At 42.8% G+C, this 144179-nt stretch overlaps 1 protein-coding gene and 1 long non-coding RNA gene across 3 annotated transcripts; one reads left to right on the top strand and one right to left on the bottom strand.

Annotated features, from left to right (window-relative positions):
- Positions 1 to 10664: 10664 nt before the first annotated feature.
- Positions 10665 to 48661, bottom strand: LOC149122314 (uncharacterized). Its single transcript, XR_016220109.1, has 3 exons — positions 48340 to 48661; positions 13575 to 15686; positions 10665 to 12908 (listed from the first exon to the last, which is right to left on the bottom strand). It is a non-coding gene; the product is annotated as an uncharacterized LOC149122314 (long non-coding RNA).
- Positions 48662 to 48836: 175 nt separating this feature from the next.
- BASP1 (brain abundant membrane attached signal protein 1) lies at positions 48837 to 106625 on the top strand. Of its 2 annotated transcripts, none has more exons than XM_089312653.1 (2): positions 48837 to 48984; positions 104963 to 106625. In XM_089312653.1, exon 2 carries the CDS (start codon positions 104972 to 104974, stop codon positions 105671 to 105673), a length of 702 nt encoding a protein of 233 aa, XP_089168779.1. In that variant the 5' UTR covers positions 48837 to 48984; positions 104963 to 104971; the 3' UTR covers positions 105674 to 106625. The 2 variants fall into 2 exon arrangements, with proteins under 2 accessions (XP_089168779.1, XP_069912713.2); XM_070056612.2 differs by lacking the exon at positions 48837 to 48984 and adding an exon at positions 49448 to 49674.
- Positions 106626 to 144179: the final 37554 nt, after the last annotated feature.

Raw genomic sequence — 144179 nt, forward strand, 5'->3', positions numbered from 1 at the left:
AGAACACCAGGGTTTGGGTCAGAAGTGGAAATGGAGTATCTGTGGAAACTTCCTGAAACACAGCCACAGATCTTTTAAAAGCACATCCAGTTTGTGTTTTCTCCTGTACATTTAGCATTTTGCACTAAGGTGTAAGTTCAGGAAAAGTGCTCAGGGAAGACATTGTAGTACAATGTGGTTCTTCTTCATAGAATTAATCCTGCTGTTTCCTTAGCCCTGCCAAATTTGGAAAGCCATAGAAACCAGCCACAGGTCTTTTTCTGTTCTCTTGCAGATGGTATCAATCTCCATTTCTCCGCTGGCGCTGCGGCTCAATAGGCTAATCCTCCCCCTGCGGCGCCAGCACACCGGATTCTAGTCCCAGTCAGGGCGCCGGATTTTGTCCTGGCTGCTCCTCTTCCAGTCCAGTTCTCTGCTGTGGCCCAGGAGGACAGTGGAGGATGGCCCAAGTCCTTGGGCCCTGCACCCGCATGGGAGATCAGGAGAAGCACCTGGCTCCTGCCTCCGGATCAGTGCCGTGCGCCAGCCGCAGCGGTCATTGTGGGGTGAACCAAAGGAAAAGGAAGACCTTTCTCTCTGTCTCTCTCTCTCACTGTCCACTCTGCCTGTCAAAAAAAAAAAAAAATCTCCATTTCTCTTTCAGACATGGATGAACACGGAGTCAGGCTTCTGGAAGCCAGAGCTCTCCACTTTCCTTGTTAGTGACTTCCCCTGGTGAGAGGGGTAATTCAGGTTGAGCAAGCCTAATCTCAAGATCTGAAATCTGAAATGCTCTAAAATCTAAAACTTTTTGGATGCTGCAAGTGGAAAATTCCCCTCTGACACATTGCAGTCCAAATTCTGGCAACACTAAATATCCATGAAATTTCCCTCCAGCTACGTGTACAAGGTGTATAGGAAACATCAATAAAGGCCCTATTTGGACTTGAGTAACATCCCCAGATTATCTCATTATGCATATGCCAAATTTCCAAAATCCAAACAAATCTGAAACACTTCTGATGCCAAGCATCTTGGATAAGAACTCAACTTATATCTTTATAAGAGGTAGGAGCTATTTTCTAGGTCATAGGAAGGGAGTTTCATTACTCTCACCTCTGCTTCTATACATTTGTAGCTGTGACTTCTCCCCTGGGCACTTGTGTTGAATCTCAAGAGTTCTCACGTGTGTGGTGATTGGCTGCCACAGCTCCTAAAATCCTCTTCTGTCCCCTGAACAAAGGTTAAGTGAGCAACTGCACATACAGGTTGGAATTACCCATAGGATGCTGTCTATAACTCATGCTCTGTGTGTATGCACAGTGTTTTGATAGTTTTATATAGCTCAATTTTCTGGAGTAATAAGAAAGTCTTGAAAGTATTCCATAGAGCAATGGTATCATCTCATGAATTGAACAAGCACTTAGAAGGTGTCTTTTCCCAAGTGCTCAGCTCTAAATGGGGCATTCAGGGATGGGCAGAGGTATTTTTCTGTCCCTAAGGTACTTAAAATAGAAGGATGACATAAGGTAGGCATGGTGACCCAAAGGTACAGCTCAGGTCACCAGCTGTTTTGGTAGGCATTGTGACCCAAAGGCGCAACTCAGAACACCAGCTGTGTTGCTAGGCTTGCAAGCTAAGAGTATTAGCAGCTATAATACAGAAGAGTGTGGGACAGAGACGTATGTGGCCCCCAAGCTTGCACTATTTACTATGTGGTTCTTTACAGTGAAAGCTCACTAACCTTTGACACAAGGGATGTAAAGTAAGGTAGAATATTCTAAGATCCCTATCAAGAATGGTTAAGAAGCCATTGGAGTCTGGAGGAGGGAAATGCCTCTCCTGACTCATGAGATCAAAGAAAGTTCTGTGGAGGGAGGGAGGAAGCCTGAAAGAAGGGCCTGTGTTTCAGTGAGAAGGGTCAGATGAGAAGCCGCTCCAGGGCAAGGGAAAGCAGAGAGCTTGTGTGTTTCTCACCTGTGGGATGCACACAGGAGTACCCTGGGGAACTTCACAATCATATTCAGACCGGACCCTAAAATTGAAAACAATGGAAACGAACGTACCTCACTGCACCACACAGAACAGATAACCAACACAGAGAAAGGATTATTTCAATGACTTTTGAACTCAGTAGTTTGACAGCATTCATTAAGGGGAAATGCAAGGATAAAAAGAACTGCAAAGAAATCTTAAACTTCCCTTAACAGTTTTATTTGTAGCAGTAAGACTGGCATTTTAACTTTGAAATTATTTTAGTTGAATTAGGAGGCAAAGCAAGTTTGTAAATACACTGATTTTTATTAAGAATCAAAATTTCTGATAGAAGAGAGAAGAGTACAAACAAAAGTATTAAAGGCAGGGAGTACTTTAGGGATCAGCACTGTAGCATAGAAGGTAAAGCTGCCTGTGATTCTGGCATCCCGTATGGGTTCCAGTTTCTGTCCTGGCTGTTCCACTTCCTATCCAGCTCCCTGCTAATGGCCTGGGGAAAGCAGCAGAATATGGCCAGGTGTTTGGGCCACTGCCTCTCCTGTGAGAGATCTGGATGAAGCTCCTAGCTCCTGGCTTTGGCCTGCCCCAGTGCTGGCTGTTGCAGCCATCTGGGGAGTGAACCAGCAGATGGAAGATCTCTCTCTCTCTCTCTCTCTCTCTCTCTCTCTTTCTCTCTCTGTAACTCTAGCTTTCAAAATAAATAAATAAATATTTTTTTTTAAAAAAGAAGTACTGCAGTTGGTTAACTTTGATTGGTATGAGTTCATGATTAAATGTATGAAGGTACTTAAAAACATTCACTGAAAACTGGAATTTAAAGATAAGTTTATTGTGGTACTAAAAGCTTTTGAAATTTGTATATGGTTTTTATAATATTAATTTTCTGTGATTTTAAGTCCCCCATATATACATATATATCCTAGTTCTTGATTTAAAGTGTGTGTGTTTGTGTATTTCTACTGAAAGAACCTAGAAGTGATGACATTCCAGACATGAAATATCTGCTGCCCAGACATGGTTTCTAAATACCCTTGGAAGGAACCAGGCTTCTTAGAGCAACGCTGGTTCTAGGCTCAGTTCAGGACAGATTCAAGGTGGGAAGGGGAATCATTGTGCCAGAAAGCAAAAATGGGTCCAAAGCCAATGAAGTCATGTCAGGAAGTCAACAGCCAGCTTGCCTGTGCTCCTACTAGTTAAATTTAGGACCATTTGAGGATCTAAAAATGGTAACTACTATTTATTATAAAACATGGTATAAACAAAAATTCATAGATCTGTAGTTATAAAAAGCAAAGAAGAATGGCAAAGCAAGCGATCTCTTGCTACCCCTGGAGATGACTACTTTTCCCTTTCTTCTAGAAATTAGTAATGAAGTGGAAAGAATTAGTATTTACTCTGTTTTATAAACAGAACTGTAGTTCATCTTAAGATAATGAGGAAATGCTTTTCATTCTGGGAGAATGCCAAGCAAGAAATATGAAGGATGATAGAATTTAGAAAGCACTATTTAAATCTCATATGGTGGGGTAGGAATGTAAAATAGTATAACCATTGTGGAAAAGAATTTAGCAGTTTCTTATAAAGTTAAACACGTACTTACTATATTCTTAGCAGTTTTACTTCCTTTTAACTTAACTTTATTTTTTAATTTGCATTTTATTTGAAAGGCAGAGCCATCCAGGCCTGGGACAGGTCGTAGCGAGGAGCTTGGAACTCCTCCCAGTTCTCCCACAAGGGTGGTAGGGACCCAAGTACTTGGACCATCATCTGCTGCCTCCCTGGCCACATAATACCTAGAAGCTGGTTTAGAAGGGACTTGATTCAGGCACCCTGATATTGGATGTGTCACATGCCCAGCAATCCTGTTTCTAAGTATTTACCTAAATGAAGTGAAAACTATGTTCACATAAAGATATACATAAGAATTTTTATGGGCTTTATTATACTTTGTTGATGCATAATAATTTTCCCAAACAGCAAACAACCCAAGCTTTCCTCAGTTTTGAGACAGGTAAAGAAAGTGTAATACACTCATGCAATGGAATACTAATCAGCAATGTAAAGGAAGAATTCATGATATATGCAACGACATGGGTGCATTTCAAATGCCTTTTGCTAAGTGAAAGAAGCCAGACTCAAAAGCTGCACAAAGTGTGATTCTAGGTATGTGACAATGTGGTGAAGGCAGATCTAAAGGGATAGAAAACAGAGGAAACAGACCAGTGACTACTAGGGGCCAGGGATGAGGGGTTAACTATAATGGGACCTGGGGAAATTGAGGAGACGTGATCAAACTATTTTCTATATCTTAATGGTTGTGGTGATTGCTTAAATGCGTATGTTTGTCATGACTAGCAAAACTGTAAAAAGGATGAATCTTCACTGTATATAAATTGTATCTTAATAAAAAAGTTAAAAAATGACCATTTTGCAATTCTAATTCAAATAATTCTTTCAGGCAGGATCGTCAGTGTGTTGGGGAAACAGGATAATTATGTGCCAGAAAAATCATCACCTCACAGGTTCCTGGCTAATTGTAAGTAGAAAACTGTTTTTAATGGTGAGCTTGTGTAGTCACCCCTTTAAACAACCCAGGATCGCCAATAAAATGACAACCCAACAGTATGTACCACCTCATGTAACGTGAAGTACACATCTCCTGTGAAATACTCTGGACTCACATGCTTAATCTGAATATAGACTATATAGACTGTTCTGACTTAGGTTTCAGTTTATATGACAAGTTAAGTGACACCATAAGGAGACAATAAGATCAGTGTAGACTGTAGGCTGCTATTGAAGACAGCCAGCTTTCTTGCTTTAAGAAATCAATGCAATGGAAACAAACACATGCGAGGGGGAATAACAGACTGGAGGCAGTGGTTGACATTTGGTTGGGATATGGCTTTTTAAACACAGCTAAAAAAGGAGATTTGGGGGAAAGTTGAAGCAATTTGAATGTGCACTGAACATTAGGGAATTATTTTTGAGATGTAATAATGGTGTTGTAGTTTTGTAGGACAATACCCTTATTATTGTTTGATGTTCAAATAAAGAGGGATAAAGAAAAAGAGAGGTTAAATGTCTTGTCTGAAATCATTTTCAAATATTTTAGCTCTGTCTGGCAGATTGCTACATCATCTACTTGTCTATTTTTCATCTATGCATCCATGTATCTGTCTTATTGTAAATATTGTATATTTAGATTTTCATCTATTATTTGTTTAACTCTTTTTTTTTTTTGACATGCGGAGTGGACAGTGAGAGAGAGAGACAGAGAAAGGTCTTCCTTTGCCGTTGGTTCACCCCAACAATGGTCGCTGTGGCTGGTGTGCTGCAGCTGGCTCATCGCTCTGATCTGAAGCCAGGAGCCAGGTGCTTCTCCTGGTCTCCCATGCGGGTGCAGGGCCCAAGCACTTGGGCCATCCTCTACTGCACTCCCGGGCCACAGCAGAGAGCTGGACTGGAAGAGGGGCAACCAGGACAGAATCCGGCGCCCCAACCGGGACTAGAACCCGCTGTGCTGGCGCCGCAGGCGGAGGATTAGCCTAGTGAGCTGTGGCGCCGGCCGTTTATGGCTACTTTTAAACTACAAATGCAGAGTTGAGTAGTTGCAGTGATGACTGCATGGCCTGCAAAGTCTAAAATATTCACTCTCTTGTACTTTTCAGAAAAAATTTACCAATCCCTGCTCTGAGAGAGTGATTTTCACATCAACTAGTCTTTGACATGATCTTCTGTACAGTCACAGTGGTATAGGAAAGGCAGTAAGAGGGAATGAAAAGGTCTCTATTTTTCTGCAAGTCCAGTTAGGGCAAACAACTCCAAATGTTCTTTTCTGGGCTGGCGCCGCGGCTCACTAGGCTAATCCTCCGCCTTGCGGTGCTGGCACATCGGGTTCTAGTCCCGGTCGGGGCGCCAGATTCTGTCCCGGTTGCCCCTCTTCCAGGCCAGCTCTCTGCTGTGGCCAGGGAGTGCAGTGGAGGATGGCCCAAGTGCTTGGGCCCTGCACCCCATGGGAGACCAGGAGAAGCACCTGGCTCCTGCCATTGGATCAGTGTGGTGCTCCGGCCATGGTGGCCATTGGAGGGTGAACCAAAGGCAAAAGGAAGACTTTCTCTCTGTCTCTCTCTCTTTCACTGCCCACTCTGCCTGTCTAAAAAAAAAAAAAAAAAAAAAAAGTTCTTTTCTGTGTGCTTTCTCTGAATTCTCTGAACTTCTTTTTTTCTTCTTTCAAGGAAAGTGCAACTAGATTTATATTTGGCAGAACTACAGTCAGAGCTTATGTGTGATTTGTGGCACAGCAGTTAAATTCATGAGCTCTGGAGCCAGACTGCTCATGTTCACATCTTGGTGACTCCACTACATAGGGAGGAAGTTCTCCTGGCTGATAGGAGGAGCCTGCCCCAGCATATGACTGGCCCAGCAACCCATGTTTGAGGAAGTCATTTGACTGTTCTGTGCTTTGGCCTCAACTATAGTATCAGAACCCACTTCCTGGGGTTGTTGGGAGGACTAGGTCTGTAGCTGGTCTGTGGTCGACATTCTGTTAGCGTGAGCCCTTGTTGGTATTGATTTGGTATCTGCTCATCCACAGCCAACATTCTTTGAGGAGATCACCAGCACCTTCTCGTCAGTGACCACTTGTGTTTTAGTCAGGAGGGAAGAATCTGTCGTCTGAATAAGGGCTCTCTAAGATGTTCTTCCAAGTGATTCCCAAAGTGTGCTCCCTGCACTAGCAGAATCAGAACCATCAGGGCACTTGTCCCCGTCCGTCTGAGAGACTCTGAAGATGGGAACTGGCCAGAGGTGTGCTGGTAGAAGCGTTTAAGAAGTGGCTCTCTGGGGAGCAAGAGGTGTAGAGCTGCTAACTCTCCTGGCTTAACATCTCTCACCAGGAGTGATTTCATGGCAGCAGTGTGATGCGGTTGAACACAGCCAGGAAAAGATGTGCACAGCAGCTCTCCTGAGCTGGTAATAGGAGCCTGTTCCCACATGCGACCAGCCCGGCAATCTGCGTTTTACCACGATTTCCAGATGACTCTGATGTACGGTCAGATTTGAGGACCGTTGCTCCATCTAATTCCCAAAGAGCTTATTCATCCAATTCCCAGGGCGGAAGAATGCAGACAGCCTGGGATTTGACACTCTGCCACTTCCTGACCTTAGGCAAATGCCTGATACATAGTTCAGCAGGACTACACGTTGGTTGTTATTCCTCTTACTCCACTGCCTTCCTGCCACAGTCAACCAAACACCTTCTCAGAAACATGGAGGAGCCCTAAGGACTCTTATGTTCCCCAGAGGCCCTAGGTGAGCCAAGGTTGTTCCCATCGTTGCCACATTTTGCAGATGTAGTGCTTTCCCAAGGACTCTAGCTTATTTTACATGTGCCTCTCAGTGATGATGTGGAGTGGAATATGGCTCTGACTGCCCCATTTTATACAGTGGCAACACAAATAGGCAGCATCAGTGTGGTAATTCACAGCCTTATTACAATGCTAGGGTGAGGTCCAGGATGTAGGCAGGCTGGAGGATCGTTTTTGTCCATTAGTAACTAAAACTACTTAGGTCAGAATCAAGTAGCTGGGTTCCTGTGTGTAAGGGAGACTGATCTTTGGAGAAGACAGCATGATAAACTTGAAGTCTAATGAGATCTTTTTTAAAAAGATTTATTTTATTTATTTGAAAGTCAGAGTTACAGAGAGAGGGAGAGACACACACATACACAGAGATCTACATCCACTTGTTTACTCTCCAAATGGCCACAACAGTCAGGGCTGTGCCAGGCTGAAACCAGGAGCCAGGAGTTTCATCTGGGTCTTTCACATGGGTTCAGGGGCCCCAGGACTTGGGTTATCTTCCACTGCTTTCCTAGTCACATTAGCAAGGAGCTGGATTGGATGTGGAGCAGCCAGGACTTGAACTTGTGCCCATACGGTATACCAGCGCTAGAGGTGGTGACTTTATCTGCTATGCCACAGCACCGATCCCAAGAATCAATTTTTTTAAAGATTTATTTATTTATTTGAAAGTCAGAGTTACACACAGAGAGAAGGAGAGGTAGAAAGAGAGAGAGAGTGAGAGAGAGAGAGGTCTTCCATCTGCTGTTTCACTCCCCAATTGGCTGCGATGGCTGAAGCTGTGCTGATCTGAAGCCAGGATCCAGGAGCTTCTTCAGGTCTCCCACGTGTGTGCAGGGGCTCAAGGACTTGGGCCATCTTCCACTGCTTTCCCAGGCCATAGCAGAGAGCTGGATCAGAAATGGAGCAGTCATGACTCGAACCGGCACCCATGTGGGATGCCAGCACTGTAGGTGGCGGCTTTACCCACTATGCCACAGTGCCGGCCCCAAGAATCAATTCTTGTATAGTGCTTATTTCATGCCAGGCCTGGCTAGGCAGTTTGCATGTATGAGTGAATTTTATGCTAACAAAAATCGTGGGAGAAACTTGTTATTTTCATTTTATAGAGGAGAAAATGGAAGCACAGAGAGGTGAAGTAACCTGTGAAAAGTCCCACAGGAAAGATGCACAGAGCTGGGACTTGAACTTCCAAAGACCAATGGCACAGGCTGTGTTCCTCACTACAGCAACCTGTACCTCCTTCCTAGAACCAAGAGGATGGCGGAGAAGCTGCAAACTCTGGAGTCACCTGGCTCTAGACTTCTTGTGTGAGGTTTATGCACACCCTTATGTTCCGAGCTGCTTTAGACTGGGATTCCTGTGATTTACAGCTTCAAAGATCCTAAGAGATGCCGATATCTTTTTCTTTTCTTTTTGAATTTGAGAAGGGAAGAGAGAGGAAGAGGGTGGGAGAGGGAGAGGGAGTGGGAGAGGGAGAGGAAGAGAAAGAGAGATCTCATCTGCTAGTTCTCTCCCTAAATGTATACAATGGTAGGGTTGGGTCAAAGCCTGGAGCCAGGGATCCTATCAGGTCTCCCACATGGGTGGCAGGAATCCAATTACTTGAGCCATCACTGCTGCTGTAAGGATCTGTATTAGCAGGAAGCCAGAGTCAGGAGCTGGCTTTCAATCCAGGCACTCCAAAATGGGACATAGGGATCCTAACCCCTAGGCAAAATACCCGCTTCGACATCCAGTCCCTTTGAATGTGTCTCTTTTATCCAGAGCACCCAACCAAATCACTTCTCTTCTGTGCTCTGATTGATTGCAGACATGGATTGGGAAACTGTTCCAATGCCAAAGAGCAATCCATCAAAGGCAGGCAGACATTGATGTTGCAACACTGAAGGCGACAGGGGGGTTCCATCCGTGCACCACCCCAGAGCAAAACAGCAAAACTCAGCCTTTGAGCATTTGCCTGTTTTCTGACTCTGAAATAAGTATCATAGGAATCTGAAGCTCAAAGGTAGAGGGAGACTTTTGACACTTCTCTAGAAGGCTGTGGGGCACAGTCCTAGAGTTTGCACTCTGGTTACTCATTATATTCTCAACACGTAGTCAGTGTCTGGGTTTCCCCAGCACTTAACTCTCCCTTTTATGACTAAGAATTTGGGATGACTTGAAGTTGTATTTGTGGTGAGATGAAGGCCTGCCTGTCCAGGCTTATGAAAATTTGGAAATATATGAATGTTCAATGCATTCAGTCAGAGGCAAACGTGGACTTAAGGTTGTCGTGCTGAGACCTCTTGTCCCAGATAGCATGAGATACATTGCGTTGGGAGATAGGACAGGCTCCCACTCAAAGGTGGTACAGTCAGCCTTCTTCCCTCCCCATGACTTGCTCCAAGGAGGCTCTTCTCTCCCATCCCCGCCTTTCCCATTACTCTTTGCCCTCCCTGACACCAATATTTTTGTGTTGTTGCAACTTAAAATTCAGTGGAGGCAGGGCTACAATGGCAAAATAATGGGGTAATCCAAGAGGAGGGAACAAGAAGTAGGAGTACAATGACAGACAATCCCTGGGACTATCCCTCACAGCAGTCTTCATTCTCCCCTTCACTCATCCAGCAAGGAGTTACTGAACTCCCACAAGGTGCTAAGCACCACAGAGGCGAGAGTGGAAAAACTCGTCCTGGGAGGAAGAGGCAACTACTTGAGCATCCCTCTGGAACTTTACTTCTTAATTTTCTTTCTGCATTTGGTGCATCCAAAGACCTAGCCTCGTGTTTTTATCAAACCAATGAGATAAATACATTGGGTGTTGTCCCATATATCATTGGAGAATGTGAAGACTGATGTCAAGGGACTTTCTCATGGGGTGTGGCCAAGGGACAGACTCAAGCCTTGCACTCACACATTCTGACTCATTTGTCTTTCTCAGGGACACCTCATACCAGCATCAGGCCTGCACCGGGCCAACTGTGGCAGGCACTCGTACAGCTTGGGAGCAGACTCTTTGCAATTCCCTCTTCCCTGGGAGCCTCTCATTGCAGAGAAAGCAGGAACTGACTGCTGGCAGCTGCCTGCCTGACCCTCCTGGGTAGACTTTGAAGTAGAAAACCTTGAGATCAAAGGAAATATTTTGTTGAACTCAGCTATTCATCCTTGATCTGCTAAAACACTTAATTCAATTAGCAATATAAACTTTGTCAAGATTTCACTTTCCCAACTTAATGTAACTTGCACCATTGCTTTTGTTTCTAAGTGTCTTGGAACAAAAGGGGGAAAAGCTTCCTAAAATGTCTCACATAAGGCATGGAGTATGCAATACTTGTATGAGGTTTGATGTAAAAGTGCATTCTTTCTGTGCTTTAGTGCATAATGAGTTACAGTGGAAATACTTTTTAAAAAATTATTTATTTATTTGAAAGTCAGAGTGACAGAGAGGCAAAGAAAGAGTCTTCCATCTGCTGGTTCATTCCCAAATGGCTGCAACTGCCAGACCTGGGCCAATCTGAAGCCAGGAGCCAGGAGCTTCTTCCAGGTCTCCTACACAGGTACAGGGGCCCAAGGACTTGGGCCATCTTCTACTGCTTTCCCAGATAATAGCAGAGAGCTGGAACAGAAGTGGAGCAGCTGTGACTCGAACCAGTGCCCATAAAGGATGCCGGCACTATAGGCAGAGGATTTACCCTAGTGGCCACAGAGCTAGCCCCAGTAGAAAATATTTTAGGCTAAATTATCTAGTAGTGTTGCAGACAAGCAAACTTCTCAGATTTCATGAGGTTTGAAACCATAGCATTATAGAAGGGAAGGTTTAGCATCATGAGCTATGCCTCAAGTCAAGCATTTTAGATGTTCAAAGACTACAGTCTTTGTAAGAACCTGTGCTGTAGGATTTCCTCTGTCTAGAGAAGTCAGATGGCATTCCTAGAGTCACGGAGCTTAGATGCGTAGTGCTGAGATTTGAATTCATGCTGGCTGATGCAAGACCCTACTGTGTGTTAGGATTCATTGTGAATGCTGAGCTGTCTTAAGACCTTCAGAAATTATCTGTTCTACCTCCTCTCTTTATGTCAGACTGGAAGAAAATGAGGCCCTCAACCTAAAGCACTGCTCATTCCTGATGCAGTGGGGACAAAGCCCAGGCCACTAACTCTCCGCAGGACGGTGTTTTTGCTCTTGTGCTTTTGCAGATGGCCAGGAATGGGAGTTTGTCCCAGGGGAATGCAGACCTTGAGGAAGCTGTTCTATCCCTGGATATCTGACTTACCTTTGAGGGCAGGGCAAGGTGATGAAGCAGTTGTTACCCCCACCTCCATCCCCACCAGGCATTCAGGCCCTTTGAGACTGGCTCACCTAATTTCCGTTTGTGTATGGTGTGTGTGCACGTGAAAGCTATGCACACACCCTTCCTCTGTGTACCTGCAGTCATTTCAGAGATGTGTCTGCCGTAAGTATGTTATTCTATTGAGGATTCCACATGGAGGTAGAGATGCTGCTGGCCAAGATCTCAGACCCTGCTTGCTGAATGTCTCGCCAAGCCCTGTTTGCTGCGTGTAGACGTGGTCAGTATTTTGGGGCAGTCACTTAAGTTCACCAAATGCCACAATGGGCAGTTTCAGATGACTCTGTAATAAATGACATGGTCTAGATCTTGAGCTAAAATTGGTACCCACTGCTCCTGTTTTCCCTTTCCTTTTCACCTGCTAACAAAAACAGGACTTGAGTAAGAGGCTGTGTGACTGTTAATACTGATGCCAGATATTCTCCTGTTCTCAGTCATGTTTTAGAAAGAGGGAGAGGAAGAGAGAGGGAGAAGGAGGGGAGATGGAGAGAGAGAGAGAGAGAGAGAGAGAGAGAGAATGAATTATACTCTAAGCTCCCAACAGATTGGCTGATGTTTCTCCTGTCTACTTAGGGGCCAGTTCTGACTCCCTCTGGAATTGTCTCCATTGGTTTATCCTAAAATGATAACCCATTATGGGTTCTGCTTTAAGCCATCTGAAATGTGGAATTTCACATTCCACGACTTGGCTGGAGTTTTCAGAAATCAAATATTGTTTGTACCCCCCTCCCCCCAGTATTTTTTTAGCTGGGAAAATGTTTTAAGCTTCTTACTGGAATTTGCTGCATGTGGTTAAAAATCCCCAAGAAGTAAATTGTGAGCTTGGCATAAATAATCGGTTTTGTTTTAGAGTCCCATTCAGAAGAGTAAGCTACAATGCGACAGAGTCCTCTCTTAACAAGGTTTGTAATGATTTCCCTGAAATCGTAATTGAAATTCAAAATCTAGGAGGAGTTTTGCCAAACCAATTCTATGTAATTTGCACTGAGAACTGTTCTAACATGGGTTCCAAAGTCAGGGAAAATACACGGGGAGCAGGGAATATGCTCTAACTTTGTACAACACGTTTTATGTTTCTTTTTTCTTTTATTTCTTCTCCTCTTCCTTCCTCCCTTGGTTGCTATCTTCTACTGAATAGTGTGAACATGAGTTGATGACTGTCAAATGTTGACTCTGGGTGATGGATCCACAGAGCATCTTCGTTCTTCCCTCCATACTCTTGTGCATGTTTGGAACTTTTCCTAATGAAAAGAAGAAAAAGGAAACAGAAATGATTATGGCTCAAGCACTGGGCTGTTCTCAGCTTGAAGGAGTCTTCACAGAACACTAAACAGAAGCAGAAATTACAGTAAGTTCAAACTTATTTCCTAGGAGGCTTTTTTTTTAAGTGTTTTTCTGGAACTCAGAAATTGTTTTAATGATCCAGCCCTGCAGGGGTCCAGGATGGCAGGAGTACAAGAAGGTTGGGCAAGTCTATGACACAGCTTGTGCCTGGTGGAGAATTTTCCAAATAGAAATATGACCGAAAAAGAGGGTGGAGGATTAGAAAACCAGCCTGGAAGTGGTGAGTTTGCGATTACTCACATGGTTGCCACATAATTCTTGCTGCACCTAGGGCCACAGATAGAGCTTTGGGTCCTGAAACACTTTAATTCCCACAGGTCTTGCTGCTCGGGGGAGTGCCTCATCTCACCGCTTCCCAGCAGGCAGCACATACCACGATGCGTAAAGCAAAGTATTTCTGTGTCAGCTTTTCCAGGGGGCAAGGAGGAATGTCCCTTTAGGAGATTACTGACTTCCCTTGTCATGCCAGAGTAAGCTTCCTAGATCAGCTAATGCTCCTGCAAGGCCAGGCAGCTCCCAGCCGCCAGCAGCGCCCAGCACAGCTCCTTCCTCCTCCATCTTACCTGTGGCCCCAAGGATTCCACCTGGTGTGGTGACAGCTGACCACGGGCCAAGCGTCCCAGTGCCTTGGCAGCTCAGAGGACAGGAGAACAACAGGACGCGTGTGGGGACCCTGGAGACCGGCAAGTTCCACGTGGCCTGTCATCCTGTCATCACCGAGGAGCCTGGCCCTCTGGTAATGTCTCCTTTGCTGCCCCTGGGTCCTTCCCATGGACTCTGCCACTCCTTTCCTCCCATACTACTGGTTCCATTGTGTTGTCGGGGGTCATGATTCCTTGGTGGATGATCTCTTCTGTGTCTGCAGTCTTCAGAGAGCAGCCACCCTCCCTGAAATCCTTCTCTCTCCACAACACCCTGGTTTCTTCCCTTCCACATAGCACCTGCTGGGCTGGAGACTCAGCATTGCATTAACACTTTTGTGATCATTTGCAAACGGTTACTCTTTCTCCTCTTGAAAAAATTCCCTCTTGAGTATTTCATAGTCTATGATTTTCCTCCCCACACCTTCATCCTCACTATCCACTCTGTACTCATCTGTGACCTTGGCCAAGTTCCTTAACTGCAGAGACTTGTTCGCTTACAGAGGATAGCAGCGCTTCCTGCTGCATAGGGTGCTGTAGATGAAATGAGAAGATTTGTGTTGAGTGGTTAGCATCTTTCTGGCCTAAACGATGCACGTTTACTGTGATCAGATTTGACCTGCTTGCTTTCCTTCCCAAATTCACCATGATCTTGGGAAATTGCGGTGTCCTTTGGAACTACACACATGTTCCTGTTCCCTCACTGCTGGGACAGGCATCTCCACTGTATGCCTGTCCTGCTTTCTGGAACCCACCTCCTTGTCTGGGTGTCCCCCTCACCCGACCTGCTTCTCCCTGCCTATGTCACTTCCTTGCAGTCCGTTAGATCCTTGCCATCTGCAGCCCTGGCCTGGAACTGTTGGACGATGGTCAGAGTGTTTGCTTTCATTGTGCCATGTTTTCCATAATTCCTCCAGTATAAGGGTCTCTGTAGGGCTTCCCCATTCCTAGTGCCTGGGCCCTCCACAGCTCAGGTGGAGAGGCTGACCATCACTCAGTCACATGGAGATTTATCTGGGATGTCCATTATTGGGGTGAGTTTTCTAGGGATATGAGTTTAGCAAGGAGGTGAAGTGACATGTTTGATGCAGCAGTAACTCAGTATCTTGGAAGCAAGGAGGTCACAAGGGGTCTTCATCACCTGCGTTGAGTGTGTGAGCTTGGAGCTTGGTTCAAGGGTCCAGGAGAACGTGCAGGATGAGGAACAAACTTGGCTTTATTTTGGGCTTCCAGGGTTTTCTTTGATTTCCCTTTAATTTTTCTTTCGTATTTTCAGCAGTCTGTTTGAACTCTGCACAGGTAAGGGATTTTTGCTATCCAAGGAGGTTGTTGCTAGGGATTTGGTTCTGGCTCAGGAAAGACCTTTAAAAGGCATCCATCTTAGAGAGGCAGAGTGGTGGTGGCAGAAGGATTCAGTGTGTGGCTGTCTAAGGCTTCCTGAATGACAGTGGTATACAGAGGAAGTCAGAATAAGCTAAGATGTGTGCCCCAGTGACATGTGCAACCAGGAGAGAGAGAGAGAGAGAGAGAGAGAGAGAGAGAGAGAGAGATTTTCCATCTGCTGGTTCACTCTCCAGTTGTTGGCAACAGCCAGGACTAGGATCTCAGAACTTGAGAAGGTTCCCACATAAGTGAGTGGCAGGAACCTAAGCATTTGAGTCATCACCACTGCCTTCCAGAGTGCACATTAGCAGGAAGCTACAACTGGAAGCGGAGCCAGGACTGGGACTCAGGATCTCCAATAGGGGTTGCAGGCATCCCAAGCAATGTCTTAACGTCTTTGCCAAATGTGTGTCCCTTGAAAGGCAACAATTGATCATCATTTTTGAGGATTTGTTCCTTCTTCTCTTACAGATGGATAATTGAGAATAAAATACAGTCGGATGACATTGTAAAGCAGCTCTATAGGGAGTTGGGAGATCTGTCTTCCAAGCTTGTTCTCTACTGAAAGATGGTGTGGCTTAGGACAAAATGCTTAACCTTTGTGTTTCTTGAGGTTGAAAATAGCTGGCTTTCTTATCTTTTCTTTTTAAGCTGTCATGAGAAATAAGGGAATGTTTGTAGCAAATACTTTCAGCAACTCAAGGTTTTACATATTCAATTTTACATATTCGATTCTACAAACTCAAATGCTGGCTGGATTGTGAAGTTTTTAGCTATTTGCAGAGAACTAAAAATGCACTCGGGGAAAAAAAGTGGATGGGTCTCCAGGATTCATGAAGAGCTATGCATTTAGAGAGAAATAAAACAATATTTTATAGGAAAGTTAGAATGTTGGGGCTGGGAAGACAGAGGAAAAAGGGAGAAAGGAAGAAAACAGAAAAATCCTTAAAGCCATGTGCTTTCTCGGTGATGTATCTTCACGGTGTTCCCAGGATTATGCCTGCCTCTTCTGAGTTGGGGTATACTAGTGTCCTAGGGTTGCTGTAATGAACATCACACACTGGGCACAGCAGACATTTACTTTCTCACAGGTGCAGAGGCTGGGAGGCGGAAATCACAGGTGGGCAGGGCTGGTTCCTTGTGGGAGCTCCGAGGGAGGAGGCTGCCCTTGCCCTTCCCTGCCCTGTGGACGCTGCCCATCAGCACTACTCATGTTCCTCTGGACACTCCACCCCCACCTGTGCCTCCATGGTTCTGTGGCGACTGCTTGATGCACCTCTATCCAGAGTTCTTCTCCTTGCAGAGAGAGCAGATTGAGAACCACTTGGTTCTATCTGCAAAGCCCCTCTTTCCAAATGAAGTCACCTTGACATGCAAGGGGGACTTAGCATTTCAACGTGGTTTTGGGGGAGAGGGCACAACCCATCACAGTGAGCAAGTAAAAAAAAAAAGAAAAAGAAATCCTCATTTTGTCCTGCAGCCCGGAAACTGATATGTTTTCTGTGGATATGACCTCCCTGAGGTCAGCTTCACAGGGCAGGCTTAGAGAGCAAGAGGTTGAGGTGCCCACAGTGTGTCGTAGGTGCCCCGATGGGACCTTTGGGGAAGTTTCTCTTAGCAGCCCCTCAAATTTATTTTATTTCCATTTTAAATAATAAAATGCTTTTTTAAGAAATGATTAGGTCAAAGGAAAAAAAAGTCAACTGCTTCAAAAACAGGAACAAAGCATGTTTGTCGCCTCTTGCCTGCTCTTTTCATTTGCTCCAGCCGCAAGGAGGCACCAGCTAACCTTGTGCAGCACACAGTGATCCCTGCGATGCCATTGTGCCCGAACTCAGCTGCAGCCAGCTGGTGACAGCAGATGCAGCATGAAATTCAATGTCCTCACTCTTACATCTTATTTGAAGGCTGCCATGAGCCCTATCTCTTCTTGTGTGTTACTATCGGCATGGGAGATGGGGTTGGGGGTGGGGGAGACAAGAGAACAGTTTCAGCTGAGCAGAGCAAACCAAGGTTGATGCTTACAAGACCTCTGTGTTATCTCTGGCCCTGCCGTCTTGGCCCACATTCTTGTGTGGGTTCAGATTTCCTGAGCACATAGTATTGACCTTAGTACACGGCCAATTCTAGATGCCAGTCAGCTACTTTTTAGCTTCTGCTGCCAGAAAAGATTTTTTTTTCCCTTCAGCAAAATGTGCCTTGTGCAATTTTTGCCTAATCATATCTGGAAAAAAAAAAAAAAAACAACCAGTGGCCTGTCATTCTGCTTAAACAATTCCCTTTGGACAGTATCAATAAAATAATCCGAGTTTACACAAGTGTTTTGAGTCCATTCCTGGGTGCTTTTACTGCAGTGCCCCCTTGTGGCCAATTTAAGCTACACATGAGTCTCAGGGCTTGTTTTTATAAAAATATATAAAAATGCAATTTAAGCACTCGTTGTGTAAAGAGATCCCTATTTTTCCCCAATTAAGGTTCATTTCAATACATGATTAAATTGTGTATAATCCTTTAATTGTTCATATGTGGTTTTCTGCACACATCCTCATCTGATGAGAGAAGAGTTTGAAGGAGAAAAGGGGGTTAATATAATCAGTGAGAGTTTGACATCTATGTGGTGCTAAAGGGCTTGTGACCAGTGTGTGTGTGTGTAGGGGGCGGTAAAGGGACTGGCAGGTGCTTGGAGAAATGCCGTTTTCCTGCCGCTCTGCACGGAGGTCCTGCCGGTGACGTTATCCCCACCACATTCAGCTAAGAACAGGCAGGAAATGTTCTCACTGGGTCAGTAAGAGAGGTGGAGGTGAAGGTCCTCACCTCAGTTGCTTGCACAGTAGCTTCTGGGAAAGTACAGGGCAGCAGAGTGAAGGGATCCCAGCCAGGATTGTCTTGTGTGGGGCATAGCTTTGGCAGGGTCCTGAGACTTTTTTTTTTTTTTTTTTTTGACAGGTAGATTTATAGACATTGAGAGAGAAAGACAGAGAAAAAGGTCTTCCTTCCATTGGTTCACCCCCCCAAATGGCCTCTACGGCCGGCACTACCCGATCCAAAGCCAGGAGCCAGGTGCTTCTTTCTGGTCTCCCATGTGGGTGCAGGGCCCCACGGACTTGGGCCATCCTCCACTGCCCTCCCGGGCTACAGCAGAGAGCTGGATTGGAAGAGGAGCAACCAGGACTAGAACCCGGTGCCCATATGGGGATTGCCGGTGCCGCAAGGTGGAGGATTAACCAAGTGAGCCACAGCGCCAGCCCCTTTGAGACTTTTCAAAAGTAATTATAAAGCTACTGTCCAGATTCCCAGACTTTGAGATTTTGCAAGCCCACAAACAGATAAGGAAAGCTTTTAAGGGAGGATGTTTGAAACTATTTAAAAACTTAAAACTTGCTTTTGGGAGCAGCATTCTGGCACAGCAGGTTAAGCCATGGCCTGTGACACCAGCATCCCATATGTGCACTGATGCAAGTTCCAACTATTCCACTTCTGATTGAAGTCCTTGCTAAAGTGCTTGGGAAAGCAGCAGAAGATAGCCAAATACTTGGGACCCTGCTACCCACGTGGGAGACCTGATTGGAGTTTCAGGCTCCTGACTTGGGCTTGGCCCAGCCCTGGCCATTGTGGCCATTTGGCAAGTGAACAAGTGGATAGAAGCTCTCTCTCTCTCTGGCTCTCCCTCTCTCTGTTAACTCTGCCTTTCAAATAAAATAAATCATTTAAAAAAGTCACTTCCAAATAATGGCATTAAAAATAAATTATTGAATAGCAAACTACCACCACCAGTCACCATCTGAAAAGATAGAACAAGTTAATATAAAAGGTAAGATAATTTTGTAAGAAAAGCCGTGTCTTGCCAGAAAAAGAACACATGTATACATGTAGGCATCTGTGCGTGTGTGTGGGCTAGGACACAGTGCTGGCCCCTGGCCTGGGATTTGGAGATTGGTGTGAGGACTTTGCCCCTGAACTTCAAGTTCTATGCTGTGATTCGGAGAGAGCTCCTCAGAGCTATTTCTTTGAAATCAAGACCCAGGATGACATTGTTGTGGAAGTAGCTGGACTTGGAGAGAGATTTTTCTCTCCTGAGTCATAGGACTTGTTTCTTGTGGAGGGCAAATGACACTCAGAGGTACTGGGGAAGCCGGGACTGAGGGGAGCTGAGGGGAGGTGCTTCCTGTGGTCCAGGGCAGAACTGTCCATAAATCACTGTGGACAGGAGGAAACGCACCCTCACTTTCTGGGCCTCTGAGGAGGGATTTCAAAGCCTCCCTGTACACTGCATTCCAATACTCAGGAATGCAGCTCTCAAATAGGAAATTTACAGACCCTAAGAATTAGTGCTGTGGAGCTGGATTGGGTGGAGAGTTGTCTGGTTGCTTTTTCCCCCCAAAGTCTCTAATTGGCCTCCAAGAGACAAGGGGCATGCAGGGGTTTGCTGACATTGTGTTTGGAAGGGCCAGCAGTACTCTGGAGGGTCCACACAGCCCACTGCTGCCGCCCAGAACAGAGACATGCAGCTCAGACGGTGGGTGCAGTGGGCTGTGGTCGTCTGATGCCCAGGGTCACACCTCAGTCCTCTGAGACACAGGGGTGCACAGCCTCAGACCTCACCCCACACCCCGAGATGCAGTGTTAACCTCTTAGCATCCCCACTCCTGCCTTGAGATGAAGAAAAGCCAATGTTTCCTTCTTGGAAAACTTTACCCACTTTACTTGCCCTTGTACTATGATTTTCCAAGCTTTCTCTTATTCAGACTCAAATTGTATATCCTTTTTTTTTTTTTTTTTGACAGGCAGGGTGGACAGTGAGAGAGAGAGACAGAGAAAAAGGTCTTCCTTTTCCGTTGGTTCACCCCACAATGGCTGCTGCGGCTGGCACGCTGCGCTGATCCGAAGCCAGGAGCCAGGTGCTTCTCCTGGTCTCCCATGCGGGTGCAGGGCCCAAGCACTTGGGCCATCCTCCACTGCACTCCTGGGCCACAGCAGAGAGCTGCTGGACTGAAAGAGGGGCAACTGGGGCAGAATCCGGCACCCCAACCGGGACTAGAACCCGGTGTGCCGGTGCCGCAAGGGGGAGGATTAGCCTAGTGAGCTGTGGTGCCAGCCTATCCTTTCTTTTAAGGCCTTGTTTTACAAAGACTTTTTTTTCCTCCAAAATTTAATTCTGTTTTTGCATGGACCACAATATTCCAGCATCTGATAGCTGTTGATCATTTAAATGATTTCTACATTCATAGAATGAATGGATGAATGGCTATGAAAGCCAATGCAACCCACCTCATACTTGTTTGAATTTCCCATTGGGATCAGTTGTGTATTTCAATTATTCAACTATTTCAGTTAGTTTGCTGGTGTAGGATAGGGTCTCCACAGTGGGTAGAGTGATGATCCTCCCAAAAAAAAATACATCCAATCCTAGAAGACAGAACATGAGCAGTGCTGCCTTGGATTCGGATATAAGTAACTTAAATATAGCGAGATGAAGAAATCCCCTGAAGATATCCTGGTGGATTCTAAATCAATGACATGTCCTTAGGAGAGACGCACATGGAAAAGACACGCCAAGGAGGTGATGTGAAAGTAGAGGAAGTGAACGGAGTGATGCGGCCACAAGCAGGGAATGCAGACAAGAATTGGAAATGTTGACAGCTCCAAGAAGTTAGAAGAGACAGAGAAAGATGCACCCTTAGGGCTTCTGTAGGCAGCACCGCCCTGCCTACACCTTGATTTTGGACTTCTGTCTCCAGAGCTGGGCGAAAGTCAATGTCTCTCATTTTAAGTTATTAAATTTGCGGGAATGTGTCCTAGCAGCTACAGAACACTGAATCTGTAATATACTAAGCCAATTTTCTTTTCTTTCTTTCTTTTTTCTTAAAGATTTATTGATTAGAGAGGCAAAGGGAGAGAGAGAGAGTCAGTATTCCATTCTCTGGTTCACTTCCCAAATGTCTGCAAAGCCAGAGCTGGGGTGATCCAAAGCCAGGAGGCAGGAGCTTCTTCTGGGCCTCCCACCTGGGGGCCTAAGGACTTGGGTCATCTTACATTGCTTTCCCAGGCCATAGAAGAGAGCTGGATTAGAAATGGAGCGACCAGGAATCAAACCAGTGCCATATGAGATGTCAGCACTGCAGGTGGCAGCTTCACCCACTACGCCACAGTGCCAACCCCTCTAAGCTTATTTTAAACACATTTTCTAGAAATGTCAGTGAGTCATTATCCCCTTACTTAATGGCATTTTCCAACTGTCAACTTTTACTCTACTTTTGAGGTGGTCAATTTCTGTCTTTTATATATTCTGTTCACTACATTTGATTTGCCAATTTTTGAGCTGTGTCTAGAATTAGAAATATTGTATCTTTGCCAGTCAACAGGAAATAAATTGGTTTATGTCTAACTCATAAATTTTGGAACAAAAGGTTGCAAAACTTCTTAGAATTGGATATTTGACATATCAAAAGGAAACGTGAGTTATTTCAAGGTGTTTTTGAGCAGTTACACTAATTCTATTCTCTCATCAGTCAGTGTGCAATTTGGAGCCCAATTTCTTTCTTTCTTTCTTTCTTTCTTTCTTTCTTTCTTTCTTTCTTTCTTTCTTTCTTTCTTTCTTTCTTTCTTTCTTTCTTTCTTTTTGTTTTTAGAAAGCTTTTATTTAAGGAATACAGATTTCATAGGTACAGCCTTAGGAATACAGCAGTCCTTCCCCCCATACCCGCCCTCCCACTCCAACTCCCATCCCACCTCCTGCTCCTTCTCCAATCCCATTCTTCATTAAGATTCATTTTTAATTATCTTTATATACAGAAGACCAACTCTATACTAAGTAAAGATTTCAATAGTTTGCACCCACACAGACACACAGACACACAGAGTATAGAGTACTGTTTGAAGACTAGTTTAACTGTTAATTCTCATAGTACAACTCATTAAGGGCAGAGGTCCTACATGGGAAATAAGTGCACAGTAAGTAAGTGCACAGTGACTCCTGTTGTTGATTTAACAATTGATACTCTTATGGGCCAAGGACTTCAATAGACATTTTTCAAAAGAGGAAATCCAAATGGCCAACAGGCACATGAAAAAATGTTCAAGGTCACTAGCAATCAGGGAAATGCAAATCAAAACCACATTGAGGTTCCACCTCACCCCGGTTAGAATGGCTCACATTCAGAAATCCACCAACAACAGATGCTGGCGAGGATGTGGGGAAAAAGGGACACTAACCCACTGTTGGTGGGAATGCAAACTGGTCAAGCCACTATGGAAATCAGTCTGGAGATTCCTCAGAAACCTGAATATAACTCTACCGTTCGACCCAGCCATCCCACTCCTTGGAATTTACCCAAAGGAGTTTAAATTGATAAAGAAAAAAGCAGTCTGCACCCTAATGTTTATTGCAGCTCAATTCACAATAGCCAAGACCTGGAACCAAGCTAAATGCCCATCAATGGTAGACTGGATAAAGAAATTATGGGATATGTATTCTTTAGAATACTATACCGCAGTAAGAAACAACGAAATCCAGTCATTTGCAACAAAATGGAGGAATCTGGAACACATCATGCTGAGTGAAATAAGCCAGTCCCAAAGGGACAAATACCATATGTTCTCCCTGATCGGTGACAACTGACTGAACACCAAAAAGGAAACCTCCTGAAGTGAAATGGACATTATGAGAAATGGTGACTTGATCAGCATAGCCCTGACTGCTAATGGACAACTTAATACATTATCCCTCATAGTATTTTTTTTTTGTCTGTTCTACTTAATATGACTGGTTTAATTCTGTAATTATCACACAGTTATTCTTAAGTGTTGAAAATTAACTGAAATGTGATCCCTGTTAAACATAAAAGTGGGAATAAGAGAGGGAAGAGATGTATAATTTGGGGCATGCTCAAGCTGACTTGCCCCAATTGGTAGAGTTGGAAACATACCAGGGGATTCCAATTCAATCCCATCAAGGTGGCATGTGCCAATGCCATCTCACTATTCCAAGTGATCAATTTCAGTTCACAATTGATCATAATGAAAGGACTAAGAGTCAAAGGGAGCACATAAACAAGTCTAGTATCTGCTAACACTAACCGATAGAATAAATAAAGGGGAGAGTGATCCAACATGGGAAGTGAGATACTCAGCAGACTCATAGAATGGCGGATGTCCTAAATAGCACTCTGGCCTCAGAATCAGCCCTAAAGGCACTCGGATCTGGCTGAAAAGCCCATGAGAGTATTTCAGGCATGGAAAGCCAAGACACTCTGGCAAAAAGATCTCTGTGAGTGAGATCCCAGTGGAAAGAACAGGTATTCAAAGAGGGAGGTGCCTTTCTCTGAAGGGAGGAGAGAACCTCCACTTTGACTATGATCTTGTCTAAACAAGATAAGAGTCGGAGAACTCAAGGGGCTTCCATAGCCTTGGAAACTCATGACTGGTGCATAGGGAGATTATTGATGCCATAAACAGGAGTGTCAATTTGTAAAGTCAACAACAGGAGTCACTGTGCACTTACTCCTCATGTAGGATCTCTGTCCTTAATGTGCTGTGTATTGAGATTTAATGCTATAACGAGTACTCAAACAGTATATTTCACTTTGTGTTTCTATGGGGGTGCAAACGATTGAAATCTTTACTTAATGTACACTAAACTGATCTTCTGTAAAAAAAAAAAAAAAAGAAATTATCAATTCCCAACTTGACTCTCACTGGCATTAAACATGACAATAGGTCTGATCTGATTTCATCATCATTTAAAAAAAAATCATCTATTATTTTTCACTTTATGTTTCTGTGTGGGAACAAACTGTTGAAATCCTTACTTAAGGTATACTAAGATGATCTTCTGTATATTAAGATAATCGAAAATGAATCTTGATGTGAATGGAAGGGGAGAGGGAGTGGGAAAGGGGAGGGTAGTGGGTGGGAGGGACGGTATGGGGGGGAAAGCCATTGTAACCCATGAGTCGTACTTTGGAAATTTATATTCATTAAATAAAAGATAAAAAAAAAAAAGCTATTGAGGACCACACTATTTTAGCAATTAAAAAAAAAACTATTAAAAAAAAAAAACAATTGATACTCTTATTTATGACATCAGTGATCGCCCTTGTCATGAGCTGTCAAGGCTACAGAAGCCTTTTGAGTCCACAAACTCTGTCAGTATTTAGACAGGGCCATAAGCAAAATGGAAGTTCTCTCCTCCCTTCAGAGAAAAGTATATCCTTCTTTGATGGCCCCTTCTTTCATTCACAGAGATCCTTCATGTAGGTCATTTTTTGACATAGTGTCTTGACTTTCCATGCATGAAATGCTCTCATGGGCTTTTCAGTCAGATCCAAATGCCTTAAGGGCTGATTCTGAGGTCAGAGTGCTGTTTAGGGCGTTTGTCATTCTATGACTCTGCTATGTGGCCTGCTTCCCACATAGGATCATTCTCTCCTTTTTAATTCTATCTACTGTTATTACCAGACACTTGGTCTTATTTATGTGAACCTGTGACATTTAATCCTATCTATATGATCAATTAAACACTTAATATGATCACTTTAACATGTAAGATGGCATTAGTACCACTCAGATTAATGGGATTTGGAGTCTCATGCCAAGTTTTTAGCTTTACCCTTAGGGGTAAGTCCATTAGAATGTATGCTGAACTGTACATCTCTTCCTTCTTTTATTCCCACTCTTATCTTTTACTGGGATCTAGTTTCAATTGAATTTAAACACCTATGAATAATTCTGTATTAAGTAAAGAGTTCAACCAATGGAAATTTCTTGATTTGGAATCCATCTTTATCAAGTTATTTATATGCTCTGGGCCCCAACTTACACATTTGTGAAATGGATCCAATAATTATACTTTATCATTAAGTTTTTTGGCAAGGATTAAGTGAGGTGATATTTGGAATGTTCTGAGAACAACACCTGAGACAAGATAAGAGCGTTAAAAGTGTTCATGATTGTTTATATGCTTATGATTTAAACATCAAACTAGTGTGAAAAGTCCTTAAAAATGGGAGGGACTGAATTTTTATAACCTTGTTTCTTCCTTGTGCTAAGGGCATCATCAAGCAAGTGCACCTAGATGAATACTTTAGGTGACCCTGGAAATAGAGGTGTTTTTTTTTTTTTTGATATTTTATTTATTTGAGAAGTAGAATTACAGAGAGAGGGAGAGACAGAGAGAGAGTTCTTCTATATGCTGGTTCACTCCCCAAATGGTGGCCATGGCTGGATCTGAGCTGATCCCAAGCCAGGAGTCAAGAGCTTCTTCCAGGTCTTCTACATGGGTGCAGGGGCCCAAACACTTGGGCCATCTTCTACTGCTTTCCCAGGCCATAGCAGAGAACTAGATCAGAAGTGGATTAGCTGAGACTGGAACTGGCGCACATATAGGATGCCAGCTCTGCAGGCGGAGGATTAACCTACTGCGCTACAGCGCTGGCCCCAGATTTAGAGTTTTGAGAATTATGTGCACTCAAGGAATGAAGTAGCCACAGAGCTAGTATTAATCACTGTGCTGATGTTGTTGATAGCTGGATTTTACAGGGAGCACAGTGATAAGGACCACCTTTTATTAAACCAGTGGCCCCATCTCATTCCTTGGTTCTTTGTAGTAGTTCCCCATTGTATTCCATCATCGCAATTCAAAGGTTGACCGATTAATTTCATTCGGCTCATTGTTGCTTCATACAAGCACTACTGGAAATATTCATGGGACCATCCCCACATGACTAAGTCTTTTCTCTCTCGTGAAATTTTGAACACAACCTTCTGCAGTTCCAAGACATCTAGAAGTTTCCATAATCTGCAGCAGGAGCCTCGAAGTTATTGATTCTGCACACTCAGTGAAAAAAAAAATATGTATCACATGAATAATCTGCAAATATTATTATACTAATCATGTTACATGGTAAAAGTATGCAATCAAAAATGTTTTAAGAATGTGTTTAAGCTCAAATAGGATGGATTCTATATAAGGAAGACAAGATGATACCTCCAAAGGAACACAGCAACACTTGAATACTAGAATGTGAAAACCAAGAGATTGAAGAAATGCTGGATACAGAATTCAAAAAATTGATTTTAAGATTATCTAGAAGCAATCAGAAGCAAACCCATGAATTAAAGAAATCCATACATGACATGAATGAACATGTTTCCCATGAAACTGAGATTTCTAAAGAGAAACCAAAATGAAATATTGGAAATGAAGAATTCAATAGATCAAATAAAAAATGCTGTGGAAAGCCTTAACAACACTTGATGAGGCAGAAGAAAGAATATCCAACTTAGAAGACAAATCTCTGGAAATTTCACAATCAGACCAAAAAGAGAAGAAATTACAAAACTAAAAAACACTGTTGGGAGATATGCAGGATACTGTCAAATGACCCAACATACAGGTCTTAGGAATTCCTGAAGGCATGGAAACACAGAATGGGAAGAATCGCTGTTCCTAAAGTTGTATTTATGAAATGCATGAAGTTTGTATAAAATGTTTCTGGGGAAAAATAAACAAATAAATAAATCCTATAAACAATAGATGCAAATCCTCATTATAATGCATCTTTCTGGTAATTTTGAACATCCATTGTTTTTTCGTCAGAGGTGATTTGACTGCGGTTGTTTTCATCTTGTGTTAAGGTGCACATTGAGTCCTCTGCTTATTTCCTTGTTGCTTGTCTGTTTTTCTTCATTTGTACTGGGTTCAATCTGCCATTGATTTCCTGGAATCTTGTTTTTCTTTTTAAGATGTATATTTATTTGAAAATCAAAGTTACAGAGAAAGGGTGGTAGAGAGGAGAGGGAGAGGGAGAGGGATGTGAGTGAGGGAGAGGGAGGTACAGATAGAGAGAAAGAGAGAGAGAAAGAGAAGGGGGAGAGAGAGAGAGAGAGAGAGAGAGAGAGAGAGATCTTTCATCTACTGGTTCAGTCCCCACATGGGTGCAATAGCTAGGACTGGGCCAGGTTGAAACCAGGAGCCTGAACTGCATCCAAGTTTCCCATGTGGGTGGTAGGGGTTCAGGTATTTGAGCCAATTTTCACTGCTTTCCCATGTGAATTATCAGGGAGCTGGATCAGAAGTGGAACATCTGGAACTTGAACCAGTGCTCATATGGGAAGCCCACATTGCCGGCAGCAGCTTAACACCCTGTACCACGAAACTGCCCCTCCTGGAATCTTTTGAAGACACTTGTAGGGGGGCCAGTGCTGTGGCGATTTGGGTAAAGCCACCACCTGCAGTGCCAGCATCCCATATGGGTGCTGGTTCATGCCCTGGCTGCTCTACTTTTGACCCAGCTCTCTGCTATGGCCTGGGAAAGCACTGGAGGATGGCCCAAGTCCTTGGGCTCTTGCACCTGCATGGGAGACCTGGAAGGAGCTCCCGGCTCCTGGCTTAGGATCGGCTGAGTGCTGGCCATTGCGGCCAGTTGGGGAGTAAACCAGAAGATGGAAGACCTCTCTCTCTGTCTCTCTGCCTCTCCTTCTCTCTCCGTGTAACTCTGCCTTTCAGATAAATAAATAAATCTTTTAAGAAGACACAAGTGTCTTTTTAACGCGGATCAAATCTCACCTCCCCAAAAAGTCTTCCCATGCAACCTCAGCAGTTCTCCTCTCTGCTCTGGGAAATACTCTTTTGGCAATTAGTCATGCTGCCTGGTGACTTATCTTCTATTTTCTTCTTTAACTGTTATTTTTATTATTCTCATTCTATTTTTATATACTTGTATCTTATCTCCCTGACTTAACTGGTATTTCCTTAATGATGAGCCTGTGTTTTATCATTTAAAAAAAATTAACTTCAAAAACTCAAGATAGTATGAACACATTTAAAAAGACACAAGTGTCTTTTTAAAAGATTTATTTATTTATCTGAAAAGAAGAGTTACAGAGAGGCAGAGGCAGACATAGAGAGAAAGATGTCTTCCATCCACTGGTTCACTCCCCAAATGGCCACAGAGGCTGGAGCTGGGCTGATCCAAAGCCAGGAGCCAGAAGCTTCTTCCAGGTCTCCCATGTGGGTGCAGGGGCCCAAGGACTTGGGCCATCTTCTACTGCTTTCCCAGGTCATAGCATAGAGATGGATCAGAAGTGGAGCAGCTGGGACTTGAACTAATGCCCATATGGGATGCTGGCACTGCAGGTTGAGGCTTTACTTGCTATGCCGCAGCGCTGGCCCCAAAGACACTTGTCCCTTTATCGAGGGTTAATTAAGATAGAACAGAAGCCATCTGCATTGCAAAATGTGACCATTAATAGGTAGTGAAGAAGTGGGGAGGAGCCCCATGTGTCCATCCCTTTAGGGTAAACGCGTGCATTCATTGCCTGTTTGACATATGTTGAATGCGGACATAGTGACTATGTCCATGTCTGGTGTTGGAATATGCTCTTGCTATCTCCTGTTTTGTCCAACTTCAGGGCAGATGTGCATTTCCTGGGGGACCACCATCTACAGACAAAGTCTGCACTTTTTTGGCCTGGCTTCTAAGAGTCAAGCCAGAGCTCCAGTAGCCTTTCCTGGTAGGATGGTCAGATGGCTTCTACAGGACCCAGCCTGGACAGAAGCAGTTAGTCCTCCACCTAAATGGTTTTCTCACTGCCCCTTCCCACCCACAGCATGTCTTATTTTTGCCTCCACAGAATTCCTTGGCCTGTCCCCCCCTCATGAATCTGCCTTTGCAAAATAACCCTGGTCAAATCTCACCTCCCCAAAAAGTCTTCCCATGCAACCTCAGCAGTTCTCCTCTCTGCTCTGGGAAATACTCTTTTGGCAATTAGTCACACTGCCTGGTGACTTATCTTCTATTTTCTTCTTTAACTGTTTCTTCTTTAACTGTTATTTTTATTATTCTCATTCTATTTTTATATCCTTGTATCTTATCTCCCTGACTTAACTGGTATTTCCTTAATGATGAGCCTGTGTTTTATCATTTTTTAAAAAAATAATTAACTTCAAAAACTCAAGATAGTATGAACACATTTAAAATGTCATCAGTACACAGAAGCTTGCAGTGCAAAACACCTTTCCCTGGGGCCTGGCGCTGTGGTATAGCAGGTAAAGCCACTGCCCTCAGTGCCAGCATCCCACATGGGTACTGGTTTGAGTCCCGGCTACTCCACTTTTGGTCCAGCTCTCTGTGATGGCCTTGAAAAGCAGTGGAAAATGGCCCAAATTCTTGGGCCTCTGCACTCATGCAGGAGACCTAGAGGAAGCTCCTGGCTCCTGGCTTCAGATCGGCACAGCTCTGGCTGTTGCGGCCAGTTGGGGAGTGAATGGATGGAAGACCTCTCTCTCTCTACCTCTCCTTTTCTCTCTGTGTAACTCTTACTTTCAAATAATTAAGTCAATCATTTTATTTAAAAAAAAAACCAAACACCATTCCCCTACGCATTCCTTCCCACCTTTTCTACCAACAACAGATGCTGGCGAGGATGTGGGGAAAAAGGGACACTAACCCACTGTTGGTGGGAATGCAAACTGGTCAAGCCACTATGGAAGTCAGTCTGGAGATTCCTCAGAAACCTGAAGATAACCCTACCGTTCGACCCAGCCATCCCACTCCTTGGAATTTACCCAAAGGAATTTAAATTGGCAAACAAAGAAGCGGTCTGCAGCCTAATGTTTATTGCAGCTCAATTCACAATAGCTAAGACCTGGAACCGACCTAAATGCCCATCAACGGTAGACTGGATAAAGAAATTATGGGATATGTACTCTTTAGAATACTATACCGCAGTAAGAAACAACGAAATCCAGTCATTTGCAACAAAATGGAGGAATCTGGAACACATCATGCTGAGTGAAATAAGCCAGTCCCAAAGGGACAAATACCATATGTTCTCCCTGATCGGTGACAACTGACTGAACACCAAAAAGGAAACCTCCTGAAGTGAAATGGACACTATGGGAAACGGTGACTTGATCAGCATAGCCCTGACTGTTAATGAACAACTTAATACATTATCCCTCTTAGTAGTTTTTTTGTCTGTTCTACTTAATATGACTGGTTTAATTCTGTAATTAATACACAGTTATTCTTAAGTGTTAAAAATTAACTGAAATGTGATCCCTGTTAAACATAAGAGTGGGAATAAGAGAGGGAAGAGATGTATAATTTGGGACATGCTCAAGCTGACTTGCCCCAAATGGTAGAGTTAAAAACATACCAGGGGATTCCAATTCAATCCCATCAGGGTGGCATGTACCAATGCCATCTCACTATTCCAAGTGATCAATTTCAGTTCACAATTGATCATAATGAAAGGACTAAGAGTCAAAGGGAGCACATAAACAAGTCTAGTACCTGCTAACACTAACCGATGGAATAAATAAAGGGGAGAGTGATCCAACATGGGAAGTGAGATACTCAGCAGACTCATAGAATGGCAGATGTCCTAAATAGCACTCTGGCCTCAGAATCAGCCCTAAAGGCATTCGGATCTGGCTGAAAAGCCCATGAGAGTATTTCAGGCATGGAAAGCCAAGACACTCTGGCAAAAGATCTCTGTGAGTGAGATCCCAGTGGAAAGAACAGGTATTCAAAGAAGGAGGTACCTTTCTCTGAAGGGAGGAGAGAACCTCCACTTTGACTATGACCTTGTCTAAACAAGATAAGAATCGGAGAACTCAGAGGGCTTCCATAGCCTTGGAAACTCATGACTGGAGCATAGGGAGACTACTGATGCCATAGACAGGAGTGTCAATTGGTAAAGTCAACAATAGGAGTCACTGTGCACTTACTCCTCATGTAGGATCTCTGTCCTTAATGTGCTGTGTATTGAGATTTAATGCTATAACGAGTACTCAAACAATATATTTCACTTTGTGTTTCTATGGGGGTGCAAGCTGTTGAAATCTTTACTTAATGTATACTAAACTGATCCTCTGCAAAAAAAAAAAAAAAAAAAAAAAAAAAAGAAATTATCAACTCCCAACTTGACTCTCACTGGGATTAAACATGACAATAGGTCTGATCTGATTTCATCTTCATTTAAAAAAAAAATCATCTATTATTTTTCACTTTATGTTTCTGTGTGAGAGCAAACTGTTGAAATCCTTACTTAATGTATACTAAGCTGATCTTCTGTATATTAAGATAATCGAAAATGAATCTTGATGTGAATGGAAGGGGAGAGGGAGTGGGAAAGGGGAGGGTAGTGGGTGGGAGGGACGGTATGTGGGGGAAGCCATTGTAATCCATAAATCGTACTTTGGAAATTTATATTCATTAAATAAAAGTTAAAAAAAAAAAGGCAGAGAGAGGGAAGAGAGAATGAGAAAAAAAAAACACACACAAAAAGAAATTATATTATTGAAAAAATTAAAGAATTAAAAAAGGAGGGAGACTCAGGGAGGGAGGGGGGAAGCATGGTTATCTTAGAATTATATCTATGAAATACATGAAATCTGTTTTGTTTATATTAATAAAATCTTTAAAATAAAAAAAAAAACACCATTCCCCTACGCATTCCTTCCCACCTTTTCTTCCTTTCTAAGGGGGGTTTCCCTTCAATTTTTAGTTGGTTCTCCTGGCAAGTTCTGCCATATTTTACCAGTCTTTCTGTAGTTCTTGAATCATCACTTGTAGACATTACCAGCCAAATTTCTATTATGAGATATGAGTATAAAGTGTTCTGATATTCCCCCTCCAAATTCCTTTTCCCTCCTTTCAACTCTCGCATTTTCCTAAAATATTATAATTTGTTGTTATTCATCAGGATTTGTGTTGTTATGACTATACAAATAGGATATGCTGCTGAGCCAAGCAGGGTATACTTGTATAGTTTCTATCAACTTGTCTTTCTCATTTGTTTTGCTGTCCCTAAAACTAGGATTACATCCTTTTTTTTTAAGATTTATTTTACTTATTTGAAAGACAGAGTTACACACAGAGAGAGGGCAACACACACACACACACACACACACACACAGAATCTTCCATCTGCTGTTTCACTTTCCAAATGGCCACAATGGCCAGGGCTGGGCCAGACCAAAGCCAGGAACGAGGAGTTTCTTCCAGGTCTCCCACATGGGTTCAGGAACCCAAGCATTTGGGCCATCTTCGGCTGCTTTCCCAGGGACATTAGCAGGGAGCTGGATCAGGAGTGGAGCAGCTGGGAAAGGATTTAGTGCCCATATGGGATGCTGGCATTGCAGGTGGCCATAACACTGCCCCTGTGATCATGTCTTATATCTAATTATGTGTTGGTACTATTTTCCAAATTCTCAAATGTACTATATAATCTCTTGGTTCAATTTCTGCTGGGAGACCTTCTGGTGAGCTGTGTTTACCTGCTCTGATCTGGACCACTGGTATCTGGGTTGGCAGCACTGATGGTCTACTAGGACCTTTCTTTGATGCTCCCTGGTGTTAGATACTCATTTTGGACCTTGTCACCCCCTCTTGGTTTTGACTTTCATTCTGATGAGGCCCTTAAAAGTCTGAAAATGTCTATTTTACCCTTCCTTCTGATGAATAGATTGGCTGCATATGGAATCCCAGCTGGAGAACAATATTCCTTTAGAATTTTAAAATCTCATCTTGTTACGCCTGGCATTCCCATTCTGATTCCTGATTCTATTTGTTTCCTCTTTGGGAAACTGTGGCATCTTGTCTTCATCTCCGAGCTTCTGAAATTTCATAACGTTGTGCTCTGCTGTGATCATTTTCATGCATGACTCTCAGTGTGTGTGCCTCAGTCCTGTGGAAAATTTTCTATCTTCTCTTTGATAATTTCTTTTTCTCTGTTTCTTTTTTTATGGAATTTCAGAAATTTTGCACTTTTTGGTTTGAATTTTAATCTTTTTTAAATAATTATTTGTTTGAAACATAAAGTAACAGAGAGATATAGACTGAGACAGAGATGGAGACAAAGAGAGAGATCTTCCATCTGCTAGTTTACTTCTCAAATGCCAGCAATAGCCAGGGTTGGGCCAGGCAATAGCCAGGAGCCAGGAACTCTGCCTGGATGGATATCCCACATGGTTAGCAGGAACCCAAATAATTGAGCCGTCATCTTCTGCCTTCCCAGGCACATTAGCAGGAATCTGGATTGAAGCAAAGGTGGCACTGGATCTCAGGCATTCCAGTATGCGATGTGGGCATCACAAACAATGACTTCAGTGGCCGCCCCCTCTCTTCTCTTCTGCCTTGTTTTCTATTTTTTTCTTTATAGTTTTTCTAACCATTTATTAAATTTATATCTGGGTTATAGAATGTTTGTAATTCCTAAGGAATCTCCCTTGCTCCTTGATGCTTGCTTTCCTATCTTCCTATTCATATTTAATGAAAACATTCTCTTAGGCTCTGAGGGTGCTGGTGTTGGGTACACATCTCCAGTTCTTGCTCATCAGTTTACTTTAGAGTCCTTCTTAATTCTTTCCTTCTTTCTTACCACCCATCTCCAGTTCATGTTGCCAGTTCTCTCAAATACCTAATGATCCTTGGTTGTCCTTTTGTAACGAAGACTAAGATGCTTAAAAGCAAAATGCAAACTCCAGGTCTGTGGGCAAAGCTTGTGGACAAGTGGGCTTCACAGTAGGTGTCAAATAAATTTTGATGAGGGGTCAGTTGGCTTTTTCTTTTTTTTTAAGATTTATTTGTTTTTATTTGGAAGTCACAGTTACATAGAGAGAGGAGAGGGAGAGAGAGAGAGAGAGAGATAGGTTTTTCATCCAATGGTTCATTCCCCAATTGGCTGCAATGGTCAGAGCTGTGCCGGTCTGAAGGCAGGAGCTTCTTCTAGGTCCCCCACATGGGTGCAGGGGCCCAAAGACTTGGGCCATCTTCCATTGCTTTCCCAGGCCACAGCAGAGAGCTGGATCTCGAACCGGTGCCCATAAGGGATGCTGGCACTCCAGGCCAGGGCGTCAACCCGCTGTGCCACAGCGCTGGCTCCTAGTTGGCCTTTTCATAAGGGAGTCAGGTCCCCAGAGAAGCCTCTAGTCTGTTGAGGGCAAGGATTTTCCTGGCTTCAGTCTTCCTGGTTCAACTTGTAGGAAATGGGATGAACAGGTATCATCAGCAGGCTGACTTCAGTTCCTCCCCTATTTGCAGGTGTGTGCCTCACCCTCTCTCCTCTCTGCTACTCTTCAGTATCCATTAGTCTGGCGCCTCTTGCAGTCAGTTTCTCTGGGCACATTTCCAGTTAAGGCTGGAGTCAGGGAGCCATGGTTGCCTCTGTTGCACAGTAGGGGAGAACCCCTGGGACCTTTGAGTATTTCCTGGACCTTTCTTAGGTTCTTTTTCTTTTTCTTTTTTTGACAGGCAGAGTGGACAGTGAGAGAGAAAGAAAGAGAGAAAGGTCTTTCTTTGCCGTTGGTTCACCCTCCAATGGCTGCTGCGGCCGGCGCGCTGCGGCTGGCGCACCGCGCTGATCCGATGGCAGGAGCCAGGAGCCAGGTGCTTTTCCTGGTCTCCCATGGGGTGCAGGGCCCAAGCACTTGGGCCATCCTCCACCGCACTCCCAGGCCACAGCAGAGAGCTGGCCTGGAAGAGGGGCAACCAGGACAGAATCTGGTGCCCTGACCGGGACTAGAACCTGGTGTGCTGGCGCCGCAGGTGGAGGATTAGCCTATTCAGCTGCGGCGGCGGCCCTTTCTTAGGTTCTGTAGCCCATTTGGCTTTCAAGTTCTACTGAAACAATTACAGTATAAAGCTATTATCTTTTTCATTCAAGGGGCAGGTGAAGGAGTTCTGTGAGCTGTCTCATGGGGTCGAGTCTGTGATGCTTGTTCTTGGCTGAAGGAATCAATGAGAATTGCAGGTCCGAATCCAGGACACCTGAGCAGTTTGTTGGACGCATGCAAACACACAAAATTGTGTTACCAACACTTTGTTCACAGCAGCTTGAAAGTAAATTTGAATTCTTTGGAATACTAAAATGAATCTTGCAGAGATAACAAAAGCTTTGTAAAATAGTTCTAATCCAGCCCCAGCTAGGCCTTGCTTTGTTACTCTGTCCTAACATGGGTAGAAGAATGTGCATTTTCCTTAGATACCAAGAACTCACTCTCATAAGTGGAAGAATAAAATTATTCACTGGAATTGAATTTTAAAAATTAGAGTATCTCAGTTTAAATTTCTTATTGCTTGTATTTAGCAGTCAAAGAAATGTGTAGCTTCTGAATAGCAGAGGCCGCAATGGCTGAGTAATGGCATCAGAAACATTAACACTAATTGACCCATAAATATTCTTGATTATATGTATCCCATGGATAGCTCTTAATCATCTGCATTTTTCATTGCTTTCCACGTGTTTCCAGAATGTCTTGGCCTCTTTAATGGAATCTAAATGTCATTTTAAACCCCTGAATGATGTCAAAAGCTAAGAAAGGACATTAAGCAATGTTTAAATATTTTTATCATCAGCTTGAAGATAAAATGAGTGCATGGATAATGATCGAGGATACTGATATATATATATTTTTTGACAGGCAGAGTTAGACCATGAGAGAGAGAGAGAGAGACAGAGAGAAAGGTCTTCCTTTTTCCATTGGTTCACCCCGCAAGTGGCTGCTATGGCTGGTGCATTGCAGCCAGTGCACTGCACTGATCCGAAGCCAGGAGCCAGGTGCTTCCTCCTGGTCTCCTATGCGGGTGCAGGGCCCAAGGACCTGGGCAATCCTCTACTGCACTCCCAAGCCACAGCAGAGAGCTGGTCTGGAAGAGGAGCAACCAGAACAGAATCTGGCGCCCCGACCGGGACTAGAACCTGGGGTGCCAGTGCCTCAGGCGGAGGATTAGCCTAGTGAGCCACGGCACCAGCAGAGGATACTAATATTAATAACACGTATTCATTGCTCAGGATATACCACACGAAAGATTAAGTCTTTTATAGATGTCAGCTCACTTATTCTCATAGTCACCATATAAAATATCCTATCAGTCAACTTTTTAAAAAAGATTTATTTATTTATTTGAAAGTCAGAATTACACAGAGAGAGGAGAGGGACAGGGAGAGGGAGAGGGAGAGAGAGAGAGGGAGAGGTCCTCCATCCGCTGGTTCACTCCCCAACTGGCTGCAATGGCCAGAGCTGTGCTGATCTGAAGCCAGGAGCCAGGAGCCAGGAGCCAGAAGCCTCTTCCAGATCTCCCACATGGGTGCAGGGTCATCTTGTACTGCTTTCCCAGGCCACAGCAGAGAGCTGGATAGGAAGTGGAACAGCCGGATCTCGAACCGGTGCCCATATGGGATGCTGCCTCCTCAGGCCAGGGCGTTAACCCACTGCGCCATAGTGCTGGCCCCTATCAGTCAACTTACATTAAGTTTTGTTACAGTGAAAACCAGTCTCCTAATCTCAGATGTGTACCACCTTCACTCTACCTCTCCACCCGCATGATGCGCCCGTGGTGGGGCTGTATTTCTAGGAGCCCAGAAGATGGATGGGGAAGCACCTGGGTAGATATTGGCTGACTCAAGGTAAAGAGAAAGGAGAGATGGGGAACCATAGCCTGGTTCTTAAACTTCTACCCAGAAGTGGCACATGTTATGTCTCCCCTCGATTCAGTGGCCAAAGCAAGTCACATCATCACTCTTGACCTCCATGGAGGGAGGACCCATCTCATTATCTGGAGGTGTGTCTCAATCCACACGACCACATCTGATATTAATGGAAGAGGAAATACAATTGTCCACCAAGGAGGGGCAACACCTGTTTTGGGTAATCCACTCCACAGCAGATATTATCATCATCATCTGCATGTTGCAGATGGGAAAATGAAGAAAGGGAAAGATGCCATCCAATTCTCAAACCCCATAAGACAGCAGTTGATTTCAATATCTGGGAGATAAAAACACAAGCACAGCAAAATAAAAACACTGTGTCGACAACTTGATCTTGCAGAAGTGTTAGGATCAAATCCTGTATGCTACTTTCCTAAACAGGGAAAAGTATTTTCACCTGTATGTTATTATTCCAAGGCAGAGTTGGAAAAGCAAATTAAAACATTTAAGATGATATCTATGGGGAGTAACTCAAAGAGACCTCGTTTCAAAAGGGCCAGGCTAATATTATTTATGGAAATGCAACACAGGTTCTAAAATCCAGACTTCAGATGTGCTAAGTGCTCTCAGGATCGTGCTTCACTTTGGGAGTTTTCTAGTGGTTTCCGTTCATCATGTGACTTCGACGTTTGCCGAATGTAAGACATAGCTGAGAGACAGGAAGTACTTTTTAAGGGCAAATAATTGTAAAGAGGAAATAATTCACATGACTGGAAGCACATGTGAAGCCCTTGGGTGCCTACCCCATCCTTGCATTTAATTCTTTTCGTATGGTTACATGAAGTCTTGTCTGTCACAAGACAAACAGGTACATGCACATTCTACTGCTGTAATTCATTATCCAGTTTATTAGAACATTCATGGAAAAAGTCATCTTTTCTCTGGATTTAATTATTACTCTATAGAAATCAGGTAAACCATGTGACACTGAGTTTTCTTGAACAAGCCTGCCACCTTGTGGTCATACGGAAAACCAGTTTGGCAAGACAAATGCATGGCAGTACCTTGCCTTTAATACTCACTTGCGTGCCTGAAGTACTCCTACTGTGTCCTGGGCACAGAGCCTGCAATAGTGAATGCAATGGACAAAATTCCACAGCCTTCCAGAAATAACATGTTATAGCGTAAGATCTTGTATATGTGAGTGAATATTTAGAGATGGTCCACCTTCATCAACCTATCAACTTAATGCCCAACCTATATGTGTGCCCGTCTTCCCCACAATTCTTCCTGCTACCGGTGGGCAAAACATACTGCTTCTGTAAGAGTCAGCCCTTTCCTTTCTCTATTCTCTAGGCCTTCTTAAGGTCTCAAGGGCTTTGCGTCTGTATTGTCCCCTCCTTCTCTATCATCATCGCTCCCTCCCCTTGCACCCATGCTGTAGTGTCCTTCATTAAACAACAACAACTTTCCCCATTCAGAAATCCTCTCCAGCTAATTCTGAGTTTCTCAGGGTTCTGTCATGGTAAAACTTCTCAAAAGAATTGTGTGTATGTGCTGTCTGCATCTCTACTCCACGCACCGTAACCCAGGGCCGCCTCTGTCACCTCTTCCCCAGGCCACACACTGCACCCAGGCCCCTGGTCCCCTTCTGTCTTCATCTCTCAGCACAGAACACAGTTGAGTGCCTTCTCTCTCTCCAGCAAGTCCTAGGGGCTCAGAGCTGCTCTTCCACCCACCGAATTCTTAGCAATCACTGCCCGAAGGGGCCTTATTCTTTTTATCCTTCGTGCCCACCAGAAGCTCATCTGCTTTGATTGCTGAACCCCAGCATTCAGTACTTGCTCTATAGATGCGTTTAGCTTGTGTGTGTCTAGGAGTTGTTGGCAGTGATTGTCACCCCTGCCGTGTTCTGGGCTATGGGTAATCTGCTATTTTGAAAACAGAAGTAAGGAAGCACATTGAATTGACTGGAGAATCACATTAAGCACTTCAGGGAAATCCTTTAACCTTAACGTGACTTAGATTCCTGATTTGTGAAATGAGGGAATTGGACTAACTGGAGATGATGAATATATATATATTGGAGATGACTCCATGGAGATAACTATACTGGAGATGATGACTGGGGTGAGATTGGATTAATTGGCTGCAGTAACTGGGGTATAGTATCACAAAGAAATTTTGTCCACAGAGAGAATGCTCCGATGACTTGATATTGATTGATTGTCAGTATTTACCCTGGATATGTAGGCTCTGGAGCTGTGTATTTCTGGACAATATGGATTCTTTGACAGTATGTCAAAGAGTGATTCAAAAACACAGCCTGTCAAAACATTATGGTTTCAACTGAATTATAGATTTGAATTAGACGTAAACCCTTAAAGGATTCTTGACATTAAATGATGGAATAAGAAATAAACACAGACTTGAAATTATAAACTGCAATCTCTAAAAATTTATCTAAGTGAAAACAGATCTGCACCAATTTATTTCAGATTCATTTGATATCGTATATCTTGAGAAAAACTTTCTGATGTGTAGTAGCTTAAAGTGTTCTTTTCAGAAAGATTTCCTGCACTGTCTCTGGTATTTGCTGTGCTTCCCCTAGCATGAGTTACCTCTGTGTCTCTTCTAGTGGGTGGCTTTCCTTGCTTCTTTTCTCACCCTTTGCTTCTCTACAAGGAGATAATTCCAGTTTAGATTGGTAAATTTTTCATGCTATATTTTGACTGTGGGGATAACATGAGATGCATGAAGTTAAATAAACATCAGAATGCAGTGTAAGCCCTTATTAATGAAAATTGGGATTAAACTCAAATCTTTATCACCTTATGTGGCAGATGATCATAAATATTTTCAGTGTATGAAAAAAACCAACTGAATGGGTTTGAATACATAAAAGAATGTGCAGGGGGTTATTTTAGTGAAAAGATAATGATCTGAGAATATAAAAATAGTCACATGAAATTCTGTAGACAAAATGTTAAAAACATTAGAGAGCTTCTTTTACTTATTTATTTGTTGACCCTGAATACAATTCTAAAGTAAATAAGATAACTTAAATTCAAGGAATTCGATTTTTCTGAAAGAAAGCTTCAAACTCACTTTATTATAGTTTAGGGCTGGTTTTAGTAGGACCATATCATTATGTTAAAATGTTTTAATTTTTAATTGACACACAGAAATTTTACATAATTATGAGATATTCTTTAACATTTTAATTTATGTTCACAACATACATAAATGTATGTGATTTAGTGCAGAGAATTTTGGGTCCAGGGTTGAGGGGGTTGGCAGCCAAGAACTCCCAACATCCTTCCCTAAATCCCCAGGAATCGGGGGTCCCCAGGTTTGAAAAGCTCTGCTTGAGACTCAAGAGAGGCAGCGACAGAGACTGGGGAAGTCCATTTTGCAGAGACTCTGTGGCCCCAGTGGAAATGCTGGCACCATCCAAGGAGAGGGTTGCTGCCCTTCCACCTGCCAGGAGTTTCCTAATGGCCTCCAGCACAAAATTGCCTATGTGAGCAACAAGAGATCACCCACCAAGATAAAATGCCTTAGTGCCTTCGTGGAACTGAGAGTTTCTGCAGCTTGGGGGTTGATAAAATAAATGGTCCTGTCAGAGAGTTTCTGTATTTCTAATAAATGTCTTCATTAAACAATTTTTCCCATGAAGAAATTCAGTATCCTGTCACCGGTGTTGCAGCCCGGTGTGTTAAGCTCCTGCTGGTGATGCCTGCATGCCATGTTACGGTGCTGGTTGGTGTCCCAGTTGCTCTGCTTCTTATTCCACTTCCTGTTAATGTACCTGGGGGGTGGGGTAGCAGAGGATGGGCACCCATGTGGGTGACCAGGATGGAGTTCCTGGCTGCTGCCTTAAGCCTGGCTCAGTCCTAACTAAAGCAGACATTTGGGAAGTGAACCAGCAGATGGGAGATCACTTTCTGTCTTTTTCTTCTATGTGTCCCTCTAACTTTAAATAAATATTTAAAAATTCAGTATCTTTTGCCCAAAAGAATGTATCAATACAGCCCTCTCAGTGTGGATTTCTAGATTTGTCCTTCCTGACACAGGGAGACCGATTCCTTTTAGTAGCTACTGACAGTTAAATATTTACGTATTTATTTAATTTAGTCTTTGGTACCAGGGAGCAGACAGCCATATTCCTCGTGTGAACACAGAGACTTGCTTCGTGCTCCCCAGTTACGTCTGCCTTCTGTCCTCCCCGACTCAGTGCTTAGCTTTTGTTCTCTCCTTTCCTGAATGGTCCTCTGAGCTGTGCTGCACAATCACCTTCATTAGGACACATGTTCTCAGTGTGTTTTATGAATCAGCTCAGAACTTGGCACACATTTCAGTATATAATCCTCAGAATAACCCAAGGAGGCAGGTAATATTACTATTTACTAGAAGAAAAGATTAATACTACAAAAGGTGAGTAAACTTGTTCAAAATCACAGAACTAGAAAGTGGAGGCAAAGTTAGGACTTCAACCCATTGCTATCTGACAACCAAGTTTGTTCACTTTACCTGCCATCTCCCTAAGTCATTTTCCAATGGAGGTAAACAAGTGTCAACGAGAAAGGCTCTACAAGAACAGAATACATTTTCCCATTGAGAGTATGATGAAGAGGATTGACACAAGGCTCTTATTCACAGAACTTCCATAAGAGACTGAGATTGTTACACCAGGCAACACCCAACAGTGAACCAACCTTGGGAAAACAGCCTAATGTTATCAGTAATTAAATATGTGCATACAATATATACATATAACCATTCTGTATCTAAGGAAAGGTGGTATTGTTGGAGCTCTGGGGACACAGGTTCTTTTGGTTGCACTGCATTTGTTTCATGTTATTGGGGGACAAAACCATTAACATCTGCACACTATTGATTGATGGAGCCATTTCTACAAACTTAAACTGACGTGATATCTCACAAGGTGAAAACTGCAGTGCTTAAAGCTGTCATAGCAACAATATTAGGTGTAAAAAATACAAGGGAAGATAATTGGCCTCTAGCAGAAGACAAAATGATTAACTGATTTTGATTTAGCAGTAAGGCTGTATAATAGAAGTTTGTTCAGAAACAAACAATAGTTAATGTCACATAGAAACTGGAACTTGGTGTGTGTGATATGGGTCCGTTGATGGAAAAGTGAGTTCACATATGCAAGGGTTAGGGAGGGCTAACAGTAGGCCCCAATCTTCTTGTTCCTCATTTGATCAACTACCTCAACATGAGGACAAAGCCAAAAGGAAAGTGGCAGAATCGAGGCCATCTTCTCCCTCTCAATGGGGCCAGTCATTGAAAAGTGAAGCAGCAGAAATCCAAGAAGCAGAAGTGTGGTGTTAAAAATGCAGCCCGGGGAACACTGACTGGAAGCCTGCCTCCCAGAAGTGATTCCTCAGCCTTGAGCAGGTCCTCAGAAACATCCCTAATTGTAGATTCTAATTACCACGGTGATAAATGGTCACTGCAGAAACATTCATTCAACACAGAATTGTATAACGTGGTATGAGAAAGCTAAGCTGCCTTCTACCCTGCCTCTGAAATAGGACCAATTCCCAGTGGGATCCACAGTTAGCATTCTGGGGTCAACTCCTGCAGGCATTTTCCCATGTGTTAATTTCTAACATAAGTGCATCCATACTATTCCTGCTGTTCAGCAGTTTGCTTTAGGTGCCTAAGAAATTGTGACACCTTTCCTTGTGTTTGATTTTGATAGGATTAATATCTTAACTACAATGAAAATTTCTTTTTCCTCCCAAGTCTCCCAGAAATATAGATTCTTCAAGAATCTATATGTGATTTTCTGGGTGTGTCCTGGCCCATCACTGTGATCATCTGTGTCATTTTTATGCATGGCATTGGGTTCCCCTTAAAACAACAGACACAGCAGTTGGCTTGCTTCTTAGTTTACTTTTTTTTTTTTTTGATCCCTTCAACTGTTTATACCAGATATCTTTTTAAATACACTTTAGTTTGTGCTCTCTCATTTTTTTTTTTTTTTGGACAGGCAGAGTGGACAGTGAGAGAGAGAGACAGAGAGAAAGGTCTTCCTTTTGCTGTTGGTTCACCCTCCAATGGCCGCCACTGCTGGCACACCACACTGATCCGAAGCCAGGAGCAAGGTGCTTCTCCTGGTCTCCCATGCGGGTGCAGGGCCCAAGTACTTGGGCCATCCTCCACTGCACTCCCTGGCCACAGCAGAGAGCTGGCCTGGAAGAGGGGCAACTGTCGCTCCCCGTCTTCGTGGAGGAACGACACAGGACCCTGCTCTGTTCTTCTGTCTGCTCGGCCCTCCCCGGGTTTGCTGCTGGTTCTTTCCGGGTTGGCTACCGACCCTTCCCGGGTTGGCTGCTGGTCCTTCCCGGGTTGGCTACCATCCCTTCCACCTCCGTGGAAGGGCGGTTCCCCCTGCCACATTCCCCACTTCCGCGGGGGAGTGGCACACCGCCGGCCGGCTCTCCCGGGGGCTGCACAGGTGTTCCCCTTAGGTGTTCCCCTTAGATGTTCCTGGTGCATGCCGTCTCTCTCCTCCTTTATAGTCCTCTTCCACCAATCCCAACTCTGCTACCCACACGCCGAGTACGCTGCTCTCCTCCAATCAGGAGCAGGTCCCACAGTTTATTGGTTGAACTGGAGGCAGCTGTGTAGAAGCTGTTTCCCTTCTCAGCGCCATATTGTGGGAGAGCAGATGCATAGAATAAGTCTTAATTCCAGTAACTTAGTCTAGTCCGAGTTGCTCCCAGTTGCTCCCCACAGGCAACCGGGACAGAATCTGGCGCCCCGACTGGGACTAGAACCCGGTGTGCCGGTGCCACAAGGTGGAGGATTAGCCTATTGAGCAGTGGCGCCGGCTTGTGCGCTCTCATTTCTTACCTTTGTTATCTGGAGAGAAATCACTCTCCATGATACTGGGTTGAGCTTAGCTGTGCAGAGGATTCCTAGGTCTGAGAAGTAAGAGAGTTTTTGCAACTGTTCAGAAGCCTTAGACTTTCTATCAGAAGCACAGGTTTAGGTAGATGCTGGAATTTGGACAGGACATGCACTTGCAGCAGACGAAGCAGCATCTAAATGATAACAAATGCATCCATTGTAGTCTGCTCAGCAACTAGTTCTCACATTCGCTGATTTATTTTAGGCACCATTCCTTGCATTGGAGTTAAAGTAAAATATTTTAGGGCCAGCATTTTGGTGCAGTGGGTTAAGTTACTGCTTGCAACCCTGGTATCGCATATCTGAGTACTGGTTTGTGTCCTGGCTGCTCCACTTCCAATCCAGCTCCCTGCTAATGCACTAAGGAAGGCAGAAGATGACAATCCAACTGCTTGGGCCCCTGCCACCCACATGCAGACACAGATAGAGTTCCTGGCTCCTGGCTTTAGCCTGACCCAGCCCTGGCTGTTGCCGGCCATGGGGAGTGAACCAGAGAATGGGAGATCTGTCACTGTGCCTTTTAAATAAATCTTTTTTTAAAATAAAATATTTTACTTACTGGTAGAGGCTGAACTAAGAGTAGATGCAGTTAGTGAGAGCAAGATTTAATGCTCACACAATTCAACACTGGAGCCTGGCAGTCTCATTTATTCAAAAGCAGGGTCACGTGACTTATTGCACATTGTTTACACCATAGTAAAGTAACTTGTGCACTGATAGGTTTAGTGGGTGATCTAACCAAAGAAATACTGAGGTCCCTATCCAATGTGGGAAGTGGGATACACAGCATACTCATAGAATGGCAGATGTCCTAAATAGCACTCTGGCCTCAGAATCAGCCCTTAAGGCATTCAGGTCTGGCTGAAGAGCCCATGAGAGTATTTTAGGCATGGAAAGCCAAGACACTCTGGGAAAAAAAAAGAAGACCTAAATGAAAGATCTCTGCGAGTGAGATCCCAGTGGAAAGAACGGGGCCATCAAAGAAGAAGGTACCTTTCTCTGAAGGGAAGAGAGAACTTCCACTTTGACTATGACCCTGTCTGAATAAGATCGAAGTCAGAGAACTCAAAAGGCTTCCATAGCCTTGGCAACTCATGACTAGAGCCTAGGGAGATTACTGACGCCATAAACAAGAGTTTATTTATTATTATTATTATTATTGTTAAGTCAACAACAGGAGTCACTGTGTACTTACTTCTCATGTGGGATCTGTCCTTAATGTGTTGTCCAATGTGAGGTAATGCTATAACTAGTACTGAAACAGTAGTTTATACTTTGTGTTTCTGTGTGGGTGCAAACTGATGAAATCTTTACTTAATATATAGTAAATCGATCTTCTGTATATAAAGATAATTGAAAATGAATCTTGATGTGAATGGAATGGGAGAGGGAGCAGGAGATGGGAGGGGTGCAAGTGGGAGGGAAGTTATTGGGGGGGGGGAAGCCATTGCAATCCATAAACTGTACTTTGGAAATTTATATTTACTAAATAAAAGTTAAAAAAAAGAAATACTGAGGTCCCTGAACTTGAACTTTGCCTGGTGTCTCTACAGAAAGGTACTCTAGAAAAAGCCCTCGATGTCTAAGGAGGCACATATACTTTTTACCATAGTTTTATGCATTTTCTCAGTAGAAAATGCTGGGGAGTAGAAAAGTGCTTTAGACCCAGAGGACAGATATAGGCTCAGCAAGGGAGAAGGGAGTCAGGAGAGAGGACCATGCAGGCAGCCGAAAGTTTGTTTAGTCTGCTTCCATCGTGGGCAGATGTTCCTAGTGTGGCACCAAGGCCAGGCCGGCCTTCTGTTTCAAGTCTAGTGCTTCATACAAACAGCAGTTTGCTCAGGCTTCCCAGGTATCCTTTTACAGTGCATGAAGAGGAAGGGGAAAAGGGGAACTGAGCTTAAGCCTTCTTCTTCCGGCTACTCAGTGGATAGGAATGGGGAATGGGATTCAAAATCCTGGATTTTAGTCTTTGGCATCGCTCTTGCAGCTGCCGTGGCTTTCCTGTTCCAGGGGATGAGGGAGTCAGCAAAGGTGATGTACCCTGCAGGCCCCTGTTAAAAGGGAAGTCTGCCAGAAACCACACCTGCTGTCCTGCTGAAGACACCCTGAACCTCAGCGGGGCAGCTTCCCCCACAGCCAGGCTCTTAAAAAACCAAGTCTTTTCCAACTGGTCACAATGTCATGCTCCTTTAGCAGGGTGTCGCGGCCTCCTCGTCCCCGACATGGTGGAGTGGATAATGATCTGCTGCGGGTCTGTGTCCTCTGCATAGCAGGTGGTTCAGCAGCATCCCTGGCAGCTACCCATTAAATGCTCACAACACTTCCCCACCCCATCCCTCTAGCAGAACAGCCAAGACTAGCTCCAGGAATTGCCAGATGTCTTCTGGGGAGCAAGACAGTCCCCAACCCATTGGGGACCCCTGATTTAAACAAAGGGAGTCCTTTCACTATGTGCAAGGTGAGATTGTAATGATGGCATTGGTGGGGGTGGGGGGAGGAAAATACTGACTTCTGTGTATTTTCCTTCATCTTTCATCCTTCCCCTGCCATGCCATTACTGCAAAAGCCTGTGACCATGTCACCCAGCGACCCTTACTCGCCATCTTTCTGGAATGTTCCTATTCAAGGGGAAAAAAAACATATGTTTTTATTCCTGGCTGTATGGCCTTTTTTGCTTTTGGTTTGTGGAAGAGATTGGCAAACAAATCCTGCACCCAAAACTTAACAGTGGAGCAGAATTTACTTTTAACTTCTCTAAATGGGTCTCTGAGGGTTTGGGCTAATTCGGTAGGCATCAATCAGTGGCAACCATCCAAAAAACTGTCCAGCAAAGGTGGCTGGGGTAACACTGGGGACACCACTGTCACCAGGCTTTTGCTTTATCCATGTTGCTCTACATTTTTTTTAAGTTTTCTTTCCACGTTATTCTTTTTCCCCAGACACCCTTTATTTAGGGTATACAAACTTCATGCATTTCATAAATATAACTTTAGGAACATAGTGATTCTTCCCACCGTACCTGCCCTTTATTTGAGATATTAACCCTCGTTTAACCATTTAGGAGGAAAGGATGGGGAGATGAGGAAGATGCTAGGCCTTAGTGGGAGGAGGGGCGACCTCAGTGAGGTTGGCGGTGACACGAGGTCTGTGCTGACACAGCAGGTGTATTTTGAAGAGCAGCACACACATGGAAGCTTTTGTCAACTGACAATGAATCCATTATATTTCAAGTAATTCCATGGTAAGTCGTTTAGCAAGAATTAAACCATAAGATAATTTATCTTTTTGATAAATATATTCATAAATTATGCAGGCAATTAAACATGACAATGGAATTCAGATTATAAACCACAAAGTCCAGCTTTGTTTACTGATAATATTCATTTCCTTTGGTGAGTGAAGCTCTCTCCTTCTCATGAAAGTGATGGTGAAAGCTAATTAAATTTGTGAGAAATTGTACCCTAACATATGCTCCCGAGTTCATTAGTCTATAATCCAAACAACTACATGACATCCACAATGGTCAATGTTAACAGTTCTCTAAACTCCAGAGCTTCACATGCTTATTCACTAATTCCCTAAGGATGTGTGTTAGATTTTTTTTTCTAGGAGCATGCCCTCTGAGAGTGTGACATGTTAGATGAACAATTAAAAATGAGTCTAAAAGCATCATCCAATTGAATTTTATATAGTCTTGCAGTTGCACTGCAGGATGTAACATTTTGGCTACCATTTACTGCATGTCTACAAATTCTGGAAAAGCTTCTATTTTTAGGAGTTAAGAGTACTGCCAGTCAGTTGTATTATTATTTCATTAAAGAATTTCATTTTTTGAAAACCTTTTAAGAGAACAACTAAATTTGATGGAAGACGCAAATGAGTGGACCAGCAAGCTTTTGCCTCCAGTTTCTATAGTAACCTGTGATCTGTATTCCAACCACACCTTTGAAAGGCTGGTTTTCTCCATCATGAAAATTTACCCAGAAGCACTGAAGATATTGAACATAAATTTTGATGTTTTTTTCTAGAAAAAGTGAATATACAAAGAGGAGAGCACCCACAGGTTTACTGTGCAAACACAATGGGAGCATATATTTAATAGTTTTAAGATTATTTACATGTCTGGAAGATCACAGAGAACAAAACTCTGAAGGCTAAATGATTAACTGATCAACTCCTCTAACAGACTTCATGAATGTCTTGAGCAGAAAATGACAAATATTCATTTATTTCCAGAGAATAAAAACCTAGAGGCTCACTCGTAAAGGTTAATCTTTGTACAGTCCTGTCATTTCGACTTGGAGAGATTTTGCCTCCCAGGTGATATTTGGCATAACTGGAGACATTTTTGGTTGTTAGAACTGGTGGCCATGCTGCTGCTGGTGGTGGTGGCAATGCTGTGTGTGTGTGTGTGTGTGTGTGTGTGTGTAGCATGCTACTGGTCACTAGTGGAGGTTAGCAATGACACCAAACATCCTACAATGCACAGGACAGCACCCTATGGAAAAGAATTATCCCACCCCCAATATGCAGGTTCACTGATGTTGTCCTGGTTATGAGAGGGGGGGAAATGCTGCAACTAACAAAATGCTTTGGCGACAACCTTATTCATAACTGGCTTCCCTGTTCTGACATTATGCTTATTTCTTACTTCATCTCAATGGTCAAAAGGGAAAACAAACAATTCCCTCTCCCCTTTCTCTGAGCCCTCTTTGGTTACAATGGGAGATGCCCAGCTTGCATGCCTTGATGTAACAACACAGCCTCTGATAAACTGCAAAACGTGTTCAGCTTGCCCTTCGTGTCCCACTGCAGAACTGCGGGTGTAGCTACTGGGTTGCCGTTGTCACCTCACAATTTAAATGGAGTGAAGTTCTGGTAAGTTTATTTTCCTGTGAAGCGAAAATGCACTTACCTTTCCGCCGTTGAATACGACGCGCTTACGGTGGGCGGCTGCCGCCCTCCTAAGGTTACATTTCGTCCCCCGAATCCGGGGGGCAGCCCTGCCCCACATCCACGCTCGGGTCTGCAGGGTGCAGACCCTCCTGGAGAATGATCTGAAAGGCACTCGTTTTTCTGTGCTGTGGTGCAGACCGGCAAGGCGGGCACAGCCAGAGGGCGCCCAAGTGCAGCAAATAAAACTTCCCTTGGTCCGCATGGGGTTTTTGCGGGAAGGTAAAACTGGCTTTTGTCTAATGAAAGAGCCACGGTTGTCATCGATGTCACGTTATTAATTATTACTATTTATTTTATTTTCCATTTCCCTCCTGCCAACAGGTGCGTCAGGGAACTTATCTCCCAACCCCGGCGGCGACTTTGCGCCTCGCTGTTCCCCAGGGCCCCGGGCTCGGCGGTGGCGCAGCCTGGAGCCATGCGCTTCCGAGAGACCTGGTGGCCTGCGTGCGAACGCAGACATCAGAGGGTCGACGGCCCCATTCCTCGGGCTCTTCTCTGCCCTCCTTCCTCTCTGAAGTCTCCTTAGCATCCTCGGAGGGGCGGCGCCGCGCGTCCAGCCGGCCGCCCCAGGGGCTCAGCCCCGCGCTTGCAGGCGCCGCCCGAGGTACGCGTGTGGTCCTCAGAGCGCAGCCCGAACCCCACAGGCTTCTGTCCCGACGCGCCCAGGGCGCTGCCTGCCCTGCTCTCGGACTCTCTCCTCCGTCGAAGGCGGCTGCTGTCACCGCAGCCGGAGCTGGGGGGCGTCGTTCGTCGCAGCCCCTGAAGTAGCGGGAGCGAGAGCTCCAGCGCTCCTCGTCACAGCTCCAAGTCAGAGAGAGAGAGGGGCGAGAGAGAGTGGGGGAGGGGACAGGGAAGGGGGTCCGGGAGAGCGCAAGGTCCTGGTCTGAGGGCAGCGAGGGGAGACGCCCGCAGGAGGGGCGGGCAGGGCGAGACGCGGGGCGCCGGCGCGCGGACCGCGGGGCTGGGGGCGACGGGCGGGGCGCGGTCGCAGGGGAGGGGCGAGCGGCGGGCGGGGTCGGCGAGCGCGGGGAGGCTGGGCGGGCGCGGGGGAGGGCGCTGGGCGGAAGGGGAGGGGGAGCGCGAGCGGTGCAGAGGCTGCGGCGGCGGCGGCGGCGGCAGTAGCAGCAGCGGCGAGGCGGCGGCGGCAGCGCTCCAAGCTCGCTCCTCGCTCCGGGCTGCGCCGTCGAGCCGGGAGAGAGCCTCTGCCAGCGGCCAGGCACCGGGCGGACGAAGCCAGCGACCGGGCCCTCGGCGGCACCGCGCTCACCAGGGGCGGCACAGACACCCAGAGCCGGTAAGGAGGCGCGCCTGGTGAGCCCTCACCACCGCGGCCCCGGGGCCTGCGCGCCCCACCCCGGAGCTCCCTGGGCTCTCCCCGCGCGGCGAGCAGCTGGGACGAGGGGGCCGGGTTAGACGGCGGCGCGGCGGGCTGCAGCCCCCCCCCCCCAAGTCTGGGGCCAGGTCGCACTTAAGGAACGGGGTGCACTCGTCGGGTGGGGAGGCCGAGGGGGCCGGTGGGGTGGGGGAGCGAAGTTTTTGGGGGGAGGGGGTGGCTGCTGGTGGAGGGAGGAAACCGCCCAATGCGAACTCCTTGGAGCGCGTGGGAGTCCAGCAAACTCGGCTTTGAGGGCTGGAGGGAGCGTGGTCGTCCCCGGGGCCATCTACGGCCGGGAAGAAAGCGCCCGGCGCGAGGGGCGCAGCGGCAGAAGATGGAGGGGCCGGGGCGGGGCGAGGATGAGGGGAGAAAGAAGACGGCAAGCCTGGCCCGATCCGGAGGATGGGGGTTGGGTTCCCTTTCCCCGCGGGCCTCCTGGGTCCTGGATGGGGCAGCCCTCGGCCACGAGGCACACGAGACAACGTGCGTCCAGCAGCACATCCCGAGCAGATCCAGCCTGGCCGCAAGTACGTGTCCGAATCGCCCGCCTGCTCCCCTGCGAGCTGCCCCGCAGCGTTTTCTGATTTCGAGCCTTCGTTTGGGAGAAGGCGCAGGGCGCCTCCAGCCGCTGCCCCTCCTGGGGGAGTGAGCTTGACCCTGACAGCGCGCGCGGCGGAGTGCGCACCCAGCCCTGCCTGGAGCCCGGGCTTGGGGGTGGGGGGCGGGGGTCAACAGATTGTGCCTCCAGCTTCAAGGCTGAAACCCGACGTCCAGTCCCTACTGCCCCTCCCTGGTCCTCTCCCCAGCCCCTTCAGCCCCACCCCCACCGCTCAGAAAAATAAAAATTGCAGAACCCACGGATCCGCTTGCACACATATTGCGTGGTTGGAACCGCATTCTTTTCATGAATATTCATCGAACGCTTGGCAGGGCTCCTTATCTGCTTCCCCAGAGACATTTCCGCCTCGAAGGGAGCTGGGTGGACAGCGCTGGCCCCAGTGGTTTTCGCTGTGCAGAAATGAGCGCAGCGCACATGGGTGCTTTTTTGGCGTACGCGGTGCGGGGTTGACACACCTCTGTCCCCGCATTGGCACTTGTGCAGGGGTGGGGGCGGCGAGGAGCAAACACTGGCCTCGAGGTCGTCTTCTACTACGGGGGTGTGGAACCTGCCTCCCCTCTCCAAGACCCCAGGATTCCAGCCTGGGCGCACACACCCCCAGTACTGCGGGCAAAATGAATGAATCGGGTCTGTAATTACCTATTCCTTTGTCTTGGCCTCGCGCATGCGCCGCAGAGCAGGGTGTGGAAGGCCCAGCCGCCCGGTCTGATCTCCCCATCATCCACCCACCCGCTCCCCTCGCGAGCTGAGGAACAAAGGCGTTTGCCCTAAATGTGGAGAGAAACCCTGCCCACAAATGACAGTGTCTCCCCTGTGTGTCCGTTTCTTCATTTCTAGGGGTTCATCTTTTGCTTTCTGATAGATTTCAATTGACCAAAAATAAGAGTAGCTTTTTTCTGATGAGGACGAATTGTGGATTCAATAATTTTTTTTAGCCGCACACTGTTTTTTTTTTTTCTTTCTTTCTGATACTGTCCATTGTTCTTTTTCTTGTAACACACCTCTGCGGGGATGTTGGCTTTCTTCATTTGCATCAATCCACCGTTTGCCTGGCACATCTTTGTTGTTGGTCATTTGATGAAGGGGCATTGGTCTCAGACTGACAGTGGGTGTTGCCCCTGGTGACACTCCTTGGGAAAAATGAAGACATCTTGGCATTCGTGTGAACAAGATGGCCTACAAAATCCAGAGCTAGAAAATGGTTACCTGGCCAGGATCCCTTTCTCTTTTCTTTTCACTCCTTACCTCATTCAGCCTGGGGGGACAGCCATGCAGGCAAGGGGAAGGAGGAGGTGGTAGGCAGATAGAGTTCACACTGCCTTCCTCTTCTCCCTCCACCCCCAAACCTGGCAAAAGCCACAAAATACCTTTGAAGTATAATTTTCTTTCAAATGATTGATTTTCCAAGTGATAGTCCTTGAGATTTTTTGGGGGGAGGGAGAGCTACTTTATTTTTACCACTCATATGGGGATTTAACCACATTTATGAAATACCAGCTAAATGTTTTATTTTTGCACTGGTTGGTTTTGTTGAAAAGAATTTGTCCTCAGGTACATCCTTGTGGAAGAACACATGGCAGCAGATGGAAATCATCTCTTATCCCTTCTCATAAAAATTCGATATTGACAATGACCATGTTTTGTGTATCAGGGCCTATTCTTGTTAAGGCCGCTGTGTGTGGCTGCCTTCTAGCTTATGTAGGTTATACCCTCTACTCGGTGTTGAGTGGCTTACTTTGGTTTAAAAGGCTATCTGTATACTTATAGTTTTTTTCTTTTCTCTTTTCCTTTAGGTGGTAGTCTTTTTTTTGGGGGGGATATGTTGGAATATAGCCCAATATCAATAGCATATATACACACACACACACACACACACATTTCAATGACTCTTAGGGTTTTGAACAAGATAATTTTTAAGTTGAATTACAAAATTATTGTGACTTGCCTTATTCCTTTGGCCTGCTGGTCTTTCGCCAAAGACTTCTAATTAAGCTTTGGATGCAGTGCACCAACAGTGATTATATGGACAGTCATTTCTCTTCTTTAACTGGTGTTCAGGCAGCCATTGTGACGTGTAGAAGAGAATCTTTGCTCGCCTCATCTCACCCTATTGTAAATATCCAATAGAAAAGCCCTAAGCGGTTAGGCTTCTTAACGTTGGAGACCTCTTTAGAAACCACCTGGATATATCAGAACAAGCCATATTGTGATCTAATATGTGCTATTTGCTGTCTCTTTAGTTTTAAGTTTCACATTAAGGACAATTATTTCAAACATTCCATGGTCAAGATAAGAGAATTGTGACATTGGAGAAAAACTTATGATTTGATTACTGTGAAATGGATGATTGTGTTATTAATGATAGTTTTGTAAAAAAAATTAGCAGAATAAAAAAATAATTTCTAAAAGCAATTAAGACATTCATATACCTATACACACATATGCCATAAAATAAAATCTTATTCATGACATTAACCTAGTTGATCTTTGAAAAATAAGCAATTTCTGTTCTAAATATGTACTGAAAAGAGAAAGCCTACCTAGTTTACTGATAATTTCATTTTCAACTTCTCCCACTGTTTCCCCAAGATAAACGAACTGCATTGAGTATCTTAAGCTAAGTTGTTCACGTATTTTAAGCATTACTCAGCTTTAAAGGCTGGGATAAACAATGCTTACTAAATAAAGAATTAATAAAATTTTTCTGTCTTATTTTTCTTGTAAATTATTTTTAAAAATACCCATAAAAGACTTGTAAACTATGATTTACCAAATCCTCTGGTATCTGATTCTGTTGAAAGAAATGCTTTGATTTGTTTAAGTGTTTATCCTGCTTAAGTAGTTTTTACCTACTCATTTCACACCTTCTTTATCTTCTCAGTGAGTGTCTTAGCTGGTAAAGTGGAACCCAGGCAACTGCTAAGGGAAGAGCCCTAGGTATAGAGACAAATGGAACATTCCTGAGGAATATGTGCCTAATCTTTGTCATTTTTTCCTAGTTTTTAAAAATTCATATAATCCTTTACAATTTATGCTATTAAGGTGTTAGATAATCCATTCAATATGAGTTTTACCCTTTAACTTAATGATGGTGGACAAATATCAGGAAATAACTGTGACGTTTCAATAGTTAGAAATTTTTCAAAGAAAAAATATTCTTTATGTGTTGGGGAGGTTTGTGGTGGAGGGAGATTTCCCAGGGCATCATGGGGGAATGACATCAATTCTTGCTGAATTCCATTTCTCTCGCTTGTAAAATGGGATAGTAATTCCTATTTTCAGGTTATAATAAGGACCACACATACTGTCTGAAATTGAACAAGTACCATGGCTGGTTCTTAAGGGCAGCTCAGCCTCTCAGCCTGTGTTTTTCAGCAGGGTCAGTGTGATTGACATCACTAATTTGTGGATGTGCAGCTGTATTTTTATGCCAGGATAATTAATACAGATCTGAGAACTTCAGGGATATTCAGGCAGATCTTAATTTCAGAGGTGCCCAAATGTCATAATTCCCCACATTTGTCCTTTTGTATAAACGCGTTTGAAATTCTGGGAGGTGCTGTGTGGGAATTTGCCCAGAAGGGGGTTGTGTGATGTCAGCATGGCCACCCTCCTTGAGTTTCCCAGGGCTGCTTACTAACTCAAGAGGTGGCATTTAAATTCTTTTAAGAAAATACAGGGGTAATCTTTTAAAACCACAGCCTTTGCCAGCCTGTCCAAGGAAGGCTTTTGTTACGTGCCATTCCCTTCACAGCTATGAAGGCAGACCTCTAGGTAAGTGTCACGAAGAATGGTCTGGTGTGCTCTCTCAAGAGAAAAGATGGCCATGCAGAGTCATTCTCAACAGAACATAGTTAAGTGATCCTGAGGAGACACAAGCCTAAGAAGCTATGATTAAAACAGAATTCTCTTTTTCCCTGCGCAAGTCAGAAATGGGATGAAATGGGTGGCAGAGAACACCAGACTGTTTATTTCTCTGCACCTTAAGGATTTAAGTACAAATCCTGGGGAAGCAGAGGTTTTTGTTCAACTAGCCAGGGCCCTCAGTGCTGAGAAGTTGCAACTGAGCTGGCTTGAAAGTCCAGGAAGACATTCCTGAAAGCTTTAGAGATTTAGAAATAGAAACCATCTGTAAGCACAACAGGGGCCCAGGGCATAAGGAAACATTTCAGGATAATATTGGAAAATGGTGTTCGGTGGGGAAGGCAAAACATTCACAAGATCTCCCCCTTATCGGTTGAACATTTTAAAAACTTTATTGACTCATTTTGGATGAGGAAGCAAGGACTCAATTTCGTATTTCATATAGCATCTATTTGGAATGTATATTTTGGCAATTGTTCGTCTATTCCATAGGGAGTATGGTATTTAGGAAGCCAACTTTGTAGGGTTAGGTTGGTTGATTGGATTTTGGAGTCAGATTCACAAGTGGAATCCTGTTTCAGCCATTTGCTAACTGTATAAGACATGGCAAATTTCTTAGTTCTTCTGTGCTCCGATCCTTACCTATAAAATAAGGAATGTAATACAAGGTTATTGTAAGAATTAAGTGAAATTGTCAAGCACTTAGGATAATGCTTCATACATACTCAGTGTATCAATCACATTCACCATTAAAGTGATAAGAATTCCAGTTTCCTCTACTCCGGTATGTCTACAGCTTTTCACAAGCTTGTTTCAACCAAATGATTATTGCAAGACAGACCAATGGTGGTGCCTTACACAGTGGTTGGTTGGAATTTTGAGTTCTGTTATTTAGAAAAATCCTCCAGGTGTAGCTGTGATACCTTGACTATGTTGTCAGAACACTTGTACTATTTTTCATAAGCCCACAGTGAGTAGAAGGTTAACATTCTCAGTCTGCCTCTTAAATGACTATTGTTTTATTTTATTTTTTTTTTAAAGATTTATTTAGTTATTTATTTGAGAGAGAGAGTTACAAACAGAGAGAGGTAGAGACAGAAAGGTCTTCCATCTGCTGGTTCACTCCCCAAACGGCTGGCCGGAGCAGAGCCAATCTGGAGCCAGGAGCTTCTTCTGGGTCACCCACGTGGATGCTGGGGCCCAAGCACTTGGTTTCCCAGGCCATACCATAGAACCGATCAGAAGAGGAGCAGCTGGGACTTGAATTGGCACCCATAGGGGAAGCTGGCAATGCAGACTGGGGCTTAGCCCACCATGCCACAGCGCCAGCCCTGTGACTATTGTTTTAAATGAAAAGAAAAAAAAGGTGAAAAGTCCTTGGAACTTCAGAGACCTTTAGAGAAAGAAAGGCTCACTGTTCTGATCTGTTGAGCCCTGGACTCAACTTGATTAGTTGTATGACCTTGAGAATAGGCAAAACTCATTAAGATTCTTGAAAATACTTGGCTTTCTTGTGTCCTGAATGGAGGTGCATTCATTAGCATTTGAGAGAAATCTCTTAGTCATTAGTACTAAGAGTGATAAACCGATTTAGATATTTCAAATTCTGTGTTATGTGTTATCTAGTGACATTCCAACTTGGCCATACACACACCCACAGCCACACACACACACATATACACACGGTGTTGTTGTTTTCTCTTTCCCACATTCTTACTTAACTCCATATTAGGAATAAACTTGCTGCTTGTAGTCTTTAGGAATGCAAAGGTGTTGTCACCAGTTGATAAATTTTTGGAAGTAATTATCCCCAAGGAGACCTTAGTCACAGGGCCTTTTCAAAACAAAAAGAAAGTTCTTTGGAATTTCAGATATTTGGGGTGGATCAGTCCTGGAATTGGTCTTAACATTTCAGGTATTTAATTCAAGGATTTGCCCAAATGATTTAATTTTGTCCTCTGGACAATTGATTTTGCTCTTTAGCAAAGGTAAAGTCATTCTTATTATAGAAAAATTATTTTAAATAATTTCTTAAAATAAGTTTTTAAATCTTATAGATTCAGAAGGGAAGTTATAATTTAATTTGGGAGAATTAAAGGATGAAAATGGACACTATTGACCTTTATGTCTTATAAAGGTTATTATTGAACTTTATTGTCTCAATTAAATTGTGAAATATATTTTACCTATAAGTAAATGGAAAAGAGAGGGTTAAATAATGTACCTAAGATCTTAGAGCTAATAGGAAGTGGTAACATTTGAATTCATGTATGCTAGCTTTCAACCTATCCCATTCACTAATGCTGCATTCATGTACATTCTATAAGCCTTGAGGATAACATGGTGATCTTTTAGCATATTAATATCTTTAATATTTATTTAGAGAAGGTGGTAGTTATTCAATAAAAATTATGGAAAAGATACAGTGTACAATTTGAATATATAATAATTAAAAGCATACTAGGTTATGTATGGGTCAGACGTGCTTTTTGTCATAGTGAACGTGGGCAGCATCCTTAAGTGGCACCTTCTCTAGTTGATGATGATGATGATGATGATGATTTTCTGCGATTAAGGACTGTCCGTGGATGTGGACTTGTTTGGCCTCTTTTTTGGTTCCTCCTTATACTTCAGTGTTGGAAATCATATCCCAAATGCCTCACCTGTATTTCAGCTTTTGAGATACTACTCAGGTACTAGGTAGATCCATTTCCAGCTATGTAGTTAGAGTTGCCTGTGTAGAAATAAACTGAGTTGTAAGTTTGTTAACATCTATCCTAACTGCAGTCTAGGTCCCTTTGAATAGTTGTGTCATTGTAGCAAGATGTTTCAAAGCCCAGAGCTAAGATACTTATTTGGGAACACAAAAGGGTCTTAGATCAGTTAGTGGTTTGCTGCAGGCCCTAAGAGCTAGCTTAGTGGCTGAGCAGAAACCCAGGTTATTTTTCAAGAAAACCTTGTTCCTGCTACCCCCTCCCTTCGGAGGGGGGCAGAGAGAAGCCTGGACATTTTTAAAAATTCCCCCCAGTCTTTCCCCTGGTATCAGTTTTTGAAAATCCAGTCCAATCTTATGCCTGTCTTGCCATCCCCCTTGAAGGGAACCTGTTCTGCCTTTTCATCCATGTTCTCGTGGGAAGTCCCCAGTTACTGCCTGCCACTGCTCTCTCCACCTGCCAGCCTTCGCTTTGAAATTACATTATATGCACATGATTTCCTTCAAATGCTGAAGAATACATGGCAGGCACTCAAGTGACTTTCCTCAAAAAACTACATTTTAGTGTTGTGTCTTTGTTCCATAATGAGCGGTGGTGGTGCAGGGTTAGGAGCATGTGATGGTGGGTGCAGGATTGAAAAGAACTTGAGACTTTGGGGCTGCAAAGCAAGTGGGACAGTCAAAATCCTGCCCCAGAAATGCTCAGGAGCCTCTTGGGAGGTCCCTGTGCCCACTGTTGTGGGCAGGTGATGGCTGCAGAGGACTTCTGTGCTGAGTACTAGTGTCATCTGGCTTACTGGCTTGAGAGCTGTATGAAACAGGAGTTTAATCCCTTTTCTTTAGAGTTACCATTTACAGTATTTGGGCTGGTTTAGAGCACTTAAAAGAGCTGTCAGTTTCCAAAGTAGTCCCTAAACTAGGGAACTTCCGTACTTAGTTACTGACACACTTCGTAAAGCTCGGTATTGGAATGTTTGAAACTGATGTTCGCAATCGAAACTTTATAAGCATTTGTTTGTGGGTAAACTCTGTTGAGTTTAGTTTTAGGTTGGATGCAGTTTTAAAATGATCTATTTAAAATGTATTTAAAATGATCTATTTAGAAGCTTCAGTGAAGTGGAGCTTTGATGAATTTATATTTTTTTCCCAGAAAATCTGTAACAAATGACTTCCCAATTTTTATAATGGTTTTGACTATTAGATAGATAAATTCAGAAGTGGATATATTTTAAAATAAACCCAAATGAAAGCTACTTTTTATGTTTTTGAGGAAATAGATGCTAGAGAAAAGCTTCTCCTGGTTGAACTTCCTGAATTACAAGTTTCCTGGTTTGCTGGGTATGGTGATTTTTGAAAAGACCCACTTTATTTTGCCATTGGCAGTCCATTCAAAACACTATTACCACATAGACTAATACAAGAGCCAACTTAAATAGTAACAGGAACTAATTGGGGAAATAATGTATCAAAAGAGAATAACTGTAACCATGTACTAACAGAGGGAATGGCACTGTTTCCTAAAGATATTAAGAAGAAACCCTCAACTCTTGAATCTTGATTGAGTTCTGTCCCTCAGCTGCTTTGAGCTTGCCCTGGAGAATGCAGGGGCTGTAGGAACATTGACTGACTTTGACTTTCACAAATGCTCTCAGCCATTTCAGTAGTGGACAAGCTCAACTGTGTTTTCTTAGGCATATTTCAGATTATTGGAGAAAAGGAAAACCTGGACGAATCTGATTTCCAAGTGGGCGGATCTGACATGGCTCCTTCTTCATCCTACTGTTCAGGGAAAAGACAGGGGGAGCTAGGGACCAGTTAGGTAATTTCTAAAGGCTTTCCTCTGATTAGATAAGGTTCCTGGAATCTTCTCTGACTCATTTTCCTAAGGATAAAGGAAAGAATCTCCATTGACAATTGGTGACAAAGGCTTGTGGGCCTTGGGTGAAAGGGGTGGGAAGTGCCACTCTATTGACAGCAGAGGCTGTCCAATCGGACTTTAGAAGCCTGGTTTCAGAAACGTTAGTATTTGTTCAGACAAATAGCAACAAGTGTCTGCACCCGTTCACTGCAAAAAGCTGTCAAGACCAGGTGGGTGTTGGCTTTTCAGGTGTGTGTTTCCTCCTCAGGCTTGCAACTTAATGTTAGGGTTTTCCCTCATCCAACCTCAGTGGTTAACTGATGAAAAATCTCATTCACATTGGTGGAAGAGATAAAAATAGAAAAGCACAATGTTCATAGTGCACACCATTCACCTCTGTCTTTCTGTTCTAACTGGTTTTGTTTCTACCATCCAGAGCTTAGCTCTGAGTTTGTCTGTACCAAACCCTTCTATGTGGGTGGCAGGGAGGAAGCACATTCTAGAACTCAACCTCCTGCACATGCAGAAAAGTAGCTATACAGTGGGATTTTAACAAGAGATTTCATCAAGGTAAGACTCACGGTTTTACATGGAATGGACTCTTGTGAGAAAGGAGTTTTGTCAATGCTTCTAAGATACATTGTTTAATTTAATGCCAGCTCTGAATGCCGAAAATTTAACAAAAAGGCAAATGTAAAAGTCAACAGGTTTCACATCTCCCTACCTCACCAAAAGTCATATTAATGATCACTTCACACTAATAGCTTTGCTGAAATTTCAACCTCAATGCTGTTGGTAAGCAACAGATTCTTTGATTGTACCTTTGTTTCCAGCAACAACTTCCCTGTTAAGGAGAGAAGAAATTGGTGGCCAGAAGGGACAATGGGCAGATTAGGATAGGAGCCACTAGTTGGGGTCCTTGTCTGTGTGTTAATCCCATGGGCTAGGCACACCACCAAAAGAGGAGCCTCTGTCACTTCTGGAATGAGCCAGGCAGGAACCCCAGATAAAGGGCAAAGGAGTCCGGCATGATGTAATACTGCAAAAATGTTAACCGCTGCTTCTAAGGCAAGGAAAAAAAACTGAAGGCAGTTTTGAGTTGGGTGCAATTCCTGTAGGAAGAGGGTGAGAAATGGAGGAGATAGAGCTTTAAAAAAACACCCTTTGGTGTTAAGACAGTAGTTAATGTTAGCAACACACAGCCAGGCAAACCAGCAGGCCCTGGCATGTCAACAGTTTGCATACTTCACCTGGTGGAGAAATAGGCAAGAGACCGACCCACGCTTCAGAACACTTAGAGGCACCCTGGTTAGTGTGAGGTTAAGTTGGTTGGGGATGCGTTTCCATGTAAGTCTAGCTCTGATAACGCATTGAACTACCTCCTTAGCTAATTCCACAATTCCAGTCTGGAGAGAAGAGCTCTGTGTGAACAGTTGCGTTTCCTGTTAAAATTTGACATTTGTGAAGTCATTCTGTAAAGAGGGAAATGGCTGGCCTTAAGGGGAGGTCGAGGTTGGTGCCTTTGCTGCTGTGTTCCTGGGACTTCCCTTCCTTTCTGTTCCTGGGAGCGTCTAGATTCCCCCGTGTGGTCACTGTTCCTGGTAAGTACCGTACCAGAAGCAGAGTTGCATGGTTTTAGATCGGCAGTGACCTCGTTTACGCGGGAGGAGGACAAGGAGCCATGGGAGGCAGGGAAGGGAAGGTGGGAGACGCACTTGCAGGCATGGAAGTGGGAGAGATTCCAGCTTCCATGCCTTAAATAATAGGTACCTGCTTGCTTTCTTTTTTTAAATTTTGAGAGAACAAGCCTGCGCATGTGTGCTCCCGTCTGCTCTTCACTCCACATATCCTCTGGCTGTGGCCTGGCCCAAACGTGGGGTCCAGGAACTCCTTCCAGGTTGCCTGTGGGGGTTGCAGGGACACAATCACTTAAGATGTCCTTGTTGCCTCTTACAGTCTGTATTAGCAGGAAGCTGGAGTTCGGAACAGAGCCCGGCTTTGAACCCAGACCCTCGATGTTGGATGTGACATCTTAACTGGTGTCTTAATTCCTAGGCTAAAAACCCACCCCAGAAATAGATTTTTATGGTTCTGAAGGCTGAGGTCCAGGATGAAGTTCAGCAGATTTTGTTTCTTTGAAGCCTCCACGCCCCATATGTATGTGTGTGTGTGTGTGTGTGTGTGAATCTCTGGTGTCTTCCTATTGGGACACCAGTCAGCCTCATTTTTTAACTTCCTGTTTTAAGATCCCATCTGTAAATGCAGTCACATTCTGGGGTACTAGGGGTTAGGGCTTCAACATAAGAATTTTGGGGGATGCAGTTGAGCACATGATAATCCCTGTTAAATATTAGGAAACAAAGTCAAACTCAACAAAATGCTGCTTCACTGGCCCCTGCTCTCAAGAAGCAGAGAGAAGGCAGAGTTGACAACTTCAGAGCTTTGGTTTAGCCGTCATGAAGCCAGGTGAGGCAACCATAGGCTCCTCTTTGATACGTGTGATACAAAGATGTTAATTTCTGTAAAATCCGCATCACTGGGAGACAGAGCCTGGCACAGGATCCAAAAGTCAGGTTTTTGTGTCTCTATCCTCCCGAGGATGGCAAGGGAAGGTCCAGTTCCCTTGTACTCAGCATGAACAAGAGCACATGAAAGAGACATCAGAATCCTCAGTGCAGTGCCCTAGGTACCTGCCACCTTGGTGAGACTGTTGCACAGTGAGGCTGTTTTTCACTTGGACACTGTATGAGTGCTATGATGCTTTCCTTCTGCCTGAAGACTTTCCCGTTTGGCTATCTACATGTTCAACTATTTTAAGAGAGTGATTAGAGAAAGAGAGTTGGATATGCTTAGTGCATATCATATAAAGAGATATTCTAAATTAGAATGGAATTAACTCTGGGGAAATGAATTTTAAAATCTGCCAACAGTGGTGCTGATAGAATCCTTCTAATTAGAGGGAAGAGCTGACTAGATGTGCACGCCTGTTTTAAATCCTATCCTAGCATCTCTGCTTATTGGTAAGGATTCACCAGACAAAATTTTATTGAGAGGCCAGTTTTATTGGATAGAAACTTGGGGCTCAAGCCATTAGAAGACAGGGACTTTAATAATAGCAAGAGTGGTTGGCCCTTGGAGAGGTTTATGATGTAGTGCAACACTGAGGACAGGAAGTAAGGGTGCCAGGAACCGTGAGATGCTTAATGACCACAAAAATCAAGACTAATGAGGTTTGGGGCCTTTCCAGGCAACAAAGTAGGTAATAATACTCACAGGGTTTTTCCTGGAGGGACATTCTCAACACATGTGGCTGTGGGGAAACTGACATTTAACACGTTTGCGGGGATCTTTTGAAAAAGCAAATTACAACTTTTGGGGATGCTCTGAAGCAATTCAGTTGTTGCTTCAGATTTCAAGTTTCTTCATGCTGTGCTAACTATGGTAGTACTGTTACTGCATTACTCCACAGTGAAATTGAATATAAAAATTTATTTATTTTTAAAGATTTATTTATTTATTTATTTGAGAGGCAGAGTTACAGATAGGGAGAGACAGAGAGAGAGGTCTTCCATCTGCTGGTCCACTCCCCAAATGGCCACAATGGCTGGAGCTGGGGGGAATCTGAAGCCAGGATCCAGGAACTTCTTCTGGGTCTCCCACATAAGTACAGGGACCCAAGCACTTGGGCCATCTTCTGCTGCTTTCTCAGGCCATTAGCAGGGAGCTGGATCAGAAGGGGAACTGCCAGGACTTGAACCTGTGCCCAAATGGAATGCTGGCACTGCAGGCAGAGGCTCAATCCCCAATGCCACAGTGTTGGCCCCGAATGTAAAAATTTAACCAGATAGACAAACCACTGGCCCTAAAATTATTGATATTGTTTAATATGTTTCATAAAAAAATTTTTACTTATGAATCTGCATAAAACATGTGATATGAGTTATTACAGAATTATGAACTATTGTCTTTATACAACACCTGTTTTCAACCTGGTGTTGAAAATGGTCTCTCTGTGCATTTTCTTCTATAAGTCCAGAAAACTGCACGTTTCTCCCCAAAGTGTCCTCCCTGACTCTTCCTGGGCCACAGAGTTTGACTGTCTCACGTATGTCTGTTTCCCTCTGTTCTAAGTCATGAATTTAACTGAAGCTTCTGTCCTTCTCCTGCATCACTGCCTTAATACTCTCCTAAGTCCAAGCATGCCATTCCTCTCTGTTCCATCTAGAATGAAGTTCAGGGTCCTTGGCTGATCTGTAAGGCGTCCTGCACATTGATTCTGCGTTTTCCTCTCCACCCTCCTTTCTTACTTGTTTTCTCATCTGCTCGGTCTTATTCAGTCACAGTCACACCGGTGACTTTTCTGTGCTCCCATGTCCCAAGCTCATGCCTCCTGTCAGAGTTACTCCCAGTTCACTCCTCAGGCTGGAATATTTTTCTCCCTACTGTGGAAGTTACTCTTTCCCAAAGAGGGCCCATGTCATGGCATGGGCAGTTTTGTTTCTGCACTTAATAAGCTGATGATTATTTACTGCCTCTATTCTTAGGTTAAACCCCCTAGAAGGCAGGGATGTGGGGGTTTTGTTGACCAATAGCAGTGCTTTGTAACAGTTTTTGATGTATACCAAGTGCTCTGTTGGTGCACAGTATATCATATTCTTGGGGAGCACATGACTTCTAACAGTTGCCTTTGGCAGCTGACGTGACTTCCATATATGGACACCAAGTTTCACCACATCAGTTCTGCTTACTATGAAGATGAATAGCTGATGAATTCCAATTAGTGTGATTATTCTGTTTCCAGGCAGTAACCTTAGTAGTAATTGTTCTAAAGCCCTGAGACATTACAGGTAATTAGAACTGATGGCTCATGCATCTGGGCCTCTAAGGTAGAATCTCAAATGGAAGAATGAAATTTTATATTACTTGTGGGAAGCACATGGTGTTACACTGTGGAAACTTCTCAGAAATACAACACAGTGAGTCAAAGCTGGGGCTGATGGTAGTTCTTGCCAGCCCTCCCACCTCCCAATGATTTGCTCTTCCAAATCATTGAATGTTGTTGGTCTGCCTCAGATCAATCATTATTGAGCCACTTAACCAATATATCTTAGTAACAGCCTTACAGCCTTTGTGAAGTCAGGAGTATCATATGCTAGAGGAGCATGTGATTTGAAATCTTTTCAGATGAATCAATTATAAACCTAATGAATTAAGAAATAATTTACCTCTGATTCTGTGTTCTGAGTTCTGTGAGGCCAGGACCTTGCTTTGTTAATTTTTGGATGACCCTTTCTAGCACCGAGCCTGCAGTCCAGTAAAGGACTGGATGCACTGAAGAGCATGTGTCATGGTCAAGTGACCTCCTGCTGGACCAACAGGGTGCATTTTAGAATGGTGTCTTTTGCTTTACTTCCACTTCCAAGAACTGGCTTGTAATGAACCTTCAATGAACATCACAGTGTTTTTGTTTTTGTTTTGGTGGGAGAGAGCCCAGTTAAGACGTTTGTGACTTTCTCCCCCTTCTTCTCCGTTTTCACATACTCCTGGATGAGTGGTCAGCATTCACCTTCCAATCTCACTCCTAGTGTCATTGGTCTTAGTTCTAACCAAGATTCTCAGAGATAAATGTTTTGTCCTCCTAAGATCTCTCATCAAGTCAGCGCCTCATTTCTTCTTTCTTTTCAAAAATAAAGATTTATTTATTTATTTGAATGACTGAAGGAACAGTGCAGAAAGAGAGGGAGTTATCTTCTATCTGCTGGTTCACTCCCCAAATATCCACAACAGACAAGGCTGGACCAGGCCAAAACCAGCATCCAGGAACTCCATGTCTCCCACATAGGTGGCAGGAATCCAGGCACATCTACAGCCTCTCGGGTGCATTACCAGGAAGCTGGGTTGGAAGTGAGGGCTATCTGGGATCTGAATCAGGCACTCTGATGTGAGATGCAAGCATCCCAAAGAGTGTCCTAGCTGTCCCAACATGCCTGCCCCAGGCCTCGTTTTCCTAAGACGATTCCTATTGATGAGATGCTTATTAAATTCAAATTTTGTCTTTGTTCCAAAGATGAAATTGATTTCTAAAGTAATCCATAGGGAGGCAGCTTTGTGGTATAGCTAGTAAAGCCACTGCCTGTGACTGCTGGTTTGGGTCCCAGCTGCTCCATTTCCGATTCAGCTCTCTGCTAATGGCCTGAGAAAGTGGCAGAAAGTGGCCCAAGTGCTTGGATCCCTGCCATCTACAGGGAGACCTGCATAAAGCTCCTGGCTTCTGCTTAGGCTTGACTTAGGCCTGGCCCAACTCTGGTCATTGCAGCCATCAGGGGAGTGAACCCGCAGATGGAAGACCTCTGTCCCCCTCCCCCTCCTGTTATTCTGACTTTCAAACAAACAAATAAATGTTAAAAAAAAAATGAAAAGAGCACAGGTATGGATCACCTAATCCACTGGATCAAATCAGTTTGATTTCACTGGGTGGTTGAATAGAAAGGGCAGTGAGAGCTCTTTGCAATTAAATTTTTATCTTAAGCATTGTTTAGCATCCCAGACTCATTATGCTGCCTCCTGATTTCTCACATATTGAGCTTCGTGCCTTATGTGGAAGCCTGGGGTCATGTTGTAGATTACATCCTTATAATACGTGATTAGCTGGAATGACATGGTGTTGATGGCTGAGCAATAGTTTATAGCACAGATGAGTACCTGGGTGATTGATACACATTTGACATGTGTTTCCGTGCAGATGATCCCCTCCCACTTTCCCCCCCTTTTTAAGATTTATTTGTTTATTTGAAAGTCAAAGTTACACAGAGGGAGAGAGAAAGGAGAGACAGATCTTCCATTGCAGCCACCAGGGCTGGGCCAGGCTGAAGGCAGGATCCAGGAGCCAAGTGCTTCGTCTGGGTCTCCCACATGGGTGGCTGGCTGAGGTCCACGTACTTGGGCCATCCTCTGCTGCTTTCCCAGGCCATTAGCAGGGAGCTGGATTGGAAGTGGAGCAGCCAGGACACAAACTGGAGCCCATATTGGAGGCCAGCATTGCAGGTGGCAGCTTTACTCACTGTGCTGCAATGCTGGCCCTGATTTTCTTCCTTTTTTTAACCTTCAGATGTGACTTGACTTGCTGATGATGGTGATGATGTCATTTTGGTTTTAAAATAGGGGAATACAAACAGAAAATCTACTATGACCACAATGAGGAAGCCCAAGGCATGATTGGAATCCATGTTTAGTTCCGTGTCTTCCAACTTGAGAAAACATTCTGAGAAAACAGCCTGAGTCCTCTGCAATCACAGGTGCATATTTCCCTGATCTCCAGTGGTGTGAAGACTTTTCTGTGTCTGCTCTCTCAGTATGTTGTTGGGTTGGATGAACACCATGCTCACTTAACATTTGGCACTATAAATTAAAAAAAAAAAAACTTATTGGGGCTGGTGCTGTGACATTGAAGGCTAAGCTTCCATCTGCAGTGTTGGTATCCCATAGTGTCGGTTGGAGTCCTGGCTGCTTCACTTCCAATCCAGCTCCCTGCTAATGTGCCTGAGAAAGCAGCAGAAAGAAGATGGCCCAAGCCCTTCAGCCCCTGCACCCAACATGGGAGACCTGGGAGAAGCTGCTGCCTCCTGGCTTTAGCCTGGCTCAGCCCGGCTCAGCCCTGGTCATTGCTGTCATTTGGAGAGTGAACCAACAGATGGAAGATCTCTTTCTCTCTCTTTACACACACACACACACACACACACACACACACACATATATATCTGCTTTAAATATTTGTTTAGAAAGATGCAAGTATTGGTTTTGTGATAATTCCATTGTTTGTAAGCGTATTTCTAAGCTTTTAAAAAATCTTCAAGTAGCACTAGGATGCTTTCTTATTAGTTTGAGAAGTGTTTTTTTTCAATTGATTAATTAATTTAAAGAGAGAGATCTTCTATCTGCTGGTTCACTCCTCAGATGGCCACAATGGCTGCAGCTGGGCCAGGCCAAAACCAGCAGCCAGAAGCTTCATCTGGGCCTTCCACATGGGTGGCAGGGACCCAAACACCTAGGCCATTAACAGGAAGCTGGATCAGAAGTGGAGCAGCCAGGACATGAACTGGCTCCCTTATGAGATGCTGGCATTGCAGACAGTGGTTTTATCTGCTGCACTACAATGCTCATCCCCAAAAGTGTTTTTATTTTACATGAAGGAGCAGCTGACATGAGCTGTATCTATTTAATTAAATTAGAGCTAGGATGATACAAACTACATCACAATATTGCAGAATTAATATTTGTTAGTGATGGAGCTGGGAGGTACAAGGACCTGTTAACTTCCTTTAAGCATCTTAGAGTTGGTGAAGGCAATCAAGTCCAGCCGTACTTACAGTGAGGCATGCGTTGGGCTGTAAGTACATGGGTAGAGACGTCAGCTGGCAAAGTCATCACATGAACTGCTTGGCTCAGTCATCAACTCTTCTCACTTTTCTGCTGCTCTGTCAGTAGACTCACTTCTTTTCACTGTCTAAGCCAGGGATATACAATGCAATTGCCTGTTATTTAAAGGGTTTTATGTAAATACCACTTTAGAGAATATAGGAGAATTCAGGAGCCAGTATGTTTAATCCAAAGGTTTTAATTACTAGATGGAAGAAAATATATTTACATATCTTAAGCTTTTCTTTAAACCCAGTGATTTGGGATTATAAATGAAGAGAAACTCAAAAGGAGCTGGTTCTTAAAACATGCTAAGAATGGGCTTTAAATCCCAGGTCTTCCATGAACCACTACTCGGTACAATGTCTCCATCTGGTGTTCCCTCCAGACAGTCTTAACTGTGGTCAGGCAAACCCTAAAGTTTGAGAAACGGGAAGATTTGCTAGGCCTCCCGCCTTCAGGGTTAGTTTGCAAGATCCTTCAAATCTTTATTTATTTATTTATTTATTTATTTTTATTTTTTGACAGGCAGAGTGGACAGTGAGAGAGAGAAACAGAAAGGTCTTCCTTTGCCGTTGGTTCACCCTCCAATGGCCGCTGCGGCTGGCGCACTGCGGCCGGCGCGCTGCGGCCGGTGCACCACGCTGATCCAATGGCAGGAGCCAGGTACTTATCCTGGTCTCCCATGGGGTGCAGTGCCCAAGGACTTGGGCCATCCTCCACTGCACTCCCTGGCCACAGCAGAGAGCTGGCCTGGAAGAGGGGCAACCGGGACAGAATCCGGTGCCCCGACCAGGACTAGAACCCGGTGTGCCGGCACCGCAAGGCGGAGGATTAGCCTAGTGAGCCGCGACGCCGGCCCAAATCTTTTTTTTTTTTTTTTATTTCATGTATTTACTTAAAAGTCAGAATTAGAGAGAGAGAGAGAGAGTTCTTCCTTCTGCTGGCTCACTTCGTAACAGCTAGGGCTGGGCTAGGCTGAAGCCAGGAGCCAGGAGCTTTATCTGGGTCTTCCACACAGGTTCAGGGGCCCATGTACTTGGACCATCTTTTGCTAGTTTCCCAGGTACATTATCAGGGAGCTGGATCAGAAGCAGAGCAGCTGGGATATGAAGCGGCGCCCAAATGGGATGGTGGTGTCACAGGTAGTGGCTTAACCTACTGTTGTCCAAGGATGATTGACCTCACAAGGAAATTCTTTGCATGTAGGATTCCTGCCTGCCTGATTTTTGTTTCCTTAGAACCTCAGACAGTAACTGGTAATAGGGTATTTGCTCAATATCAATTAGTGCATTAATCTTAGAGATTATTCTGCTTTGGAGGAAGGACAGCAAAAACGATTTATTACTCAATCTATTAACATCAGTGGTGAATTGTGGGGATCTCCAGTAGATCGTCAGAGATATATTTTCCTGGTGGACAAATGGGAATGAAGTGTTCACTCTGGGTATTCTCTTCTGGCGATTTCCTGAGAGTAAGTCCTAAGGGTTTACTTAATATGTGATTGTTGCCAAAATACTAATAGAAATGGAAGATTTATATCAAGGCTTTCATGTCTACAAGTTGAATGGTTCAAATGTGGCGAATCACGTTCTCTTCTAATTAGATTCATAGCTTAAGAATTCTTAGTTGGTAGTCTTGATTGAAATAAAAGTTAATTCTGCACATCAAAAAGAGCTACTTGTACTACTGTGTAATTCCTCTGGAATTTTTCTGTATACCCTGAAAGCTTGCTAATGGAATCCTTCAGCCCACACTGCAGTAAATAACCAAGAATCCCTTCTGGAGGTGTTGGAAGGAAAACTGATAAGGCTGTGCAGTTAGGGTCCTGAGGAACCTCCTTGAGCTCATCTGGGGAGCTTGTCTGAATCAACACGCAGCCCAGGGGGCTCCTCACAGCCTGAATGACTTGAACAGCTTCGCTGTGAAGAAGACAAACTGCTGAGATTGGTGGTTGGATTTGCAAACCTTGCAGATGTTGGTCTTTGGCAATGCAGTGCTTAAGCAAGTTCTCTAACCCAGTGCAGGTGGGTATCTTCTGACACTGCTGTCTAAAGTCAGGCTACTTGTAGTTCCTTATGTCACGAAGCCAGAGTGAAGCAGAGTGAGTGCCATAGGAGGCCTTATATCAGTGTTTATTTGAGGGGTTCTTGTTTCTCCCTGTTTGCAGTCACACTTTCTCATCTGAGTTGGTGTACATGTGCTCACCCTTCAGCTTGGTTGCAGCCCCAGGTATTTTCGTGAATGGTACTTGTTCTATTCCCTGACTGCCTTGCTATTCTTTTTCCTCTGTTTAAACTGCTCCCCATTTTCAGTGCAGCACTGGACTCCTTAAACTTTTCACAGATTCGTTTGGTTCTTCTCATCCTATTGGCCCTCTTACTATGCAGGAAATATGGTCAGTGTCTTGAGACATCCCTGTCTGCACAGCTGGCTACCCGAGTTTTTATTGAAACCAAAATAAAACTTCAAAGGAACGGAAGAAGCCTGGGCTTCCCTCCTCCTCCTTTCAAGTAACACCTACTGATGTTTATCATGGAAATAATTTTATGTTTATTTGATGAGACATGTAGTTAAGTGTTAATGGAGACTAATGTCAAGCTTCAGAACAATGCAGAGAAACCTTTAATATTCTGTATTGAGTGTTTGGTACAAGTGCTTGTTTGAACCCAGGAAAGCGGGGATCAAAATGCTTACCTGGCCCCCGCATAGTCGCACCTGGATGTCCCGACATGCAGCCACAGCAGTGCAAATTGAGCCTGCGCACCTTTTCCTCTTCAGCTCCCGCCACCTCTTCTGTCCCCAGTGTGTCGTCCTTTCCAGCACCATGAACTGTTCATAATTTCTGATAATTATCTGATGTATATCAGAAATGTTATGACTCATTTTGATTTGTATTTGAGTATTCATGACTTATCAAAAAGCACATGGAAATTTCTTTTTGAGTGTCATTTATTCGTTGTCTATTTTCTGTTGGTTATCTTTGGTAAACTTTTCACATTAATGCTTTTGCACTCAAGTGAGAACTCCTGAGGTTTCTGATAGGTGGATAGGAGAGTTGGTTTAGTGCTCCTTTTAGTCAGGTATGAAGCGTGGTTAGCTTGGTTCATCCAATAGAAAGTGCAATTGAACTGGAAAATACAGCAGCACACCTCTTTCCCTTGCCTGAAGTCAATCAGCACTTCAGTAAATGCTACCCTTTAGCTCTTTCTGAAACAAAGTTTGGCCAATATGAAAAGTCCTCTCATTCACTGGGTAAATCATTTCTGAGACCACTGAACTCAAGGTCCAAATAAAATGGGTCAGTGTTATACCTGTAGCAGAAGGTTATGTCTTTGATAATAGCTGTTGACCTTCCCCCTGGGGTCCTGAAGACTGTGTTCAGGTAGCCAAGGTCACCAATCCTGTAGGACATCTTGGGTTCTCTTTCTTCCAGGGCCTTACCAAGTAAAACTGATTCTAATTAGGACCCAATGAGGAGTTAAGATGTAAGGCATATTTGCATCTGATAACATCCTTTCATCATTAAAAGTACAGACTTATCTTAGTGAAACTGCTAGTGTGGATTCCCCCTAAAATCAGTGAAGTTTTATTAGGTGAAGATCCTGTTTATTGGTCACCACCATAGTATAGTGTTTGGAAATGTGGTAAAGTTTACTGTTTCTCTTCATTGGTCTATACTTCTGTAGTTAGAACTGATTCTAGAGATGTAATTTTAAAATCCATTTGAATGAATGTGTTTGGTTTTGTGTGTTCCAAAACTCCTGTGTTGTTACCTGATACGCAATGTGATAGTATTAAGATGTGGGTCCCCCATGGGAGACCAGGAGGAAGCACCTGGCTCCTGGCTTCGGATCGGCGCAGTGCTGGCAGTGGTGGCCATTTGGGGAATGAACCATCGGAGGGAGGACCTTTCTCTCTGTCTCTCTCTCTCTCTCTCTGTCTGTAACTCTACCTGTCAAATAAATAAATAAAAAATCTTAAGAAAAAAAAAAAAGATATGGGTCCCTTTGGGGAGGTGATTACATCAAGAGCTGCACCTTCATGAATGGAGTTAGTACTCTTGTAAAACAGGTTGATGGGGATGTCGTAGTCCCACTTTGTCCTTAGTCTTGGGTTTTCATCCCCCAGAACTGTGAAAAACAAATTTCTATTATCTATAAATTATCTAGCGTAAGTTATATGTTGTAGCAGAAGGAATGCACAGAGATAACCTGCTGAAGAAGAAGACCGGATTGATGTAATTTCAATTCTAAATTGATAACATAAAACCATCATTATAGGGAACATGAAATAGACAAAGATTTACTTTTTAAATGGCATTTGAATGCATGTCATGATCTTGTAAATTTGTAACTCAGCCCTCCCTCGGCTGAATCTGTGGACGTGGAACTTGCAGATAGGGAAAGGTGACTGCAAAACAGAACCCTTTAGTCTCCTGAACACAGACTCACATCCACTTGCTGTGTGCCCACAGGCAGTGCTCCAAGCTGTGCAGAGATTGGCATTTTAAAATATTATCAACTTGATGAGGTACGTATAATTGTTACCACATTGAACAAATGAGGGAACTGGGACATAAAGAAATAAATGACAGATATTAGAGCCAGAGTGACCCGAGATATCTTAGTCTCATTCATGGTTTTGCATTCCAGTCAATAAAACTTAAATTTGTTGCTTTCAGTTTGAGTACCTTTTTATGGATTTAGATGCACTTGCGGGAAATGAAGGCAGCCCTGAAGCTTTCACAGATCTGGGAAGAAGCTGGCGTGGAGCCAGTGTGAACCGTCACGGTGTTTCATGATGTGATGCCTTCTCCTCTGTTCTCTTGGACTATTCTGGGCAGGAGTCAGGCATATGGGACAGTTCACAAAAGCAAAATAGAGGGCCAAGCAAGGGCTGGAGGATTTGAATCTAGGCTGCCAAACTAGTGCCTGGTACCAGCAACCAAACTTGGGGTTTTCAGAGATGCAAACTTAAACTTTTTTTTTTTAATTTAAATTGGGGTGGGAGGACTCTTAACTGGGATACCGAACCATCCTGTGTCTGTATAGAATGCAAACTGGGTGATGTTTTAAGTGGAAATCTGTTAAAGAAAACACCTTTGTCCTTTCACTGCCATACTGTATGCTTCTTGAGTGATCAAGAAAGAAATAAATCCTGCTATTGTACTAAGCAGTGTCTTAGACTAAGAAGGCATTCTTTGATACCTTCCATTAGTATTTTTAGCAATTACTATCAACTACAGTGAATGCATTGTTCCCTTTTTTCTTATAAATTTTATCAGTGACTCAGTTGTTAATAAAAAGACATGTGGCCGGCGCTGTGGCTCAGTAGGCTAATCCTCTGCCTGCGGCGCCGGCACACCGGGTTCTAGTCCCAGTTGGGGCGCTGGATTCAGTCCCGGTTGCCCCCCTTCCAGGCCAGCTTTCTGCTGTGGCCCGGGAGTGCAGTGGAGGATGGCCCAAGTGCTTGGGCCCTGCACCCGCATGGGAGACCAGGAGAAGCACCTTGCTCCTGGCTTCAGATCAGCGTGGTGTGCCAGCAGTGGCGGCCATTGGAGGGTGAACCAACGGCAAAGGAAAACCTTTCTCTCTGTCTTTCTCTCTCACTGTCCACTCTGCCTGTCAAAAAAAAAAAAAAAAAGGAATGATAAGAATTTTCGTGCATATCCGTTTCTGCAATGAGTGGGAGTGAGCATGTCCCTGTGAATTCTGTCTCTCTTTTTAAACAGATTTTATTTTTAGGGAAGTTTTAGGTTCATAGCAGAATTAAGCAGAAGGTAGAGACTGCCCATATACCCTCTGCCTCCCCCTTTGTCCACATATCCCACCAGAGTAGTATATTTGTTAAAATTAATGATTGACACTGACACATCATTGTCACCTAAAGTCCATCCTTACATGAGAGTTCTTTCTTGATATTTTGCCATCTATGCATTTGGATGAATTTATAATGACCTGTTACCATTATAGTGTTACAACTTTGTCTCAGTAGATGCCCAAGTCAGAACTTCATTTAATGAAAGGGGGATTAAGTGGTTGTAACTGCTTTTGTTATGTCATTATGCCTATTAATAATCTATAATCTTTTTAAAGGAGTTGTAATGCTTCGCATTATTAAAGACAAAACATAGTTAATGTCATTCGTAATGGTCCATGCTTGCTCAGCTTGCTAATATCCTTAGAAAGTAGAGGCAAATCTAGAAAAAGAAATGAACTCCATTATAAAAAGGTAAGCGTTTTTCTCTTTTGAAATGATTTTTTGGGGGGCAGGGAGGAAATATCTTTGAGTGAAAACATGCTTGTAAATGATGTTTTTATAAGCCTGTCCATCCCCTTTCTTAAACTCTGGATTTCAGAGCAGATGATGCATGTCAAGGGACAGGGAACGTTCTGGAACATCTATAATATACTGCCTTAGATAGGCCCACCTTTTAGATGATGAAAGGCTGTGATAATAAACCCAGCTGGACTTCAGTTCTTCCTCCAACCTTCTTGGCTTTATTTACCTTGTATCTAAGTAGACACTGATGATGTCCACCTCGTGCTACTGTAAAGATCAGCAATTCACACAGTAACCCCTGAAAAAGGTGTGGTTGTCCTGCCATTCCCCTCCCCGCTCTAATCTAGATTCCTTTTCCCTTTATAATTGTCATTATTTTCTTTGTGAATTTGTCTTACTTGTTTGTGAACTATCTTACCATGTGCTTCTGTTGGTGAACTTGTCTTATTTGTGGGTGAATCTGTCCATCTCCTTTAATAGCCTCCAGTGTAAGCTTTATGCTACCAGGCTCCATGTCTACTTGTGCATGGCTGTATCTCCAACATGCTACACCTTGGTCCTCAGTGGATATTTGTTCCCGTCAAGGAGAACATAGAGACTATAGCTCTTGCCAAGATGTTCATCAGGCACTACTTTTTAAGTGCAATAAGTTGTGGGTACCGTAGGAAGTTGGGTAAAGGTAATGCTTTGCACATACAGCTTTACCTTGTAAACTATAAACTGGGATTAAAGATATCACTAATATTTTAGTTTCTTAAAGATTGGAAGGCAATTTAGTAATAATCTGTCCTTCAAAATTTTCCAGTCTACACCTTCTTCATAAGAATACCTGCATTATACCTTCCCAAAGTCTTGAGGACAGAATAATTAGGCAAAAGATTGGCCCAACATCATTTGTTTTTTCCAAACAAGGAGTTTAGCCCATGCCAATGTAATTGAATTTGTGCTTATGAGTGATCTGCTTGAACTGCAGACTGGCTTTTGTGTGGTGTCACTTTTTGTTGGGTTTGTATGTCCAGGTTAAAAATTATACTGAATCTTAAACATGAATAAAACATAATAGTGTTGTCTATACTCAGAAAAAATACATTTGAGCCCAAGGATATATTCCCCATGAGTGTCTGGGGACCTGCATTCTAGTTGGCAACTCCATGGGCAAGCCCAGGGGGAGCCCTGGGAGTCATCCACTAACTCCCCAGTGTGGATATGAGAGAACCCAAGACGGAAGGGTCTAAGAGTTACCCACAAGCACAATGGCATCATGTGTACTGTCAGATCCTAGAGGATGTTTTAACCAAAGTGGGACAGGATAGAAGTATAAGTGTTAAATGTGTATTTGTTGTTTATTTTACATTGAAAATATTATAATTATAGTTTTAAAAATGTATTTAAATATCAGTGATAAAATAGAATGTTTTCCATGGTTATCAAATCAATTATGTTAAATTATTTTTTTCTCCCGTTTGCAGATGGATTTTATGTTACTATTATTGATACCAGTTTGTTCCAGTAGAGTTAGTCCATCAGTACTGACAGGTTCACTACTATTTTTAATTTTTCAAAAGATTTTTATTATTTATTTGAGAGAGAGAGTTACAGAGACAGAGAGGGAGAGACAAAAAGACCTTCTACCAGCTTATTCACTCTCCAAAAGGTGGCAATGGCCAGAGCTAGGCTGATCCCAGGAGCTTCTTCTGGTTTTCCCACGCAGGTACAGGGGCTCAAGCACTTGGGCCATCTTCCACTGCTTTCTCAGGCCAAAGCAGAGAGCTGGACTGGAAGAGGAGCAGCCAGCATATGAACTGGTGCCCCATACTCCATGGTATTTGGAGGTCTTTTGGCTGGAAGCAATGGCTACCACTTGTCCCAGCCATGGGATGGAGTTGACTGTGGAGGACAGTTGGAACTGTTCTGCCAAGAATAGAATATTCCCTGTAGAAGACTCTGGAAAAGTAGAGATTTTAGAAACCAGCTTGGAAACTGAGCCTGCATGGTGACAGTGGTAAGCCAGAGGGGCTGGGATTTCATCAAAGCATGAATACTTAGTAGAGCAGAAGCAAGGTTCCCAAACCTGCAGCCTCTAAAATTGTATTTTTTTTCAGTGGAAGAGGAGAATGAAACATGCCAGGGGTTAACCCCATACAAGCTATCACACTTGAGAGGGGGCCTTTCAATTTAAAATGGAATCTTGTTTATTTTTTCAGTTATTGCTATTTAATTCAAAATTTGTTAAGTGAATTCATTGTTAGAGAAATGAAATAGTGCTGTGCTTTGTGACAAGGTCCAGACTTAGAACACCATGTGTAACTTGGCAAAATTTGAAGGTAGGAGGTGCTTGTTTTCCAACTGTTTATTTTCCTAATTTGTTTTAGAAGCCTTTCTGTAAAATGTTTTTTTTAGAAATTGTGTTTTTGCTCCCTCTGGCCTCTGGGGCTGTGAACACGACAAATCACTCTGTCTCCTGTCAGTGTTCCTGTATCACCTTCTAAAAGTGGTTTGGATTTCTGAAAGCAGGGTTCATTTTTCAAAAGCCCTTTAGGTTTCTAATTGTTGGAATCATATATTTCTCTCCCTCCTCCTTTTTAAATTTTTTTTTAATTTTTGCATTGACGTACTTTCAGTTTACTTTCTAGTCACAACCTTAGCCCTCCACTAAATACAGAATTTAACAGAGTTGTAAGTAGAAAACTCACCGCTCCTCAGGAGTAGAGACGAGAGCTATAAATAATAATCAAATTTCAAAATGTCGGATTCATACTTACATTAAGGTTCTGAACATACAGACTGCTGGCCGCTGCTCTGGGCATTTGATCCAGGTGCCCAGAGTATGAGAAAGTGCCCAAAGGCTGCATTAAGGATGTGCATCCTGATTTGGGAAATATCAGCTGCATTACTGTGTTCTCATTTGGGCTTGAGGACTTAAAAATGGTAAATGCTGTTATGTCTTCATTCAGTTGTGGAAGAAATCGGTTGACTACCAGCCTGCCCATGGATGTCTTTCCTGTATACTCTACTTTCTGGCCTTGAGATTCGTCTGAAGGTATGGGGCCGGCATCGTGCCACAACAGGTTAAGCTACTACTTCCAACGCTGGCACCCCATGGCTTCCTGCTAATGCACCTGGGAAGGCAGCAGAAGATGGTCCAAGTGCTTGGACCCCTGCCATCCATGAGGGGGATCCAGATGGAGTTCTTGGCTCCTGACTTCAGCCTGGCCTAGACTTGGTGGTGGTGGCCATTTGAGGAATGAACTGTGAATAGAAGGTCTCTCTCTGTCTCTCTCTTTTTGTTGCTCTGCCTTTCAAATAAATTATTTTAAAAAATGCTTTGTAAAAAAAAATGCTTTGTGTTTTTAAAGGTGCAGGTATTTAGGAGTTGGTCTTTGGTGTGCCATGAACTTCTTGGGCCAGTGCTTAAGCCTATCTGTCATGGCCCAGCTCACTTGGATTTAGGAAATTGTGCATCTTTCAGTATAAGACTGTGGCAGGAATGAAGTATGGATGTGTCCTTATGTCTGGCACCTCATCTGTAATTTCACTTATGTAGACTTCATGTTATGAGGCACACGGGATAAAAGTACTGCAAGGGCTTTGGAAATATTTACATTGTTGTGGTGGCTTCAGCATTGTGGCCCTCTTTCCTGGAAGAGGGTATTGGTGATCAGAGACAGAGCGAATCTGCATGCCAGGCCTCCATGAAACTGTTTTAGGCATAGCTCCAGGCCCATCAACCTTCTGTCTTATTCTCAGTTGCTTATGATTACTTGAGTTCAAAACTCTTGAATCTTTCAGATATGGGGTAGTGGACAGATGGCTTCATGTTCGTCAGAATCCCAGTGAATATATTTTAGCTGGTTGCTGGCAGTCGTATCTTGTCGGAATTCTCACTTTCGCTACAAATGCAGCAGTCCCTTTGGCTTGCACCTACCCTTAGCCCAGTGCCTATAAACTGTTGCAATTAAAGGACCCAGTTCACATCCAATGCCTGTTAGCTGGGCGGCCTCTGTCATGAGCTCAGTCTATTCGTCTGATGTGAAAGCAATTATGTCATGCATTAGAGATTGTTTTTGCATAATAGGCTGTTGCTGTGTGCAGGACAAGGTTTTTGTAATTAAAATTTTTCCTGAATGTTGATACATGTTCAGTATTATTTCTGTAGTGGGCTAGGTTGGATTGATTTAGATGCAGAGGCCACTGCAGCAGGACCAGGAAGAAGGATCTGTGTTGGTTCAAGTTGGATGGGCATGCATTACTCTGGGGTATGATGATGTTTAATAATCATTATCATTAGAAGTTCAGTGTTTATTCTTTGATTGAACATTCTCAGTGCATAAACTTGAGGATTTATAGAATCGAGTTTAAACACGGCAGTGTTCTTTCAGGTTCAGATGGAAGCCATTGTGTCCCATTGTAGAATGTGAAGGACCGGCCCACAGTCGTCATGGCACCACGTCCTCAAACAAGCAAGGCTGTGGGCGCCCACATTAAACAAGATGGCACAGGATGATTTTTTTTTAATGATTGTTTTTGTTTCAGGCACAGACTTGGCTTTACACCAGTCATTTTCATTGTAATTGCATGAGAGAGAGACGAGAGAGAATTATGAGTATGTGTGCCAGAGTGCTCTCCCACCCACTGGTTCACTCCCCAAATGCTTGCAATTGCTGGGGGTGAGCCAGGCTGAAATCAGGAACTCAGTGCAAGTCTCCCAGGTGAATGGTAGGGACTTTATCTGAGCCATCATTGTTGCCTCCTAAGGTCTACAGTAGGGAGAAACTGGAATCAGGACAGGAGTTGGGTCTAGAGCCCATACTGGACATGGGATGTGTAAATCTTAACTGCCTAGGGCAAATATCCACCCCCAGAATGACCCTTCAATCCATTATGTCTTGAAAAATACCAGGTTCCAACTGTGCTTTCATGTAGCTAGTACTTATACATATCGGGTGCATCTTTGTAGATCTCCTTGCTTTCCTTTTGCAAACCCCCATACACCACTATTCTTAGGTTTCCAGTATCTCTTAATTATGGAGATACATTGCCCATGTCATATTAAATATTAACACATACTTGCTTCCTAAATTCCGTATAACTTGCATAATTATAAATATGCTGAGTTGCTGAAGGTAATTGGGATAGCTGTTACTGAAGACAAACACTTATTCATTAAAATCTGGAGGTCTTTGTTGTATTTTGGAAGTTGTGTTTTATTTTTGAAGTCTTGAACTTTTGTACTTTCCAGGGTCCTTGTGAGCTGAGACAGCTTTACCCAGTGCCTACAGGAACCTTCCCTCTGGCTGACCTGTATGGAGTTCAGTCTTCCTGCAACGTTAGGTTTTCTCTGGCTTTTACTCAGAAGAAAATGTGGTCAACTGCGACACAGCATCTCCTGCTCTCTTGTGCATGCCTGCAGTCAGAATTTTTCTCTCTTTGAATTGTGGCATTCAGGGCCTCTACACTGAATTTTCCCCCTTAGCCGTAGGGCTGGAAAAGCCTAAATAGATGTGATTAACCAATGAGAATTTGAAAAGCCAAATGCAGTTGCTACTTCCATGAGATGTTCTCAGTTAGATTTAGTTAATGCAAACATGGTTTCCCAGCATAAGTATTTTTTAACTTAAAGTCACTTGCTGCATGCAGCCCTTTACCTTGTTAAATGTTCAGTTTAGACTCCATTCGATTTCCAGTCATGCTTTTTGCTTGCTTTCTACCTTTCTACTTGATTATTTTTTCTTAAACCCACAACTTGACCATCCCTAAGAATTTTTCATTGTTATGTGCTTTTATGATCCTCTCTGCGTTTACGTCTTGCTGAGACTCTAGCTGGTGCTGTTTTGTCTACCTGTACAAAGATACATCTTCTGTTTTAATGTGGAGTGGGGTATGTTCTACCTAACTGTAAAAGGTCACTTTGTTCCTTGTAACAACTTTGTACTCCATAAAAAGTGTTTTCTCTGTCTGTTCTTCTCCTGCATTTTCTGCATTGACCTTACAGTAATTATTAAATATTAACCTATTCATTTTACAGCATCAGTACATATTTTATATGGAGAATTCATTTAGCAGACTTGATATTTTCAAGGTATATTATATTCTGAACACTAATAATTCAGAAAGTTTTGTGTTTGGAAGATGGTTCATAGGAATCATTCATGACCAAATGTATCAACATGTTTCAATTTGATTTTTGATGTTTAAAAAATCTACTCTCTGTTAGAACTGGATTTTGCTCTGTAGAACAGAATTCTGAAATAGCTTGAATGAGCAACAAGTCTAATTATCTCTTACATAAAATTCCAACTCCAGACATGGGTTCCAGGGCTGATGTGGCAGTTCCATCTTCAGGGTTGGATTTTATCCCTATGGTCCAAAGTAGCTGCTGAAACTCCAGCCATCTTAGCAAAGAAAAACAGGACTTGTGCAGAAAGAGATCCACTCAGGAGACATTTTAGTTCATCTGTTTTCTGGCATCTAGAGTGGAATCATAAACAAATTTTTGCTTTTTTTAAAAAAAAATTATTTGAAATGCAGAGAGGGGAGGAGAAAGGGAGAGAGAGAGAAAGAGAGAGAGAGAGAGAGAAATCTTCCATTCATTGATTCACTCCCTGAGTGGCCACAACAGTCAGGTCTGGGCTAGGCCAAAGCCAGGAACCAGGAACTGCATCCTGATTTCCCATGTGGGTGGTGGGGGACCAAACAATTGGGCCATCTTTCACTGCCTTCTGAGGCTCGTTAACAGGAAGCAAGACCAGAAGCAGAGTAGCCAGTACTGAACCAGCACTTTGATATGGGATGCTGGTGTCAAATGGTGGCTTGGCCGGCGCTGTAGCTCACTAGGCTAATCCTCTGCCTGTGGCGCCGGTACCCCGGGTTCTAGTCCCGATTGGAGTGCAGAATTCTAGTCCCTGTTGCTCCTCTTTCAGTCCAACTCTTTGCTATGGCCCAGGAAGGCAGTGGAGAAAGGCCCAAGTGCTTGGGCCCTGCACCCACATGGGAGACCAAGAGGAAGCAGCTGGCTCCTGGCTTCGGATCAGTGCAGTGCGCCGGCTGTAGTGGCCATTTGGGGGTGAACCAACAGAAGGAAGACCTTCCTCTCTGTCTTTCCCTCTCATTGTCTAACTCTGCCTGTCAAAAAAAAAAAAAAAAAAAGGTGGCTTAACCCGCTGCACCACAATGCCAGCTCTATAAACAATTTTTGAGTAGCAAAGAACATAAGCACTTGAATGTGCGAGTAGCCTTGGTGGTGGTGCAGGTGGGTTCAGAGAGACTCCCCCATGTTTCTTGCCAGGCAGTGGGTAATGACTGTAGCTTCCTGAATGGAAACTTAGGAAAAGGAGTGGGTTCAAGTAGGCTGGAAAGGTAATGATGCACTCACCTGGGGAGATCTTGCGTTTGGGATACCCAAGGGACATCTATATTCAGTCAGTCATGTACCATTGTGTATATAACACTGACACCCAGAAAACGATAGTCAGTGGGCTGCAGATCCCATAGGGCTTGAGAAACTGCGAGTGAGTGGATCTCCTGGGAACAGCAAGATGATCCACAGGGAGAAGGCACAAGGTGGTGACCCCATGAACATTTCTGGTAGTGTATAGAGGAGGGGAGCTCAGGTGGGGGCTTGACAGTACTGCTATGAAAGCATCACAAAGATGAATATTGTAACTTTGGAGAAGGCTGGAGTGATACAATTGCAAGGGCTCGGCAGCACCTGGTGGTCTTGTCAAGCGGCACATTAAGTCTTTATTGTCTTATTTGGTTGTATTCTGTTTCATGTATGACCTTCATTTTGTGCTCATGAAAAAACATTCACAGAAATAAGTTAGGGATCTCTCTCTGTGCCACAGAACAGACAGGGATGGAGCCCTTGTTTGGAAGCCAAGCAAGGTTTTTGGCTTGGTCTTTGTGAATTCTGTGCTGTTAGCACCACTGCCTCCTGGGGAATAGCTTGTACAGAGTTTTGACCTTTCAAATGGTGTGTTCCTACTAGAATCCAAGTGTCTTTGCTCTCAGATAGGCATAATGCACAAAGTGACTAGAGAGTGGAAAAAAAAGAGAGACTATCTTCTTTCTCAATCTGAAAGTCTGCCTATGTGACATTCCTCTTCACTGGTAATATTGTTTCAGACCAAAAAAAGTTTGATTAATCTTTGCAGCATCCTTTAGATTTGAATCACACTCTCATCTGTTCACAGGAACTGAGTCACTGGTTAAGTATTCATCTAAGACTCTAGACAAGGGTCAAGAAACTTTTGCTTAAAGGACCAACTGTTTTGGACTTTGCCAGCTGTGGTTTCTCTTGGCAGTGCTCATCTTGGCTTTTGCAGTGTGGAAACCCTTATGGGCAGTATGTTACTGAATGGCCATGGCTGTGTGCCAATAAAACTTTATTTTCAATAACAAGCAGACTGCCCAGTTTGCTTACTAGAATTTCTGGCTTTAATCTAGCAAGTAGAGCCATCCAACAAAATTGTGAAAGTAGTTAACTGTTTCTGATATCCAGAATTAAAAGTATTGAGTCATTTAAAACATGGATTTCTAAAGTGATCTTTTTGTAAAGATAATGATATTTCTTAGGAGAACAGATGAACAGATGTAGTTTTGATGGAGTTCTGAGTAATCAGACCTTTCTTAGTCTCTCAAAATAATTTACCATCTACCCTCTGAATCTCAGAGACCGTTGATTACCAAGCTGAGAAGATCACATTGCTCACCATGTATGTGGACTCCAAAATCTGGAATCTATGGTTGATAGAAAACTTGGCTAGCCACAGAATTAGTGCATTTAGATGTGTTTTATTCACCAGTGATGAGAGGATGACTGACACATTCAGGGGCCTTTATGGAACAGGAAACTCTTTCAACATTAACTACTCTTTTTTGTTTGTGTTATGCAGAATATGTGAATGGTTATCATAGAAAAGCATTATAACTAAAATTTGCCAATTGGTAGTTTTATGTTGTGTTTAAATTGCAAATATTCATTTGTACCATACTTGAGAATTGTTAGTAATTTGAACTTGACTGCATCTGTAAGGATTTTTTTGTTTCTCCTAATGGAGAACAAACTAGCTGGACTTTAGTGTTTTATGTGTAATCATTGCTGATTGTGAGATGAGCATAATTAATTTGTAAGTGAATCATAGACAGGTTCTCTGTTCCTTTAGCTGGTAGTTCTTTACTTATAATTGAAACAGCAAATTTCTGCTAGAAAAATTGTAATTCATCCTTTGTGTTCTTTGAAAAAGTGCATTTTCCTTCCTGCGCAGGCTAGGTGTATTGCAGTGCTGCAGGAGTGCACATTAAACAGGTGGGCCTTCATGCTGCTGTTGGGTATCCTGGTGACAAGGAATAAAATTTTTTTCCTGTTGCAAACAATCTCTTGATGTCAGACTGATTAAAATAATTAAGAAGACTAGACCTTAGGAATCCTTACGGATCTATTAAGATGTCCTACGATAATTAAGTTTCACTGATTCCAAGTAGAGAGAGGCAATTTTGCCTGGCTTAGATTTCAGTGTAGTTTTTTTGTTTGTTTTGTTTTTGTTAAGTGCATTTCTGTGAACTTTGAAGCTGCACTGAAAAGTGGAATCCGTCTGTGTGAAGAAAGTGAAGAGATAAGTTGATAAAAACAGTTAATGTGTTATCATTCTTTAATATGCCATGAAATGTTCAATGAATTTTCAAAAAGCCACACTTTTCAGATTTTAGTTTGATAACAGCTGTAAAACCTGTGTTTGGGTCATCACCACATGGCTATCACATGGCCTAGAATACTTGGATTTTACTTTGTACAATCCCTGGTTCTGATCCTGAGATCTTTCAGGTTTCAGTGAGAAAAAAGAGGCCCAGTATGAAAATGGAGAGAGTAAAGCTTACAGCCCATTTCTCTTGGCTGTCCTTATTTTGATAGAAACCGTGCTGGACAGCCTGCATCCGTTGACACCACAGGAAATAGCACTATCTCATACTGATCTTTATCTTGGTAAATGTTCCTTCTTTTATGGGTGGTCTTAGGTAGCTTTATTTCACCTTCTGCTGTCTTCCACCTTACTGAGGGGTATGGCTTTGAGTTCTTCCCCTTCATGTTATATAGTAATGCATTCTTACTAGCAGCATTTTATTTATTTATTTTGGATCCATTGTTCCAAATATGTAAAGTTGGACATAGAAATTTTCCTGTACTGATTTATTGTATTAGTGGTTTAGATACTTGAAGTTTTAGAGGTGAAGTAGCCCAAACCCTTTATTTTGGAGAATAAATCTTGTGGATGCAGAGATGTGAGGGACAGGTATAGGGACACAAGGACTATAGGCTGCTCACAAGAGGTCCCTTTATTCTAACAAAGATTCCCCTTCCTTTTGGTTCAACTTAATCTATTTTAGGGCCTTTTGTCTCATGAATGACATAGTAAAATAATCTACCCACTTCATACTATTAAAAACTTCACTAGTGTTTTCCCCATTAAACCAGACTCCTGAGTCATTACTTACTATGACCTGCTAAACTTCTATTCTGTACTTTCCTTGACGTCTGAGAGTTGGGCACTTGGGCACTCTAAGTTTTCAAACACATTGCCCCATGTTGGATGTCTGCTGTCAATCAGGAAATGTTGTAATTTGTAACCCACCACTCTTGACTGTGTTATAGCATAAGAAGTCATAGGGTACAAAGTTCATTCTGGGTGTGAAGGGGGTGGGGGTGGGTGTTCAGAGTCTTCCCTGAGGCTGAGTTTTGCAGCTTGGGTAAGTCAGATAAGTGGTTTCATGTTAAATACTTCTCTAACATGTCCACCCTGTTTTAACTTAATTACATGTTTACCTCTGACTTTCTTATTAAGATAGTACGGTGCTCCTCAGACATATCTGTTGCAACATCAGCGTTGCCTAAGACCTATGCTATCACAGGTATATTCCATTTGGCAACATTGTGTGGGGCAGAGTGGATTTATAGATGGGCACTACAGAGAGCCACATGGGAGAGGCCTAGGTGGAGTGCCATTGGTAGGACGCTTGGTCAGTTAATCTGAAGGTATTTGTGTCTGACTGAGTGAATCTGGAGGCATGCCGTTGTTGATATCTGGGGCTTCACTTGTTCCTCATTTGTTATCTGCAAGACTTCTAGCACCCCACTTTTAGCAGATCTGGTCTTGGCTGGATTCAAAGACAGTACGCAAAACACATTTTTAGAAGATCCCAGAAAGTTGCATTAGGATTTGGGACCCTGCCTATGTATTTTCTCTGCTGACTCTTGGAAAATGCATTGAATTACAGTTGGTAGTTGACTTCTTAAGTTTGTTTCAGCCATGCCATCAGAATTCTGTTCACAGGCTAACATTTGCTCTATTACCTTTGACCATTTTAAGAGACATATTTTTCCTATGGTCTAGAGTGGAAAGTTCTATGGGAAGTCCTAGTCAAACCATTTCCATTTGGGTGCCCTGCCTCTAACACAGTGCCGGATGTTGTGTCATTTCTGAAATAATAAAAAAAATGGATTTGAATGTTGCATGCAGTCTAATTAAATATATATTATTACTGCATGTTTATGTAAAGACTAATTATTATAAACCTAATGGATATAATTCTAGTCATTTACATTACAAATGAAATAACAAACATGAGGAGACAAAAGGGGCTTATTTAACATGCACAGCTCAGGGTGTGTTAGGCCCAATCATTAAGACTCTGGTTAAGATACCCAGGTCCCATATCATGTGCCTGGGTTCCAGTCCTGGCCCCACTCCTGACTCTAGCTTGTGGCTAGTGAGCACCTTGGAAGGCAGCAGATGATGTTTCAAGTAGTTGAGTCCCTGCTACCCACATGGGAGACTTAGATTGAGTTCCAGTTCTTGGCTTTAACAACTTTCTTATCCAAAATTCTAGGCATTTGGGGATGAGCGAGCAGATAAGAACAGTCTCTCAAATAAAAATTGAAAAATTAATGTCCAATGGATGGTGTTGGCTCATTTTCCACAGAGAGTGACGGGTGTTACTGTGTGCCCTGATTTTACATTCTTCATGTTGGGTTGGCATTTAGCATGTGGTTGGCAGGCTGAATACCACGTGATAACAGTCTGGCTTGGCATGCATCGCATATTCCCTAGTGCATCCCTAATTCCCAGAAAACTGCTTCTGGATGTGGCATCTGATTTTTTTGAATTGCTTTCTCTAACCCTGCAGGAAAAAAAAAAAGTGATGGCTGATTTCTGGCCTCAGTTTTATGCTAAAGTTGAGGAAGACTATCTGATACTATTTATTTTACTTTGTGTTTGAGTATATAATTGTACACGTCTAGCTGTGAATGTAAAATAAAATATTCCTAGGAAAATATTACTGAGAGGTCAGTTGAAAAATGGTTATTGACCATCTTCTTCCCCCGAAACAGCTGAACTAGGCCAAAGAGAGCATGGTGCATAGGTCTCTGCCAGAGTCTCTCAGTCCAACCTACAACAAATAAAATGGAAATATAATTTGGAAAAGACTCTTCCAAGGTTGGCCAATGAAATCTCTCTTGGACTTCACATATATTTAAGCCACGTTCTCCCTTTTGATTTCCCTTGCAGCCTTTGCCTGTATTTGCTGTGCTTACTCAGTCTTTTCAGTTCTTTGATTGGTATTTATTATTATTATTTTTTTTATCAATTTGATTTTGTAACCTTTACTTGCTCTTAAACCCTACAGATTATGTAATAGGTACTGCAATTTCTAACTTAGGAATTAAATGCTAAAGAAGGTAATTATTATAAACAAGTCAATTCCTGTATGTTTTCTAGTTGTGAGTACAGTAATTTGTTCCACCTTATTTTACTTACTCTTGAAATTCAGTGTTATTTACTATAGGCTCTTAGATGGCCTAAGGTATGGAAGGTAAGTGAAAATTCCCTGAGCGGGCATTGTGGCATAGCTGGTGAAGCTGCTGCCTGTGACACTGGCATCACTTATGGGCACAGGTTTGAGATTGGGCTGCTCCACTTCTGGTCCAGCTCCCTGCTAATGTACCTGGGAAAGCAGAGAAAGATGGCCCAAGTGCCTGGTCCCCTGCATCCACGTGGGAAACCTGGAAGAAACTCCTGACTTCTGGCTTCCATGTGGCCCAGCCCCGGCTATTGGGGTCATTTGGGAAGTGAACCAGTGTGTGGAAGATCTCTGTCTCTTCCTTTCTCTTTGTGGCTCTGACTTTCAAATAAATAAATAAATCTTAAAAAAATTTCCAGAGTGCCTATCATGTGTGGAGCTGAACTTAACTGCAGATATTCCCTTGGATGCTGTTAACAGCCTCTGCCCCTCTCTTTTCTTCCGTGGGCTAAGTTGCCTGAAGTGAACTTCCCTACCCCAGTTTATGTAGTTGAACGTGGTCTGCTGACCCTGTGACCCATATGCCTTTTTTGCGGAGTGTATTTGATCAGGGTTCAAAACTTATTGGCAAGCCGTCAAAGTTCCATTTGAATGAAAACAGAAAAACCTGTTTTCTGAAAGGTGAGCTCTACTTACATAAAATGGATGCTTCTGAAAACAGCATTGTCCCGGAGGGCTGGCTACAAACCTTGAACAATGGAAGCCTCACATTATGTAAGAAGGGGGCTTACAGACCATGTAATGCCTGTCCTGTGTTTTCTCTACCAGGGATGAAAGTAGCTCGGGGGAAGAAGAGGCCACCCAAGGCCTGGTGTAGGCAGGAGTGGGGTTCTCCACCACTGAGAACAGTCCACCTCTCTGGCTACGCTGGGGCACTATGGGGGAAGGGGTTGGCAGGGGAGTGGTAGTTGGGGTGGGAAGGCAGTTGGTCACCGGGGAATTTCTTCTGGTTGGAAAAATAAGCCCTGATCATTGCAATTTACTTGTGGCTGTGGATGAAATAAACGGCAAAGGCAGTGTGTCTTAGTTCGATTTCCCTAGAACTGATCTGTGTACTCTGACCTCCAGGTTAGACTTGGCTAGATTTTCTCTTATGCTTCTTTTTAGCTTTGTGACTCAGTTATCACACTGGTCTTCAGGCTGTTCATGTTTTAGGTCTTACAGGTGATGCAAAAGCATTAGCTGATTCAAAGTCACTGCAGATTCCATATGTCTGAATTCGTCTATGAGTAGCACCTGTAAAAACTGTTTCAGCTTTCCTTGGTCAGCTTGACAAAAAACAGAGGTTCTTGGGACCCAATCTAGCCTGCTCATTCATTTCTGGAAGGAAGGTCTTTCCCAATCTGCATTTTTTACCTGCTCCTCACATGATTCCTAAGTACACAAATTTTGCTAGCATGATATTGACAAATAAGAGAAGTTGAAGTGATCTTGCCCCGAGTCACATCATGAGTAAGGGGCAGCTGGTATTGAATTCTAGTTGCTCAAATTACTATTAATTCCCATTTTTTCATTAAAAAGATTTGTATTGAGTTCATATTGTGTGTGAGGTCTAGGGATGAAAGATATAGGAGTTCGATTAGGGAGAAGAAATATCCTCAGTTGTGTGGTTAAGTCTCACAGCACTCTGGGACTCTAATCTTGGGTTTTTCCTCATTGCTCAGAGCCTCATTACATGGCCAAGAGGCTTGGATTTGAAGAAAGCAAAACTAGGGGGGCAATGTGGGCATGGACAGAGTGGGGTACAGCATTGGTCAAGAAGTTTGGGAGGCCGGCGCCGCGGCTCATTAGGCTAATCCTCCGCCTTGAGGCACCGGCACACCGGGTTCTAGTCCTGGTTGGGGTGCCGGATTCTGTCCGGTTGCCCCTCTTCCAGGCCAGCTCTCTGCTGTGGCCTGGGAGTGCAGTGGAGGATGGCCCAAGTCCTTGGGCCCTGCACCCCATGGGAGACCAGGTTAAGTACCTGGCTCCTGCCATTGGATCGGCGCGGTATGCCGGCCGCAGCGGCCATTGGAGGGTGAACCAATGGCAAAGGAAGACCTTTCTCTCTGTCTCTCTCTCTCTCACTGTCCACTCTGCCTGTCAAAAAAAAAAAAAAAAAGTTTGGGAAAGATACACTTGCATTTCTAAGGAGAGGTTGATGTCAAATGGCACCAAGTGTTATACTGTGTTGCTGGAACTCAGCAGTGTGGTGGAGTTCTGATGATGGATACACCGCATACAAATAGTGTTCATCTGTGGACTTAATGAATTTTGTTTATTCAACATTTCCTGAAATCCTATTTGTTTTTTTAAAGATTTATTTATTATTTATTTGAAAGAGTTACACAGAGAAAGAGAGGCAGAGAGAGAGAGAGAGAGGTCTTCCATCCATTGGTTCACTCCCCAGTTGGCCACAATGGCTGGAGCTGCGCCCATCTGAACACAGGAGACAGGACTTCCTCCGGTCTCCCACATGGGTGTAGGGGCCCAAAGATTTGGGCCATCTTCCACTGCTTTCCCAGGCCATAGCAATGAACGGATTGGAAGTGGAGCAGTCAGGACTCGAATTGGTGCCCATTTGAGATGCTGACACTGCAGGTGGTGGCTTTACCCACTATGCCACAGATCCAGCCCCTGAAGTCCTATTTGTAATAAGTATGACTCAAAGGGAAAAAGTACATTCTTTAAAACATCAAGGGCATATATTAAGAATTTTAGAATGGTTTTCATTGGAAATTATTAAAGAGCTAGTGTTAGGACTGGATATAATGCTACATTTGCTGTTGATGCCAGCAAAAAAAAAAATTAGGTTGTCATCAAAAGGGTGAACCTGCCTTTTATATTTGGAGATAGAAAGTTCTAGAAATAAAATTGCAGATCTTCCTGGGATGTGTGGTTTCCTGTCTTTAGTCACTGTGCTGTCTTTGTGGAAGTGTTGAGGGAGCCTGTTATGGCTTCATGCCCATCATGGTCTCTCTAGTCCATTAATAAGTGGCAAAAATATCTCAACTGCTGCAAGTTCCCTTCCTGGGCTTTATTTTGAATTCTGTTTTGAGTGTTCTATATTAGTTGCAGTCATCATACCTATTACTTTCCTGGGTATGTGGAAAAGAGAATGGTTTAGAAATGATCTCAGCAGCTGTGTTTCCTGTTCTGGTTGTGGTTCACGTACTCACTTTACTGACTAAAAGAGCAGGTGATTCATATAGTCATGTTAGGATGCTGCAACCAATGCTTTTGAAAGACCACCAGTTAAGTGCAAATAAATAATGATGTGAATGTACAGTGGACTTTAAAAGCATATTAGACTATTGATGAGAATGAATAATACATGGTCTCTGATTGTGTTTGCTGCATGTGGCAGGATATATTAAAGGAGAACAGATGTCTGCCTAATGTCTACAATCAGTCAACCTTCATATTCAAAGAGAAGCTTTGCTGTCATCTGCCGTGTTCAGGATGGCATCATTGCCATTGGTTCAGGATTTCTTGGTTAAAACTTACAGAATCACTTAGGAGGTACACTTTGAAAAATTGGTCTCTACAGTGTGTTCATAGTAATGTTAATTGACAATGTTACTGCAGTCATTTGTGCATTCTAGACTTTAATTGTGAGATAGCTCCTGAGTTGAGATTGCTATTGTGGATGATGCCTCATAACTTGGCCATCTCTTATAGATTGTAATGGGAATTTCAGTTCTAATGCAGCATAATTTAATAATACTGTACCTGTCAGCAACATTATTCTCTTTTAAATGCATACACTAAACCTGGATTATTCCAGACCAAAGACTCAATAAGATTTCTATATAGCAAATGTTAATCATGTGCCTTTGAAATTATCATTTACCTTTTAGTAATTTTGGTCTTTGTCCAATTATTTAATAATTTAATTTAATATTGATTTTATTAAATTTAATAATTTAATATAATGTAGCTAACTGAAAGATAAGTTTATGTAACTGAATTGATAGTCATGGTTGTATTAACTCTTATTTTATAGGTTTGTAATTTGAAAATTGTATGGTGTGGTGAGTGTGTGTGGTGTTTGCAATATTTATCAAGTACCCATCATACATTAACAACCATAAAACAAAATCTTTGTTTCTGGAGATATCAGGCAGATATTGAATAAATATTGAAGAATGGCTTTAGGTCAATATTCAAGTGAGGTCATAGCAGTTTTACTGCTAGAATTTCTAACACAGTACAACAGAATATAAAATGGTCAAACAATGATGACACAGATAAATGACCAAAATGGATGGTTTATCTAAAAGACCAAGACAACATTGCAAGCTAAGGAATAAGAAGTTCTGAAAAATTGAAGTCCTTTTCTATATTTATGTTGAGAATATATGCCTAGATGCTGACTTGCATATCTTTAAGAAGTTCATAAAACCCTTTGTTTGGTAATGCAGTAAGCCTGTTTGCTTTACTTTTGTGCCTCAATTTGTTTCACAATCTGGGCCAGCACTGTGGCTTAGTAGGCTTAGCCTCTGCTTGCAGCACCAGCATCCCATATGGGTGCCGATTTGTGTCCTGGCTGCTTCTTTTCCCATCTAGATCTCTGCTTATGGTCTAGGAAAACAGTAGAAGATGGTCCAAGTAGACGATTGCACAAGTGGAAGATGGCCAAAGGCCCCTGCACTATCGTGGGGGACCCAGTAGAAACTCCTGGCTCCTTGGATCGGCTGCATTTGGGAGTGAACCAGTGGTGGAAGACCTTTCTCTCTGCCTCTCCCTCCCTGTCTAACTCTACCTCTCAAATGAATGAATAAAATATTTTTAATTTTTTTATTTTTTGACAGAGTGGACAGTGAGAGAGAGAGACAGAAAGGTCTTCCTTTACCGTTGGTTCACCCTCCAATGGCTGCTGCGGCCAGCGCGCTGTGGCCGGCGTACCACGCCAATCTGAAGCCAGGAGCCAGGTGCTTTTCCTGGTCTCCCATGCAGGTGCAGGGCCCAAGGACTTGGGCCATCCTCCACTGCACTCCCGGGCCACAGCAGAGAGCTGGCCTGGAAGAGGGGCAACCGGGACAGAATCCGGCGCCCCGACTGGGACTAGAACCTGGTGTGCCGGCACCGCAGGTGGAGGATTAGCCTATTGAGCTGTGGCGCCGGCCATGAATAAAATCTTTTAAAAAAAATGTTTCACAATAACAGCTCTTGGGGTTAGTGGTTACTAGATGAGTTCTTCAACATTTTAGTTAGTAAGTGTCCCTTTCCTTCCAGTAATTAAGAAATCCTATAACATGAAAGAACTGAGAAGATAAATAATTGGACAAAGACCAAAATTACTAAAAGGTAAATGATAATTTCAAAGGCACATGATTAACATTTGCTATATAGAGATCTTATTGAGTCTTTGGTCTGGAATAATCCAGGTTTAGTGTATGCATTTAAAAGAGAATAATGTTGCTGACAGGTACAACCACTGGAGTTGACATTTGCTTCATTTCCTTCTTTCTCTCTCTTTTGGTCCTTCTTTATCAATCTTGATCTTAATGTACTTTTCTGAATCCATAACCTTTTTCATTATTTCTTCTTCACCTTTCCACTTTATTTTCCCCTCTTACTCTTTGTGTGCTATTCTCTCCCCACTCCCCAATGCCCACTCCCCACTGTGTATGTGTGTGTATTCATTCTTCCAGATTCTTAAAAACAAATAAAACCCAATCTTTCCTAAATTTCAGGTTCCTGCCTTGACTTTTATCTTTTGTTCACCTGCATCCTTTGGTGCTGACCATTATGGAGATCTCTTCTGGCTGCTGCCCTTATACTGAACTTAGGAAGGCATCAGAGGCAATTTTTTTTTATTTAATAAATGTAAATTTATGAAATACTACAACTTTTGCATTGTTGTGGCTTTTTCCCCCCATAACCTCCCTCCCACCTGCAGCCCTCCCATCTCCCACTCCCTCTCCTATCCCACTCTTCATCAGGATTCATTTTCAATTATCTTTATATATAGAAGATCAACATAGTATATACTAAGCAAAGATTTCAACAGACTGCACCTACACAACCGCACAAGATATAGAGTACTGTTCGAGTAGTAGTTTTACCATTAATTCTCATAGTAAAACACATTAAGGACAGAGATCCTACGTGGGGAGCAGGTGCACAGTGACTCTTGTTGTTGATTTAACAATTGACACTCTTATTTATGATGTCAGTAATCACCCAAGGCTCTTGCCATGAGCTGTCAAGGCTATGGAAGCCTCTTGAGTTCACCAACTCTGAACTTATTTAGTCAAGGCCTTCCATAGTGGAGGTTCCTTCCTCCTTCAGAGAAAGGTGCAGAGGCAATTTTTGACAGCTCATCACGAGGTCAAATTGCACAATCTCTGTTGTTATCTTTCTTAACCTTTCTGCAGCAGAATTTGACTTCTCGAGAGTACTTCCTAAAAGTCTCTCTTGATTTCTGAAATGTAATGTTCCTTTCTCCTTCAAGAGCTGCTTTTCTGCCATCTAAAAACAGGTATTTTCATCATCTAGCAACCTTAATAGATTTCTGTTTCAACATCCATCACTCCAGGCAAATGAGAGTTGTTACCTACCTCCTAAATGTGTACAGAGCTTTTTGGTAATTTCTACTGAGCACATCTTTGCTCTCTCTGATTCAGGCACTTTGCACTTGCTCATCTTCCTCTGTAGAATGGTCATCCACTCTTTAAAACATTTATCATAAAGTTTAAGAGATCTCATGCCTCGGTTCATACCATAACTCCATGAATTGTTAGTTGTTTGATATTGGGTAAGTATTGACCTTTTATGTATTTTAGTTTTTGCAGGATAAATAATTCTAGGCAGAGCAATATGTATAAATACTTTTGATTTTTTTTTACTGTCTCAAACTCTACCTTCTGTGTTTCTTGAATCCTTGACTTCAACTAACCAATCATCTCTGAAAAAATCTTATTTTTCCCTTTCTTCTGACACTTAACTTACTTTTATTTATATTTCAGTTGTCTGTCTGTCTCTTCCTGCTAGTCTAGAGTAGGGATTTTCATCACTTAGGCCCCCTCACATGTCTTACTCTTCGTACACCTTTGCAAAAGATCTCTCACTACTAAAATCAAGTCTATTCCAGCCTAACTAATCAACATCTGAAGTTATTAAGGACACTTTGTGTGTTAGATTTTTGATGAGAGGTCCCCAAAGACTGTAGAGGTAGCATGGGCTTCATAAAGAAGAAGTGGAAGGGTGACTTGTGACTACTCTTCTTTTGTGTTGTAGAGCTTCCTGACTTTGTAGATCCAACTCAGTCACCTCTTTGGGAAAACTGGGTTGCAGAAAATATGAGTGTGTGTATCTTTGTATACTTTCCCTCTAAAATGTCTTATACATGTTTAATGGTACCTTTTTTTTTTTATAATGCTGAACATTTTTATTGTGACAAGGGAATAAACTGTCTTTAAATTGTTTTACCTAAATTTTTTTACTCACCAGTTTTAGAAGATTCACCTAAGAAACTTATACATGAGTTGACAACTCTTATTATACTTTTCATCCCAGAGGACATTCCCATCCCCTGGATGCTGGTATTGGTAGAATTGTGGAATTGAGGCTTTGAGTGAATTAGACACTTTAATAGCAGTTAGTAGGTCTAACAATGGAAATTATCACCAAGCCTTGACAAAACCTGACAGCAAATCATCGTGACATGCTGGTAGGAGTACCAAAACCACACATAGGCTCCACAATCTTTATTTCATTTGTTCTTTTTTGAATACAATTTTGCCCATTTGAAAGAAAGGAGTCAGTCATTTGTTGAAAATGGAGATTGTTGAAATAACCAAATATTTTAGGTTTCTTCTCTTTGTTCTTATTGAAAATACTTTTTGTATGTATTGTGTTTCTTTGTAATTTTTTTTCCTTAAGATAAATTTTTTTTCTTTTCTGTCTTTCCCTTATCCCAGAATTTGCTTTCAGCTAGATTTGACCAATAGTGTGGCTTCTTTGAGCCAGAGTAATTATAAACCCAACTTGTCTGGTGATGAATCTGCCTGCAGATGCAACTCATGAGTCAATTGTAACTTTAAATTACTTTGAAAAAATCAGTATGGCTTGCCTGACATATGGAACTGTTGAAGCTTTGCAGCCAGAATTAGTTGTATAAAGGTTTAGCCAAGGATTCATGGTTAATATACTGCAGCAAACTTGGTTGAGAAATTTTGATTCATTGGCAGCATTCTTATAAGGCAGACATATTGAAACAGAACCAAAAGATTACTTATCTTGATCACATTTTGAAACTGCAGTCAAACCAGAAATAATACTGTAGTTCCTTTTTTTTTTAACTTTTTCTTTCTTTCTTTTTATTTCTCTCTCTCTCTTTTTTTTAAGATTTATTTTATTTATTTGAAAGAATTACAAAGAGAGGCAGAGACAGAGAGAGAGGTCTTCCATCCACTGGTTCACTCCCCAGATGGCCGCAATGGCTGGAACTGTGTGGATCCGAAGCCAGGAGCCAGGAGCTTCCCCCGGGTCTCCCAAGCGGGTGCAGGGGCCCAAGGCTTTGGGCTGTCTTCCACTGCTTTCCCAGGCCATAGCAGAGAGCTGGATTGGGAGCAGCCGGGACTAGAACCAGCACCCATAAGGGATGCCAGGAGTGCAGGGAGTGGCTTTACCCAAAACACCACAGTGCTGGCCATAAAACTGCATATTCATATTGCATATTCATATTGAATTTGCTGTAGATTTGGAGTCATCTTTTTCATTGAATCGATTTGATACCCTCTTTAAGAACTGTTCTGCTGGTGCTAGATGAAGTCCCATTGGGCTTGCTAATATATATCATCATTGCTTTTGCATTGCGGTAGAATGGAGTTAAGGTTTAAATCCTGTGCTGCTGGGTGCTTTCACTGTGTGTGTCTCTGATGGTACCCTGCAAGTGAATTAATCCAAATTTGCATTTTCAAAAGAGAAATTTGGCAGTGGATGGGACTTCTGTGTGACTCAAACTGTCCTGTGTAGGAAGTGCCTAGATATTAGTGCAGAGAAAGATAACATAAATGGTTCAGCATGTGGAATAGTGGATATAGTAACCATCAGATCATTTGGAGACATGTGATGTCATTTCCTTGTCTTATTTTATACTCCAATTATAGTGCATACCATGGATTTTCATTGTCACAGGTCTGTGTCGTTTACAAGTGAAAACATGCTAACAAGAAATGGAATTGGATGTTATGAAGTGTTTAGTGATTATAGCAAAAACACAATGCATATAATGCACACGATTTTGAGGTAGTTGATGCCTGGAAGCTGGGTCATTATGCAAAGTTATGTTTTCTGAAGAGGTGCAATGCAGTAATTGGTGATGCTTTTCTTTATCCAAAGATTTGGCCAGTAGTCAATAAAGGACTTAATCACAAAGTGCTCCTGAAATGATGATTGAACAATTATGATTGTGATCATTTGAGATGAGAACACCTAAGATTCACCAAATGGTCTGGGATAAGCATTAACATTTAATTGCCAATGATTTTTCTTGTTACTGACGAGCAGAAGGGCTCTGGAAAGCTGTTTGGGTGACCCGGGTCTTTAGAGAGCTTCTTCTTGGAAGACTCATGGCCTCCAGGGACTGGAATCTTCTTAAAATTGTTGATGACAATGCTGTTGTTTCTCCTGTTCAGTACTTCTTTTGATCCAACATTTCTCCCTCACTGCATCAGCTGTACCCAACCATACTATTTAATATGGTTCTCATTTAAAGGGAAAGAAAAGATAGCTCTTAGAAACCTTACATTCAATGGGAAATTATAGGAACAGCAACCATGGTAGCTCACATGCTGATCAGATACTATTCTGATGTGTAGGACTATGTCATTCTGTATCTTGAATGCACAGACAACAGGGCTGGGCCCTAGGTTACACCTTGTACCAGAAATGGGACTAGAAACTCAGTTTCTACAGGGATGGAGATGTCTTATGTTCTCAGTAAGGACACAGTGGGTGTGTTTTTTTAACTACTGAGGTCAGCTCCCTGGCTTCACTCACTGTTAGCATTGGGCCCCTCCTGTATCATTGGAGATCAAGGGAAACAGTCCCATTGGGCTTGCTAATTTATATCATCATTGCTTTTGCATTGCGGTAGAATGGAGTTAAGGTTTAAATCCTGTGCTACTGGGTGCTTTCACTGTGTGTGTCTCTGATGGTACCCTGTAAGGGAAGCTAAAGGGATAGAAGATGTGGCTCCAGTTTCCTAAGCTAAGAGTCCAGGAAGAGAGTGTGTCTGGTGGAGATTTTTCAAAGCAGTGTGAGGAGGGTGAAGAGAGATGTACTCAAAATGAGAAGCTGACTTTCGCTCTCTTTCTTGTTCTTGTTCTCTTTCTTGTGAGGGCACTGTACTTCACTCTTACTGTATTCAGAATCACTATGACCTCATGTTGATATTCCCAAAGCAAAAACTGTTGGCACTAAAAGCTATAACTGGCTTGGAACTCTTTCCAAACCTCTGAGCTTCAAACAAAATCTTAAAGACTGTTGCATCTGACAGCTTTGTAAATGTAGTGACATGTCCTGTTTTGTTTGTGTAGCTTTTCCATTACAGTAAACCCTAAAATGAATTAACCTTTTATTTTTGACAAAAAGTAATCCATAGGAATTTCTTTAAAAAGGCTTATTTAGTAAGATTCTGAATATATTAGAGAATCTTTGGCAAGATGCATTTGGGCCTTTATGAACAATTACATTTTTTTTCCTTAGAAGAAATTGCTCTCTCTGCATGGGTTCAGTTAAAAACAAAGGGGAAAAAAATGGTTCCTCCCAGAGTACGTGATAGCATTGGTGACCTGTGGAAGCAAAGTAAAGGACATGAGTCAACAATTAAAACGTTCAGTTTTGGTCAACATTTAGATCCTTTTTGTGACCATGCCCTATCTTAATATTTATTTTATGTCAGGAATTTAATCTCCTTTCTTGAAACCCAAGATATATTTTTTCCACTGGGAAAATTAATGTAGGTGCAAATTAAACTGCCTTGAATATTTTAATATCTCTTGCAGACTCTTGGTGACGAAGAAGTCTGTGGTTAGGTACTTGAGACTTTTAGCACTGACTCAAAAAGAAACAAATCTAGAAATCACTTAGATGATGTTACTCACCAGAAGCACGTGGGTGAGAGCAGGTTTCTGGGAGACAAAAATACGTGTTAGAGGGCCACATGTAGCTAAGCTTTCAGTATCAGTGTCTTGTGAAACAGCACAATCTTACTTCACTGAATGTGTCCCTGAAGGGCTTGGAAACACTGTCCACCATATGAACTAATTCTGGGTGAAGTAGTGAAAGTGGTGGCAGTAGCAAGATCATTTCCACGTTTTATGAGGGTTTTTTTTTGTTATGTTTTGTAAGTGGATTTTAATGATAGGAGACATTACTTAATTTATCCCAAATTACTAAGAATTGAATTTATATACTTGTATTTAAGTGGATTTCTTACAATATAGAGCAGAAAAAGGAAATAGTTTTAATTTAGCTTTTCAGGTTTGGCAGTTGTTTCATGTTATCTTTCCATTTTAAGTTAGAAGTTACTGACATTTTTTTTTAAAGTGTTAGATGGATATATTGTTCTAGAAATTTGGGCCTAAGAACCTTTCTCACTTCACTTTTTCTGACCATTTCTACATAACACAAAATGTTAACTCTTTGTTACTTTGGTGAGAATTGTAATTAGCCTTCATTGGGTGGGCTTACACGGTATTTGAAAGGATCATTTTTTGCACCCAATTAAAAAGTATCTTAGTTGATACTTAAAAATCGCACATGCACATGTTTATGGGATCCCATGTATACATTGTATAATGTTCTAATCAGGGTACTATATATCTTTCTTCTCGAGCATGTAACATTCATAAACTGAAATGATAATGTAAAAATGCCTATAGGCTGTTACTCTTAACATCGTATAAAAGGAAACAGTGGTTTAGATTTTAGGAAACACCATTGCTCAAAGAGATTGGGCATAGAGCAGGACTTGCTGAACAGGACCACCAGTGGTTGGTGTACAACCTATCAAAACTAAATAAAGGGTGGGGCCAATGCTGTGGTGCAGCGGGTTAAAGCCCCAGCCTGCAGTGCTGGCATCCCGTATGGGCTCTGGCTAGAATCCTGGCTGCTCCTCTTCTGATCCAGCTCTCTGCTGTGGCCTGGGAAAGCAGTAGAAGGTGGCCCAAGTGCTTGGGTTCCTGCACCTGTGTGGGAAACCACAGGAAGCTCCTGGCTCCTGGCTTTGGACTGGCTCAGCTCCGGCTGTTGCGGTCATTTGGGGAGTGAAATGGTGGAATGAAAGATATCTTTCTCTGGCTCTACCTCTCTCTGTAACTCTGTCTTTCAAATAAATAAAATAAGTCTTTAAAAAAAGACACAGTTCTGTCTGAGGAAAGCTAATGAAACTTCTGAGACAGTTATGACTTTATCTGCAGTGCTTTAAGCATGCAGTTCCATCTTGACTCACTACATACAGGCTGACATGTTATTCTCAAAACATTTCCTAAATGTAATAGAAAACTTACAAAATGTACTCTTTGGTAATGATCTGGATGTTCTACAAAGTTTTATTCTAATTTTTAAAAATTTGTTTCTATCTTTAAGAAAGGTTTGCCTATGTTGGTATCACATACAAAAACATCCAGTCATAAAGCAGCTGTTGTCAATAGAGGGTGTAAGATGGTAAACATTTTTATGATGATAATTAACAGAAGACTAGAACTTTATTGGTAATACACTTTTCTCATGCTGAACATTTTGTTTAGTGCTGTAAACATTTATAAAATTGACTTTCATCCAAAAGATAGGATGAACTTTAAATATCTTCATTTTACTGAAATTTTAGGGAATTGGAGACCTGGAAGGGTAGGTGACTTACTTGGAGACTCAGAACAAATTGTTGACTGCAGACACCAGCACCAGCGTGGTTGCCACTTTTAGCAAACTTCATGCAGAAGGCTAGATGGCTTGTTTTAGATACCAATGTAAAAGATCATCTAATTTGTTTGATTTGCTCCTACATGGCATTTTGTCATCTGCCCTTCCTTCTTTATTTTCTCAAACTGAAAGCCTACATTTGAATTCTTTTGGGTATCCTGATAGATTGGTTCATTTTAAGTTAAGAAGAAATTTTAAGTGCATATTAGGAAGGTTGTAGATGAGCCGATCCTATAAGCAGCCAGATCATGTTCTAGTTTGTGAGAATTGTGATTGTTTAATGCAGTGTCATGATTAAGCATGCACAGAGGTGATTTTGGCTCCATATATCCTGGGGATTGTGTGTACAAAATCACAGTGTGGATGATTTGAAAGACTAAGGAACATCTTTTTTTTTTTTTTTTTAATATTTATGTATTTATTGAAAGGCAGAGAGAAAGAGAGAGAGAGAGAGATCTTCTGGCCAGTGATTCCCTAGACGTAGCAATGGCCAGAGGTGGTGTGGTTCAGAGCCAGGAGCCAGGAGCCAGAAGCTTCTTCCGGGTTTCCTACATGGGTGCAGAGGCCCAAGGACTTGGGCCATCTTCTACTGCTTTCCCAGGCACATTAACAGGGAGCTGGATTGGAAGTGGAGCAGCTGAGACTGGTGCCCACACAGGATACCAGTACTACTGTAGGCTGTGGCTTTACCCACTATACTGCAGTGCTGGCACTGGGACATCTTCCATGTTCCCTGACAGTCCTCCTGAAGTGAAAGGAACAATTGAAAGAACTCTGTAGAGAGCTCATCCCAATTAAGAGTTTCTTGATTACAATATTTAAAATTATTTCTTGCCTTTAGTCTCCCAAAGAAATTTTCATATAAAATTTAGGTTCTCAGTAGTAAGAACCTTTGCTTTTAATGTTTGCTGTGGTGACAATATGTAAGATCACATACAGGTGTATGCAAAAAAGAGCTAGGCAGTTGTGATCAATAACCACCTCAGAGCCTCCCTCTAAACTTTTACCTTCTCACTTTCCTTCTAAGATTGCTTTGATCATCTCAGAGTGCTAGAGTAGCACTTTCTCTCCTCTCTTCAATAAAAGCAGAACTTTAGTATATATCTGCCGAAGGGAGCACAAAAGCAGAACTTTAAATACATTTCTTTAGAAGTTTTTATAGCCAAGTGGGATTAATGACATACAGATAGGGATTGGTAGCACGGTGGGTTAGATCTCAACTGCGGTTGCTCAAAACCCTGTATCAGAGTGTCTGGGATCAAGTCCCACCTCTACTTCTAGCTTTCTTTTGGTAAGTCCAAGAGCAACAGATAATGGCTCAAGTTCTTGAGTTCCTGCCACACACATGGAAGAATTAAATAACTTGTCCAAGGATTCAGGGTTGGTGTGGGGTGGAGCTGGGGTTCATATCAATATCTTATGAGTCAACCATGACCCAGAGTCCAAAGTCTCTTTCAACACATACCATATCAAATTCAGTGAAATGTATCTCTGTTTGCTGTTGCTTATTATTAGTTATTTCTATTCAATTTCAAGCCATATTTTTGCCTTATCACATAGAATTTTCTTGAAATTTTGAAGGATACTGCTTTAGGATACTAGAATGGAATACCTGAGGCAGCTAACTTCATAAAGAGAAAAGGCTTATTTATCTCACAGTTTTGGAGGTTCACATCCAAGATCAGGTGACAACTTCGGTTTCCCTCTATGAAATTGATAGGTGGCAATGGTAGAGTGTGGCTGGAGGATCAGTGTGTGTGGAGGAGTGCATCAGGAAGCAGAGAAAATGACTGGGCCTGACCTCTGGCTTTTACAGTACCTCTGTGAAACCAGTCTTCTGAAGGCACATACCCAGTGACCTAAGGACCTGCCAGTGGGCCCCTACCTCCAAACACCATAATTGGATTGTTTCTACCCTCTTAGTACCTCTTTTTTTTTTTTTTTTTTTTTTTTGATAGGCAGAGTGGACAGAGAGAGAGACAGAGAGAGAAAGGTCTTCCTTTGCCGTTGGTTCACCCTCCAATGGCCGCCGCTGCAGCCGGCGCACCGCGCTGATCCGATGGCAGGAGCCAGGATCCAGGTGCTTTTTCCTGGTCTCCCATGGGGTGCAGGGCCCAAGCACCTGGGCCATCCTCCACTGCACTCCCTGGCCATAGCAGAGGGCTGGCCTGGAAGAGGGGCAACCGGGACAGAATCCGGCGCCCCGACCGGGACTAGAACCCGGTGTGCCGGCGCCGCAAGGTGGAGGATTAGCCTATTGAGCCACGGCGCCGGCTTCTCTTAGTACCTCTTAACTTGACAGGTTTAAAGTTCTGTGTGAATCCAGAGACGAAGTCATATTCAACCTGTAGCATACAACTCCCAATTTACTTTAAGATATCATGACTAAGAGATCAATTTTGAGTTTGATTGTAATATAAACACATAAAGCTTAGGTCAGCGCATTCAGCATTGGTCTCAGTTTTCTTGCTGTGCCACTCAATGGTTGGTGAATTTCCTAATTGTGCATAAATGTAGAGGTGCAAAGGCAGCCTTAGCCCTTTCATTGTCACTTTGGTTTAGTTTTAAATGATTTCCAGGATAGATTACTTGTTGATTAGTTGATATACATATATATGTGTATATATATAAAATACACACACCCCAAACATAAATATATATGCACATGTATGAAGGCACCTCTGAAAGTTTGTGGAAAAATGGAATTAAAGGATGAATTTCTTTTTGTGTAAGAAAATTGAAATCTATGCATTATTTTTTCATTGTATGCATTTTCTACAAACTATGTGTGTGTAACTTAAAAGTCCTAATCTTCTACGCCAAATGATTTCTTTCAAAATTAAAAGTAATGCAAATGAGAGAAATCTTGAAACTCTATGCCCCTTGCTCTCTTGTTTCTTAAGGTTCTTCATACAAAGTTTCTTTCGCAAATAGAGGATGAAATGTTTAAGGGTAGAGAGGGCCAGACTCCTGAATTTCTTCCTTATCCCCTCAACGTCTTACCCCAAGTGTAACTGTAACTCAGGGTGGGTAATGTTGCTGGGCTGGGCGCTTTGCCTGTTGCCAGTTCCCTAGTGGCATTCTCTTTGACTTCCTAGATGGTGCCTCGCTGAATTTTTTGGATTTAGCCTTTTGCTTATGGTACAACTCCATGAATTCAGTTGGTTGCACTTTCCTTATGGGAAGAGGAAGGATACCATTGGTATTCTACCACCTGGTGCTGTGGATGAGATTAAATACTTTTGTAATATGTTCAGGATTAAGATTGTGCCTGATGCCTAAGAAACAGTTAATAGATTTTAAATTGCAATTTTAATTTACCTCTGGGTATAGGCAAGGTCTTGGGAAATAATCAGACAACCCAGCTTTTCAAAGGTTCTGTTGGATTCTATTAACCTCCCTATGATGCCTCAGTGTAACTAACCCAGGTCAATCAGCAAAAAAGCAAGGGCTGTTTACCTTGTGTTTGCAAAACAAGCAGGATTGAGACACATTTTCTACTTATAACTTGATTATGTGTGTTTACTTCCTACCCAGAAAGGGATCCCAGCTGCACTTAAAGTATAGAACGCGGTATTAACTGTGTTTCAGAAAATCAATTTTAGCAATTCAGATTGTAGCTTTGTAAGCCAACATGACTTGTAACCTCTGGGGATAGCTATATAGAATTTCATGCTGTGGGCGTTAGAAAGTGGCACCACTGTGTTAGGCTCACAGGGCATACTACATTTGCATTTTGTCTTATGGTCTTGAATTTCTAAGTTGGTGTATGGGTTTCTATTATAGAATTGGGAGAAGCTCTTAAAGGCAGACGTGCTAAGTGTCCTTTATTACTTAGTTCAGCCTAATGTGCCATGACATTTCTTGAAATATCAAAGCTGAAATTATGTTTGATAGAGACCAATCATGTATACTGGCTAATTCAATGGAAGGATTCAAGGAAAGAGTTATATATTACATTTTAAAATATTGGTCTAATTCCTTTCTTTATATTTTCACTTATTGCTTTGTGATTGCTTATATGAAAGAATCATATTGAGTTGTATATTTTTCATATATGTTGGCTTCAACTTCTGAGGGAGAAATAGAGAAATATTGAGTCAAGTAGAACCTGTTGTTTGAAGTAGGTTATCACCGAAAGCCTCTGTTTTTTTAAAAAAGAGACATGTAAGAGAAATTCTTCCTTGGGTAACACAATAAAGACCTTCCTTGAGAATAGGAACAGTATTTTAGTCAGATTTCAGTTTTTTGCTGTTTTTGAGACAGGGAATTAGCATATCAAGTGGTGAGATAAATTTTTACTGAAGAATAGTACTCTTCTATCTGTTGAGTAAGACAAATGAGTGTAATTTCACTATCATGATTCATGATCTCAGGGAGGTAGTGAAGAGTAAATGAAGAGTGCATTTTCTCTTCTGAATGGATAGTCATGTTTTTGAGAGAGAGAAGAGAAAGGAAAGATGGCTGGTCCAGGAGTTCTCGACAGCTCTACCAGGAGGATGCCCTGAGCTGGGCCAGCCCTGGCTGTCCCTGGGCTGAGTGGTGAGCCAGCAGATGGGAGTTCTTTGCTTCTGACATGAAATGAAAGGACATTGCAATCTCTTCTGGGGCCCAGGACAAGGCTGTCTCCCGCAACTGAACTTTCTTATGTGTGGGAAGGAAGGGGACAGTAAATGTGATTTCTCTTATGCGTCATCAAGTAAAAACACCCAGTTTCTCTCAAAAGAGCATTTCAGTGGGTTTCACTGATATATGATGCCATGAAAATACAGTTGAAGAGAAGAAAAAACAGAGCCTGTCTGGCATTGATTGTGGATTAGATGCATTATTTATACATTCAGTATTTATTATTTATCTGGATTAATACTTTGGTACCAGAGGAGGAAAATTCAGGATTCAACAGTCTGAGATTCTTCCGCTAGAATGAAAGTAGCAGCCTCAAGAGTGCTGAGATTTTACTTTGAAGGGAAAAGGCTGTAGTGCTCACCGACCTGGCATATGTAGTTTGAATTCTATTATATTACTGGGAAAATACTTTTTAAACCAAAAATATCTTGAAAAGCAAAATTAATATATCAGACATAGCTAACAAACTATATAAGTGCAAAAGCTATGCTTTCTAGAGTTGCCCCTTCTTCATATCAAAACAGACTGCATCCTACTTGCCAGGGGTCTTTGAAGACATGTTTGCTTATGCAGATATATTTATGCATAACTGAATTGGAAAAGATTTGAAGTTTGAGGTCATTTTCAGTTTGCATTTTATTACAGCTTTCTGTTCAAGCAGTGTTTAAAATGATCAAGTCCTGAACTGGCTATGCCACAGACCTAATATGGCTGCCGAGCTGGGGGCTTGCATCTGTAGTGTGTGGGGCACACAGTTATTGGAAATACTGTGTACAGTGAGTTTATACACCTCAGGAGTATAAGGTGTATGAAAACATACATGAATTTCATTTTGGATATTTGGGTCTCACCACCAAGATACCCCATTAGGTGTATGAGGATATTCCAGAATTCAACAATATCTGAAACACTAACGGAAGCATTTCTGGCCAGAGGCACTCAGCCTGCTTGTTTCCCAGAGTGCCCCTCGTTACTCATTTTTTGGGTACAGGTCTCCTGCCTGCGGTCTTCCACTCCACCAGTAACCCGCTGTGTCTTGTCTTGTGTTTGTCCACAGAACTCCAAGATGGGAGGCAAACTGAGCAAGAAGAAGAAGGGCTACAATGTGAATGACGAGAAGGCCAAGGACAAAGACAAGAAGGCCGAGGGCGCGGGGACCGAAGAGGAGGGGACCCCCAAGGAGAGCGAACCCCAGGCTGCGGGCGAGCCCACAGAGACCACGGAGACCAAGGAGGAGAAGCCGGACAAGGATGCCCAGGAGGCCGAGGGCAAGGCCGAAGACAAGGAAGGCGACAAAGACGCGTCAGTGGCCGCGGAGGAAGCGCCCAAGGCCGAGCCCGAGAAGACGGAGGGGGCCGCCGACGAGCAGCCCGAGCCCGCCCCGGCCGCCGAGCAGGAGCCCGCGGCCGGCCCCGGCCCCGCTGCCGGCGGCGAGGCCGCCAAAGCTGCCGAGGCCGGGGCGGCGGCGCCGGCGGAAGGCACGGCGCCCCCTGCCGGGGACGACGCAGGCAAGGAGGAAGGGGACCCCAAAAAGACTGAGGCTCCCGCAGCTCCCGCCGCCCAGGAAACGAAAAGTGACGGGGCCCCAGCTTCAGACTCAAAACCTAGCAGCACTGAGGCTGCCGCCTCAAGCCAGGAGACGCCAGCAGCCACGGAAGCACCTAGTTCTACACCGAAGGCCCAGGCACCTGCAGCCCCGGCAGAGGAGCTAAAACCTGCCGAGGGCCCGGCTGCTAATTCGGATCAAACCGTAGCCGTGAAGGAGTAGGAACAAGGACAGCCTATGGGAAAGATAATTCTGCTTAACGAAACAATCTCTCTCTTCTCTCTCTGTCTCTCTCACTCTCTCTTCCCCGCTCTCCCCCTCTCCACCCTCCCTCTCCTCTCTCTCACTCGCTGTCTCTCTCTCTCTGTCCTATACTAACTTGTTTCAAATTGGAAGTAAGGATATGTATTGCCCAAGGGAAAAATTAAAAATAAGGATGTCCCATCAAGGGAGGGAGGGGTAGGGAGAATCCAAATAGTATTTTTGTGGGGAAATATCTACTATACCTTCAGTCAACTTTACCAGTAAGTCCTGGAGCTAAAGATCAGTGTCTGAAAGTACAGTCCATCCTTTGTAGCTGAACTGCTCTTACAGGCACTCCGCCCTGAGACCCGAGTGTCTGTTCCTCTACAGTGGGAGTTGCGAGTGATGCGTTTGGTTTTGCCCGCAGGGCCTGTGCCAAGGCAATCAGATCTTTATGAAAGCAGTATTTTCTGTGTTTCTTTTTGATTTACAGCCTTTCTTATTTTGATATTTTTTTAACGTTGTGGATGAATGCCAACTTTCAGACAGAGCCCACCTAGCTGTCCACATGTATCTCGATGCCAAGCCTCCATTCTGCCTCTCCAGATATTTTTGGGAGTAACAAACATCCTCTCATCCTACTTAGCCTACCTAGATTTCTCATGACGAGTTAATGCATGTCCGTGGTTGGGTGCACCTGTAGTTCTGTTTATTGGTCAGTGGAAATGAAAAAAAAAAAAAAAGTCTGCGTTCATTGCAGTTCCAGTTTCTCTTCCATTCTTGTGTCACAGACACCAACACTCCACTCATTGGAAAATGGAAAAAAAAAATAAAAAAAAAACAAAAAAAAGTACAATGGATGCATTGAAATTATATGTAATTGTATAAATGGTGCAACAGTAATAAAGTTAAACAATTAAAAAGTACTAAAGCCTCTTGGTTTTCTTTGATTCTTCCATTCCCCTTGGTAACCAACCCATTAGAGAGCAGAACTCTGTATGGCGTACTTGCTGTAGAAGTATACTGCAGGGTCCTCAAATTTTTTCTGAACCTTATTTATCAAAAGAGCTGCATCAGTGTGAGTAAAATACTTGGAAGAGGCTCAGCTGAAAACTTATTACTGTGGATACACATCCTATAAAAGTGTGGGTGTAACTGATTTCCTTAATAAAAATGCATTAAAAGACAACAAACAGATCTGATTGGGAAGGCTGGAGAGAAGAAAGACAGGATCTTATGGAAACATCATATGATTGCAAATTGTAAAACCCCTGATGGTCATTCTTCTAACCTCTCTCCCTCACCCTTTAGATTTTTATCCTATCCAGAATAGAACCACAAAAGGGAACCTGTGTGTTTTGAAGTGGACAGTGAGCCAGCCGATTGTGAAAGCAAGCACAGAACTGGCCTTTATGGTGCCTGAATTTCTGTCCTGGTCTTGCTACTGATGAGTTGTCTGGCTCTGAAGTACTTTTAACCTCTCCAGACCTACAAGAGGGCATAGACTTCATGAACTCTGAGTGAAGGCCCCTTTAACTTCTGAACTATTTAGTGTAAATGCCTAGTGATACTATTAACGATGGGTAAGGTATGTGCCCACACATGTGACGTCACCTCCAACTATTGATTTCTCTTCCAAAGCTTGAAGAGTGATTACCCATTTGCTCAGGTTCCATCTGTGCTGTAGATGAAGAACTGGTGTGAGCTGTGAGTTTTCTTTTTCATTTATTTGAAAGGCAGAGAAGTAGAGACAAGACAGAGATACAGAGACCTCCCTTTTTCAGGTTTACTCCCCAACAGCCTGGGCTGGGTCAGGCCTAAGCCAGGAACTGGGGATTCAATCCAGATCTCCCATGTGGGTGGTAGGGACCCAACTACTGGAGCCATCACCAGCTGCCTTCCAGGGTGCACATTAACAGGAAACTGGAAATGGATGCAGAGCTAGGACTGGAAGGCCCTCCTGTATGGGATGAAGGCGTACCAAGCAGGACCTAGACTGCTAAGCCAAACATTCAGCTCTGGTAGTGACTTTTATGGAATGACCAGACATAAATATCAGTTCTTTAACAAAAGACACAGTCATCTTTCAGCTCTCTTGGTAGTAATTTGGGCCTTTTCCAATTGTATATTAGAAACCATATTTCAAAATATTAAGTGTTTTTTAAAAAGAATTTGACCTTAGCCACTCCAAAGATTTCTCATTCTAGAATCAATGAAATGTCAGAGGGTGATAGTTAATTACCCAGAATAAAAAAACATTTCTTATTTGAAAAACTATGACAAAATTTTCCATGGGATTTGTGAAAGCTGCTAAAGTGGAATCGACTCTCCGAGGGTCCTCAGTGATAACAGTGGATGCACATGACCCTGGTTCCATTCTTATGGGTTACGTCATGCACAGTTACATAATACAGGAAAAGTGTCCTTTGCAAATATCTTCCTAGTGGTCTGTAGCCTGCCCCACAGCCAAGATGTCACTGGTTAAAGGAGGAAGGGTGAAACTGAGTAGTAAGCCGGTGTTACACCTGTTGGGTTCAATTCATGTCTATGATCATCTTTTGGCACTTTAGCTTCCTGTTTCTATAGTGAAATAAATTTGAACTCTTAATGCTTGAAAGCACAGTGGGTGAGAAATATGTAAACATAGTAACCACAGAGCAACTCTTTTAGGTAAGAAAAGCAGCAGGGGAGTGCTCATTTTACTACTGATGTGTCTTAGCACATCTAAAACCACCTGGGGTTGGGAGAGGAGAAAACAGATTAAATTAGAACCACGGGGGACATTTATTTAGTTACTGACAGCAAATGCCATGCATTTCTTGCATGGTGCAAGCAATATGTGGTATATTCACTGTTTCCTCTGCACCCAATTAAACATTTCACTGGCCTTTGGTGATTAGAATAATCAAATCTGCTTCCTGGGTTAGCATTTATTACTCTAAGTTGCTGTTTAAGGACAAATGAAAGACATTTTGCCCAGTTTATTTATATTCATAGCTGTTGGGACAGGTAAGGGAGAATTAAAATATGAATGTGTATACATATATATATATATATATATTTTCTTTTTTAACTTTATTAGGTATTCAGACAATTAAAGAATATCTGAAGTGTGTTCACCAAAATACTTAAATGGAATCTTAATTTAACCATGGTGTGTGTGATATTTTAATTTATCATAGTTAAGAAAGAAACTTAAGATGTAGTTTTTACGTTCATCAGAAAATGTAGTAGGTGTAGGCATAATGGGCTCAGCCAGGAAGTGAACAATAGTGGGCACCCAGGTTAATTTTGAATTCACCTAGATTGTTCCTTCCTTGTGAATGATTTACAAGGAAGGGACGACAAAGCACAGGCTGTGCTAACCTCATAAGTCTGAACTGTTTGGGAACTTACCACATATTTGCTTCCCTAACTCAGGCATGTGCAGCATAACTATGAAGAAAGAAGGGTCCCATGCTGAAATTTTGTTTGGGTACCTCTGTGCCCACTGCAAGGAAGAGTTTAAAGCAATCCAAATGAATTTTTCCAAGGTTACCAGGGTTATGAGTTCTTAACCAGGACTTTGAAGGTTCTGTCCAGTAGCTGATGCTGCCAGTGTGGGGTGGTCACTGAAACCTGGTCCCAAGAGCTGGGTGTGCTGTGCATCCCAGGATGGCCCCACAGGCAAGCACCAACAAAGTCATTGGCTTTCCTTAGGGTCAAGACCCATGCATGGTGGGCAGTAATGACTTGGCTGTCCACTCTCCATCACTGACAAGATCCAGATCGTTTGCTGCCAGCACAGCAATCCATTGCTACACAGTTTTTTTCATAAAATATCTTGGAAGTTTAATTTTCATTATGTGAAACACAGAGTATTGAAACAGTGTCTTCACTAAGACAGAGTAACAGTTCATTATCTGAGCTAGCTCTTGGGGTACCAGTCTTACCTTATTCTTATAGAGCTGACGCTTTTTTTTTTTTAAATTTATTTATTTTATTTTTGACAGGCAGAGTGGACAGTGAGAGAGAGACAGAGAGAAAGGTCTTCCTTTTGCCGTTGGTTCACCCTCCAATGGCTGCCACGGCCGGCGCGTTGCAGCTGGCACATCGCACTGATCCGAAGCCAGGAGCCAGGTGCTTCTCCTGGTCTCCCATGGAGTGCAGGACCCAAGCACTTGGGCCATCCTCCACTGCACTCCCTGGCCACAGCAGAGAGCTGGCCTGGAAGAGGGGCAACCGGGACAGAATCCGGCGCCCCGACCGGGACTAGAACCCGGTATGCTGGCACCGCTAGGCGGAGGATTAGCCTAGTGAGCCGCGGCGCCGGCCGACACTTTTATATATAGCAAACTTCAGTCCCGTTTCATTTATGGGGAAAAAGTCCATTAAGTTGATTAGATTTTACTATTTTGGTTGTTATGTAACCTCTAGACTCAGAGTTGTATCCATCTGTTGATTTTGGAGGGCAAGAGTACAGTTATTTTGAGCTTTAATTTACACAATAATGGAAACTGGATGAACAAAAGTAGTCTTAAGATCCAATTTTAGTGATTGTGTGATGCCTCTGATCAGTTTTTCTTTTTCCTTTTTTTTGAAGTCTTCTTTATTTATTTGATAGACAAGTTACAGAGAAAGAGGAGACAGAGAGCTTCCATCCGCTGCTTCACTCCCCAAATAGCAGCAATGGCTGGGACTGATAGAAGCCTGGAGCCAGGGGCCGGCGCTGCAGCTCACTTGGTTAATCCTCTGCCTGTGGTGCCGGCATCCCATATGGGCACTGGGTTCTAGTCCCGGTTGCTCCTCTTCCAGTCCAGCTCTCTGCTGTGGCCCGGGAGGGCAGTGCAGGATAGCCTAAGTGCTTGGGCTCCTGTACCCGCATGGGAGACCAGGGAGAAGTATCTGGCTCCTGGCTTCAGATCAGCACAGCACCAGCCATGGGGCCATTTGGGTAGTGAACCAATGGAAGGAAGACCTTTCTCTTTGTCTCTCCCTCTCACTGTCTATGACTCTACCTGTTAAAAAAAAAGAAAAAAAAAGCCAGAAGCTTCTTCTGGGTCTCCCACGTGGAAGCAGGGGCCTGAGCATTTGGGCCATCTGCTTCTTACCTAGGTGCATTAACAGGGAGCTGGATGGGAAGTGGGGCATCCGGGACTCTATGGCCAGTGCCCCTGTGGGATGCCAGCATTGCAGGGGGCAGCTTAACCTGTTAACACTACAATGCTGGCCCCGCTGATGAGCTTTTATATACATGCTTCACTTGATCTTAGCAAGATGCTGGAAAGTAAATATGTAGTTGACCAGGGTTTGGTCTGCCATGTAGCTAATACTTTACATATTTAGTTCAAGGATTTGGCCAGGATGTCACAATTTTATTTTATTTTTTAACCCAGTCTTCTAATGTGTAAGTAGAAAGGTCTACATAGGGAGATTTTTGAGAAGTTATATGTCTTTGATTTTTTTTAAAAAATGATTTATTTATTTATTTGAAAGGCAGAGGCACAGAGAGGTCTTCCATCTGCTGGCTCACACCCCCGGATGGCTGCTATGGCCAGAGCTGCAGCCATCTGAAGCCAGCAGCCAGGAGCCTCCTTTGGGTCTCCCACGTGGGTGCAGGGCCCAAGGACCTGGGCCATCCTCCACTGCCCTCCCAGGCCACAGCAGAGAGCTGGACCGGAAGCGGAGCAATGAGACCTGAACTGGAACCCACAAGTGATGCTGGCACTACAGGCGATGGCTCCACCCACCACACCACAGCACCGGCCCCTATGTCTTTGATTTTAAAAAGAAACCTCTTCCTTATCCTGAGACTTTGTCTTCCTGTCTTTTTAATGACAGACATTTTATTAGTGTGTGGAATCTCAGAGTCTAGGGAAATGTAGCTTTCATGCCTTTCTCCTTGTTTTCTCAGGCTTCCTTTTGTTAAGGACAATTTTCAGTCTGAAGGTGTGTGCTTTCTTAACGTACATAGTTAAATAAAGCTATAAAAGGAAATATATTTGAAAAAAAGAATTATAATTTTAAAAGTCTTAATGTACCTAAACACATTGAAATAGAAAAGAGCCTCTTATTGCATATACACTTTTGATCTTTATATACCTTTCAAGGGCAAATATTACATGTATCCCCTATTTCGTTTTCTTGGAAAGTAGTTTTGTATTTATCTCTGGGTCAAGAGAAATTCATTTTTTGTTGTTTTTAAAGGTTTGTTTTGTTTATTTGAAAGGCAGAATTATAGAAAGAGGGAGGGTGTGGAGAAAGAGAGAGAGAGACTGAGCTTCCATCCTCTGGATCACTCCCCGAATAGCCCAACAGCCAGGATTGGGCCAGGCTGAAGCCAGGAGCCAGAAACTCCCTATGGGTCTCCCCAAGCACTTGGGCTATCTTCTGCTGCTTTCCCAAGTACATTAGTAGGGAGCTGGATAGGAAGTGGAGCAGCCAGGACTCGAACTGAAATCCACATTGAATGCCGGCATTACTGGTGGCAGCTTAACCTGCTGTGCCACAATGCTGGCCTCCCCAAAAAATTCACTTTCAATTTTCATTTATAAATCCCTTTTTTCCTTAGCTCCCTCTGATCTATGTGATAGGTGTCAAATGATGTAAATATAGATCTATATACCAAGATTTAGAACCATTTAGAACATGTTCTTCTTTGCCTTTTTTTTTTTTTTTTGAGTCTTTTTTTGACAGGCAGAGTGGACAGTGAGAAACAGAGACAGAGAGAAAGGTCTTTCTTTTGCCGTTAGTTCACCCTCCAATGGCCGCCTCAGCTAGTGCTCTGCGGCCGGTGCACCGCGCTGATCCGATGGCAGGAGCCAGGTGCTTCTCCTGGTCTCCTATGGGGTGCAGGGCCAAGTACTTGGGCCATCCTCCACTGCACTCCCTGGCCACAGCAGAGAGCTGTCCTGGAAGAGGGGCAACCGGGACAGAATCCGGTGCCCCGACCGGGACTAGACCTCGGTGTGCCGGCGCCACAAGGCGGAGGATTAGCCCAGTGAGCCATGGCGCTGGCTCTTCTTTGCTTTTTAAAAAAATTTTTTTAAAAAAGATTTATTTATTTATTATTTGAAAGGCAGAGTTACAGAGAGGCAGAGACAGTGAGAAAGAGAGAGGTCTTCCACTCCCTGGTTCACTCCCCAAATGGTTGCAATGGCTGGAGCTGGGCAGATCCAAAGCCAGGTGCCTGGAGCTTCTTCCTGGTCTCCCACATGATTACAGGGGCCCAAAGACTTGGGCCGTCTTCCACTGCTTTCCCAGGCCGTTAGCAGAGAGCTAGATTGGAAGACAAGCAGTGAGGACTTGAATTGGCACCCATATGGGATGCCAGCACGGCAGGCAGAGACCTTACCCACTATGCCACAGCGCTGGCCCCTAAAAATATATAGTTTGCCTATAGAGACTGAGAATAAATAGCCCTCCATCAAAAGCCTGTTTTGGGAACGTCTCACCCTAAAGTTGATTTTTACCTATGTTTCACACAATTCTGAAGCAGAGCTTCTGGTAACAGAAATAAAGCATTGATAGTCTACAGATTTTTCTGATGTGCTTCATATAGAAATTTATACTGAAGCTTAAAAATAAATCTATTTTCTAAAACATATAAACATCCTGATAGGTTAAAAAAATATTAAGAGACTGAGTTCCAAACACTAGAAATGCTCATTATTGGCAACTTCATCATCTTTTTTCTTTTTCAAGTTATGAATTTATTCAGGTAGAAAGTAAGTTTGAATAGGCACAGATTCTTAGCTTGTAATCAAGAGAATTAATCCTTAATGTTAGTTGGAGTGCATTTAAGAGCCATACAACCAGAAAGTTGGGCACATCACATTACTACTCAAAGAAAGAGAGGCGCCTATTTAACTTTGAGGAAAATATGTGCACTTATGACCCACTTTAAAATATTTTATCTATCTATCTATTTATTTAATTTGAAAGGAAGAAAGACATAGAAATCTCCTCTCCACTGGTTCATTCCCCAGATGCCTATAACAGCTGCAACTGAGCCAGGCAGAAGCCAGGAGCTGAGAATTCAATTTAGGTCTTTCATGTGGGGTGATGGGGACTCAACTACTTGAGTCATCACCTGCTCCTTCCCAGGATGCCCATTAACAGGAATCTGGAATCAGAAACTCGAATCCAGGTACTGGGATTGGGATATAGGTATCTCAAGTGACATCTTAACTACTAAGCCACATGACTTTTTGTTAACAAAAGGAGTGGAAAAGAAAAATGAAAAAAACAAAACAAAACAAAACAAAACTCTCCCAAACTTTCCTCTGAAAACCAGCAATCCTTTTAATGGGAGAGGAAGACTACATTTCAGAACTTCATGGACAGAAGCATGAAGTTTTGTGTTTTGCCATGAAAAGGGCATGGCACGTCTAATTGCAAGAGCCTTGCACACAGGTTTGGGAAATTTGATTGAACAAGTGAGCCTCATTAGAAGAAGTGACTATAGCAGCAGTAAATGACTTCTATCCTGCTTGGCCTCAGCTCGGACATCCAAGAATAGAGTGAACCCCAGCCAGGCTGCCCACAGCTGCAACCCACGTCTGACTACTATGCAAATTCCCGCAAGGAGATTTGGGTTTTTTTGGTTTGTTTGTTTGTTTTTAATTTTTTTGAGCTGAGAATAATATACTATATTTTGCTTGCTATCTATTCAGCTGCTTTCTCTTGCAAGAGCTGAAATTGCTTTGACATTCAGAGCAAATTCTACCTTTTCAAGATAAACCATACATACACACCAGACTAGTAAAAACAACTAAACCAAAATAGCACACGAGACAAACTAATTAGAGTACATCAGATTACATTTCTGATGCTAGTCAGACCCTCATTTTTTTTAACCTTTTATTTATTTTTTCTCTTCCTTGTTGTGTTTCCTCTATGTGTTGTTTTCCCCATCAACTTCCTACAACATTTTGGTTGTTGCTCAGCAGATTCATTTAAAAATATTTATTTACTTATTTGAAAGAGCAACCAGAGGAATGGGGGAGAAAGGAGAGAGAGAGAGAGAGAGAGAGAGAGAGAGAGAGAGAGAGAGAGAAATCATCTATCTGCTAATTCACTCCCCAAATGTCCTCAACACCTGGGGCTAGGCCAGGCTGAAGCCAGTAAGTCTCCCATGTGAGTGTCAGGGACCCAGGTACTTGAGCCATCATCTGCTGCCTTCTGAGACACATCAGCAGGAAGCGGGGTCTGGGAGAGGAAGAGGGACTCTGATGTGGAATGAAGGTGTCCCAAATGCCAGCTTAAACTTCTGTGCCACAATGTCCACCCCAGCGAATTAATTTTGATAGTAATAGTGTCCCTTTGCTTGCTGTTCTCCCTCCCTCCTACCTCCTTCTCCCTCCCTCTCTGTGTGCTGTTTGCCTTCCACAAACTTCACGCTGTGACAAAGACTTTCCTTGGGACAGAACTAAAACAAAGACAAACCTCTTAAGCACATTTGAAGTGCACTGTGCACTGCTCTTTCTGACATTGCACAACCCTCCGTCCTCATTTCTTCAAGGAAGAAGAAACAGAATCCACTGGGAACTGATCTGCAATTTACTCATCTACTCACATCCTGCCACCATTTATCTGTGAGAACAACAGGCAGGCAAGAGAGGATAAGTGCAAGAATTTCCTGCCAGAACACGTGAAGAGAGGAGGCCATCCTTATCTTTTCCTTCACTCTGATTTTTATCAGCAGTTTATACAGAGAGAGAGAGAGAGAGAGAGAGAGAGAGAGAGAGAGAGAATATCTTCCATCTGCTGGGTCACTGCCCAAATGGCTACAACTGCTAAAACTGGGTCTATCTGAAGCCAAGAGTAAGGAGCTTCTTCCAGGTCTCCATGTGGGTGGAAGGGCCATCTTCCACTGCTTTCCCAGGTGCATTAGCAGGGAGCTAGATGGGAAGTGGAGTCCCTATGAGATGCCGTTGGTGCAGGTGGTCACTTTACCTGCTAGGCCACAGCGTTGGCCCCAGGATTTATTTATCTATTTTTTAAATTTCTATTTTATATATTGACTTCGATCTTTTTTATTTCTGCATTTCTGCATATAAAATATTTTTCAAGTGTATCAGCTCTCCTAGTGTTTTCTTTTTCTTTCTTTTTTTTTCATAAACAATACAAGTTTACTTGGCTCATGGTTCTGGAGGTTGGGAACAAAGATCAAAGGTCCAAGTGTGGTGAGGGCCTTTGTGCTGCATCATAATATGACAGAAGGCATTATATGCAAGGGAGTACTGGAGGGAAGGAGAGAGGAGGAGAGAGGGAGAGAGAGAAAGAGTGAGAAAAGGGATCTGAACTCATGATAACTAACCTACTCCTGTGATGGCATTAATCCATTCATAAGGACATAGTCCCCATGACCTAATCACCTTTAATACTGCTACAATGACAATTAAATTTCAATATGCACTTTGGAGAGGACATTCAAACCAGAGAACCTCCCTACCCCATGAAGACTATTCGAAGCACTGCACAGCTCTGAGTCGCCACCTTCTGCTATGTGTCTCAACCTTTCAGCTGCTTTTTTAAAAAGATATATTTATTTATTTGAGAGGCAAAGTTACAGAAAGGGGGGGGGAGAGAGAGAGAGAGAGAGAGGTCTTCCATCTGCTGGTTCACTCCCCAAAATGGCCACAACAGCCAGAGATGGGCTAATCCAAAGCCAGGAATCAGAAGCTTCTTCCAGGTCTCCCAAGTGGGTGAAGGGGCCCAAGCACTTGGGCCATCTTCTACTGCTTTCCCAGGCCTCAGCAGAGAGCTGGATTGGAAGAGGAACAGCCAGGACTAGAACCATCGCCTATATAGGATGCCAATGCCACAGCCGGAGGCTTAGCCTACTATGCTGTAGTCCTGGTCCCTCAGCTACTTCTTTTTTAAAAAAAATTATTTTTAATTTGTATGTGTCTCATAAATACAACATGTACATAATAATTCTTCCCACCATGCTCGCCCTCACCCCCATTCTCCCCCCGCTTCCTGCTCGCTCTTGTTTTATCTGAGAAAGAAAAATAAAAAGAAAGAAAGAAAAAGAAAAAAAGAACAAATGGAGTAAAAAAAAAAAACTAAGAGAAGTGTTCCTCAGCTATCTGTACAAGGGCTGATCTCTGTTATTGCTTATTTCACTTTTTTTTTCCCTTCCTCTTTTCCTGTCCTTCCTCCCCCTTCTTTCCTTTTAGAAATTTAATTGTCTTCAAAGAAGAACTCAAGGATATTACTTCTTTTGTGAGCTCTTGGATACAACTATAACTTATGAGACATAATAAAATCTTCCTTTTAACATACTAAAAGGGAGTGATTCTTGAGATCAAGTTTTACTATTAAGTTTCCTGGTACAGCTCTTTGGGGACAGAGGTCCTGCATGGGAAGTTAGTGCACAGTGACTCTTGTTGTTTATTTAACAGATGACACTCTTATGTATGACATCAGTGGTTGCCCAAGGCTCTTGACGTGATCTGTCTCAGCTGTGGAAGCCTTTTGCATCTACTAAATCGACAGAGCCATAAGCAAGAGGAAGTTCTCTCATCCCTTCAGAGAAAAGTATATCCTTCTTGGGTGGCCCCTTCTTTCCTCTGGGGTCTTCCCCGTAGGGGTCCTTTGTGTAGAATGTCTTTTGCTGTAGTGTCTTGGCTTTCATATGCTCCTCCTGGGCTTTCAAGCCTGACCAGAGTGCCTTAAGGGCTGATTCTGAGATTGGAGTGCTACCTAAAGCAATTGTCCTTCTGTGAATCTGCTGTATGGACTGCTTCCCATGTTGGAGCCTTCTCTCCTTTTTAATTCTGTTTATTATTGTTTCCTTACCCTTAGTCCTATTTATATGATCACTTGTTCACTTGATTCTATCTATAAGGTCACTTTAAGACTTAATCTTATTTAGTTTTTATAACACTTAAGTTACTATTTTTATCAGCCAGCTTAAGGGATTTTGGGGTCTTATGGCATTATCTTTAGCTGTACCCTTAGAAGTGAGTCCATAGGAGAGTGTGTAGGACTATACTGCTCTGCAGTTACACCCTTCATGCTTTTCAAAATTATAACTTTAGGATCTTGGCAATTTCTTCCACCCATTCCTCCCACTTCTTCCTCTTCCCTTTCTTATTCTCACTCTTATTTTTAACTAAGATCTATTTTCTTTTTTTAAAGATTCATTTTTATTTATTTGAAAGAGTTACAGAGAGTGGTAGAGACACACACACACACACACACACACACAGAGGTCTTCCATCCACTGGTTCACTTCTCAAATGGCCACAGTGGCTGGAGCCGAACCAATCTGAAGCCAGGAGCCAGGAGTTCTGCCAGGTTTCCCATGCAGGTGCAGGGGCCCAAGGACTTGGGCCATCTTCCACTGCTTTCCCAGGCCACAGCAGAGAGCTGGATTGGAAGAGGAGCAGCCAGGACTAAAACCGGCACCCATATGGCTTGCTGGCACTACAGGCAGCAGCTTTAACTCACTGTGTCACAGCTCTGGCTCCCATTAGGATCTATCTTCAATTAACTTTATACATTTATGATTAAGCCTAGTGTTCAATGATTTTTTTTTTTTTTATTTTGACAGGCAGAGTGGACAGTGAGAGAGAGAGACAGAGAGAAAGGTCTTCCTTTGCCGTTGGTTCACCCTCCAATGGCCGCCGCGGCCGGCGCGCTGCGGCCGGCGCAGCGCGCTGATCCGATGGCAGGAGCCAGGAGCCAGGTGCTTTTCCTGGTCTCCCATGGGGTGCAGGGCCCAAGCACCTGGGCCATCCTCCACTGCACTCCCTGGCCACAGCAGAGGGCTGGCCTGGAAGAGGGGCAACCGGGACAGAATCCGGCGCCCCGACCGGGACTAGAACCCGGTGTGCCGGCGCCGCTAGGCGGAGGATTAGCCTAGTGAGCCGCAGCGCCGGCCGTGTTCAATGATTTGTATAAGGAAAATAATCTAGAGGAAAGAAGAAAGGAAGGGATAACCAAAAATATAGAATAAAAAGCTGTTCCTTAATAGTCAAGTGAAGGGCTGTTCAGAATCATTGCTTCTCATAGTGTCAATTTCACTTCTACATGTTGCCTTTTAGGTGCTCTATTAGTTACTGGATGTCAGGGAGAACATATAGAATTTGTCCCTTTGAGAATGGCTTATTTCTCTAAGTATGATGTTTTCCAGTTTCCTCCATTTTGTTGCAAATGCCTGAATATCATGTTTTTTTAAATCCAGTCTTTAATTGGTGGGCATTTGGGTTGATTCCATGTCTTTGCTATATTGTGAATTGAGCTGCGATAAACATGGAGGTACAGATAGCTCTTTCATGTGCTGATTTCATTTCCCTTCGGTAGATTCCCAGGAGCAGGACCGCTGGGTCATATGTTCAGACCTCTGAGGTATCTCCACACTGTCTTCGATATTGGTTTTACCAGTTTACATTCCCACCAACAGTGAATTAGGGTACCTTTTTCTCCACATCCTTGCCAGCATTTGTTTGTTGATTTCTGTATGAAAGCCATTCTAACTGAGGTGAGGTGATGCTCATTGCGGTTTTGATTTGCATTTCCCTGATTGCTAGTGATCCCGAGCATTTTTTTCATGTGTCTGTTGGCCATTTGGATTTCCTCTTTTGAAAAATGTCTATTTAATTCCTTTGTCCATTTCTCAACTGGATTGTTTGTTTTGTTGTTGTTGAGTTTCCTGAGCTCTTTATGTATTCTGGTTATTAATCCTTTATCAGTTGTATAGTTTGCAGATATTTTCTCTCATTTTGTTGGTCATCTCTTCACCTTGCTTTTTGTTTCTTTTGCAGTTCAGAAACTTCTCAATTTGATGTAATTCCATTTGCCTATTTTGGCTTTGATTGCCTGTGCCTCTGGGTTTTTTTCCAGGAACTCTTTGTCTATGCCAATGTCTTGTAGGGTTTCCTCAGTGTTCTCTAGTAATTTGATGGTGTCAGGTCATAGATTTAGGTCTTTAGTTCATTTTGAATGGATTTTGGTGAAAGGTGTCAGGTAAAGGTCTTGCTTCATGCTTCTGCATGTGGAGATCCAGTTTTCCCAGCACCACTTGTTGAAGAGACTTTCCATGCTCCAGGGGTTGATTTTAGTTCTTTTGTTGAAGATTGGCAGGTTGTTTATATTTGAATTGATTTTGGGTGCTTTTATTCTGTTCCATTGTTCTGTCCACCTATTTTTGTAACAGTACCAGGCCATTTTGATTATAACTACCCTGTAGGTTGTCTTGAGTTCTGGTATTGTGATGCCTCCAACTTTGTTTTTGTTATATAAGATTGCTATAGCTATTCAGGGTCTCTTGTGTTTCCATATGAATTCCAGCGTCACTTTTTCTATATTTGAGAAGAATATCTTTAGTATTTTGATGGGTATTGCTTTGAATCTGTAAGTTGCTTTTGGTAGTATGGACATTTTGATTATCTTAATTCTTCTAATCCATGAACATAGAAGATTTTTTCCTTTTTTTTTTTTGTGTGTGTGTGTATCTTCTTTTATTTCTTTCTTTAATGTTTCGTAATTCTCATCATAGAGATCTTTGACATCTTTGGTTAGATTTATTTCAAGGTATTTGATTTTTTTTTTTTTTGGTGGCTATTGTGAATGGGATTGATCTTTGAAGCTCTTTTTCTGCTGTGGCATTGTCTGCATATACAAAGGCTCTTGATTTTTGTGTGTTCATTTTATATCTCCAAACTCTTCATTAAATTCCAATAGTCTCTTGGTGGAGTCTTTTTGATCCCCTGTATGTAGAATCATGTCATCAGTGAATAGGGATAATTTGACTTCCTCCTTTCTGATTTGTATCCCTTTGATTTCTTTTTCTTATTTAATGGCTCTGGCTAAAACTTCCAGGACTCTATTGAAAAGCAGTGGTGAGATTGGGCATCCTTGTCTGGTTCCAGATTCAGTGGGATTGCTTCCAACTTTTCCCCATTCAATGGGACACTGGCATGTGTTTGTAATATATTGTTGAGAAGTGTTCCTTCTATTCCAGATTTGCTTAAAGTTTTCATCATGAAAGGGTATTGCATTTTGTCACATGCTTTCTCTGCATCTATTGAGATAATCATATGGTTTTTATTCAGTTTGTTAATGTGATGTATCACATTGATTGGTGAATGTTGAACCATCCTTGCATATCAGGAATAAATCCCACTTGGTCTGAGTGGATGATCTTTTTGATATGTTGTTGGATTCAAGTTGCTAGTATTTTGTTGAGAAGTTTTGCATCTATGTTCATCAGAGAGATTGGTCTGTAGTTCTCTTTCTCTGTTGTATCTTTTTTAGGTTTAGGAATTAAGGTGATGCTAGCTTTGTAGAAAGAATTTGGGAGGATTCCCTCCCTTTCAGTTGTTTTGAATAACTTGAGAAGAATTGGAGTTAGTTCTTTAAATGTCTGGTAGAATTCAGCGGTAAAGCCATCTGGTCCTGGGCTTTTCTTTGTTGGTAGGGTCTTTATTACTGATTAAATTTGTCTTGGTTGTTGGTCTGTTTAGGTTTTCTATGTCTTCCTGGTTCAATTTAGATAGGTCCTATGTGTCAAGGGATCTATCCATTTATTTTAGGTTTCCCGTTTTGTTGGTGTACAGCTCTTTGCAGTAATTTCTGATGATTCTTTTAATTTCTGTGGTGTCTGTTACATTTCCCTTTTCACCTCTGATTTTATTAATTGGATCTTCTCCCTCCTTTTTTTGGTTAGTTGGACCAATGGTTTGTCAATTTTATTTATTTTTTTCTAAAAATCATCTCTTTGTTTTGCTGGGTTTTTTTTTTTTTTTGGTTGCTTTCTTCTCTAATTTTAATTATTTAATTTTAATTAATTTGATTTTGTTGCTTTCTCCTCTAATTTTAATTATTTCTTTTCTCCTACTAGTTTTGGGTTTGGTTTGATCTATTGCATTCTTCATTTCTAGTATTTCATTCTGGCTTATCTTTAGTATCTCAATTTCATGGGAAAACTTTTCATTTAGTTCGTGAAATTGTTTCTGATTGCTTCTAAGTAGTCTGCCAATTAATTTTCTGAATTCCATTTCTGGCATATTCTCAATCTCTTCATCTTCCCCTTCTACTTATTGAAGTGTTGCAGTGTTCCTTTGGGGGACTTATTTTGTCTTCCTTATTCTTATTTAGTGTTCTTCCTTTGCCTTTCAGCATTTGTGTGTTTTTTTTTTTTTTTTTTTTTTTTTTTTTTTTTTTTTTTGGTCTGGCTGGTTTTCTGTGGCGCCTTTCCAGTGGGCATGGTTTCTTCTGTTATGAGCTGCTATGGGTCTGTCTGTTTTGAGTGGGTGTGCAGAACCCTGTCTGTTGGCACCCAGCTCACTTCTTAGTTGTGGTGGGGTGGGTGGGTACCTGCTTGGGTGCATGGAGCCCCACCCACTGGATTCTGGCTAACTTCTAGGTGATGGTGGGGGTAGGTACTAGTTTGGGTGCACAGAGCCCCTCCTACTGGCTCCCAGCTCATTTTTCAATGGTAGTGGGAGCAGTTACAAGCTTCCAATAGACAGGGCTTCCCCTGGCTGCACAGCCTGTGTGGTGGGGGAAGAAATTCTGGATTGCTGTGGCCCTAGTTCTTGGGTGAAGTGTAAGGTGAGGCAACCCCCATGATTGATGGGCATGTGCACGGGAAGCAAGGGTGGCAGTCTCCTACTTGTGTCCAAGCAGATAAACAAACAACAGGGCAAGATGACTTCTCCCCTTGCAAGTCCAGGTGGGGGAAGGGGTAGAAGGGAGGTGGGTAGGGCAGTGCCTGACTTCTCTACCTGTTCCTCAATATTTACCCCCTCCTTTGTTTTCCTGTGTGGAACTTCAAAAGCAGTTCGCCAACCTCTCCCTCCCACTGCTATCCAAAGCCCCGTGGACCAGGAAATTTCTATCATATCTGGTGCACTGGCAGCCGGTGTTGGCCTCTCTGGTCCGAGCCTTCGCTGTTACCCCTTCATACTCGCTCTCGGTGTGGACCTGGCCGGCTTCTGCTGTTCTCCTGGGTTTTCTGCTGTGAGTTTCCCACAGCCCTATCTCAGGAATGTGTCTTCTCTCCTCCTTAATTATTAATTTTTCCCAGCGTGATTCAGATCATCCTGCTACTATTCTGCCATCTTGGTTTTCTCCTAGTGTTTTCAACATTGTTTCATTCATCCACCAAATATTTATTTATTTTTAAATGTTCATGGTATTTGAAAGACAGAGAGATAAAGACAGAGAGAGATCTCCTGTCCACTGATTTATTTCTCAAATGTCCTCAATAGCTGAGGCTGGTCCAGGCTAAAGTCAGGAGCCAGGGACTGGATCCAGATCTCCCATGTGGATGTCAGGACCCAAATTACTTGAGCCATTACCTGCTGCTTCCTAAGGTGTGAATTAGTAGGAAGCTGGAACTGGAAACAGAGCTGGGATTCAAATACAGACACTCCCATATGGGATGTGGGCATAGCAAGTAGTGGCTTAACCTGCCCCACCAAATATTTATTTAGCAGTTACTATCTGGCTTTATATTCCCACAAATGCTAGGGATAGAATGAGCATAAAATGTAACTCTTTTTGAAACTCTGGATTCCAAAATGCACTTTGCCTCTTTACCCCTCACTTCGATGATTCCTGGGCACCTCAGTGTGTAACACATTTGTAAGTGAACCTCTCTCATTTGCCATCACCCCTGGCAAACCTGCTCCTGAAATCTTCCATGGCTCAGCCTGTGGACCCTTTGCACTCTAGCTACTCAACACTAAATCACTGAATCCACCCTTGACTTGCCTTGCTTTCTTATATTCCACAGCCTGTCTGTTAGGAAAGTTCCCTTTACCTGTCCACCAGGACCTGAATCCACACATCTCTACCACCTGGCATAGGCCTAATGAGTCTCTTATTCTGATTGTCATGCCAGAGACTTCTTACTAAGTCTGCTCCCATGACTGCCACTGACCCTGCTCAATGAATCAGTCAGAAGGACCTTGTTAAACATACACGAGACCTTGTTGCTCCTTGGCTTGGAACCCATACTCCTCTCTGTCTGTGAGGAAGAGCTGTGGCCTGGAGCAGTGGCCCTGTAGGTCCTACAGGCAAGACTGCTTGTTTAATATGCAGACTCTTGTTCAAAACCTAAAGACATTCCAGATGGTGAGAGAGGAGCACTAAACCAGACCTGGGTCTAGGGCTCTTCTGGGTGTGAGACCCTGTGTGAATGCTGGGGACACTTGCCCGGGAATCTGGTTTTGCTCACAGCTTTGCCATGGGCCTCTTTCTCACCACTTCCTCTACTATCTTTGCCTTTATCTTTCTTTTGCTCTACTTTACTCCATTGGCCTCCTGGCTCCTCCTCCAATATAAACTCTCTCTCACCTTGCTGCCTTCAGTACTCAACCTTTTCTAGTTCCTCTGCCTGGAGCTTTTCCAGATACCCCAACTTGCTCCTGATTCTGCTCGAATGCCAAATTTTCATGAAATCATCCCTGATCATGCTATTTTAAATGTCAAGCCACTGCCTAACTTTCTCTCACATACACATTTTGCCCTCCTTCTCCCAATTCCTGGTTATTTACTCCATCATGTGAATCATCAAGGTGTGTTACCTTTTTCTTCTAATTTTTAATTTATTTGAGGGACAGAGAAACAATGACACACAGAGACAGAGGGATCTCTCATCTACTGGTTCACTTCCCAAATGCCTGCAATGTCTAGGACTAGGCCTGGCTGAAGTAGGGAGCTGAGAACTCAACCCTGCTCTCCACATGAGTGACAGGGACTTACCTGTTAGAGCCATCACTACTTCCTTCTAAGATCTGCATTAGCAGGAAGCTGGATTGGGAATCCAGGGCTGGGCACTAAACCCAGGCACACCAGTGTGGGACACAGACATCTTAACTGGTGTCTTACCCACGAGATCAAATGTCCACCCCATTTGTTCTTAAATAATTTATTTTTTTCTATGTGTCTTTCCTCTAGACAATAAACTATTTTTGTCTTTGTTATTCAATACTGCCTCCAGTGCCTAGGACAGAGTAGATGATCAATAAATCTTTGTTGAAGAATGAATAAGCCAATGGTTAATAATAATTAAATAAGTAATTGTCGCTCCCCGTCTTTGTGGAGGAACGACACAGGACCCTGCGCTGTTCTTTTGTCTGCTCGGCCCTCCCCGGGTTTGCTGCTGGTTCTTCCCAGGTTGGCTACCGACCCTTCCACCTCCGTGGAAGGGCGGTTCCCCCTGCCACTTTCCCCACTTCCGCGGGGGAGCGGCACACCGCCGGCTGGCTCTCTCGGGGGCTGCTCAGGTGTTCCTTCAGATAGATGATCCTGGTGCATGTTGTCTCTCTCCTCCTTTATAGTCCTCTTCCACCAATCCCAACTCTGCTACCCACACGCTGAGCACGCTGCTCTCCTCCAATCAGGAGCAGGATCAGCTCCTGCAGGTCATCACTCAAGTTGGCGAGAGGCAGCTGCGTAGAAGTTGTTTACTGCCTTCTCAGCGCCATATTGTGGGAGAGCAGATGTATAGAATAAGTCTTAATTCCAGTAACAGTCTAGTCCGAGTTGCTCCCCACAGTAATCACACAACCACATATGATTAAATCTGAGCTATATATGAGGAAGGTAATCCAATTCTATGAATGACTATAACTCTGACTAGAAAGAGACTGGGGAGAGGAAAAGTGTTCTGGATACAGAAATGGCATAAACAAGGGGTTTATGAGCTTAGGGAACAACAAATTCTTGAGGTGCTGAGAGAAGAACGTAGCAGCAGGAATTCACAGAGAAAAAGCAAAGTAGGAAAAGATGAGTCTGGATATGTAGGTGAGATGTGACCAAGCAGGCCATGCTGAAGCCTGCACTTGATTCTAAGTATAATGGAGACCCGCAGTAGGGCTGTAAACCAATGGGCACACAGAAAAGAAAGCAAAGACCATCCTAGGTTCATAGTGGAGAACACTTGGGGACTTTTGGGGTGGATTCAGGGAGCCTAGTGAGGAAGTCTTTTTCCAGGGTGAGATCAACAGGGTGATAGTTGAGGGTTGCTTCGATGACAGCAATGGTAGACAAGATAGAGAAAGTCAGGCTGATGGAGTTGCTATTTAGGTGGTAAATACACCAGATTTGGTTACTTGAGACTTCTGACAGAATCTGAAGCTCACTTCGAAGAATGACTCTTGGAGATGAAATGAGATACCTCCTTGAATACAACAGAAAGGACAAGATGAGAGTTGCTGATGTTGAGCACTTTGCACATTTGGTAGAAGGAAATTTAGGGACAATCACATTAGGGTTTTAATTTTCGGTGTGAAATATGAGGCAAGAATATTCCCCATCTCTGAGGAGGGCCACTGGTGTCTAAGCAGACAGCTTGGTAGGAGATTTCAGGATGGAGAAAAGGACCTGAAATTTGACTCCTCCAAAATATAGTAAGGCAATAACATGATTTTAGAGCCCACTGGAGATTGCTGATCATGAGTGGTATTGTGTAGTCTTTCATTTTCCCAGCATTATTTGTTTACCTTGGTGCAGACATATCAAGAGAACCTGGTTGGGGGACCCCAAAATGGGATTTTTCTAGGTGTACATGATAAAAACTAAAAGCACTTAGGGAATTGGCAAGCATTGTTGATATAGTGGGCACAGAATGGCATTAAGATAGAGAAGTGAAGAATAGACAGACTGCTGGATTGGGAGAAAGTGCAGCAGTTAATGGGTTAAGGGTGTTGGGACCAGTCTTGGCAATAGCAGCAGAACAAGCACATGGGGGAAATACAACAGGGAACTGGAATCGGAAATTTCGACAGTGAAGTTCTGGATGGCACATCTCTTTGGTGACTGAGGAAGAAAGTGTCTGAGGTAGAAAGCAGGATTCTTAGAAAGAGGAAGTCAAAATGCTGAGAAGCCATAGAACATGGGATAAATTGTCCATGGAGAAGGCAATGCTACTCAGGCCAAGACCAGAGGCAAGGGATGGTATGGCCAAGAGTCGGTGATTATAGACAGAAAAGAGGACAGTCTGGTCATAGGGCAGGAGCCTCACAGCAGACTTGCTGTTGTCCTTGTTGTTTTTACAGGAAAGTTGGACGTGGCAGTAGGGAGCAAGGAGGAAGCTTAGCTCATCTGAGAGGGATGCTGTGGAAGCAGCAGCCTCAGGGGCTTTAGATAAGGGAAAGAGTGAGCTGAACCGGATGCTCTAAAAGAGGAGGGTTGGGGTAAAAAGGAGTTTGCTTGTATTGAGGCAGCAGCTTTGGGGTCTGTTGCAGTTGAATTCTTAACAATGTTGCAGTGGATTCGTGGAGGAGCGTGGTGTGGGCAAGAGGCGCAGAGTCAACACACAGACCCCGGGAGTCAGGTGAAAGTGGGCTTGAGGCAAGCAACCCGCAGACTCGTTTATTTCAGTTAATACAACAGCTTATATAGCCAAGACCAGCCAATCCAGTCAAGGGGTGGTCTATGCCCCAACCAATCACAGTCTGTTGCCAGGCAGGCTCCGTTGCCAGGTGGGTTTCAAAGCCATTCCTGAGTAACTGATGCTTGCTTGCCAGCAGCCATCTTGGCATGGCCTTCTCATTCCACCACAGGGGTCATAGTGGCAGTGTTTGGGAGGTGATAAGAAAGCTTTGCAGAATCTGGGGCAAGACGATACAGCATGCTGTGGGCATGATGGTGTGGCAGTAGCAGGCTCGCCAGGGTAGCTTACACTTGGGTGTTGACTGGTGATAATTGGAGATGAGGGACATGGAGAATAGGTAGTAGGCTCAGAAGTCCGTTGGAGGAAGGTGGCCTGGACCTAATGATTAAAGATCTGGGGGGTGAGTTCCTTGCAAGTTCCTAGGTAGATGCTGAATTCTGGGCCTGCACAGCTCTGAGCAGCAACTTCTTGGAGGTTGATGCTATCTTTCTTTTTAAAAAACTTGTTTATTTACATGAAAGGCAAAGAGAAAGAGGCTTTTCACCTCTGGTTCACTGCCCAAAAGCGGACAGCAGCTTGGCCTGGGCCAGGCAGAAACTGGGATTCAGGAACACACTCTGTCTCCTACATGGATGGCAGAGACCCAAGTATTTGAGCCATTGTCTGCTGACACCCAGGGTGTGCATTGGCAGAAAGCTAGAATCAGAAATGGAGCTTGGACTTGAACCCAGACATTGTATTATGGTATGCAGGAGTCCTAAGTGGCATCTTTATCACTGTGTCTGGCACCTGCCCCTGGTGCTATATTAATGAGTAGAATGGAGGAAGCCCTTAATTTTCTCTAAGATATCCTCCACTTTGTATCTATGGGCCTAGTAGACTGGTTCTCAAGCCAAGTAGAGTGGGCCAGTCCACTTTCTTCTTGGGATAGCATACTCTGTTTGGTCACCTGAAATCTCTCCTAAGACCTCCCATGCCTTTTTGATTCTTGACTCACACTCATGACCTGCACTTAGAAGGTGCTGGAAAACTCCCCAGTTTGAAGCCAGATTTTGAGATTTTACAAACTCGGTTACTTTGGACAAGCTACTTAACCTCTTTGAATTTTTTTTTTTTTTTTTGACAGGCAGAGTGGACAGTGAGAGAGAGAGACAGAGAGAAAGGTCTTCCTTTGCCGTTGGTTCACCCTCCAATGGCCGCCGCGGCCGGCGCGCTGCGGCCGGCACACCGCGCTGATCCGATGGCAGGAGCCAGGATCCAGGTGCTTTTCCTGGTCTCCCATGGGGTGCAGGGCCCAAGCACCTGGGCCATCCTCCACTGCACTCCCTGGCCACAGCAGAGGGCTGGCCTGGAAGAGGGGCAACCGGGACAGAATCCGGTGCCCCGACCGGGACTAGAACCCGGTGTGCCGGCGCCGCTAGGCGGAGGATTAGTCTAGTGAGCTGCGGCGCCGGCCTCCTCTTTGAACTTTAAACTTTATCTTCCTTAACTGCAAAATGGACATGATAATGACTCACAGTGTCGTCACCAGGATCCAATAATATAATTAACCTAACGCACAGACCCTAGTAAGAGACTCAAGGAAATGCACAGCTTCATCCCTCTGTAATTCTCTAAGCTCCAACTGTATGGGACGTTTTCACGCCTACCCTTTTCTCACCATTGTGCCTTTGAACATGCCTGGAGTTCTTTTCCTTTGCTATCCCTGCCTCTGTGGATTTTTTTGCCTTTACCATGTTATTGCTGCTCAACACTTGTCTGTAGGCTTCTGCAGATTTCCTGACTGTTAGCCGGTCTGGGGCACTTCTTGAGTCAGGAGGACTGAAGTGTAATCACGTGTACATCTGCTCCTCTGTCACTCACACACAGCTCCTCCGTATGAACCCTCAACTTATCACCATCAGCTCATGAGCTGGTGGGTCTTCCTCACTGGACTATGAGTGACTTGGGGGGAGAGACACCCCCATTTTCTTCTCTTGAATGTTGTTTCACACTCACCAAGAATTTGCAAAATATTTGTGGAGATACAAACAAGTTACCTCCTATGACTCATGTTTATTCTCCCAGACTTTATTGCCTTTTAAAAGGAGGTAAACAATAAGTAAATAAGGCTCTCAGTTTTCTAATTTCAGATAATGGTCCATACAGGAGGTATTTGTTTGGGAAAGTGTAAGGTGACTTTGAAGAGGGGGCTAGTATTGTTGGTAAAGGTCATCGTAGAACCACTGAAACTGCACTATCATTTTTGGCCATTTTTAAAAAGATTTATTTTATTTATTTGAAAGAGTTACAGAGAGAGGTAGAGACACACATACACTCAAAGAAAGAGAGAGAGAGTAAAAGAGAGAGAGAGTGGCTGCAACAGGAGCTTCTTCTGGGTTTCCCATGTGGGTGCAGGGGCCCAAGGAATCGGGCCATCTTCTACACTTTCCCAGGTCTTTAACAGACAGCTGGATCAGAAGTGGAACAGCCAGGACTTGAACTGGCGTCCACACAGGATACCGGCGCTATACGCCAGGGCTTTAACTCACTGTGCCACAGTGCCAGCCCCAATTTTTGGCCATTTTTAACTCCTTCAATTATTATTAATTATGGCCCATCTCATACTTGGTAACACAATTTGTGATATCTTATTAAGGAATTAAAAATATGATCTCTGGTGTTTATAAAGGAAGAGATGTAAGTGCTTGTTCTGATTAGGATATTACAGATGAAAACAATTCTCTGACTTGCAGTTTGAAGACAAGCATTATTATTTTACACAGGTGTTGCATGGACTCACCTCCACTGTCTTCCTGTCTCTGAATATATGTCCATGGCGCTCCAGTAGTTTTCATCAGAGACTGGGAAATAATGGAGCATTTAGCATCATAATGATCCTGTAGAAAACACTGTTATTCAATTTAAATTTAGACAATGCAAATGCAATTAGAAATGTCTGTATATTGCTTAATATTCTTTGAATAAACTAATATTTGTTGAGTTTTTCATAGTTGGACATCTGTTTCAGAATCTCAGTTTTGGCCTTTTCCTGAAAGACTTACTGAAAGTGCTGTAGACTGATTAGAAGAGATGGCATTTACTTCTTACCTAACTTCCTTCCTTCCTTCCTTCCTTCCTTCCTTCCTTCCTTCCTCTCTCTCTCTCTCTCTTTCTTATTTATTTATTTATTTGAAAGAGTTACACACAGAGAGTAGGAGGATCAGAGACAGAAAGAAGTCTTCCGTCCACTGGTTCACTCCTCAATTTGCCACAACGCCCAGAGCTACGCTGATTCAAGCCAGGAGTTTCCTCCAGGTCTCCCACACAGGTGCAAGGGCCCAAGGACTTGGGCCATCCTCCACTGCTTTCCCAGGCCATAGCAGAGAGCTGGATCTGAAGTGGAGCACCTGGGACTCAAACCGGCACCCACATGGGATACTGGCACTACAGGCAGTGACTTTACTCTCTACGCTACAGTGCTGACCCTTACTTACCTAACTTTCTAAAAATATCTAATAATTATTATTATTTTCTTACACATTTTCTCTTTATTCGTCATGATGTTTTCTCTTTCTTGATGGAAAAAATACTATGCTCATTATTTGTATCTGGAAATGCACATTAGTGTACATATCCCCACATTTTCAATATGTTTTAGTATTTAAAAAACATTATTTTTTATTTATAAGAAACACACAGAAAGATGCTGCAAATATATCGAAAATTTTAAAAAGATTTATTATATATATTTAGAAGACAAAGTGACAGAGAGGGAAAGAAAAAAAAAATCTTCCATCCACTGGTTCACCTTGTCTGAATGGCTATAACAGTCAGGGTTGGGCCAGGCCCAAACCAAGAGCTTGGAACTCCAACTGAGTTTCCCATGTGGCTGACAGGGGCTCAAGCACTTGGGTCATCTTCCACTGCTTCACCAGGCTCATTAGCAGGGAAATTACAGAAGTAGAGTAGCCAAGACTTGAACCTACACTCTGTTATGGGATACTGGTGTTTCAAACAGCGGCTTAACCCACTGCGCTGCAACACCAGCATTGTATGTTGAATTTTTACAAGGAAAGAATTATTATTGTACATAAGCCTGTCTAATTATCAAATTTATAAAGCAATAAAAATAATACGTGTATGTATATAAAGTTAACAGATTGTTTTTTCTTGACCACAAATTTGCATCAGTAGGATCTTCATTTAAACTGAGAGTTCAAGTTTATAGAGAAATTCGGCTACTGGAATATCTTCCCTGCTTGCTTAATGCTCTTAATCTCAGTCTTGGGGAAACATCTGCAGCTGTCTGTGGTCTCTAAATCACAGTTGGCTGTAATTGCCCTTGGTTGCTGTTTTTGAAGCCACCATCTTGTTGGTTGGATATCTATGCCTACCCAACCATTTCTATCCACGGCTGAACTTCACTCATGCAAAGTCCTTCTTCTGATATATTTGCCCTATCTTCCAATTCTTTGAAGTAAGTGTGAACTCTTGTTTATGAAACATTTCATACCAGTTACAAGCCACTGTCAAATGTGAGAGGAGACCAAGATGTTGATGTTGAATCAGACAGACACAGTACTGATGTATCGAACCTAGAGATACATCAAGTTTGAAACTTTGGTCTTTTTTATTTTTATGTCTTAAATTATGGCTTTTTTGTTCTTTAAGATGGTATTAGATTTGTGGAAGAATCGGAAGAGAGTCTTACATGTTCTTTGAAGTTAGGAGGTTGAGGTCCTGGGGCAATAGTTTTTGACAGGGTAGATGTCTGAGTACCTGCAGGACTCAGAAAGGAGTGTACCACCATGAGAAGCTGGTAACCTACTTGAGCACCCGGTCAGTAGACAAGGTCAGAGTCAGAGCTCTTTGTTATTTTTTTTCCTTTTAAATATTTATTTATCAGAGCTGGCACTGTGGCCTAGCTGGTAAAGCCGTTGCCTGTAGTGCTGGCAACCCATATGGGTGCTGGCTCAAGTCCTGGCTGTTCCACTTCCAAACCAGCTCTCTGCTGGCCTGGGAAAACAGTGGAGGATGGCCCAAGTCCTTGGGCCCCTGTACCCATGTGGAAGACCCAGAAGAAATTCCTGGCTCTTGCCTTTGGCTCTTCCCAGCTACGGCCATTGCGGCTATCTGGGGAGTGAACCAGCATATGGAAGACCTCTCTCCCTCCCCTCTCTGCCTCTGCCTCTCTGTAACTCTGCCTTTCAAATAAATAAATAAATAAATAGATAGATAGATAGATCTTTAAGCAAAAATATAGATATTTAAGAAAATAAAAATTCATTTATTTATTTGAAGGGCAGAGTTATAGAGAGGCAGAGGCAGAGAAAGTTCTTCCTTACACTGGTTTACTCCCCAAATGGCTGCAATGACCAGAGATGTGCCGATCTGAAGCCAGGAGCCTGGTGCTTCTTCCAGGTCTCCCATGAAGGTGAGGGGACCCACAGACTTGGGCCATCTTCCACTGCTTTCCCAGCCACAGCAGAGAGCTAGATCTGAAGTGGAGCAGCCAGGACTTGAGCTGGCGCCCATATGGGATGCCAGCACTACAGGTGGCATCTTTACCTGCTATGTTGCGATGCAGCCCCTGACCTTTGTTATTTGTAAAACAGAACACTCAACTATATATGCACTTAAGTTAAATTCTCAGTGCATTCAATTTCTCCCCAGTGTGTCTTCTGCCTTTAGGCTTCTCCCCAGTCCTCCATGCTTTCCTGAACATGTGGCTGCCCTGCTGCTGCTAGCACCGTTCCTCATTCCACTTGTGTTTCTCATAATGGATTTTCTGGGTGGCAGGGTGTTTTCACCATTATGAGATGGTGGGAGTGCAGAGTGGAGATGGGAAGGCTGGCTGCACAGATTCATCTCCACCTATTAACAACTGTATTTAAACACAACTAATGGTAATTACAATGGAGAGCTTCATAAAAAGAGATGAATTTTCAAAAGGTATTCACTGTTATTGAGTATATTAAAGGGAGAAATAATGTACTTATATATAGCTTGAGTATTTCTCAATATACATATAAATAACCTGGTGCTGTTATTAAATTGCAAATTCTGATTCAGTAGATCTGGACTAGGCTGGGAGACTCTTCATTTTTGAAAATCTCCCAAGAGATGTCTGATCTTGCTTCAAACAATGAGTAGTAAGGTCTTAGAGGACTTCAAATAATTAATACTATTCTATATAATTGGAGGTCATTTATTTCAGAAAATATGTTATATGTATGTATCTAATTTCTTCCTGACTGGTAATTAGAAATTTATTCCTTGGCCATGCTGTTCATATTTGAATGAGTATTAGGCTTAAGTGGTAACATGTTGAAAGGATGTTGCTTGGTATCCAAAAGAGACAGCTAAATGACAGCTTTTGTAACTGGAATTGCTTGTAGAGTTATTGTTTTCTTTTTCCCAAAGAATGGGATTATGCTACAGTTTAGAGGTGGCTTGTCTTCCCGAAGCTAATGTGCTGGAAGCTTTGTCCTCAAAATAATGATTTTGAGAAGTAGTGGGACTTTTAAGAGGGGTAGCCTAATGGGAAATTATTAGGTCATAGGAAACCATCCTCATGAATGGTTTAATGTCTTTCTGAGACACTGGTTGGTTCTTGCAAGACTGAATTAGATCTCACAGATTTGGATGAGTTATTACAAGAGTGTGTTATTACAAAGCAGATCAACTTCTTGTCTGTTTCTCTCTCATGTGCCTGCTCTTTGCACACCTTTGCTTCCTCTTCCACTTCCCCACTGCGTTGCTGCAACGCAAGACCTTCAACATTAACTGCGCAGGTGCTGGCAACACCCTCTTGGATACAGAGAACTGGGAGTGAGTAAACCTCCTTTGTTTTCTTTTCAGGAGAAATGAATGATGTATTTATTCCAAGAAACATATGTGCCATTGACATAAATTCTTAATTACTAAATAGGACATTTTCAGGAAACTTCTTTTCTTTATATGTGTCAGTATTTTTTATAAGTTTCAGCATTTTTTATAGCAACAAAAAGCAGACTAAGACCATGAAATAGAAAAAGTCTTACATTAAGACTTGCACATAAAGTAGAACTTACAGAAGGTTGGGACATGCATGAATTTTCATTCCTGAACCATCTTTTCATGGATAATAGATCCTAACTTAATCCCTGCCTTTTAGAACCACTGATTCAGAGCATAAACATACCCAATTTAGAAGACTAGATCACTGGGCCTCGCAAGGATCATTCCATGTAAGATTGGGAAGATTTACTGCTCATTCCATGAATGGCTGCTGCTGTGTTCTCATCCTGGGAGTCCCACCCTATCTGCCTCTGGGAACTCTTGATTTTCACATGAAGATTCATCTTTGATGCCAGGATAGAGGACAATTCCTGGTCACAGAAAATTTGTGTGAGCACTGAGGATAGTGAGCGGCACCATGGCCTTGGTCCTGAGGCTCAGTTTCCCTTTTGATACCATGTACAGTAAGGATCAGAAGTATTTTCCAAAGCCCGTGCCCTTCTAAACTGCACTTCTCCAGAACGGAGGCTCACCTGTTCTTGTTGATCTCCTTCTAGATAGGGAATCCTGATCCTGAGCCCATTGCCAGAGGCAGGATTCCAGCAGCAACAAACATAGGCTTCACCAAATCTCTTCAGGGAACCCTGCGGAATCTGATTCTCACCCATTCCTGGATCCTCCTCACTCCCTTATCTGTGTAGATGATCCCATTTTTTTTTTTAAAGATTTATTTGTTTATTTGAAAGGTAGAGTTACAGAGAGGCAGAGGCAGAGGCAGAAAGAGAGAGAAGTCTTCCATCTGCTGGTTCACGCCTCAGATGGCCTCAACGGCCAGAGATGGGCCAGGAGTTTCTTCCGGATCTCCCACATGGGTGCAGAGCCCCAAAGTCTTGGGCCATCCTCCACTGCTTTCCCAGGCCATAGCAGAGAGCTGGATCATAAGTAGAGCAGCCAGGTCTTGAAACAGCACCCATATGGGATGCCAGCATTGCAGGTGATGGCTTTACCCTCTATGCCATAGTGCAAGTCCCAGTGATCTCATTATTATTGTTATGTCTACACGTTCTAACAATGGGACCACTTTCCTGGACAGGTCAAAATTTTCCAAGTTCTCTTGAATACTGGGTGTTGCTGACAGACCTAGCTCTGTATCTGAACTGGCAGGTGTCAGGGCTCTCTGAGGATCAAGTTCCTTAAAAGGACCAAGTCCTTTAAAAATACTTTTAAAAAAAGTAAGCCTAGGCTCATCTCCCCCAATCTGTTCTTCCCTCCACAATAACCTGCCTCTGCCTGACATCGTCCTGAGACATGGATGCCAAGGAGGTGGATGCTGTGAAGCTTCTGGGTGTCTGATGATGCTGTTACCAGGCAGAAGAGACGTCCTGAAATTGTGAGATGAGAGTGTTATACAAAGGCATTTGTTTTCCATTTGTTTGTTCAATCTCTGGATAGGATCTCAGGCTCAGAATCATGTATTTCTCATTATTGTGAAAATCAAGTTTCTCTTCTTCATACACTATTAACCATCTCTAGAAATGGTTATAGAATATGTGTGTTTGATCAACTGCTGTGTTTTCAGGAAAAAGTGTTCTTTTCTGAAACAGAGGCTTAACCAGGCACTGGCAACTTATCCTTTAGAAATCAAACATTTAGATAGTTTTTGGTTCCTTTAAAAAAGTTATATCTATCCTGGTGACTCATGGGCAAGAATACTTTTCTCACCAATAAAGTGAAGAGGAGGTGATTAAAATACCATCTCTGAGGTGACACTGCTGTATTACATTTCATCATTCCAGTGCCCTTGGCTGTGGAGTAATTGGAATAGAAGAAATCAGTTTAAAGATACATTTGCATTAAGTTGCATACATATGATTATTCCCACAAGTTTTGTGATAGTCCAATTTAGGCAGTGTGATCATGTGATGAGAGAGTTTTTGGGAAGTAGACGTCCTCAAATCTCATTGCACCTTATTTTGCCTAGTGGAAAGGCCTATCCTAAACACTTCTGATGTGTGCTTGTCTTTCAGGGGAGGGAAGCTGGACAGAAATAAAAGTCTTGGAGGAAAGGCCAGTGGTGTGTGTGTGTGTGTGTGTGTGTGTGTGTGTGTTTTAACAAAGCAAGATTTATTGAAGTCAGAAACCTCCTGCCACAGCCAGGAAGCGAGGGTGGAGGGACTCCAAGAGAGGCAGACTCCTGTCAGTAGTGGTTTTTAAGAAAATTATCTGTGATGGTTAATTTGATGTCAATTTGACTGGGCTAAGGGATGCTCAGATGGCTGATAAAATATGAGGCATTAAGTATATCTGTGAAGAGCTTAGCACTTAAACTTGTAGACTGAGTAAAGCAGGTGGCATCCTCCTATTCACTGATAGCTCGACCTATCTATCTACCTACCATCATTATTATCATCTACCATCTCTATATTATCTCCATGGCTTCTGTTTCTTGGAAATATCCTAATATAGTCCCACAAGCAATATTTTCACATTTCAAAGTCCCTACAGAAAGCACCATGAATAGGTAAAAACTCGCTCACTTGTATAGGTAAGCAGATGGCATGGTGATTGGTAACAGATTTGGTGAAGGGATCACTCACTGGGTGTAAAGTCTAGCTCTCTCTCTAACTGTTGATAATCCCATCTGTGAAATGGAGATGATAACAGTGCTCACTCCATGGGATTCTTGTGGGGATGAATAGTGCTAATAATGGTAGGCCTTTGAAAAGAGCAGCCCACTTTCTTGCTATTTTTTTACTATATAAAAATCTCAATCTCAAATGGATACCTGTCAGCCTACAAATATGTTCATGTTGCCATATTACAACATCCTGACTTTCTGTGGATTTGTGATTAGTGTCTTGGTTTAAATCTGGCTCAAAATCCTTCTTGTTCTTGATAGAACAACCATTTTATTTGAAAGAAAATTTTTCTGAATTGTTGAAAGCGGGGGAAAGAGTAGTGAGCACAGATTATGGTTGGTACATGTTACACAGCAGCTGGATCAGTGAATACAATGGTAGGTATGCTTTCTGACTTAATCTCCTGGATTTTTCCATACTAAGCCCTAGCTTATGTCTACATTCATATCTGCGTTCAAGATGGCTCAGTTTTCCAAAAGGCTCACCTCTAAGGTAACAGATATCAAATTACTGCCTTGAAGACTTATACTTTTAGTTTTCATACATTATAGTCACTGTTTTCACTGGCAAAAATAATAATTTAAAACAAAAGGTGATTATTTGTGTTTCAAATACAGCTGGAGTTCCATGCTGTATTTGTCTTACTAATCAAACCTCTCAAAGGGCAGCATTCCCAGAGAAGTACTAATAAGGCTTGGGAGGGGTTATTACCTCTAGATAATGGGTTCAGATAAGGGTGGGGCTGATAGGTCCATATTTACTAGAGATAGGAAGAGGAAAGAGAAATTGGACCTTGCAAATTCACACGTGCACTTCAGATAATTTTAAGTTCACATGTGGGTAAACAAGTGACAATTAATGGAGAGCATGTCTGTAAATGTATGTTTATATGTACTTATATGTACCTGGAAAAATGAATACACTGTAGGAGTGAATAGTTAACATGCAACTGAACAATCATATCAAAATGCTGCTGACAGGTAAAGTGACAATGACATGGCTGTCCCTCTCTTCTCTGTCCTTATGGCTGGCAGAGTCTAAAAAAATTCTATTGCTATATTGTTATGTCAGTGGTAATTTATGGAAGAATCAATTTACATTTTCCCATAAACTCAGGGTAGAAATAAGAATGAAAATAGAATTAGATCTTCTAAAGTGGTTCTAATTTAAAATAGTCTAGCTATTAGGAAAAATATATTTGCTATCTTGGATCAGTCACAAATTGGGAAAGTGCCTTTCATAAATACATACTTGGAATTAAAATTGTAAACAGTTATAACCTAAAGTGTCTTGGTAGCCATACAGATGCACATTTACAACAGTAAAAATTATCTTTTTGTTTTTGTTGGTTAGAGTGTAAACTAATGCAACCATCATGAAGACAGTATGGAGATTTCTAGAAATCTGAAAATAGGTTTACTATATGATCCAGCAATTCTAACTCCTGGGAATTTACCCAAAAGAAATAAAATCAGCTTCTGGAAGAATTATCTGTACCCACATGTTTATAACAGCTCAACTCACAATAGCTAAGATATGGAATCAACACAGATGTCCATCAGCTGATGACTGGATAAATTATGGTATATATATATATCATGGAATACTACTCAGCCTTTGAAAAGAATGAAATCCTGTGTTTCACAATGAAATGGATGCAACTGGAGACAATTATGCTTAGTGAAATAAGCCATCACATGTGTTCCTTGATTTGTGGTAGCTAATATACAGAGTATAAAAAATGTAATGTATATGAGCAAAATTGACATTCTGAGATTTGACTATTGTTTATAGACTTGTCTATACCCTTCAGGTAAAGTGGTTTTTCCTATTCACTACTTGTTGAATTTTTTATTTAGTAGAGGGTTAAACTTATAATTATAGAGTGAATTGAAAGTGTATCATTGCAAAAATTAAGAGAAAAGAAGAAGGAGGAAGGATGAAAGTAGGAGAGGGAGGGTATGTAGGGAGAGAAGTATCATTAAACTCTTAAAATTGTATATATGAAATACATGAAATTTATTCCTTTGTATGAATTACCAAAAAGTAAAAAATGTTTAAGATGCCATCTTTTAAAACTAGTGAACTATGGTAAATATATTTTATGAAGATCAAACTGTATGGTTTGTGGACACATTAGCACCATGACATCCCCCTTACCTGAGGATGGGGAGGTGAAAACGGGGTCAGGCTTATGGAAACTCATGAGACATAGATCCAGAAATAAAAGAAGTCTAAGTACTATTCTCCAGAAGTTCTCAGTCCTTTGCTTGGACAATTGTAAGTAAGGGAGTGGGTGAGAAAGGTGATGCAATGATTTGGCTGTGACTTGAATGTGTCCTCCAAAGCTTCATGAGTTGGAAACTTGGTCCCCACTGTGGTGATGTGGGGAGGTGGTGGGACCTTTCAGAGGTGGGGGCTCATCAGAGGTTGTTATTGGCCCTCTCCCTTTGCTTTGGCTTTATGTCTCACTATCCATGTGATCTCTCCCTCTTGAAAGTGCTCCCTCACCATGTTGCCGCCAGGTGACTCTCACAAGAGCCATGCTGTTTAGGATTCCAGTAAGCCTGTTTTCTTTTATAAAGAACTCAGTCTCAGGTATTTCACTATCGCAACAGAAAACTGTCTAAGGCAATGGTGGACTGATTAGACTGTGATGATTGTCTGTGGAGACAGATGACAGGCAGCTATAAGCAGTTGATAGAAACCCATCAAGCATGAAGCAATGGTGCCACAGGTCTTAGGAAGTCTTGAAAGCATCTTGTGCTACAGTACACGGTAAAAGATCTGATGTGCATAAAGATGACTGAATCACGAGAAAAAGCTCAAAGTATGCTTGCTCAGTGCCATTCATGGGTCAGTTTCTTTTCATGTCACCCACCAGGCACTCATTGTTCTTGGTTATGCTGTTATGAGGAGTACCTTTCTCCTCTTCCTTTGATCTTCCTATCTCCAGGTACCAGGGCAAAGCCCTGAGCAGTCTGGGACATTAAGCAGAACATTCTGGTGCCACATCATATTGTAACATTGTGCTTTACACAAAGTATCTGTATACAGAACTACCCACCCGTGACTTTGCCTTCATCTCTAACTTTTCTCTGTCTCTCAGCCTTCCTTGCTCCCTAATATTGCTTTATCCTGTGGCCCACTGGTTGCCAACTCAGGTGCTCCAGGAGCCATACCTAAACATGTCTGGGCCAAACAACACTGTGAGAAAAATTTGGACTGTAGATTTGAGTCTGTCCACCTTCCTTGCCTGTGTTTTTTCAGATATATTAAGGACAAAGATGTATATAAAGGTATGACATCAAGCTTAATTATAATAACCATTTTTATGTAATAGTATATTATAACATCTCTATATATGTGTAATTTGATAATAGTGTAATCCTGGCTACTGATATATTTCTCAAATGGATTATGTATATGTTTTACTTATAAATGGTATATTAGGGGGAAGAAAACTGGTATATAACTTGTTCTTAAAAAATTGGATCCATAATGAAACAAAAGAAAACTTTAATTTGTATTCATCAGTGGTTTTAAATGTTTTTCAACTATGAGCATGTAGCTTGAGATAAATTTAGAATGTTAACAATAGAATTCTGATTAAGTAAAGTGTGATTATGATTAAGTCTTTAAATACAAGAAACAGGTATTTAATGAAATCACAGAAAGAGGAAAATCCAAGTGGATTATGTCAATCATGAGAAGTATTTTATTGACATTTTTGTTTGGAAAATCAACAATTATCATTTTTTAAAATTTAATTTTTAAAATTGACACATAATTGTACATATTTATTATCTACAATATGATTTAGTGCATCAATTGTTTCTATTGATAGGCATAAATTTTTTAGTCTCATATGAACCCCTTTGCAATGTTCTTGCCTTCAGTTAACACTGGAAGAGTCACATTATCATCTCCCTACTAATAACTTCCTTTTACTTCCTCTGATGTATGTGTCAGGAAACCCAAATTTAGCCTCAGCTGATACAGTTCTCAGGCTGATATCATTTTGGGATCTTCTTATCAGCCTTTAGTTGGCTTAGTGGCAGACATTTCATGTTAATGCAGTTTAATGATACAGACTGGAAAAGGGAGGAAGTAGTTTTGCCGAGTTCTGAGCTGAGCAGCCATGGGTTGTCACCATGAGGTCACCACCATCACTTCCACCTCTTGGATACCAAGTCTCCAACTTCTGCTCACGCCCCGTGGTTTCTGTGAAACCTGTTGACATCTACTTGTCTCTGCTCAGTCTTAAAGCCCTGAGTTGTTGCCTGCAGCAGGATCTTCTTGCTGAAGACTACTGCTTTCTTGTTATCCCCCCATGGTATCTACCTTGAGTGACTGTTTTGAGGTTCTGTCTTTGTAAAAAAAACCTGATTCTCATTCTAGGTATGTAACCAAGACTCTGGCCAAGAGCTGCTTGGCAATACTGATCATCACTGGGTTGCAGGGTGGGGCAGAAGAGCTACTATGGATTCCAACTGGGTATAGTGGATGCAAACCCTCTTTTTTACAGCTTGGTTGAGAGGCCTTCATCCTTGGGAGCCTTGACAGGTTCTATGCATCACATTTAATTTGTAAATAAATATATTAGTGTCTTGGAAATCACACCATAGCAGGGCACATCCAACTGTCTCATGTTTTTAGGGACTACAAGGTATAATTTATCTATCCAGTCCCTTACTGTGAAACTTTCAACTTTGTTTTTTTTTTAACCATAGACACTGCTACAGTGATTGTTGCTGTATACATGCCATTTCATCTTAGGAATTTTCAGTTGGCACAATAAAGTGAAGAAAGAAAGATGGCACAGTGTCCAGCAGAAAGATCCCAGGATCAGAGACATGGATTCAAGTCTCTGCTCCATACTTTGAGGTATTTGGAGCATAAAGCCTTTCTGAGATGCAACTTCCTCAATAGGAAAGTGGAAACGAAACTCTCTGCTCTGCTTTTGTGTGTGTGTGTCTGTGTGTGTGTGTGTGTTTTGAGTTTGACCAAAGCTATGAAGTCAACTTAGCTAGGTCGGTCAGCTTTTGGATAATGAAGACCCCTTGTTGGTGTGTTTCTCATTTAACATTTGGGAAGAATTTTCTAAAAGCTTCCATCTATTTATAGTATGATACAATGGAAAGGTAGATCTATTCAGTAATTGAAAACAGCTTGAATTGATTCTTACAAGTGGAGGAACCATAATAGTAAGTGCATTGACAAGGCTCTTATTTACTGTAAAGAGAAATGTGTCATTTGTTAAAGGAAGACAACTTGTCTTTCTGAAGACTGTCACTTCTGGGAGGATATGAAACTAGCACTGATAGGAACCACAAATTACAGAGTTACTCCAATTGTCACAATTCTCTGTCACCAATATTGTAATAAATAAAGGAACAGGGTATTGTGGAATTTTTTTAAAGTCATAGTTGATGTTAGAAATCTATAAATGCTCTTAATTAAGTGGTGATTCATATAGCTCATAACCATTTTGGATGGCTTATGTAAACATAAATAGGATAAGTTTTGTGACATTGGGTAAGGTGCACAGGTCTGAGGAAAGTAATCTCATATAATGGAGAAGTAGATTTGTGCCAGGGGTAGGCACTTGGAAGTCAGAAATGAAAGTCACCGCACAATGAAGAGTATCTCAAGTTCTCCTGACTTCCAGCTCAGTGTGTCCCCCATGTGATCCTAGGATAGTCAAGTGACTGTTTGAGTAGATACTTCCTCTAGATAAACATGGAAATTTTGTTGTCACAATTCTTTTAAATGGTGTTGACTTTGGGTGGCAAACAAGCTGGGATAAGACTTGGTAGGTATTACTTCAGGCAATGATGTCAGCAGTTGTGTGTTAAACAAATAAATTAGAGATTCCTTTAATGCCAATTTATACAATCAGAAACACTACAATCTCCTTTATTTGCTTTGGGCAACTAGGTTTGTGTAACTTCAGGGCCAAGCCCAGAGCAAGTCTGTTGACAAAGATGCGGGCTAATGATAATTTTCTAGCATGGAAAGATAAGTGACATGAACACTGAGAAAGACTTCCAGCCAGTTTCTCCATCCACTGTATGAGGTGGGGGAAGAGCGGCAGGCTGGCAGGCTGGCAACACCTGGATTCTCCACAATGATCTGGTCCCCATGCACTCCCACCCTTCAGATTTGACAGCTCTCTAAATGCTGTATTTAGCTAGGTTAGCAGTGTTAATTATTATTAAGCTACCATTTATAGAGGGCTTCTTATGTACCAGGTGCTCATTTATAGGCCTAGATATTGGTCCTTCATCACTGGTGGGTCATTTTAATCATTTTGCAATGTTTTAAACATGACTTGTAAATAGATTCTGGAATGGATTAGAAGGGGGATTAGAAAAGAACAAACTTGAAAATGGACTCAAATACTTGTGCCTGCATTTTCATAGGGGCATTGTCCACCATAGCCAAAAGGTGGAAACAATCCAAGGTTCATCAATGGAAGAAATGATAAGCATATTGGGGCATATCCATACAATGAAGTATTATTCTGCCACAAGAGGAATGAAGTAATGATACATGCTACAGTATGGATGAACTTTGAAAACACTATGGTGGGTGAAAAAAGCCCAAAGTAAAAAGTCACATATGGCAAGATTTATATGAAATACCCAGAGTAGGAAAATCCATAGAAACAGAAAGCAGGGCCAGTGCTGTGGCATAGTAGGCTAAGCCTCTGTCTGCAACGCTGGCATCCCATATGGGTGCCAATTCATGTCCCAGCTGCTCCTCTTCAGTTCCAGCTCTCTGCTAATGGCCTGGGAAAGCAGTGGAAGATGGCTCAAGTGTTTGGGCCCCTGTACCCATGTGGGAGAGCCAGAGGAAACTCTTGGCTCCTGACTTGGATTGGCTGGGCTCTGGTCATTGTGGCCATTTGGGGAGTGAACCAGTGGATGGAAGACCTTTCTCTATGTCTCTCTCTCTCTCTCTCTCTGTGACTCTGCCTTGCAAATAAATAAATAAAAACCTTAAAAAAAATAAAAGAAACACAAAGCAGGTTGATGGTTGACAAGAATGGACAGGAAGTGACTTTTCATGTACATGGAGTTTTCTTTTGGGGTGATGCAAATTGTCTACAACTGGGAAGAGGTGGTGGTTGTGCAATGCTGTGAATGAATTAAATGCCACTGAACCTATGTTCCATAAATATCATCTCCCTAGTAATAAGAAAGAATAAACCTAGAATAAAATTGAAGTCTGTTTTCCCACACCTTTGTATTTCTCTCTTGCAGCCCTTCTGCCAGGTGCAGTGGAATTAGAAAAGCAGTTGGATTCATCTTATTTGCTTCAGGTCTCAGTTCAAAGGTCACCTCATCAGAAAGGTACGTCTGCCCTGTCTGTAACAGGCCCCCTTGCCCCTTTTGTCCCCTTGATCTTTTGCTTGTCTTTTTAGCACTTTTTACAAACTGACATATATTGTTTCATAATTCTTCTGCCACATCCCAACTGAATATAATCTCTGTGAAATAATAATTTTATTATTATTATT

The sequence above is a fragment of the Oryctolagus cuniculus genome, chromosome 14 (genome assembly GCF_051225735.1).
Source record: "Oryctolagus cuniculus isolate XC-2025 breed Fujian yellow rabbit chromosome 14, ASM5122573v1, whole genome shotgun sequence".
Lineage (NCBI taxonomy): Eukaryota > Metazoa > Chordata > Mammalia > Lagomorpha > Leporidae > Oryctolagus > Oryctolagus cuniculus.

Bases quoted from the DNA above. Each gene is read 5' to 3' on its own strand.
- BASP1 (XM_089312653.1), top strand. From the start codon at position 104,972: ATGGGAGGCAAACTGAGCAAGAAGAAGAAGGGCTACAATGTGAATGAC.